This window comes from Nothobranchius furzeri, chromosome 18, assembly GCF_043380555.1.
Source record: "Nothobranchius furzeri strain GRZ-AD chromosome 18, NfurGRZ-RIMD1, whole genome shotgun sequence".
Lineage (NCBI taxonomy): Eukaryota > Metazoa > Chordata > Actinopteri > Cyprinodontiformes > Nothobranchiidae > Nothobranchius > Nothobranchius furzeri.
In genome coordinates, this window is record NC_091758.1 from 23,128,604 (window position 1) to 23,272,782 (window position 144,179).

The 144,179-nt window shown below is 41.9% G+C and overlaps 4 protein-coding genes and 1 long non-coding RNA gene across 10 annotated transcripts in view; 4 read left to right on the forward strand and 1 right to left on the reverse strand.

The window, feature by feature from the left end:
- The first annotated feature begins 7,963 nt into the window (after nucleotides 1-7,963).
- Nucleotides 7,964-43,169, forward strand: plppr3a (phospholipid phosphatase related 3a). Its single transcript, XM_054742171.2, has 9 exons — nucleotides 7,964-8,494; nucleotides 23,396-23,499; nucleotides 23,746-23,931; nucleotides 24,872-25,001; nucleotides 27,966-28,161; nucleotides 29,620-29,677; nucleotides 33,534-33,707; nucleotides 34,922-35,755; nucleotides 36,249-43,169. Exons 2-9 carry the CDS (start codon nucleotides 23,419-23,421, stop codon nucleotides 37,206-37,208), a joined length of 2,619 nt encoding a protein of 872 aa, XP_054598146.2. The 5' UTR covers nucleotides 7,964-8,494; nucleotides 23,396-23,418; the 3' UTR covers nucleotides 37,209-43,169.
- Nucleotides 43,170-50,513: 7,344 nt separating this feature from the next.
- On the reverse strand, nucleotides 50,514-51,416 carry LOC129163740 (uncharacterized). Its single transcript, XR_008563536.2, has 2 exons — nucleotides 50,686-51,416; nucleotides 50,514-50,608 (listed from the first exon to the last, which is right to left on the reverse strand). It is a non-coding gene; the product is annotated as an uncharacterized lncRNA (long non-coding RNA).
- Nucleotides 51,417-59,253: 7,837 nt separating this feature from the next.
- Nucleotides 59,254-87,189, forward strand: palm1b (paralemmin 1b). 3 transcript variants are annotated; one of them, XM_015969655.3, is made up of 6 exons: nucleotides 59,254-59,465; nucleotides 77,954-77,996; nucleotides 80,960-81,040; nucleotides 84,039-84,154; nucleotides 85,479-85,546; nucleotides 86,596-87,189. In XM_015969655.3, the coding sequence occupies exons 2-6, from the start codon at nucleotides 77,955-77,957 to the stop codon at nucleotides 86,955-86,957; spliced, it is 669 nt and encodes a 222-aa protein (XP_015825141.1). In that variant the 5' UTR covers nucleotides 59,254-59,465; nucleotide 77,954; the 3' UTR covers nucleotides 86,958-87,189. The 3 variants fall into 3 exon arrangements, with proteins under 3 accessions (XP_015825141.1, XP_070403272.1, XP_070403271.1); XM_070547171.1 differs by lacking the exon at nucleotides 59,254-59,465 and adding an exon at nucleotides 59,641-59,738 and having other exon boundaries at nucleotides 85,479-85,528; XM_070547170.1 differs by lacking the exon at nucleotides 59,254-59,465 and adding an exon at nucleotides 59,646-59,738.
- A 7,209-nt stretch (nucleotides 87,190-94,398) lies between these two features.
- On the forward strand, nucleotides 94,399-104,056 carry ptbp1a (polypyrimidine tract binding protein 1a). 4 transcript variants are annotated; one of them, XM_015969650.3, is made up of 16 exons: nucleotides 94,399-94,505; nucleotides 95,253-95,309; nucleotides 95,462-95,492; nucleotides 98,329-98,389; nucleotides 98,546-98,718; nucleotides 99,041-99,187; nucleotides 99,330-99,500; nucleotides 99,801-99,911; nucleotides 100,082-100,262; nucleotides 100,346-100,420; nucleotides 100,506-100,663; nucleotides 101,860-101,893; nucleotides 102,756-102,848; nucleotides 103,156-103,372; nucleotides 103,542-103,619; nucleotides 103,698-104,056. In XM_015969650.3, the coding sequence occupies exons 1-16, from the start codon at nucleotides 94,498-94,500 to the stop codon at nucleotides 103,828-103,830; spliced, it is 1,728 nt and encodes a 575-aa protein (XP_015825136.1). In that variant the 5' UTR covers nucleotides 94,399-94,497; the 3' UTR covers nucleotides 103,831-104,056. The 4 variants fall into 4 exon arrangements, with proteins under 4 accessions (XP_015825136.1, XP_015825137.1, XP_015825138.1 ...); XM_015969651.3 differs by having other exon boundaries at nucleotides 94,415-94,505; nucleotides 95,465-95,492; XM_015969652.3 differs by lacking the exon at nucleotides 94,399-94,505 and adding an exon at nucleotides 94,925-95,062.
- Nucleotides 104,057-109,839: 5,783 nt separating this feature from the next.
- The window catches only part of efna2a (ephrin-A2a), a 141,197-nt gene continuing 106,857 nt past the window's right edge, over nucleotides 109,840-144,179 (forward strand). Inside the window, exon 1 of the mRNA XM_015969658.3 lies at nucleotides 109,840-110,160. Within this exon, the coding sequence (XP_015825144.1) occupies nucleotides 110,018-110,160 (143 nt within the window). The 5' untranslated portion in view covers nucleotides 109,840-110,017. The remainder of the gene's footprint in view (nucleotides 110,161-144,179) is intronic.

A 144,179-nucleotide genomic window follows, 5' to 3' on the forward strand; every position in this document is an offset into this window, starting at 1 on the left:
GCCGACGTGGCAGGGGTGAAGAGTGAGCACCACCTCACCTCTGCAACTTGGACCTCAAGGTCACAAGGTCTGGGCCAAAGACTTCCACCTGAAATTGCCTCTACAAGCCTAATAACTGAAATTTTCTTGTGGTCAGCAACTTTTAAGACTGTTTACATCATCAAGCTCAGTTACCTTGGGAGGGTGCAGTTGAGGAGGCTTACGAGTGCAAGAAACTGAAATACGCTGAACTTGCAGCTGTAGCACAACAACGTGGTTGGAAGATGAAGGTTTGACCTGTTGAGGTGGGATTTGTAGCCTTTACAACATCAAGGCTGCTTCACGGGCTTGGGGTACAAGGACAGGGTCATCAACGGGCAATAAAGTATCTCTCCAGAGCTCTTACAAGGAGCAACCAGTGGCTCTGGTTGAAGAGAACAAACTCTGAATGGGCCTAAACTGGAAAGATAGTGTCTTTGGTGTGGATCTGGGACGCAGAGAATCACTGCTGAACAATCTAGAGAAGTTGTGGGCTTATCAGCAAAACGTTGATGAAGGAGGGTGCCCACTGGAGAACCCAGAGAGATGACACCAATGATAGTTTCCAGTCAGGTTTACGTAGAGCTCATTCTGCTGAAACAGCTCTTCTTAGGATCTCGAATGACCTTCTGACCCACAGTGATGCAGGGGACTGTTCTGTTCTGGTCCTGCTGGACCTGACTGCAGCCTTTGATACTGTTGACCATCACCTGCTACTGGATAGGCTGAGAGACTGGGTGGGCCTATCAGGATCTGCTCTTGGGTGGTTCACTTGTCTGTCTGAGTGTTCCATCTCTGTGGTCGTTCGCAAGTTCTGGTCCTCCACCACCTGCCTCACCCATGGTGTCCCGCAGGGTTCTGTGCTGGGGCCTCTACTCTTCCTCCTCTATCTGCTTCCTCTTCAGCACATCCTGAGCTTGTTGAGAGGATTGTCCTACCATCTTTACGCAGATGACATCCAACTGTACATCTCCTTTAAGCCCCATGAGATGTCTAAGCTGCAGCTGTTACACACCTGCTTAGATTAATAAAACCTGGATGGCTGGGAGCTTTCTCCAGCTGAATGAAGATAAGATTGAGATCCTCATCTGTGCCCCAGACAAGCTGGTTCCCAAAGTCAGAGACTCTCTTGGTCAGCTTGCTTCTCCCACCACACCCTCTGTCAGGAATCTTGGTGTGACCTTTGACCCAGCTCTCACGCTGGATTCTTATGTCAGTTCTCTTGTTCGCTCTTCCTTCTTCCATCTCAGGAACATTGCTAAGCTGAGTCCCATTCTGTCCCGCTCTGAACTTGAGACAGTTATCCACGCCTTCATTTCCTTGCTTAGACTACTGCACTTCTCTTTTCACGTGTCTGAGCAGAACCTCCCTGAACCATCTACAGGTGGTTCAGAACGCCTGTGCTCGGCTTCTGACCAAGTCCTCCAAACACGCCCACATCACCCCGCTTCTCCTCCAGCTTCTCCAGGGTTCATTTCAAGATCCTGGTTCTGGTCTTTAGGGCCGTACATGGACAACTACCATAATACATTGGTGATCTCATTTCCTACACCCCCAGCAGTTCCCTGAACTCCAGTGACCAAAGCCTACTGGTTGTGCAGCGCACCAGGCTAAAGACCAAAGGTGTCAGATCATTTGCTGCTGTGGCCCCCAGACTCTGGAACTCTCTCCCCCTGAGCCTGAGATCAGTGGACTCGGAGGTCTTCTTTAAAAAGCAGCTGAAAACTCACCCGTTCATGGTGGCTTTGGTGTGACCTTCATCGCCACCATCTCCTTATTCTGATCTTTCTACCTATTGTGCCTTTCCCAGGATCCACTGATTTTCCTCTTTCCTGTTAATTTTCTCTCTCCCTTTCCTCACATTTTTAATCACCGTTTATTTTTTATCATTTTAAACATAATTTTTAATCATTTTTTTTTCTTTTTTGCATCATATTTTTTTTGTTTTTGTGAAGTGCCTCGTGATTTTTATCTTGAGAGGAGCTATATAAAAGATCATTTTCTTTCTTTCATCATTCAGCTGATTATCCCACAGAATCCAAGGTGCAGGTTTTATCGATGCATTTAGGGATTTTGAGATCTAGTCCTTTGAAGCAAATTAAATGTTGCTTTATTTATTTGGTGTTTGACTGCATATGTTTAAAAAAACTTTGCACTTTATTCGGTATTTTTGTGATACTGCATAATAAGACAAATAACTCATCAGCTAATCACATGGCATTTAGACATCTAGATGTGTTGAAGGTAGAATTATGGAGACAAAAGAGGATTTGAATGACTTTGAATATTGCATAGTTGGTGATGCTAGACAGCCTGGCCTGAGTAGTTTAGAAGCTGTTGATCTGCTGGGATTTTCACCCACAACCATCCCTAATGTTTATAGAGAATAATCTGTAAATCCGGTGACTGACAGTTTTGTGAATGGAATGTCTTGTTGAGGTCAAAGGAGAACGTCCTCCACAGTCACAATTTCTCTGTGGAGTTCAGAAGCTTTGGGACGAGGTGGAATAGGAGATTCATTGATGTAACCATGAGATGCTGCCATGTTGAAATGCACCTGGACCTCTTAGGGATGTTTCCAATACCAATAATAATTTGTTGAATCTATGACAAAAATAATTTAAGCAATTTTTCTATGCAAACGAGTTCCAATCTGGTACTAGAATTGTATATTTAAAAAGTAGACTAACTACAGATTTTTGACACAACAGCAAAAATTCATAATGAAACTATGAGCAGAGTCCAATACTATCTATAGTGTGTCTAGTTGCTATCTGCTGTCTGTAAGGAGTTTATGGCTCCTCTCATGTAATGCTTCTTTTTAACCACATGATGTCACTTGAATCCACCAATAAAAGATGGGCACAGCCAGCTTGGTCGTGTTACCAACAGATTGTGACTTTGCATTGTAAACATTGTTGGAGCTATTTTGGTTACTTACAATTGTTGGGTTATTTATAAGGTTTAGTTGTTGGTTAATTATAACTTTATTTCTGCTTGTTTTGCCAGTGAGAATCAGCCCGGAAGAACAGAGGTGTTTGTTTTCTATAAATATAGGACTGGTGTTGGACCAGCATGCACTGGGGTGGGCCTATGGTTGTTGTTGTTTTTTTTTTTTTTACCAGAGCAGGAGAAGCAGCAGGAAATGGAGATGTGAATCATACTTGACAAGTTAGATGAATAAACGCTTAAAAATCAACGTTTAAGATCTTTTGGGCATTTGACTTATTTTGCCTGCGTACAAAGTGGCACTTCAGTGCAGCAGTGGCTTAAGGATTTAAAAATGAAAGGAAATTGGTTAGACGAACAAGGAAACGCCACTACACAAAGTAAAAATCCACACCTGTGGACCTAAGGAAAAATATGATATGTTGGATCTATGGATCTTAAGGATTACCATCAAACAAAGCATCATACCTTCAAGGACTTCAAGTGGAAATGCTGCTTCGGGCCTACATGTCACTCATTCATCCAAGTTGGTGTGTGTTTGAAGCTGTAAAAGGAAAACAGTGAAACTGTTAGAGTTCAAAGACATTATTTCACTACCAAAGCTTGAGTTTGGATGTGCAAACTGGATGCATGATTGGATGAATGAAAAAAGCCAACACCCATCATTAAAATGTTTGTTCACTGGAATCAGCACGTTTGAAGAGAAAGTGTGCTTTACCTGTGGGTTTGTGGTTTGGAATAGCCCAAAAGAACTTAAAATGTCTGATATTAAGAGCAAACAAGAGGATGGTGCATCAATGCCATGACTATGCTTTAATTGAAAGTGTAACTGAAAAACACAACCTTCACCATCCTTTCCTGCTGTAAGAAACCCCAGCTGAGAACGTTTGGATCTTTGAGTAGTTCAAGCTGTTACTGGTTTGTGAGAACACAACTACAAATGACAAATTATTGTAGGAGGACATCGTGAAGAGAGTGGCATGCTGATGAGCCGGTACATCAACCAGACTGTATGAAATGGAAATATTCACACAGTGATAAAAACCCATCAATCATGAGTTCTCTGCTCTTGCTCATGATTGGATAATCCATCTTACAATAAAACCAACAATAGATCTTTGGCAGGTGTCTTCAAAGGGACACACTGGATGAGTTGTAAAAAATCAATCAGAATCCAATCGCTGAAATGAGTGAGTTTTGAGAGATGGATGGATGAATTTTTGGCTGACAGGTGGCTCAAAGAAAAAAGTATTGATTATCAATTACATTTGAGCCTGGCAGTATTTGGGATAAATTGGACTCATAGTGGACATTCTGCTCTCTAGGTTAAGACTGTAAACCAGTGTTGTTCAATTCCGGGAATTGAGGGCCAGTATTCAGCACATTTTGGTTTTAACTCTGCTTCAACACACCTGATTTCAATCAGTAGGTGATGAACAGGCTTCTTCAGAGCATGATGAGCAGCTGTACAGGTGATTCCACCAATTAATAGTGTATTGGACCAAGAAAACCACTAAAACATGCTGGACACCAGCCCTTGAGGCCCAGAATTGAGTAATCCTGCTGTAAACTAACAAAGATTGCTAGCACCTTTGACCAGGATAACATTTTTGGACATAGTTTCGTCATGAATGCAGATCTGTCCATCCATCCATTCTCTTCCTCTTATCCGGGATCGGGTCGCAGGGGCAGCAGCCTGAGCAGAGAGGCCCAGATTTCCATCTCCCCAGACACTTGGGCCAGCTCTCCCTGGGGTAATCCCAAGGCATTCTCAGGCTAGTTGAGCAACATAGTCCCTCCAGTGTGTCCTGGTTCTATCTTTGGGTCTCCTCCCGTTTGGACATGCCCGGAAAACCTCACCAGGGAGGCATCCAGGAGGCATTCAAGCCACTTCAACTGTCTGGCTCCTCTCAATGTGGAGTAACAGCGGGTCTACTCTCTAGCATCTCCCAGATGACCGAGCTTCTCGCCCTATCTCTAAGGGAGAGCCCAGCCACCCTGTGGAGAAAACTCTGCTGCTTGTATCTGCGATCTTGTTCTTTCGGCCACTACCCAAAGCTTGTGACCATAGTTGAGGGTAGTAACGTAGATCGACCGGTAATCAAGAGCTTCACCTTCCAGCTCAGATCTCTCTTCACCAAGACAGACCGGTACAGCGCCCACATCACTGCAGAAGCAGCACTAATCCACCTTTGAATCTGACGATCCATCGTTCCCTCACTTGTAAACAAGATCTCGAGATACTAAAACTCCTCCACTTGAGGCAGGACCTCATCCCTGACCTGGAGAAAGCATTCTAGCCTTTTCCAATTCGAATAAAGATTTGATGGAATGGTTTTAGACCTCATGATAAGGGCTTCCTAAAAGTGGTCCAAAGGAAGAAAGTGTCATGACTCCCAGTCTTACACCCTCCTCTGCCTCTGCTGTCTCCACAGCAACCTCAGCCTGCACCTCATCAACTTCATTCATCTCACCTGTTCCTGTTATCAGCTCATCCCACACACCTGCTCCCTCTGCTATTTAACTCACAGCCTGCTCTCCAACCAGAGCCAGATTATTGAACGCTTTTGTCAGTAGATTTTCCAGCCTTGCACCTTGCCTGATCACAGCCTCGGGACCTCATTTCCACACCTGACCCCTGCCTAGGACTCTGCCTGCCATCTCGACCCTCGCCTATCTTTGACCCCTTCTCTAGCCTGCTCCATTTACCTGCTTCGCCTCGTTCTGGTTTTTGACTCACGCCTCCTCTCCTCTCCGACTCTGTCTCCCGCCTCGCCCTCCTCTGGTAACGCCACATCCAATAAAGACTTTTTAAGGAACTTTACTGTGTTTGGTGTCATCACGGGTCTTCCGAGTTCTGATCGTGACAGAAAGGTGCAGAAATGGCCACATTGAAGGCTAAGATGATGAAAGTAGGACTTGGTCAGTGTCCTCTGACTCAATTTTAGAATTGTTTTATTGGCTAATGTTAGATAAGTGATGCAAGGCACAGAAGTTGCTGCATACAGGTACAGTGAACAATCGGGCTCCTTGTGCTGGCCTGTGTGTAGTGCCCTTTAGACAACATCATCTGAAGCAAGCATGGCCTGATCAGATGCATTCCATTGTCTTCCTTCATGTAGATGAAAACGTCTCTTTGCATTGCAGAAAGTTTCATAGGCTTGGGAACCTTTAACCATAGAACCAACTACATCCCTTGAAGAAAAGTCTATTCTTTTATTTTTCTGCCATCAGAAAAATGTACCCTGTCATGCAGGAAAGCCTGATTCAGGAGTTGTTTGAGGAACATAATAATTAAAGGTGTTGGCTTTTCCTTCAAATTCTTAATACACTCAAGAAATTGTGTATTTGTGCTTAGTAATAAAGCTCTATTGAGACCCTGCAGCATAACTTTTAGGGCATTATGGATCTACTACTGACCATATGTGGCAGCTCTTCAGATGCATTTATCGACCTGCGTTTCTATAGACATCTATGACAATTATGCAAAGCGCCACACGTTTGTGTCTTAATGCATGTTGGCACACATTGGCAATCAGTATTTGGTTCAAACGAGTATCTGGGTCACATATGTGAAAATCAGTCAAGACAAATTTTAATCAAACTTAAGAATCCCCAATGAGCATACCCTCCAGCAAATCATTTACTGTCCAACTGGGGTGGATGACAAAAAAACGCTGACATGTATGAATGTCATAACAAAGAAGATTTAAATGTGGGGGGTGTCTATCTCTGAAAATGTGTTGATAACGAAATAAAACCCACGATGCTGAGAATAGTTCTTCAGTGGCAAACAGAGGAAAACATCTAACCACCTCCACCTTACATCTCTCCTTTCCTCTCTATAAAGTGCTTTGTCTAGTAGGTAAATAGGAGCCCGACACAGTGAGTGATGAGTTTATTAGCTCCTACCAGCTGTGACCAACCCTTGGGTATTATTGGCGGGGTAGCTGGATCTGTGTGTGTGTGTGTGTGTGTGTGTGTGTGTGTGTGTGTGTGTGTGTGTGTGTGTGTGTGTGTGTGTGTGTGTGTGTGTGTGTGTGTGTGTGTGTGTGTGTGTGTGTGTGTGTGTGTGTGTGTGTGTGTGCATTGAGACGGAGGATAGGCACCGCAGGGGGAATGAGAGGCGGATCAGGAGGGGTGGGAATCGGAGGGAAGGGAGTGCCCTGTGAGTACCAGAAGGACTCCCTGGCAACTAGAGACAAGATCAACAATAAATGGGGCGCCCCCATTCTTACAGCACAGAGCCAACTGAGACAGAGAGGATATGTGGGGTGGGGGTATGCAAATATCTGAATACCGTTGGAGACTGGTCAGCAGGCGAGTTCCTACCCCACACCTTTGCAAGCTTGGATACTAATGCATAAACTCCAGATGTCCCTGAATGTGTCACAGCCATAGGAAAACAGCTAAAGGGTGTCAAACACGTGAGCTCAGCTTTAATCCCTAAGAATTGATAACTGTGAGAACAGATATAGATCTCTTATCTTCTGAAGCACAGCTGAGTTGTTTTATGCTGATTACCTCGGGGTGAGTCAGAATCATTTGGGGTTTGAAGTGCTGGTGGATTCCGGGGTGATCTAAATGCACCACTCTGGTCATCCGCCTGCCACACCCCTTGGTGCAAACAAAGGCAACAGAAACCTCTTCCCTGGATGATATTGCAGATTAAATGACAATCTCCTGCTTTTTTTTTTTTTTGAGAGAGAGAGAGGGGGGAAGGATTATTCTTTTAATTCAACAACCCAATCCAACCTTTTGCCTGCAGACATCTCCACACAGCCCACTCGTTTTTACGCACATCTATGCGTGGGGTTTGTGGTGCGCATATAAACACAATCGCATCGACATGCGCACATGAGGTGTGTACGCACGTTAAAAAAAAGCTCCCCCTTTGTCTTGGTCGCCTCGCGGCCCTGGAAGGCAGCGTGGACCAGACTGTCTCCTCCCCCCATCAGAGCTCACACACCACAACTCCCACTCCCCCCCCCTCTCTCTCTCTGTGTGTGTGTGTGTGTGTGTGTGTGTGTGTGTGTGTGTGTGTACCCGAAAACCAAGTCACGGATGAAATCAGCCTTTTAATATAAAATACAATGAAATAAAATATTTAAAACGGATCCACGTTCTGTGTTGGACGTGGGAGGGAGACGCTGGGACCTGGGAGGGAGGAACCGCGTAGACGCACGTGAATCTTTCACTTATCCGGAGCCAGGACGCAGATAGGAGCGGAGCGCGTTAGCAGCAAGTGCGGCAAATTGGACTTTCCACCATCAGCATCCCTACTGCCTCTCTCCTCTCTCCATCCTTCCTCCTGTATAGATAGATCTCTCACCCCTCCTAGCTCCCATCGCTCCTTCTCGGAGTACTGACGAGGATTTTTGTATTCCGGGGCGACTCGAAGGATGCCGGAGATGGATTAAAAAAGGAAAGGGACCGCGCATCGCAAAACTGGAACAGCACGCGCGACCACGCCGCGGGGGAAGGGGGCGACGGGACTCTGTAAATTCGCGGAGCCCCCGGGACAGAGGTGAGTGCCGTCTGACGGTCTTCTCTCCCCCCCTCATCCACCTGCCTGGTCTCCTCCCTGACGCCGGCTGAGGGGAGAGAGGAACAACCAGCACATGGTTTTCTATTTCTGGTGATTTGCTTTTGTTTTTTCATTCTGATTGCAGTGGTGGGGATTTTAATATTGGCTGATTATTCTAAAAACTAAAATAAAAAACCTGGATGTTGGGATAAGATGCCAAATGCAGCCAGCTCACATTTCTGCATCTCATCAGGGAAAAAAACATGATGGCTGAGCCTTTTTTTCTCTCCACTGTAAAGGCAGGTGAATTAAGTAGACTGTACCCATTTCTTTGAATATTCAGGGCCCTGCAGTTTTCATGACTTTGCAAAAAGCAGCTTATAAACTTTTATATCAGGAGAATGACTGAAATTCTGGGAAATAATAGGTAAGTAATGACAGTAGTCATCACATTGGTTATTACAGGTAATAACGTTGTTTGATGTAAAAAAGGAATGACTGATGGGAACAGATTATTGCATCAAAATTAAAGTTTTATTGACGTGTCCATGCAATATCGGTTGTAAAAACAAAACAGCTAATAAAGAAGGCTAAGAAACTTCAGTGTACTGAAGCTGGACAGTTATTCTGTACACTTTGAAAGGGCATCAGTGAAACATCGGTCATCTGTCAATCACAAAGTTTGCTGCTTGATCCCAGATTCAGATGTACAAGTTTCCTTTTGCAAGATGTTGTCCCAAGTGGCTGCATTATAAGCTAAATGAATAACATAAACTCAATAAGGTACAGGAAAGATTCATCAGAGTTCTGGTCCATATTGACGTTATTACATCTCACAGTCGCTGCAGCTGTGTCGATTACATCTGTGATGTGAATCCGCCACTTCCCAAAGCTTTTGGGTTTAGATCTGGTGACTGTGGAGGATGTTGGAGTCCAGTGAACTCATCGTCGTGTTTAAGAAACCAGTTAGAAGTGATCTTAGCTTTGTGACATGGTGCATTATCCTGTTAGAAGTAGTCATGAGTTCACTGTGGTGGTCTGCAACAATACTCAGCTAGAGTGTGCCAGACTCAGGTGGTACTAAGAGGTCCAAAGAGGACGAAGAACATCCCCTATCACCACCATTGCACCAGCAGTGGCCTGAAGCATTAATACAAGGCAGGAATGATCAATGCTTTTACATTGAAACCATCTAAACTTATGTTCATCCATTTTCCAAATAACTCTTGAGTGGGGTCTCAGAGGGTTGATTTCTATCTCCCGAAGTCAACGGGTGAGACATGGGGAGGAAGCACTGCCCAAGTTACCCCTCACAGATCCTTGAGACAGCCAAGAGGAAACACTATCAATATGTTCTCCTCAAGCACATTTATGTATTTAGCAGACACTTTTGTCCAAAGCGACTTACAGGTGATAACCAAGCCAGCAGGTTGCCCTCGAGGCTAACAAAAAACACTATTCAGTCAATCCTAGGTGGCAATGAAGCAGCATAATCAATCATAGAGGGAAGCCAACATGGAGTGTGCAGAGTGGGGGACGGGTGCTGGGAGGGTGTTAGTTTAGAAGATGCTCTCGGAAGAGCAGGGTCTTCAGGAGTTTCTGGAAAATCAACAAGGACGCCCCAGTTCTAGTAGTGCTAGTAGTGCAGACTCATGAAAAGAGTCTGGATTGTCCTGAGCGTGGCGTAGGCACTGCTAGCCAACGATCCTTCGACGATCGGAGCGGCCGGGCCGTGACGTAAGTCTTCGCAAGAGGGATCTAGTAGATGGGAGCTGTACCATCCAGGACTTTGTATGCTAGCGCTAGTCATTTGAATTTGATGAATGCAGCTAGCGGTAGCCAATGAAGCTTAATGAACAGAGGGGTGACATGTAGGGGGTGGTATGTGTGAGTTCAGTTTTCTTCTACAAAAGTATACATGTTTAGGTTGACAGGAGAATCCAGTGACTCCACCCCCTAGCCAATCAGTGACAGATGGTTGCTGATGTCGCATTTTCGGCTTTGCTTGGAACCACATTGAACCAGGTACCGGAAAATTAACCTGGTACCTGTTTCTAAATTAAATGCTGTCCAACCAGACCGAATCGATTCGAGTCACGCTGAGTATGTATTAATGGAATCACCGCATTAGTTGTCTTGAGAAATTAAAGGACTTGTTTTGTTTTTTGTTTTTAGTATTAATGGAATCACCGCATTAGTTGTCTTGAGAAATTAAAGGACTTGTTTTGTTTTTTGTTTTAACTGGAAAACAATGTGTTTACTGATACAAAAACAAAAAGCAAGTCTGGTACAATTCTTGTAACTGATAGGTCTGTTTAAAAAACATTCCTTGCAAAATGTCCAAATAAATCCCTTCTGATTTACACGTTAATCTGAATTTCATTATTTTACTCAATTATGTTAGCAAATTTAACAGTTAGACTAATACTTTAGAAACTGCAAGAAATGATCAAAGATGCTTTATTTCTGTTGTGTATTGTCTCAGACCAAATCAATTGAGATAATAAGTAGAAAGCACATTAATAATGGAACTAACATGCTGACATTTTCAAACAAACAGAGATAAATCTCTTAATAAGGTCCTCGGCCACTTAAAGAGCAAATAACGCCTAAATGAACTTTTTTTTTGCTGATAACCTGTATAGATGAGTGTCTAATGGTGCTGTACACATGTGTAATCATTACTGTGGCAGTTAAGTGCAACTTACTTTAACTTTAATATTTCAGCCCCAAACCATAATTATGTCTCCATCTTCAGGTTAAAAACTCTGCTCCACGTTCATGTAGAACCAGCTGTGGCTGATGGCTAAGCTGAAAAACGTGACATTGTCAGCAAAGTACTACGTGGCTGCACCGCACTGGTCTCCAGGTGAGGCAGCCGCACCTCCACCTGGCTCAGCCACTCACCTGCCAATATGACACGCTGGCTCTCTGAGCCGCTCGCCTCCTTGAAAAAAATGCCCTCCTCCCCTTTTCATCTAATGATTGTAGTTAACAGGAAATCCTCCAGAATGCTGCAGAATCTGTGTTTGCTTTTCTCCTGAGGGGTAAGTCTTGTGTGCGTGCGTGAGTGCGTGCACGTGTGAGTGCGCACGCGCTCGTTAACAGCTAGTTTTTAGATTGAGAAACTCCGACAGCACACGCGGGGGGTTGAGGGGGGTGCGGTCTACCACTGCCTCAGTGCCGTTCTCTCGGTCCGCCAGGAGACGCCTCTTTCAGAAGCGTTTTCCTAACAGGAAGTGTGGATGAAATACGTCCCCGCCCAGGCCTTGACCCTCACTTTAAGCAACCTCCATGTGTCCTGACATTTATTTTTCAATGCCCTAAAATCTTCAGTTAATTTTACTCAAGCTGAGTACATTTGACTCAAATAGAGTAGAAAATACTCTGAACAAGAGTGCATTTGGTCCCATGGACTTAAATGTACCACTCTCATTTTTCCTCCCAAAGTGGGTGGCTTTCTGTTAAGGGCCATTCAGTCCCTTTACCAGAGGAGCGTGAGTTTGGTCCGCATAGCCGGTAGTAAGTCGGACCTGTTCCCAGTGAGGGTTGGACTCCGCCAGGGCTGCCCTTTGTCACCGGTTCTGTTCATCACTTTTTTGGACAGAATTTCTAGGCGCAGCCGTGGTGTGGAGTGTGTCGAGTTTGGTGGCAGGAGAATCTCGTCTCTGCTTTTTGCGGATGATGTGGTCCTCCTAGCTTCATCCAGCTCTGACCTTCAGCTCTTGCTGGGTAGGTTCGCGGCCGAATGTGAAGCGGCTGGGATGAGGATCAGCACCTCCAAATCTGAGACCATGGTTCTCGACCGGAAAAGGGTGGCTTGCCACCTCCGGGTCGGGGGAGAGGTCCTACCTCAAGTGGAGGAGTTTAAGTATCTCGGGGTCTTGTTCACGAGTGAGGGTAGGAGGGATCGGGAGATCGACAGGCGGATTGGTTTGGCGTCTGCAGTGATGCGGACGCTGAGCCGATCTGTCGTGGGGAAGAGGGAGCTGAGCCAGAAAGCCAGGCTCTCGATTTACCGGTCGATCTACGTCCCAATCCTCACCTATGGTCATGAGCTTTGGGTAATGACCGAAAGAACGAGATCGCGGATACAAGCGGCCGAAATGAGTTTCCTCCGTAGGGTGGCCGGGCTCAGTCTTAGAGATAGGGTGAGGAGCTCGGACATTCGGGAGGGACTCGGAGTAGAACCGCTGCTCCTGCGGATCGAAAGGAGTCAGTTGAGGTGGTTTGGGCATCTGGTCAGGATGCCTCCTGGACGCCTCCCCGGGGAGGTGTTTCGGGCATGTCCTGCCGGCAGAAGGCCCCCGGGTCGACCCAGGACACGTTGGAGAGGTTACATCTCCAATCTGGTCCGGGAACGCCTTGGGGTCCTGCCGGAGGAGCTGGTGGACAAGGCCGGGGAAAGGACGGCCTGGAGCTCCCTAATTGGGATGCTGCCCCCGCGACCCGGACCCGGATAAGCGGAGGAAGACGAGACGAGACGAGAAGTTATTCATTTCATTGATGTTACCCAATCAGGCAGTATGGTATGTCTCCCTTAGGTCCGACTTTTGTCTGGCCATAGCAAGTGGCTGATGCCATTTTCATATCCATCAAACTAATCAGTGGCTCTCTGAGCCATGAATATGGGAGCACAGTCATCTCCAAAGGATATAAACGTTTCAGCAAAAAGCAGGTGATCACCGAGAACAACTCTCTACTGATTTGCAATAAAACATTTCAAGAGTGGACCGAAACGATGTGTTGTAACACCTTAACAGAATACCTGACCTCATCACACCTGACCTCATCACAACAGCAGCACTTGGTTAGTTCTCCTTTGATTGGTGTTCCGTTTTTTCCGCCCTTCTGCAAGATCTGTTGAAGAATCCATGAAAAAGAAAGAAATACATAGAAAACTCTCTCACTGCTTTAATTCCAGATTTATTAACTAGGATCATCTTACTTTAAAAATGATTGGCTTACACCTGTTTTGGTCAAATCTTAAAAATAACATTGTGGAAAAACCTCACAAAGTCCTTTAGGAATATACTAATGGGATAACTATCAGCAATTAATAAGTGAAACTGCAGCTAATTATCTGTAAAATTAAATGACTTATAACTATTTTTTGTTAGCATTGATTGGTTGAATAATGATATCAGCCATTTGAAGAATTACAGTGGGGCAAAAAAGTATTTAGTCAGCCACTGATTGTGCAAGTTCTCCCACTTATGATGACAGAGGTCAGTAATTAACATCATAGGTACACTTCAACTGTGAGAGACAGAATGTGAAAAAAAATCCATGAATTCACATGGCAGGATTTTTAAAGAATGTATTTGTAAGTCAGGGTGGAAAATAAGTATTTGGTCAGTTCAAACAAGGAAAATCTCTGGCTCTCACAGACCTGTAACGTCTTCTTTAAGAAGCTTCTCTGTCCTCCACTCGTTACCTGTATTAATGGCACCTGTTTGAACTCATTATCTGTATAAAAGACACCTGTCCACAGCCTCAAACAGTCAGACTCCAAACTCCACTATGGCCAAGACCAAAGAGCTTTCGAAGGACACCAGGAAAAGAATTGTATACCTGCACCAGACTGGGAAGAGTGAATCTACAATAGGCAAGCAGCTTGGTGTGAAAAAATCAACCGTGGGAGCAATTATCGTAAAATGGAAGACATACAAGACCACTGATAATCTCCCTCGATCTGGGGCTCCACACAAGATCTCATCCCGTGGGGTAAAAATGATCATGAGAACGGTGAGCAAGAATCCCAGAACCACACGGGGGGACCTGGTGAATGGCCTGCAGAGAGCTGGGACCACAGTAACAAAGGTCACCATCAGTAACACACTACAACGGCAGGGAATCAAATCCTGCAGTGCCAGACGTGTTCCGCTGCTGAAGCCAGTGTATGTCCAGGCCCGTTTGAAGTTTGCCAGAGAGCACATGGATGATACAGCAGAGGATTGGGAGAATGTCATGTGGTCAGATGAAACCAAAGTAGAACTTTTTGGTATAAACTCAACTCGTGTTTGGAGGAAGAAGAATACGGAGTTGCATCCCAAGAACACCATACCTACTGTGAAGCATGGGGGTGGGAACATCATGCTTTGGGGCTGTTTTTCTGCTAAGGGGACAGGACGACTGATCTGTGTTAAGGAAAGAATGAATGGGGTCATGTGTCGTGAGATTCTGAGCCAAAACCTCCTTCCACCAGTGTTGCTCGGCGACAGCCCCAAAACATTACTGCTCTCGAGAAGATTTGCATGGAGGAATGGGCCAAAATACCAGCTACAGTGTGTGCAAACCTGGTTAAGACCCATTCAGGCAGGAAGGGTTAACTCCAGCTGCAAAGGCTTGACTTAAAGATCTCATTCACTTTATTCAATAAATTTGCTGTGTTGTTTAGTATGAATGTACGCCTCATTAGACATTTTCTGTGGACAAAAAGCTTCAGTATGAGGGTGTAGAAGTTTGTTGGAGTGGAGGGTGGAAAATGACATCTTGCTTGTTTTGTCTATTGTTTACATTTGAACTTGCTACTTCCTTCTTCCTCCTGTACATATTTGTCACACGAATGAGGCTGTGTACACAAATCTTCATATTTTTGTGAAACCAAACATTCTCTCTCGTCTATCTAGGAATATAACTTCAGTCCATGCAACCTTATTTTCAGCTAAAACAGAACATCCAGTGCCTTGTGATGATAATTCATGGGCATGCCAAACATGTAGGCTGTAGTTCCCCAAATCATCTGTCTTTGCCAAAAAATATTTCTTAAGCATACAATAACTCGGAGGAGGGCAAGACTTTCTTTAATGTTGTCCTTCACATAAGTGGTAATTGTACTAGTAAAATAAGCAAGTCAGTGTCACACGTGATGTCAGAGCGTTTTTGTCCTGGGCAGTGACAATACGAAACCTAAAACCCTGGTTATTTACGTCAACAAGTAAATGTTGACAATGGAAAATTAGCAAATCCCCATACAAGCTGGTTCCCAAAGTCAGAGACTCTCTTGGTCAGCTTGCTTCTTACACCAAACCCTTTGTCAGGAATCTTATCAATCAATCAATCAATCAATCAATCAATCAATCAATCAATCAATCAATCAATCAATCAACCAATCAATCAATCAATCAATCAATCAATTAATTAATCAATCAATACTTTATTAATCCCAGAGGGAAATTAGAGTTTCAGTACACACAATTCAGGTCTTGGCATGACCTTTGACCCAGTTCTCACCCTGGATTCTCATGTCAGTTCTCTTGTTGCTCTTCCTTCTTCCATCTCAGGAACATTGCTAAGCTGAGTCCCATTCTGTCCTGCTCTGAACTTGAGACAGTTCTCTACACCTTCATCTCCTCACGCTTAGACTACTGTAACTCTCTTTTCACGTGTCTGAGCAGAACCTCCCTGAACCGTCTACAGGTGGTTCAGAATGCCTGTGCTCAGCTTCTGACCAAGTCCTCCAAACACACCCACATCACCCCGCTTCTCCTCCAGCTTCACTGGCTGCCAGTCAACTTCAGGGTTCATTTCAAGATCCTGGTTCTGGTCTATAGGGCCTTACATGGACAAGCACCATCTTACATTGGTGATCTTCTTAGTCCCTACACCCCCAGCAGGTCTCTGAGGTCCAGTGATCAAAGCCTACTGGTTGTGCAGCACCAGGCTAAAGACCAAAGGTGACAGATCATTTGCTGCTGTGGCCCCCAGACTCTGGAACTCTCTCCCCCTGAGCCTGAGATCAGTGGACTCAGTGGTCTCCTTCAAAAAGCAGCTGAAGACTCACCTGTTCAAGCTGGCTTTGGTGTGACCTTCTTCACCACCCTCTCTTTATTCTGTTTTATTCTGCCTTTCCTAGGATACACTGATTTTCCTCTTTCCTACCCATTTTCTCTTTTCCTTTCCTTACATTTTTTTTATCAAAATGGTTTCTCATTTTAACCATAATTTTCAATCTTTTTTTTGTAAATCTTTTTTTATATTTTAAATTTTCTGTTCTTGTGGAGCACCTCATGATTTTTATCTTTAGTGGCGCTTTATAAAATATAATTTTATTGTTTCATTTTTTTAATTCAGATCCATATAAAATATTTCACTGAGCAGGTTTTGAGAAAAGTTTAAACCTGGTAGAGTTTCTAAAACTGTAGAAATATGGGTGTCAATTACAAAATAGTAGCCATTTTAGAATTACATTTTCATACATCCTGAAATAAGCAACTCTTTTTTTATCTGTTTTGTGGTCAAATCCTTGTGTTGTTTTATTTATTCTTCTTACTAGACACACACACACACACACATATCTGTCTTTCAGTCATAGTGGGGACCATCCATTGACTTCCATTCATTTTTGTTACTCCATTATGTCTAAACCATACCCTAACCCTAACAATGACCAATGCTGATCTATTCCTAAACTTATCTATTCACACCATACCTCTTATATCAACTGGTAAGCTTCTAAAGAAAGTGAGGACCAAAAAAAATGTCCTCACTTTGAAAAATGTCCTCATTTTGTATGGAAAATGGTCAAAATGGTCCTCAGTATGTAGTATGTACACACACACACACACACACACACACACACACGCACGCACACACACACACACACACACACACACACACACACACACACACACACACACACACACACACACACACAAAGCACACTTGGAACATAGACACTTTCATGATGTTTCCAAGCACAACTGTACAGTAGCAGCTGAGACTCCACAGACTGCAGCCACTTTCTCATGTGATGCCTCCCAGAGGACAAACGCTGCTGTGATAGATAAACGACCCCCTTTCCTCCAGCCTGAGCTCATTCTGTGTGTCTAGTTGTGGTGAGGTTTAAATGCTGACCGGAGTAGGTCACTGAGACCAAGCGGATGTGAGAGTGAGACACAGGACTCGGCGTCTTCCTAAGCCGCTTTCAGCCAAACTGGAATCCTTCAGTCCCATTGTGATTCCCAGCCTTCTCCCCCATTACTCGCCCCTCCGCCAGACCCACAAACACACGCGCACACATGATTTTGAGTTTCATGTCTTTTAATTATACTTCTCTTTGATCTGTGCTTATCTTAGGCCTACTCTTCCCCTCTCATGTCCTCTTCTCTCCAGCACATTTCTAGGGGTCATGGAAATGAGACGGTGGAAGTCTTTGATTCTCTGCCTCACACCGCCGCAGGGTCAGGCCCTCTTATCTTGCTGAGACAGAGACAGATATAAAATAGTAGTGGCAAACAAAAGGTGAGATTCTGAGGGAGGTGGAGGAAAAAATAAAACAAGAAAGAGATTGTTTGATAAAGGAAAACAAAAATATTGGGTTTTTTGACAGATAAGAATTCTGAAATAACCGAACAAAACAACTCGAGTAAAAGATAAAATAGAGGGGTGCAAGGACGTTCAGCATAACAGAGGACGTGTTGAAGATGCTTTATAGCTTTGGAAAGATATGAATAAAGTCCTTTTTTACTATTTAACCTTGGTCTGAATCAAGAAAATATTTAGTCAAAATTTCACATTTTCTACACAATTTATTGAGGGATCGTTTTAACACCTCGTAGAACTAACTGCAGATTTGTTTGTGGATGTGAGCTTGCTAAACCATTCTGTTTATTCGTTTAATGAAAGAAACTTTTAGAGATCAGAGCTCTCCACGGGGATCCCGCGACTTCTTCTGAAGAAAGTTAGGTTGTGAGTTTGAGGCTTGCTGTTTGAGACTTGCTGCTTGATGAATTTAACGGTCATATATCATGCTAAATCCACTTTTTTGTGCGTTTGACCATGTTAAATTTTTATTTCTTCAGGAAAACTACCCCCAAAGTGATTTTTGGCTTCACGCATGCATGCATTTTCCTGTCTCAGATGCAAACCCTTTGCTGGTCTACTCCGTGGTTAAAGGCCTGGATGGGGCCATGGTTGCATCATCGTGATGTCTCAACAGCACCAACAGTAATATTTTATCATACATTGTGCCTACCGCTGCTCTGAAAGGTGTATAATAGCATCATACAGGCCCTTTAAGTCCAATCTGGCACATCTTTGTTAATGAATAAATATCTGCAAATACTTTATATTTTTCCTTCATTAGTCCAGAGCATCTAGTACCATTATCTGCACTCAAGTTCTTAGATGTTTGAGCATGTTTAACTTGTTTGGCCTTGATTCCATGTGGAGCTTTGTCGTTTTGACCACTATTCTTTCATAAAGACTCGTTCTAACAAGACATGCCCTTAACCTGTTTCACCAATATTCCTTAGTCAACAACTAGGACTGTGCACTTTATCAGACGGTATTAAAGTTTTTGGTTTAGGGTAAAAACAATCCCAAATTAAGGTTATTAAGTTTAGCAAATATGCAGTTTTTTGTTGTGGCTTTTGAATGGTGCACACCCTTCTGAAAGCTCAACCTATGTGCTGTGATGTTTTAAAATAAAGGCAAGTGAATGTAGTAAAACAAGGGCAAAACACACTGACACCATCTAGCAGACATACAGGTGAAACAAAAAAAATTGAAAATTGTACAAAAGTTCATTTCAGTAATTCTGCTTAAAAGGCAAAACTAATATATGACAGAGACTAACCTGCAAAGCCAGATACTTGAATCCGTTCTTTGATGTAACTGTGATTATTACGGCTTACAGCTTATGAAAACCCCAAATTCAAAATCTCAGACAACTAAAATTTTGTCTAAAAGTTCAGTTTTCTAGACTCAAAGCAGGGGCGGATTTAGGACTGAAGAACATCCGGGGCTTAACACACACACACATGCGCGCACACACACACACATGCACTTGCGCGCACGCACACACACGTGACATGCACTAGTCAACCTCATATACATTTGTCTTGTACCACGTAATTTTTAATCTGAAGCTACAGATTAAGCATATTCAGGGCAGAGTATTGTTCCTGTTAGTGTTTAGTGTGAGATGATAGTAAATATATTCTTTCTCCGACAACTTTACCTGATAAGCTAACTTTAGGCAAACCAGCAGCACAACAAATATTTTCAAATAAGACTCACAAACCTGAGTCAACACCAGTCTCATCAAAGCTGGGGTTCTGTCGTTGTACTTTTGGTCTAAAAAACGTCCTTATGTCCATCTTCACTCATGCGTTTCAGGCAGAGACTGCAGAAGAAGCCGGCTGCTGAAGGGCTTCTTCTTCAGTGGTGGAGACTCAGGCAGGCTGTATACAAACTACTGCCAGCTGCTCCCTCTCTGTTGGACTTTGGTACTGCATGTTACTTCTACGATTTAGATCCGGGGCTTTTCATAAAACATTCGGGGCTTGAGCCCAAGTAGCCGGGCCTAACGTCGCCCCTGACTCAGTGTCTCACTCTTATCAGATAATGAATCCAAAACACCTGCAAAGAGTTCCTGAGCCTTTAAATGGTCTCTCAGTCTAAGCAGAATTATTGAAATCAATGGACTTTTGCACCATATTGTAATTTTTTGAGGTTCACCTGTAAAAATGCCTCCATCATTTCCAGCTGTGACCCCTCACATCAATGCCCTTTGGCATGGCGTTTGGTGATCTTTTTTATGCAGTTTTTTTTTCAAGCATGAGCACTCCTAAAATATTTTTAATCAAGTTTTTAAGTTTTAATCAGCACTTAGCAGCTCAGATCTGCTATCTGCTCACATAATTTAAATACTTCAGTCTCCTTAAAGAGTGAACTTGGAATATTTTTGGCTTTGTATAATCAGAAAACGCTGCACAGTGGCAGTTTGTTGCACTGTTGCCTTTGAGCAAGAAGGTCCTGTGTTCAAATCCCAAACAGAGGTCCTTCTGCTTGCAGTTTTAATTTTCTCCCGGTGCATGTGAGGGTTCTCTCCTCGGTACTTCAGTATCTTCACACAGCCCACAAATATAACTGTTAGGTTAGTTAAACTCTAAATTGTCCTTAGGTGGGAGTGCGTTTGTGCATGGCTGTTTGTCCCGTGTGTCTGTGTGTTGCCTTGGGACTGTGGTTTGCCCAATGACAGCTGGGGATAGGCACCACCCCACCTTGACCCTGCAAGGAAAAGTGGGTATCAATAATGGATGGATGGATAATCAGAAATATTCTATTACAACATTGTTGTTTTAAGTCAAAGTCTACTGGTGATCAAATATGTTCAGAATTTACAGTTATATAAGATATGGATGAAGAACACTGGTTACAGACCATAGTAGCAATGTAGTGTTAGTAGTGTTACTAGACTCTTTTATTATGATAAGCTGCATTGCATCCTCTGCATCGAGGGGAGCCAGTTGAGGTGGCTCGGGCATCTGGTTAGGATGCCTCCTGGACGCCTCCTTGGTGAAGTTTTCTGGGCACGTCTAACAGGAAGAAGGCCTAAAGGTAGACCCAGGACATGTTGGAGGGACTATGTCCCCCACCTGGCCAGGGAGCTCCTTGGGATTCCCCCAGAAGTGCTGGTCCAAGTGGCTGGTGAGAGGAAGTCTAGGCCTCTCGACTTAGGCTGCTGCCCCCGTGACCCGACTCTGGATAAGCAGAAGAAGATGGATGGATGGATGGATGCACTGCAGCATTCCTCGTGTGTTTTCACCTGAAGAGGATCAATAAATGCTGTGTGGTCCTCAGCTGAATGCGTAATCATGATTATTATGTTCTCACAATCAAGCAGCACCATGGCCACTGTCCTCAGCATCACCTGTTTCTATCTTCAAAAGGATTTGAGCAAAACATTTTTTGAATCTGTCTGCTTTGAAAACTGCCCATGAGAGACCTTGCTGACCCTTGAGCCTCAATGTTTTAGCTATGGCAGCTAGACTGTCTTTCCTCACTTCTCCTTGATAGCAGAGTTTGTTTTTTTCTCATCCTGTTCCATTTTAGTAAACAACTGCATCGACTTATTTATAAAAATGACAGTCGTTAATACCTATTTGTTATAACTGGTTAATCATATGAATCAATGTTATCCTACAAAAAACAATATTTTATGTAAAGCTAAAAGAGAATCCGGTCACAATTAGAGAAGAGCTATCAATTTTGGGATCAAAATCTACAGAATTTGCCAAAATAAAATACATATTGTTAAAATTAGGTCTCATTCTGTTTTACAAACATGCTTCAATTTTGGGTGCCCATCCAAAAGACACAGACCTCTGCCTCTTCTGGTGGCTGAACCCATGCAGTTTTGTTTTAAATGTTAAAGTAACTTAAGTTGGAAGAATGAAGGCAACACATGGCCTCCATTATTTTAATTTATGAATCCCTCAAGTTCCAGGGCAAATTGTCCAATTATAACTCTTTTTTTTATTGGTTCTATTTCTAAAAGTGCTCACTGACTCCCTGCTTGGACACCCATGCTTCTGTAGCAGCTCTTTGCTGCTTTTATAGCAGCAGTGTCTGTCCATGTTTAGTTTTTGTGACTGATTGACCAATTAGAAAATTTAAACTGATTAGCTGGCATCTATATGTGTTAGAAAATAACATAGAAAGTCACAAACATTCTTATTTCATATACATCTTATTTTAAAGGTGCAATATGTAAGAAAATAGTGATAATTTTACAGTGAGAAAATCCCAAAATAGTCTAATGTTTCAGTCACTTTGGAAGGAAGGTTCTACTGAAACATACTTCATATCCAGCAGGCTGCGGGGATTGTCAGTTTTTCTCCTTTCAAAACAAAGGAAAGAGGGACGTAACTATTATTTATCATCAGTGAGTGTAAGGTTGTTGTGACTCCTGCGAGCTAATACTGCAGCGCCAACAATTTTTAATCTGACGACAACTGGCAAAAAGCTCCAGAGTTGTTTAAAGTGGTTGCAGTAACCAAATTTTACCTCAGGATGTCAATTGTACTTCATTTTACTTCGTTTCTACATAATGCACCTTTAAATGTATCTATGCATGTACACCTTCAATGTGTGTACTGTGGCAGAAAAAGTTTTAATCACGAATTAACAGCCTTCTACTAATGCTAACTTTTTCCTGAGGACTCCTTAAAGTATGTATAAACATTTTCACCTGTCTAAAACTCTAGTATAATATTGTATATTTATTCATCCTACCCATTAAAAGAAGGCCGACGTATGGAAATTGTTAATGTTGCCAGAAAAACAAAGAAACAAAAAAGGAAACTAACACTGTGAGAGGAAGGAGGTCAACACAGAAGGGTTGGCAACAAGAAACGAGCCCGGTAGGAAGAGGGGGCAGATGTAGATAAATGAGAGAGAGAACTATGTCAAATGGGACAAGGAGCCATGGGTGAGGTAGCAATGATAAGAACTGCATTAAAAAGGAAAGCAGAACAGGATGGTGTGGATAGAAAGATGGAGCTGTAGGGAGAAATGTGAATGTTTAACTCTGTCTAACTTTCCATTGGTTGCCTTTGGGTCTTACCTCTTTCTGAGGCCTTCTGTTTACCTAAAGGTTAACGAGGGCAACACCTCTGCAGGTGTCTACTAACGTGTGAAGAGGATATTTTAAATGCCCATCCAAATTAGATGCCTTCAAGGGTATGAACCTACATAGACGTGGTTCGGTGTTTCAGACGGTGTCAGCAGAGGAGAAACAAGTTCAGCAGCTTCTCAATTAGAGATGCTGCTAACAGCTCACTGGGAGGAGGGGAAAAATTCTATCTTTTGGAAGTTTTTATGCTCTGTTTAGACACACTGGAACTCCTTGTGTCCCACTATCCACTACTCTATGTTTTTTATGTACTTTGCAGATAATTAGGTCTTTATGTCAAATCTTTTTAGATTTCTGCTCAGCCTCACCACGCGTCATTAAAATTAGAAAGCTCACAATGCAAAGTCACCTTCCTGAGAGAACAGTTTTATGTCCCATGTCAAGCTCGTCAGCTCTTTGAAAACTTATTTCTTACATCAAAAACAACAAAACACAGACTGAAGACTGTAACTTGATGCTTGTTTTGCTTTTAACAGGCTGTGACTGGCCCCATCCCAAGATGGCGTCTCCTAAAACTAAAGCCAAGAAGAAACCACCAAAAGACAGCATGACACTGCTGCCATGCTTTTATTTTGTAGAGGTATGGATACATCTGAGGAATCAGAGCCTGATATCAGCCATTAAATCTGAGTTTTGTTACACAGAAACTGACGTTTCTATGTTTGTGTGTATAAATGAAATGTTCTACAGAGAAAAGAGGAATGTTTTAACTTAATGAACATTTCCTGTCCAAGCAAAAATGAAACTCTAGTGACCTTTTGCTTTGCTCTTGGACTTGCTGATGCGTTGGGAATTTAAATTGATCTGTCTGCACGTACCTCTCTAGCTCCCCATCGTCCTGTCCTCCTTGGTGTCCCTGTACTTCCTGGAGTTGACAGACGTCTTGTCCCCAGCAATGGTGGGCTTCCGTTGCTATGACCGCGACCTCTCCATGCCCTACGTGGAGACGGGAGATGAGCTCATCCCTTTGCTGATGTTGCTGAGTTTGGCGTTCGCCGGTCCAGCAGCTTCCGTAAGTCTGTCCACAGATTGATCTCATCAGCTAATTTCTTTGTTTCGGTCAGATCATTAGCTCCGTATTGGTCTTGTGTACATTTAGTTGCATTCAAAAATTACATAGATGTTGAAAACTTAAGCTTTTTCCACTTCAGATGTCACCTGCAAGAGAAAGGCTTTTACCACCAACAATCTTTACAGTTCAGAGAAGCATTAGCATCTATTAGGAGCCTTTTTTACTGCAGCTAATGAATAAAACATGCTTTCTGCTCCTGTGAGTGATCTTTTGATTTGCAGCTGGACCACCAAATCAGCTATCTAAAGTAAGCTAAAAAAAAATTTGAGCAATTATTCCCCATGGGTTTGTTGCCAAGTGACATTCGATCGATTCCTGGTGTACAAATGTTAGCTATAGCTGCACACGCTCATCCCACAGGGATGAAATCTCTGTGTAACAGTTGCAGTGACCTTATATCATTGAGATGATTATAAGTTCTCACACCATCTACAAACATTCTTTAAAATTCACCCAAACGAGCACATTTCTTGAATCATCCCAGATGCGATTTAACGTCTCCTCAATCAATGTACGTATTGATAAATATACACCATGGGTTCCCAAACACATTATCAAACACACCACAGGCCTCCTCGATCGATACTCACTGACACACACACTGCCAATCCATCAGCAGCCAGGAAACGAACAAACCTCTTCAACGCTCATTCGTCATTCTGATTGGAAGTGATCACTGTTCAATAGCACCTTGCCTCCATTTTTTGCCCGCTGTACCCTCCCACAGTAGATCACCGTTACTGACATTTATATCTGATGTTAATGGCACTTTTACCCTAATTCTTCCAGCCTGTTCTTTTTTTTCCCCTGCTTAGCGAATAAAACTGCAAAACACAATTAACGACATCTTCGTTTTGCTGTTTTTAACTGCCGGCTGTAGATTATGCTGGGAGAGGCTCTGATGTACTGCATGCAGTCCAAACTGAAGACTTGTCCCAAGTCAGAGGGCAGCATAAACGCTGGAGGATGCAGCTTCAACTCTTTCCTGCGCAGGACTGTGCGATTTGTTGGTGAGTCCAACTATGAATGTTTTTGGAAGCTATTAATGACCTTACTGTGTAATCTGGTTGTCCTTCAGGCTGCTGAAGTATCACATGATGCTCACACTCAGTTAACCTGTTAATGAAAGTGAGAAAAATCACAAGTTTCTTGCCAAATAATGAGCCAACTCTATTCACCTGTGTATTTCATATAAAGCTTTAATATCTTATGTCAAACATTTCACACTATGTTACCATCACGTTACCATAATCGGCATTTATTAACATAATAATTAATATATTGTTCATTACTGCATAGAAATATCAATAACTATCAAAGGGAGCTTTTTTATACAGCAGTAATTACTTTGATACATTTTGTGTGTGTGTGTGTGTGTGTGCGTGCGTGCGTGCGTGCGCGTGCGCGTGCGTGTGTGTGTGTGTGTGTGTGTGTGTGTGTGTGTGTGTGTGTGTGTGTGTGTGTGTGTGTGTGTGTGAGGGTTGGGGTTAGGTTCAGGTTTTGGGTAGGGGTGGGGTGTTAAATAATGTTAAGTAATATTTAGGCAGAATATTATATTGATGTTTTTAAAGTAATAGTGTAGAACTTTAACTTCCATTATCCTAAGATTATTATTATTATTATTATTATTATTTACTAGGGTTTTTTTTATTTTTTGTTTGTTTGTTTAGAGACTGAAATGGACTCTACCAAGTGGTTGACATCTACATGTTGCAGTTTGCAAATCGTTCTTTTAGTTAAAGGGCAGAATACTCTAATGCCACATTTACCTTGTAGTTGTTGAATAAAGGCAGATTGGGTGGTCAAATGTAGAATACTAAAATGTCAGTGCTGTGTCTGAGCTGCTTTCTGGTAATTTTGAAAAAGTGAGGTAGAAATGGTTGGTTCTGAGAAAAGCTGCTTTGTTATGCTGTAAACAAGTCATGCCTCCTCACATTTGCATTTTCCAACCCACTCCAGCGCATAAATACTGGTTGTGGTAATGCTAGCCACAGAACACCACTTGGCCAAACTGCTGCTGATACTAGCCTGAGCTGCTTATGCTCTTGATGGACAAGAGGAAGACAACATACAAGAATGTTGGAGCACGACTCACATTCCAGGATTTACTGGGAATATCGATGAATAAAGTCCAGTTTAATCCATAGCTTGTGGCCCTCGTCACTTTGTCCCTTGTTTGTCCTCTCCCACACACACACACACACGCACACTCACACACACACACACACACACACACACACACACACACACACACACACACACACACACACACACACACACACACACACACACACACACACACACACACACACACACACACACACACACACACACACAACCATCACCACTCCCACCACAATAAATTAAATGTTTCCCCCACAACTAGCAACACTGGTCAGTACAGAAATGCTGTGATTGCTTCCTTTTTCAATTAGCTGAAATATATGTGTCGCAGCAGGGTTAGGGTTTTAGTCAGACCATCACAACAGATTATTGGGGCTGCTGGGGAAGGGTATTTTGTTGGAGTCAATCCTTTTTTTTCTGTTAAGAAAATATTTGATGAAAAATTTGGTGGAAATAAAAAAACAATTTATCAAAGTTAGTTAACACTAACATGTCTATATTTCTGTTATTTATTTATTTTTTCCTGATATTGGGCTAAAACGTGCTGTTGTAGCTTCTGGCAGCCATCTACAACAGAAAGGGGGCAAATGGACAACCTGTGTATTCTGTAATAGTCCAGAATGACCATCTACCTAAACCGATCAGTCATCCTGGTTTATTAATCAGTAACATCAGAACCTTACAATCCACTTTAGCTCGTGGCACTAGAATAATGCTGAGTGAAAATGTGTCAAAACCAACAAAGAAGAATCAAACTGTTGCATGAACATCTGCAACAGGAGAAGCCAAAGACTAGCCTCTTTTAAATGATGCATCACAACATCAAATGTTCACAGAGTTTTGTTGCTGAATTCAGTTCTAGATATCAACCAAAGCACAGCATGATCCAAACTTATGAGGAACAGGAGGACGTTTAAGCTGAGAAATGTCTAGAGGCTGGATGTGATGAGGGACAGACAGAAGACAACGTTTCTTCTCAGTAAACGGTTAGAGACCAGGCAGGGACATGAACGTAAACAGTCTGAAACCTGTTATCCTTCTTACTCAGTCAGCCAATCAACTTATGTTAACTGGATTTACATGATGATGATGATGATAAATGTGTGGTTTAGTGCTATTAATCTAATGTGTCAGATTCTAAAGGTGGCTTTAAATCAATTTAAACATGTCAAAAATTAAGTCCTGTCATTTAATTTTGTAGCTGTAACACTTTGTTTTCTGCAGAGCAAAACAGGTCCAGGGTTTAAATTACACTGGAGAACATGAGATACTTGTACCACTCTGAACATGTTAGGAAGTGGGACTGAAGCATGGCATTATGGTTATTAGACCTTTGCATTAGTGCTGTTTGTTGCTCTTAATTCTGTTACAGTTGCTGCCTATTTGTCCCGAGAGCAGGAGTTCAGGACCATGGCCAGCGCCATCCCATCCTCCCATTTCACTAGAAAAAAATAACTTTAATCTTGAATTTTTTTCTTTTAACTTTCACTTCAACATTTCAACTTCATGATAACACATTTTTTCTTATTAGTGTTCCAAATAGGTATTCATACAAAACAGCATGCTGTGTTAGTTGAAAATATTGGATAATCCAATTTAGCCCAAATCACGTAGTACCTGGTAGTTGGCAAACCGTCACACATGCTCATTATGTTTATGTATTTATTTTAAGTTTAATTTAAAAATCTACTGGTTGTGGTTTTTGCTGTTTTTTGTTTTTATTTATTTTATTTTATTTTTTTTTTGTTCCATGTTCTCATAAATGTTTTATTTTTATTTATTTATTTATATTTTTATATCATTTACCAAAGCTGCAAACACCTCTGTGCTCTCTTACCTCTCTTCCCCAGGTGTTCATGTGTTTGGTCTCCTGGCAACAGCCCTAGTGACAGATGTCATCCAGTTAGCGACCGGTTACCACGCCCCGTTCTTCCTCACCGTATGCCAGCCCAATTACACAGCCCCTGGGGTGTCATGTGACAACAATGCTTACATCACGCAGAACATCTGCATGGGGAAAGATCAATATGCCATCATGTCAGCCAGGTAAATGATCCTTGCTCAGTACTCAGTACTATAAAATATGCAACCCTGCATAAAAAACACACATTCTTAACCAAACGTTTATCATGATGGTAAAAGGAACTGCACCGTATAGTAAACATTGTCCATTTTTAAACTGGCAATGAATCATCAAAGCCAATTAGCATTTTAAAGAATTAAAACAAATTGTTGGCTGGTATCTTTTTAAAGTAACAGAAAAAATGTTGACTAGTGGAGTCAATTGAAGTATGTTGCTTTCAGATTTTATAGCTTTTTTCCATCAAATGCTCTTCAGGGACGTGCTTTGTTACAGACACCCAAACAGCAGATCCGACAAACACGCTCCAGTGAGAGAGACTTAATAAATTCAGGCACACAGGAAAGATTACAGCTGTACTGAACTAATGCGGGGATAATCCCGGTGTTTGTAGTACAAGTGCACTTGTTAGCTCTTCTATACTGAAGAGGAACCAGAATCAGGAAAACCTGAACGGATGGGTAATTTTAGATTTCATTGTATAACCCTGACAAATAATTGTTTTATTACTGAAAAAAAAAACAAAGCTTTAGTTTATAGCAGATCATAGAGATTATTCAGATATTTTGACGCAGCGTTCTGCAGAGAGAAGATGAAGATGACCTGAAATAATAACATTGAGCAGACTCAGTTTGGATAAATTAAGATCATGCCTTTAATTGGCTGGGATTTGACAAATTGGAGACACAAATTTAGCAGAAAATTTGCTATTTAGTACCACAATGACTGTTTTTGGATTTTCAACTAATTTTATTTACAATTTCTTGCATTTCTGAACTGTGGAATATAAATTTAGGAACATTTGACAAGAAGTCAAGCTGATCCTGGATGCACACACACACATCCCTCCTGCAACTGTTTTGAGAAAATCCATGTAACATTTTAAACATGTTTTAACTGCCAAAATGGACTGCTGCCATTCTATGACAACTCCAAACTCTAACAGTTCAGCAAAGCTTATGAAAACACAGCTTAATGATATTTTAAACACTTTTAGGTATAGGTTAGGTGCTGCTGCTTGCAAATAACCATATATGTTTATGTAAATAACCATAAATCATATTTACACCAATATAAATGTTTTAAAATAGAGTTCACATGAATTAAACCTTAAACATTATAGTTTTTTTTAAGATGTCTGCAACCCACTGACTTTTTGAAGTTTAGCTTTTAGCTTGTTTGTCTGTTAAACACCTCACTTGAACTTAACTCTCATTCTCTTTATAACACAAATTCTGACTTTTTTATTTCCTTTGTGTTTCTTAAACCTCAAATCCAAGGACAAACACTGCAGTTGGTTAGACACATTAGTTGGGTGTGTTATACAAACATGACATCACACATAAAATGAGCAGGAGCAAACAGTTATATAGTTTAATAAAAGCATAAATCTTTACTTATTCTTTTCTCCTTTATTCTCCTAGAAAAACATTTCCATCCCAACATGCAACGCTGTCTGGATTTGCTGCTGTGTACATCTCGGTAAGCACTCTTTTTTTTCCTTCCATTGGATACGATGCATTTGTAAGACGTGGCTATGGATGAGTGCTGTTGAAATATTTTATTTTGCAAAATCCTGAGTGACACAATGAATAACCACAAAAATTGTGTCACACCATCATATCACATCAAGAAAAAACAGATTTAGATTTTAAGTGTTTGATCTTTATCCTGTTTGTTCATCGTAGAAAATATTTCTCAGTGTTTTGCCTTTCCGCAGTGTGACACCAGTATCTGCTGTGTTTAAACAGTGTTGCAAAATAGCATTGTCATCTTTCCAAAATGAAACCCTCCCTCACACACAAACACACACACACCCTCTTCCACTGGTATCTATTGCAAGCTACAGGCCGCATCACTGCTGCTTCACTGCCCAGTGTGTCCTCATTAAAACTCACTAGACTGACTAGATTTCTGGTGAAGGGCAGGGAAGAAGAGAGCAGCTGTTAAACCTGACAGAGTACCAACATGCCATCACAGCTTAACACTGATAACTTTCTACCAGTCCATCCCTTTAGGACATTGTTATTATAGCATAATGTAGTAATTATCCATGTTAATAACTCTTTAAAATCTTTCTAGAAAGCAAAATTTCTTCTCAAACATTACAAAAATATCTAGAAGCTTTGAGAAGATCTACATCGAATTCCTTCTTGCTGACAGGTTTCCCCTCTTGTTTCAAGAAGAGCAGGATTTTTGTGCTTGGTAGCCCATGGACAAGCTTATTAAAAAGGTTCTCTTTTTTTGCAAAGCCTGTCATTCTGTCACTCAGCTGTCCTGTATTTTATATAAGCAAAACACCATGTGCATGCTCAGAATGTAAATGTACAGAAAAAATGTATTCTAGCTATTTTTCCAGCCGAGCCTGCTCACTCCTCAACTCTGTTTTGCTGACAAAAAGATGTCCAACCAGTCAACTGTAGCTATATGCTTCATGCATTGTTTCACAAGCTAAATGCTAACAAATCTTCAACCATAAATGCATCAGTCTAATAAGTATTTTTATTGTTGGAAGTTCTCTATTTCTAAAAATGTAATCTACCTTTATAAAAGTGAAATGAGTAAGACTATCCAGGATCAGGCCTCTGCTGTCCAGAGCTCATCTGGAGTCTGTGTTGCATGCCTTCGTCCTGTCCCGGCTGGACTACTGCAACGCTCTGTATGCTGGTCTGGCCCAGTGCACAGTTGCACGGCTCCAGTTTGTGCAGAACTCTGTGGCTAGGTTCCTGACAGGCACTAGATGTCGAGAGCACATTACCCCAGTGCTGGATGCTCTGCACTGGCTCCCGGTAAAATATCGAGCTCAGTTTAAAATCTTAACTCTCGTTTATAAGGCCCTCCAGGGCAGTGCCCCCTCGTATATTATTGCGCTTTTGAACAGGTATGCTCCATCTCGGGCTCTTCGCTCAGCCGAGCAGGAACTTCTGGTGGTCCCCCGGTCGAAGTTTCGATCGAGGGGTAGTCGTGCTTTTTCTATTTTGGCTCCAACTCTGTGGAACGAATTGCCACTGAGCATTAGACAGGCTCCATCCCTTCAAGTTTTTAAGTCTCGTTTAAAGACTCATTTTTATCTGATTGCGTTTCAGCGCTAGGGTCACTTGAATTGCCCTAACATTATGGTTTTAACTATTCTTCTTTTTATACCGGATGCTTGATTTTATTTTGTCTGACATTTGTTTTTTTTTATCGATTGGTCTTATTCCAATATCTCTTACCTGTAATGCTGTTTGCTTGCTATTTTATGATTTTATGTTTTTATCGTGCTTTTATGCCCATGTATTGAGAATGTTTTTCTTTTAATGATGTTGTTCAGCACCTTGGGCTTCGGATAATGTTGTAGAAGGTGCTATACAAATAAAATTTGATTGATTGATTTTATTTTCTTATTACTTAAAATCTATGGCTAGCTCATCATAGTGGAGAGACCACCACAGACCTCTCAAGTCTCACCCACTGAGGGTACGCATGAGTTCACAACAAATGTGACACTAGGAGGTGAGAAAGCCTAATACATAGGATTAATTGGCTATATACATTTCTGGGTGACTACTTTATCCTACTGCTGTTTTGAATTAGCAACCTATCAGTCAATGAAAAAGTAAAATTTTTTGTTGCCATGGTAAAGTCTGAGCCCTTTGATGTATTGGCCAATGCTTCTTAACTTTCTAACATAGCACGGCTATATATATTCTGCCAGCGTGCCCCGGGGCAGCTGTGGCTACAATGTAGCTCATCCCCACCAGTGTGTGGATGTGTGCATGAATGGATGAATGACTGTGTGGTGAAGCACCTTGGGGGATTGTAGAACCCTAAGAAGGCGCTATGCAAATACAAGCCATTTACCATTTTTAACATTTATTGTGGAGATTTAAAAAATGTAATTAAGTGGTATTCTCTCATTTGTATTAAAACCTTCGCCAGTAACCATACCGAAAGCAACTGTTGGACCATTCGGTTGTTGTTCTCCTCTCATTATGCTCTCACATATTTAGCAACAGAACACCACTGGTGTGAGAGGTTTTTAGCTCACAGAAGGAGAAACAGTTGGCTGCTATTCAACTTTAGGACAAAAACCAGATTCCCAAAATAAAAGACACAATTTAAATCACAGACAGCTAAAGAGGTTTGGACCAGAAATGTGCAACAGGTGTTTAGCATCAATGGGTTTTGTCTGGCATAGTGGGTTTCCGGCACCTCAGGGAAGATACTTGAGGGGAGGGGTGAGCGTTCTGTGACTGTGTTTGCCTTCAAAACCTAGATTGTCTCTAGATTCACCAAAAAAGCTTTAAAATATCATCCATAAGCTAAGAAGCACACTCAAACGCAAAAATGTGTAATGCCAAATTGGGGCCAAACGTCTTTTTGTTAGGTCATTTGATTTCTAATGAACAAATTAAAATATGATAAATTTAGCTGAGCGTTTCCTTCATAAAACCATCAACCATTTTGATTTTGATTCATTTTGATCAAGATTTAAAAATGTTCAGATGTTTAAGGAACAATTATATTTGGGAGAATTTGGTAGAGAAGAGGTTAACTGTGGCTAAAATGCACTAAATGTTGAGTCTTCCCTGAACAATAAATCTAATATAACTCTAAATGTTTCATGTAACCTGACAGTTCTGTAAGCTAAGAGAAAAGATAACAATTACAGAACTACTGTTGTTGGTCAGACGGTTGGTCGGATAGCTGACTGGCTGGCTGGCTGGTTAATTGGCAGGCTGGCTTGTTGATTGGCTTGGTTGGTTGTTCGTTTGGCTGGCTGGTTGGTTGGTTGGTTGGTTGGTTGGTTGGTTGGTTGGTTGGTTGGTTCGCTGGTTGGCTGGTTGGCTGGTTGGTTGGTTGGTTGGTTGGTTGGTTGGTTGGTTGGTTGGTTGGTTGGTTCGCTGGTTGGCTGGTTGGTTGGTTGGTTGGTTGGTTGGTTGGTTGGTTGGTTGGTTGGTTGGTTGGCTGGTTGGCTGGTTGGCTGGTTGGCTCGTTGATTGGTTGGTTGGTTGGTTGGTTGGTTGGTTGGTTGGTTGGTTGGTTGGTTGGTCGGTTGGTTGGTTGGTGTGTAAACTTCATTTAATCAGATTACATTTTTATTTTTGACAAAAGATGGCAGATCTTTGCTGTTTCAATGAACTTTGGGTCATGCTAAGCAAAACTAGCTGTAATGTTTCATTTCATATTGAAAGTTTTTGAAAATGATCAGACAGTTCATTTAATATTCACTATATTTAGTTAGTTTACTGTAATTAATTGATGCTGTGTGTCATTCTGCCATCTGTTAATGGCTCTTGCTTCTATATGTCTGAACTAACTAATGTTTTTCTAATGTGTGTATACCTGTGTGTAGATGTACTTCAACGCCAGCATCAATGGCACCACTAAGCTGTTGAAGCCCCTGCTGGTGTTTGCTTTCTGCATGGCAGCAGGCCTCGCTGGTTTGACACAGATAACGCAACACCGCAGTCACCCTATTGATGTCTACGTGGGATATCTCATAGGAGCTGGCATCGGAGTCTATCTGGTTAGTGGGCTTGCTCCTTCAGTCATTTAACCTTGATAAAATGTGAAATTATAATAAATATTGTCTTTTTTTTCATGATAATTCAGATGACTAAAGGCTGAAATGAGTTTGCCTGAGAATTGATTCACTTTATATTGCAAACTGATGCTTGGATAGCCTGGCAAGCCAGACTAAATAAATGTATTATTTAGTCTGGCCATGCTCCATTGCCGGCTCTCGGTTGTGGGGCGGGTCCTACCGTTGTCTTTCAAATGATCTCCGCATGCTACTGGACAATGAATGTGACATACTCTTGTTTCACTCTGTTGCATCATCCCACCCACCAGGCATATAGAGTGCCCTGATTGGCCCACAAAGCGGATAAAGCTCTGTGATTTGTTCACTAAGCAGATAGAGCACTATGATTGGCCCACCATTATGGACCAATCACAGCTCTTTATGTGTTTGAAACCCCTCTAGAGAGCTGTGATTGGCCAGCCAGAGTCCTGGTAGGAGCTGCTGAGGTTCCAATCGAGCATGCCTAGACCAAACTTTGCAAAGCAAGAATTTGGTCTAGTACACTAGGCTGATGCTTGGATGCATTTTAGAATTTGTTTTCTTCTCAGAGGAAATAAAAGCCAAAATTCTGCATGGTGGAAATGACAACAAACACATAAATAGATGTTAGAAATGTATTTGTTTTGTTGTTTCCAAATCGTCCTTTTGTTTCTCTTCTAACACCATCACAGCATGTGCTAAAAATGTCCTTTTTTCACCACCTCTCCTGTCTGTGTGGCTTCTATACTTTTCTCTCCCAGCATTTTTGTTCTTTTTTTATTAGATTTTGGCAGGCTATATATAGCTTTTTCTATTACCAAGGAAAGAGAGAGGGCACGAATAATCCTATAAGATTTCTCTGAACAATTTCACACTTCATTTTAAGAAAACTTGTCATTATCATTTTTCATGCTTCTCCTTCTCTTTTTTGCACACTTTATTAGAAGAGGTCAGTTTTTCAAATGTCATTAAAAGATGACAAGAAAGAAGAGGGTGATTCGTGCTGACCTCAGGGATAATCCAGTGAAGAAGAGATTCATAACCTCTAATAAATAAAACTTGATTTTTTTTCCTTTTCTGAAGATTAAAAAACAATTCACATTCATGTTCTACCTTTTAAGACTCTAGTTGCTGTTTCTTCAATTAGTTCTCTTTCATGTGTGTCTTTCCTCTGCTAGGCTGTGTATGCTGTAGGAAACTTCAAAGCATCAGAGGAAGATGCACCCTCTTTGCAGAGACTGTCTTCTGTCCAACAGAAGGACGGTCTAAGGGTGCTGAGCCAGCGCAGCCATGATTCCCTGTACAGAAAGACTCCCAGGGTGTCTGAAAGCAGGGAGGAGCTGGGGGCTGGACTGGGGTCCGGAGCCCGCAGTAAGGTGAGAAGGGAGAAGGCATCCCTGGCCTCCCTAAAACGAGCAAGTGCTGATGTAGAGCTCCTGGCAACCCGTGGGCCAATGGGCAAGGAAACCATGGTAACCTTCAGCAACACCTTGCCTCGAGTTGCAAATGGAAATAGCCCAATCTCACCCTCTGATGAGTCGATCCCCACCCAGCGTCACATGACCTTCCACGTGCCCTTTGACCCACAGAGGTCTCGACAACTGGTGTCGGAGTGGAAGCAGCGCTCACTGGAGCTCCGCAGCCAGAGCTCACGAGAAGAAGATGAGGGCATAGATGAAAGAGACCCAGGAGGTGAAGGAGCAACAGCTGCAGTAGACGGCGAGAACAAGACCATGCCTTCATCTCTTTACCCCACAGTGCAAGCCAACAACAGCATGACCACATCGGCTGGGGGCAGGATGGCTGTGGCACCTCCACTGGTTCACATTCCTGAGGAGGCCACGAGGCCACCACCCGTTTCACCCAAGAGTGCCAAGACACGAGCCAAGTGGTTGTCACTCACTGAGGGGGGAATGGTGAAGGAGCCCGGACAAGGACCCATTGCGGTGTCAACTCCCCGCGTGCCAAACACTCAACCCAGCCAACCCCCCAGCCAGCAAAGAGTCACTCAGGTATGGCAGAAAAGGATTGTCATCAGACAATCAGAATTACTTTATGGTGAGAGGTGATATTCCAAAGTGGTTTTTTTTTCCAAGGCACATAGCCAACCCCGGGCTTACAGCTCTGAACAGGAGAGAAGTTTTAGCCACTGTTACTAAGCTAGCTATCTTATATGTGCGTACTGTATTGTGTTCAGCACATTGGGCTGCATTTACTGGTGGCAGGAAGGTGCTTTATAAATAAACTGATTGGTTTAATCATAAGCTTTATCAGGCCAGAATGATTCTGGAGGAATCACTTTTCCCTGGTTAGTTTTCATCGTTTGTGCATTTATTGTGGTTCAAACAGGATTTAAATGTGGTGTTATATATCAGAGTCTGTATGAAGTACTGTCACTCAAAACAGCTTCTTGGCTCTGTTTTTATACCACCCAGGAGACATTTTGCTGTAGTCAGCAGCTGTTTTACGTCTAAGTGCTGATGAGACGCTGCGTCTTCCTTGCAGGTGATTGCCATGTCGAAGCAGCAGGGCCATGGACCAGTCGCTTCAACCGCCAAGACATCAGAAGGCGGCTCCTCCTCCGGCGCTGGCTCCAACTGCTCCGAGTCACCATATTACCGCATCCCATCTGATCGAGACAGCTGCACTGGAAGCAATCCTGGGAGCGTCGCGGGCAGCGGGAGCATCGTCACAATCGACGCTCACGCTCCTCACCACCCAGTGGTGCGCGTGTCAGCGACTAATGGTAAGCCGTGGGAGTGGAGGAACACCATCAGTGGAAACATGATGACCTGCGACCCTGCGGGTGACAAACATCGCGCGGCGCTGCAGCGACAGGACAATGTCAGCCACTACCGGGATTACCGGACGCTCCCAGTGAAGACAGACTCTCTGTGCTCATCCACAACCAGTGGGAGTGCTGACGGAGGAGCAGAGCTTCCTCCCCCACCCCTTCCCACTGCATCCTCCCCTCTCCCTCCTCCACCTCAGCTGTCATCATCTCCTCTTCCACCTCCACCACCCCCTCAATCATCTTCCTCCCCCTTGCTTCCCCGTCCACACTCAAGCTCCTCCCCAACGCCGCCACCTCCTCCCCCTCATTCCCCTTCTCCCCATTTGCCCCCACCCCCTCACCCATCTTCTCAGATTTCTCCATCTCTTCTTGCACCGACCTCCCAGATGCCACCACCCCCTCACCCTTCCTCCTCCCAAATGCCCCCTCCACCTCATTCGTCTTCTTCCCCACTGCCACCTCCTCCTCATCCTTCCTCCGTGCCTATGCCTCCTCACCCGTCTTGCTCCAGCATGCTCCCCCCTCCTCCCCACCCTGACCTGTTGATAGATGGCCATGGCCAGACCATGTCCCGCTCTTCCACGCTCCCTCGTCGGCCCTCCGTCTCTGCCCGCAGCCACGCTGAGCAGGAGCACTACTATAAGGCCATGCAGAATGAGAGGATGTTATAGTAACCTGGAAAACAGACAGACATCATTTTAGGACAGGAGAAAAGAAAGAACTGAAGAAGACGGTTAAACAAAGTCATGACAGGTGAATAGAGATGACTCTTTAAAAAGATGACAAAAAGATTTAGAGCCACCAGAGCGGCTTTGGGACTTTTGGGAGGTCTGGCAGCTTACAAACTCAGCAGGGAATCTGATTTTTCTCTTCTTCTTTTTTTTTCTTTGATCACATTTACTGCCACAGTGCCAGCTGCGACTGGAAAAAGAACTGGCAGGACAAGAAAGGACAGGATGGCAAAAAAAGAAAGATATATGGTTTGCCTCCAGTTTTTAGGATCTTCCTTTTTAAGGTGCGTTCAACGAAAGAACTGAAGAAGCCGCAGCTGAAAGAGAGATATCACAATGAACAGCCAGGATTTGCTAAATCGAGTTTCCATTGTGAGGTGAAATACGGCTGTGATAAAAATGTGCTCATCCTAAACCAGAGCCTTCCCCAGAGAGCTTTTATCTAGCTGAAACACTCGTGCAAAAAGTAGCTTTGAATAAGGTAACTCTGTTAAGGTTGGTTTATGCTTGACGCGTCCGCGAGGTCCGCACGGCTCCGCGCGGAAAATTTGCGTCATTTTAACAACCACGCCCCTCCACCGCGCCTCCGCACGGCCCAGAATTTCCGCAACGCGCACCTCGGAAAATTTCTAACCACACGGACGGACGGACGCGGAAAAACATGGCAGACCGGCAAGAACCAGTATGGCAGAGGTTCGTAAATACAGACATTTGTATGATTCAGCTCTCAGAGATCACCGTGATCAACATGTAGTTAATAATTCTTGGAGTGAAATAGCTTGCACTGTCGGAAAAGACGAGGATGCTGTTAAAAATGCTGAAATACCATGTTGTAAACAGTAATTTCTACTTCTACTATGGTGTAGTGTTGGGTGCATGTCGTAGAGCTCCATGCTGCCCCGTTCAGTTTGGGAGGATATTAGCTCACCGCAGAGACAAGCCGCACGAACCAGAAACGCTGCGAGTTGTGAAGCGCGTTCCATCCGCGAGCCGCATCACCAAGCGGAAAGTGAATGCGTCAAGCATAAACCAAGCTTAAAGGTCAACAACAGGTTTAGCAGCATTACTCACACTGCAACAAGCATGAGAAGTCCACACCACCAAGCGAACAAAACCAACGAGGAATTTTCATTAAAATTCCAAGTGAGTGTGTCTGAATCCAACAGAGGGAGTCGAATTAAGAAAGCGTGATTCTGGGTGTAGAAGGAGGACCGTGCACAGTTGGGTAACCCTGAACAGATGTCACCAAGTAGAATAAATGTCATAAAGATAAAGATGGTGGTGAGGTCACGCAGCACAAAGAGTCATGGTTTGTTTTTGCTGCAAATAAACCCTTCCACAAAACGGGGCTTTAATCTGAAATATTTGTTGTGAAGTCGAGGCTAACACACCAATCCTGTTAGCGGCAGGACTGTCAGTAACTGGGTACCAAGCCAATAGCAATTCTCGGCGTACGTTCCAGTGTGTTCACTAAGAAGGAGGGGAACGGATGAAGCTAAATGGTTTTAAAAACAAGTTTACATCTTTTTTAGAACTTTTGAGTGTTTTTGTTGAAAAAGAAATGAAGAAAAAATATCTTTTAACATCCATTTTTGGTCTACATAATTTTTCTATCATATTTGTTCAGTCTATTGCCATTTTTATTGTTTTGCAAAATATGCACACTTTTGATTATAATTATGGCCATTAGCATTTTAATATTTCAAGCCTGATGCAACATGAGCATCACATGAGATGCTAGAGGCACACACTGCATATCTGAAATAACAGAAAAGTTGGTGAGATTGAATTCAAGTGGGTCCTGTTCAGAGCCTTCAATGCAGATGTGGCCATTAGGAGCTGTGGCCAGAAGGTCCTTGATTGTAACTGGGGCAAGGTTGTCCCAGAAGATCTCTGGAGGGACTCACGGGTACCAAATGACCCCAAAGACTGCAGCTTCGGTGGAAGCAGAAGCCATGGAGAAAGGCTGAGTTGGCCTCAAAGAGGTTGTGGCAAAGTGAATGGAAGGCTTGTCCAAGGCTGTTTGGTTTAGGCAGGGAACCAATGATTTAGATCAAGGACATTGTCAGGTGTTGATCCACTCATAATAAACTTTGAATTTAAGGGGTTGTGTGTCCGTCTCCTTGGCAGAAGTTGCCACGGTAGTCAAAAAGCTCCTCACTTGTAGAGTGGCAGACTCAGGTGGTGGCCTTTTTAAAAAATGTAAACTTGACACGTGGTTCTCACAATTAAAAAGTAACCCAGGAAAGTCGACTCTGAGGTAATACAAAGGCGGCTCTGACAGGTTATTGAATCTTCAAATGAGAAGGGCATGTTTGGCTGGGTTGTGGAACTGTGCAGATCTTCAACATTTGGAGTGTTGTTCAGAGGCTTGTGGGAGTTAGAAGTTCTGGGCAGCATCTTTTTGAGGATCTATAGAAAGTTTACAACCATGTTCACCAAGAGGGAGGGAGTCTGAGGTGCCAGGGTCCCTTTTGATGACTATCCAGTTCTTATACAATCACAGCAATGTAATGTCAGCACTAAAGTCTAGTTTATACGTCTCTGTCACGTTTGCACACAAACACACACAAACACAAACACACACACACACACACACATGTAGTAATGGAGAAGTTTTCCGTTCATACTTCTCCACTGGTGTGTCAGTGTTGCCAGAAAGGCAGGGGGCATAGACCTTTTCTGGTGGTTCCATTGCAGTGACGTCTCTGGTCAAGACATTTTTGTTTACTTCAAATGTCTTGAAGGATTTTTTAAAAGACATTTTGAGATTCTTGTGTTGATTTTGGAATTTGTCATTGTTTTGTAAAGTAATGATTATAAAAAAAAAGACTTGTAAATGCCAGTCTACTCAAGGTGCAATGGCCGACATAGAGCGAGTTTTCATTAAGATGGGACTGCTTGGTGTTGAGGCAAAAAACTTTTTGTTACAAAAAAATTCAACTTAAATGAATCCACTGATGTCACAGCTGTTGTTGGGTCAACCAATCACAGACGTGTGCCCTCCGTTGCATTCAACAGATGGTTAAAAAAGTGGACTCTAGTCTGTCCTTGCATGCCTGTTGGAGAGCCCTTGCATTGAGGGATAAAGGCATTGCGTGTCTCTGCACCTCCGCAGATTGAAAAGTATAAACTAGGCTGGAGTCAAGCTTGTTCCTGGGCTGGGTCGGAGTCCTCCAGTACTGTCCCTTGTCTTCAATCACACCTGTGGTGGTCACGAACAGGATCTCAGAGCCTAGTCATAGAAAGGAGGCTGTCTGGTTTGGGAACCTCAAGGTCTCACCCCAGATCCATAAATGGCGTTTTACTTTAGAAGGTCCACACTCGGGCTCAAAAATAAGGTAGATTTGCTTCTCCTCCTCATCAAAAAGAGCTAACTGAGGTGGTGTGGGGTATCTAATTAGGTTGACCCCCCTCTGGAGGTTTTATTGGTGACTCCCGCTGGGAGAAGACCCCACTCCCCTCTGACTTCACTGGAGGGATTGTGTATCTTCTTTGGCCTGGGAACATCTTGGAATCCCCCAGGAAGAGGTGTGGAATGCTAGCCTAGTGAACTAGACCAAATTCTTGCTTTGCAAAGTTTGGTCTAGGCATGCTCCATTGGAACCACCGTAGCTCCTACCAGGACTCTGGCTGGCCAATCACAACTCTCTAGAGGGGTTTCAAACACATAAAGAGCTGTGATTGGTCCATGATGGTGGGCCAATCACAGTACTCTATAAGCTTAGTGAACAAATCACAGAGCTTTATCCGCTTTGTGGGCCAATCAGGGCACTCTATATGTCTGTTGGGTGGGATGATGCAACAGAGTGAAACAAGAGGATGTCACATTCATTGTCCAGTAGCATGCGGAGATCATTTGAAAGACAACGGTAGGACCCGCCCCACAACCGAGAGCCGTCAATGGAGCGTGGCCAGACTAAATAATACATTTATTTAGTCTGGCTTGCCAGGCTAGTGGAATGCCACTGGGAAAAGAGATTTGTGGGATATCCTTACTGATCTGCTTAACTTGACAACCGAATGCCAACCAAATGCTTTTACTTCATTTTTCTAATTATTTATAAGCTGAAAACAAAAGCTTAGAAAAAACTGTTGGTGTTATGAGGATGGTCTAAAACAAATGAGTTATTAAGGAAAGAATTCCACATTTAATCTCATGAACTTTTTGTCCAAACTTTTAATTAAAAATTGGGGTCATGATCAAAAACAAAAAAGCAATCTATATTTAAAAAATGGAAAAAAATATTACCTCATTGAAAGATTCATCCAACTTGTCATCAAGCTAATTGTCCATCATTTGCATAACAATAAACAAACTCTATCATTATTATTTTTTTGAGTAGGAGTTGTTTATGCAACCTGTTTGCTCCTCTGTCTCTTGAGCATTTTGAAATCCGTGTTGTATAAAGTTGTTATCTGAAATCTTTCTTTTTTTCTGTTACAAATTTATTTTTTTCAGAATCAATTTGTGTTTAATGAACCCTTATTTATTTAAAATGCAACAGACTTATCATACAGGTGAAACTGGTGTCCATCCGAGGGAGCTGGTTTTGTAAAGCCGTCCGAGGAAGAGACTGTGTTAAATGGAACAAGTTGTATTTCATAGAGGCGATCCTTGAAAGAGGAGCTGGTAGATAAAGTTGCTTGTCAGTTTGTGCTGCATGTGTGTACAAATGTGTTTTTTTTAACTTCTGTGTTTTAAGGGGAGTTTTTTGTCATTTTTAAGTTTGTAAATTTGTAAAAGTTAGAAATAATTTCTACTTGTAGCTTCCTAAAACACCAAAGCTCAAGCTAAAGGCTAGTCTGAATGTAACCAATAGCAAAGTGTTAACATTTGGATGAGCTGCTGTGATATTCTGGATATTGGAGCCGTTTCAGTTGGTACTGGATATATGTGTGTGTGTGTGTGTGTGTGTGTGTGTGTGTGTGTGTGTGTGTGTGTGTGTGTGTGTGTGTGTGTGTGTGTGTGTGTGTGTATATATATGTGTGTGTGTGTGTGTGTGTGTGTGTGTATGTGTGTTTATATATACATATATATATATATATATATATATATATATATATATATATATATATATATATATATATATATATGTATATGTATATTTATATACTTTAATACCCTTTAATTATGCATTACTTTGTTATTTATGCAGAAATAATATACATAATATGAACTCAAGTTAACATTTTGCTTTTGCTAGTGATATTTACATTTGTAATTAATAGTAGAACTGGAAAAGAGGCTAAACTTGTACGGTAATTGACCAAAGAAGCAATGAAGATAGTTTTCCTGGTCTGGAATTCACCACCACTGAAACTGTTTTAGCTGTTCAGGTTAAAGTTATTCAGTGATTATGTTTTTATGAATTTTTTTTAAATTATTGCTCCTTAAAATAAATCCTAATCAGACAAAATTTAGTATCAGGAGATCAGAGCTGTAAACAAATCCAAACCAGAATCAGTGTGTTTTCATCAGAATTCTATGTAAACGTTTATTTAAGAACATTTGCCTGGAATTCTGTGGAATTTAGAGGATTGTTGCTGTTTTAAAATTGTGGCAAAAATATACTTTGGATTTTTTTGCACTCAGACTAGCTGCTAGCTTATCAGTCCTGTCCTATGTAAATACTAGTTTGCTTAACTGAGCCTTTTCAGGATGTATTTATGACTTTTACACTGAAACTAACTTTAAAAAGACAAAAATATCCCTTTAAGTCAACACTGTTACCTGACAGATTTACTTTCTGGTGAATATGAAGTTTTGCCCATTTTGACTTCCTTAACGTTGTTAATTATATTGTTATAATTCCATTGTCCTCTTTTATGGACTAATGTTTTTTATCTGTGGTGTATAACATTAATAATCTTGTTAATAAAAGAAGACATTTTGAATAATGTTTTGTCTTGTGATGCTTAAAAATGCTGCTTGGGGTGTAAATGTCAGGGTTCAAATAGAGAGAGGACTCGATCCTAGTGCAGCTTTTACCGTCACCCTAATGAAAAGGATCCCTTCCATCGATTCTTGGGTCATGGGAACGTTCATGCTCATTCTAAACCCTCACATAAACACACAGACAGATGGAGCACATTTGAGGTGGAAAATTTGCTGCTTCTGTGTGGGTTAGGGTCACGTTTCTGAAATGAATTCCGCCATATTGTTGGTCACTCCCAAATGACCTACGGCAATGAATGGAGCATCATCTGAGGATGTTTGATGAGTGTGAAAAGTATTCAGAAATAATTTCCACCTCAATTATTGATAATCATACACAAAGGAAGATGCTTAAGCACGTGAGATTTGAGGTTTATGCATGGTTCAGATGTAGTGAGATCCTGCATCCATCATTTACATCGCTCTGAAGATTGTGAGAGGCTGCAGAGCAATGAGCTGTGTGATGAGGCTGTGGAGGTAGTAGGGAGCAGATGGTGCACACGAGGCCCGAGGACACTCATTCCGTCCATGACTCACTCTCAGCAAGCTAACAGCTCTTCCTCTCACTGTTTTCTCCCCTCCGTCTCTCATTGGTGGCTCACAAAGTGCTGCACAACAAGTGTATGCATGCAGGAGGCATCGGAAAATGGAAACGGATTTTTTGTGTATGCACGCATATTTTTGTGACTGGTGCAGTGTGTGTGTGTGTGTGTGTGTGTGTGTGTGTGTGTGTGTGTGTGTGTGTGTGTGTGTGTGTGTGTGTGTGTGTGTGTGTGTGTGTGTGTGTGTGTGTGTGTGTGTGTGTGTGTGTGTGTGTCTGATGGAGAGCGGCTGTCCAGGACAAGCTGCTCACCTCCTTTTCAGGACCGATTTGCCACTGCAAAAGAGCACAAAAGTCTTTTATGTGAAGCTCCTTTGTTGTGTTTCCCACATTGCCACTATCACTCTACCTTCGGCCACCTCCGTGTCCACCTTAACACACGGAGGAAGGGGATTGAGGACATTACAGCTCATCCTCTGAACATGTTCAGCCTCTTCTAGAAGACGACACCAAGATTTGGTGTCACAAAAATCACTTTAGCTTCACTCTGACAAATAAACTGGGTCACTTTTGTTAAAATTAGACCAATGAATATTAAGCATGGTCATTAAAGTGTTTTTGCAGCTTCAGTGTTGTAATAATTAAAGAGCTCCTGTTTAACAGCTTCCTGAAGGGGTTCAGCAACACAAAAGAAATGAATGCTTTTATATTCCCCCTGCTGTAAGAGTTGTCATTCTGATATCAACCCTAAATTAAAATAGGTCTCTGGAGTCCATTAAGTCGAAGACACCCAGCCATTTGTCGACCCACCTGGCTCAGATCTTGCAGAAAACTTTGTGCCTGAACCCAGACCACCTTTAACGTGTCATTCAGGCATCCACCACCACAGCTGGAGGCTCAGGCTGACATTTCCAACAGGTTGGATTCCATGAAAATGCACAGGCTTTATTTCCAACTCTTTGGTGTCCAGAGCAGAAAGTGCATTTTGGAAAATCAATATTTCATCCCGTTTAATGCACATTATATCCACCATGGTGCTTATATGTCTGGATTTATGCCCTCTCTCTTGATGTTTATCACTCACGATGCTTGTATAGGAGGTGACAAATGTCTTACCAGGCTACCTTTGACATTGTCACAGCCCAACCAGGAGTCTGACATTTTCACGAGGTGGTCCTCAAGTCGCAAAGCTGCTGCTGCCTGATAGAAACGTGAGACTTTAGTAATAAAGACCATTTTGTATTCTTGGTTTCTGCAGGGCTGCAAACCGCACTGTAAGGCTGGATGTTCACATCAGCATACTAATTGATATGAAGTGACTGAGCAGAACCTGAGCTTTAATGTGCAGATGGAGTCTGGAGTCCTAGGGTTGGGCATCGTTTGATTTTGAACGATTCCGATTCCAATTCCCCGTTTCGATTCCGGTTCCTATCGATTCCTGATTCCGATTCTTTAAAGACATGACATGTTTTACATGAGCTAACTAACCACAGGTCCTACTTGATGAAATAACCTGAACTTGAACGTGAATTTTAACTCTATGAACAACAACATCACCTTCATTTAGACTAAAACGTTTTGGAGAAAAAAGAAAAAGACTTGCAGCACAACCAGTGTGTTTGTTTCTGACCACAACCAAAGTCTGGAAGAAGCTTCTGGGATGAGAGGCTAAATGTCTCCAGCATATCCAGAAACATCCAGCTGTTTTCAGCTAAAACTCTCAGGATGATCATGTCCAGGATGACTGAGAACTACACCTCCGTGCTGCAGCAGCATTCAGTCAGAGAACAGGAAGTGAAACTTAAATGTAGCTGCTGTCAGCAACAACCTAACAGATTTTAAACATTAAAACTCAACAGAAATAGTTCAGAAAGGAAATTAAAATGTTCACAACTTCGTGTGTGATTTATTATTATTATTGTAATTATTTATGGTGGCAGAAGCTGGTGTGGTCCACCACAGAGAAGCTGCTCTAGCATGATGACTTTAATTATTCTACAGGTTATTGTTCAGCCTTCTGACGCTCACGTGTCTGACCGCTGACGCCAGGCCCGGATTAATGCACAGGCTTGAAATGGCTTAAGCCTAGGGGCCCTCATGTGTTCTGGAGCCCCATTGGCGAGCTAAAAATATATGATTTTATTTTAATTTACATGCAAGAATATTCTTCAGTTGTATTGGCCGACAAAGCCATAAGCGACACTGATTGGGTAAACATTGTCTTGTCTTGTCATGTGACACGTCATATTCATGTATCATAGGCTGCTGCACTTAACGAGGGAAAATGAAAAAAATGTCAGAAAAAAAATATGAGAGCAGCGCTCAGAAAAGAAAAACGGAGAGAATTAAAGAACAAAAGCACCCAAATCTTCTGCGGAAAATCCCAAACTTGACAGGATATTTTAAACCTGCTGCTGGACCCAACAGCAGGTTAGAAAAGCAAGACGTTTGCGATGAAGGCAACGGAGCTATGCTAGCTGGAGCAGCAGCGGTTCATGATGCTAGCTCAAAGGAGGGAACGAGCAGTCACAGAGAAGCTGATATTGTCTACTTGGGGGCAGAGGCAGACCTGCTTCAAGTAGTTTCTGATGGGAGCCCGGCAAAAGGTCCTAGCCAGATGACGCTGATGGTGGATGCTAACTTAAACCCGGATCCTGGCTGCTGGGGTGAAATGGATGAAAATACCAGAAAATATTGGATTAAAAAGGAGCTGGTCGTTTGCCGCACTAGAGACGCTGATGTTGCTGCATCGGAGAGACGACACAAACGTCAAAAATGGTACTTATCTAGTCTATGCTTTTTAGAAAATTAGCCAACGGAGAAAGTGTGAAACGTGAATGGCTGCTCTACTCTCCATCCAAAGTAACCATTTTTTGTTTTGCGTGCAAGTTATTTGGAACTGGGAGTCATGTTCAAGTAAACGCATTAGTCTCTGGATACAGCGACTGGGAAAATGCTGGTGTACATTTGTCAGAACATGAAGGGTCAAAGAGCCACAGGAATGCAACAATGATTTATCTCAAGTGGTGTGCTGCTGATGCTGGGTGTATCAATCAGGCACTCAAACAACAGGTTTGACAGCGAGCGTGCTTACTGGAGAGAGGTGCTGCGGAGAGTGATTGTTGTGGTGAGACACCTGTCAGAGCGAGGTTTAGCATTCAGAGGTCATACGGAACTTGTACTTTTTCAGATTGAATCACGGTTAATTCCCAAATACCCTATGATTTATTAGATTAACATTTTTAGTTTTTTGACAGCCCTAATCAAAATAAATATCTGCAGATAAGACCTAACAAGATGGATAAGAAGATTTCGCTTAGACCAAGCCTTTTTGGTCCCGACCAAGTGTAGCCTATGGGCCCCTGCACACCTTAATCCTCCCCTGGCTGACGCTCCGTGTGTTGTTATTTCTGCAGTGAGGCAAACTCCTCTCACACTGTCCAGAGTTTGTTCTTTAAAGCTTCTATTAAATCCACCGTGTTGACGTATTTCAACAAGTTTCCTCTACGCTGCAGGAGTTACAGTTTACATTACAGAGTAAAAGGGTGGGGGGAGGGGGGACTCGGTGCTGCAGACAGACAGCTGGTGTGATCAGCTCTGAAAAGCCTTGATCACAATTTGCAGATCATGTTTATTTTTCACGGAGATCGGCCGCAGATTCCTCTTCCGTCGGACTCTGCACACTAGGAATCGAAATAAAAAATGTTGAGCGATTCCGGGAAAAATGAACAGTTGGAACCGGTTCCAATCGATGCTCGATTCTCGACTCTGGACTATCACTGCACCAACTATAATCTCAATATCTGCAGAGTTAAAATGCATCTTAAAATGGTAGAAAAACATAATCTAAGGTCAAAAGGTGACTTTGGTTATCCTTCCAGGTTTTCGGATAACTAGCAGGTGTTAAAAAAATACTAAATCAAGGGAAGTGGGCAGGCTTCTCTAAAACACGCGCAGTTTTGGATTCACATGACTTATTACTTACCTCAAGGAAAGCTCAGAGGAAGACGAGCTTGGCGTAAGTTATCTTTAGTTGCTGAAGTAACACCGATTCAACTAGTTCACCGATGGTTAATGTTTGTATATGTTGGGGTTGTACAAACTCCTGTTTGTCTGGGCATCATGTTCATCAATTTCCACAACTGAAAATGAATATGAGAAGTATAGAGATCAGATTGTATAAATGTAAAGGCGACATGGGCTTGGGCTTTCCATCGGCGCTGCTGTAACTGTGGGCTGCCATGTTGGATGGGTCACCATTTGCCCCCCAGTGCATTAATTGGGCTAGAAAAATCAATAGTAATCCCACATAACCTGTTTTCAATAGAACACTGGTTGTGCAAAAACAAGATGTTGCCCTGTTTGAATTTGCTAACGCTGCAATGGTCTTTTAACTGGTCTTCCCAAAAAAAGCTGTGAAGCAACTGCAGCTTATTCAGAATGCTGCTGCTAGGGTCTTAACAAGAACCCAGAGAGCCGAGCACATCAGTCCTGTTCTTAAATCTCAACACTGGTTACCAGTAAACTACAGAATCCATTTCTTTTTTTTTTTTAGTTTAGTTTATTTCAAACAAAGAAAACATACATAATTTTTTTAATACCACAAACAGAAGAAATACATATCATCATCCCTTCTTCTCTGTGTTTCAAAGTATGTCTACTACTTTACAAATCATTCAATGACATGGGGCCAGAATACCTGTCAGATCTCCTTCAGGTATACGTGCCCAGCAGGGCTCTAAGATCCTTTGGAAGAAGTCAGCTGGTAGAACCTCGGGTCAGAACCAAACAGGTTATAGCTGCCTTTAGCTACTATGCTGCACACAGCTGGACCTCAAATGTGCCGCAACCCCAGTAACTTTTAAATCAAAATTGCAAAACCTGCATGTCAGGGACTTGCACAAACCAGCCAGAGAAGCACTGCTGATGAGTCTGAAAACTACATTTTATTTTGGAGAAGCTTCAAAATTAACATGAACTTAACCTAATCAATGTAAATTAGTCAGAATGACACCAGCACAAGACACACTATCCAGAAAAACAACATTTCAGACACACCAGGTTCAACTTAAACAGTGGCTGATCAGACCACTCTACAAACAAGAGGGGAACAATTAACATACAATTAACACACACATCCTCACACACACAAACTAACCAGTCTAATCAATTCAGGTAACTCAAACAACTATCATAATTACAAACTCCCCATCCATCACAGAAAATATCTACATTAAATTAAACACAAGCGTAAACATGAATCTCCCCTCCCTTGGGAGTAGGTAGATCCCAGCAGTGCTGATTAGGCTTCCTGAGGAGATGAGCTGCAGGTGTGAGACTCCATGGGCAACTCCAAGTCACTGGTAACTCAAATAGGAGGACAAAATGAACACATGCATTCATAAACAGAAGACTGATTGTGTGCACATCAACCAGTCATCCTGGACAGAACACAGAAAACAAACATGACCAGCAGACCATGTCCCTGAGGTGATAGACACTGTTGTCACCTTCTGCACTGTAACTGCTCAGCCTTTAACTTTGTCTGTTTCTTTTTAATTTTTAAATTGTGTTTTTCTGTTTCCTTGATTTTAATGTTCTTGCTGATGGAAAGCACATTGAATTGCAAGAAATGTGCGATATAACTAAAGCTGCCTTGCCTTGATTATCCCAGATGAGAACATTTAACTGGGCTGACCTCAAAAGTGAATCAGTTGCAGATGATTATTTTATAAACCTTTAGTGAAACTCCATCCAGCGGTTCATGGGACACTTTGCTAAGAATTAAAAACACGCACAAAGTTGATAAATGGCCCAAATAAAAAGGTGTTTGTTGTTATTTGCAAACATTTACATTAAAAATACTACAGCTTAAATAGTTCTGAACTCACACTCAACATTAAGGGAGGTCAGCTCGTTTAGTTTGTACTGCTAAAGATAGCAGAGCACTCTCCGGAAGGTCAGAGGTGAAACTTCCTGCTTCCGTGTGTTCTGGAGTGTCATTGTACAAAACTCTGACCCCCACATTGTTTCAAATAGCAGGCGAGACCTGTGTAAGGCTTCCCTGCTGCTGCTGTGACCGAGGGACTGAATTAGAAGCTAATTTGGTGAAGCACTTTGTGGAGCTCGGCTGAGGTTGAAGGTTACATGAGTGATGAGGAGTTACCATTAAATTCTACACTGATTTTCTGTTCATTGCTCACAATACATTACCCTTGCCTGGATGCTCATTTGCAAACTTCTTGCAAAGAATTTCTAAAGTTATATGAAAAATGTCCTTCCTGTGACTCCAGCGTAACAGTTTTATGCAAATGTTAGCACAAAGGCGAGCCGTGCACCATCACTTCAGAGAACTAAATGTTCGGGAAAACCTTTCCACACTAATTCTAGGTTTTTGATTGGTTTATTATACGCATTTCTATCTCATAATTTCCTGGACTTTGCTAGAACTTTTAACTGTGATTTCTTAACCTTGCTATAACAGCAAGTGATTTTTTTTTGTTCTTTTCGTGGATTGTTGGGACATGTTAAAGGATTCAGAACTTTAAAGGTTACAATATTTTGTTTTCTAATAAATGTTATTAGGAACACCAATAATAGCTGAAATAGTGACTGAGATGTTGTCAAGTCTCACTTGAAAGCCACAATTTCCTCACTGGTCAACATTTTTAAATCTAGATTTGTCCAAAAAAGTGAAACACCATTTGTCATGTTGTGGGTAACCAGTTCACCCAGGACATGAAGAACCACACACAGATAACAAAAGTAAAAATGATAAAAATGATACAATTGTTTATTTAAATGATGAAAAGGGAGAACTAAAGGTGCTGCTCCAAAACGGGAACAGGAAGGAACCGGTATCTACAACGAGAGATAACAAACGAGAATATGCCAGAACCAAGAGAAATGATATTGCTTTTGGGGGAAATAATTCTTACGGTCAGAGACCAGGGTTCGGTGATGGTGAACTGGGTCAGGTCTAGTAGTGAAGAGGCGGCGGAACCGATGGATGAGGTGGAGCTGAACAGGAGACGGTAGTAGGTGTCCAAGATGTAGGTTGGAAGACAGGCAGGCGGTGGTGAGCGGAGGCCAGAGGATCCTGAACAACGTGACCTCGAGTACAACTCCAGGCGTAGGTGGGTGACTCAAGGTGAGGTAAGTGGAGACAAGAACAACAGGATCTTACAGGAGCATTTTGCAGGAATACAGAAATCTAGACTAGGCTGAAAGCTGCCCTTGGTGAGAGTATCGACCGGCACTGGACTTGTGTCACACCGCTCCTTATATCCCCTGGCCCTCTGATTAGCGAGATCAGGATCAGCTGGAGCTCACTGACACACCCACCTGTAACACAAAACTGAAGAATACCAGGTCTCCTTTAAGGATGATTAAGGCCCTGTCCACATGTAGCCGGGGATCTGCCAAAACGTAGATATTTTTCTACGTTTTGGCCTGTCATCCACACGAAAACAGAGTTTTTTCACACAAAAACTGAGCTTTTTAAAAACTCCGGCCAAAGTGAAGATCTGCATTTTCTCCATTTTGGGTGTCTGCGTGTGGACAGACAAAACCGGAGTTTTAAGCTCCGCAACGTCACTTTCCGCGACACAAAAATGCTGTCATATCACGTGTGCGACCTGTGTTTACACTAGCCGACAGCATGGATGCCCTCAGAGCTGCGCTCGCTTTATCAATTGTCCAAGCGCTTTTTGCTGGTTTGTTTTTGCGAGCGGAATTACTGCTCCTTGCGGAAGACCACAGACGAAGGACGAGGTTAAGAACGGGGGAAGTACTGCCGCCTACAGGTCTGGCATGTCCTTAACAACGTATTTATCCGGGTACGAGTGGACAGAGTTTTTTTTTAAACGAGGTGGTGTGGATGCAAGTTTTTGGAGGGGCGGATATTCGTTTAAAAAAAACGGCTACGTGTGGACTAGGCCTAAGGCAGACAGTGACACCATTTCAATGTACAATATGTAATAGTTCTACAGTGAAATAGTCGCAATCTACTGGGGTTGTCAGTTTTACTCCTTTCAAAAGGGCCTAAATGGGATATACATAGTCTTTGTGTACAATCTGTGAGCCCGCAGGTTTGCAGAGTCTTTGTTAGCTAATGCTGCAGCACCAGCATTTGTAGTTTGACACCGGCCAGCAAAACTCAGCAGTGTTTTGTAAAGATTCTATAAGTCAGTAACAGGAGCGACCCAGAAGTTGTTTCTTGTAACCCTAAAAAGTCACTGCATCTTTTGTTTTACTCTGGGCAGAGGCTAGCATTAAACTAACAATGCTAATGGTGATTTAGAAACAAATAGTTGGCTCTACCAACATCTCAAGCTACTTTTTCAATTGCCAACAACGCAGTGTCACAATTAAATGTATTTATCTACCTATTGACTTACTGTGAATGACTCATCCTTGCTTGTCATCTAGAATTTTCAGACTCTGTTCTGTAAATGGCAACAGCTATGAAACTCCCAAAAAAGAAGTTAGAAAGTGACTTGTGTAGTTTGAAAATGGGCTGCAGTAACTTAATTTGACCACAGGGTGTCAGTATTACTTCATTCTTACATCATGCACCTTTAAAGCATTAAAAATGGATACATCACTATGGAAAATATGAGGTGCTGGTTGTAAACTACTATTGACAAAAATGAACAGCTAACATTAAACACATCATTAAAAGTAATTAGTATGAAACTACATATAATTAAATGGTAAACCTAAATATCTAGAAACAAATTTAAATGTATAAATTTCAATGTATGTATTTATTTAGAATCTTATCTAAAAGAATAAAATTCAATTTAAATATTAAGTTTCTTAAATACTAATTTATAAATTTATGCCTAAATATTTGGGATCAAATATTAATACAGTGTGCAATATCTAGAATAAGATGCAGTATGTTCTTGTAAATACACACTCACCTTCTTTTCTCACAGATCACAGATAGTTGGTGTCTAACTCCAGCAGTCATCAGGAGACAAGTGGGGGGCATGCTGGACAGGTCTCCAGTCCATCACATGGACCCACATAAGCAACAATCCATCCACACACTCTCTAACATCTTGGAGCAATTTGGCATCACATACTAACCTAACATGCATGTTTTTGGTCTGTAAGACTAAACCTGACTACCCAGACAAAGCCCACATGTGCATGGGTAGAACATGCTAACGCCACATAGAAATTTTGCAGCTGAGATTTGAACCTTCACCCTTCTTGAAGACAAGCAACAGTGACACCATGGAGCCCCTGAAGACAATTAAAACATTTCCACTCTGGAGTATATTAAAATAATCAAAGTCTCTTCTTTGCAGCAACCACACAAGGAAGTGAAATTCAACTGAGACAGACATCTTTTAGCGAAACCAAAAAAGCTTCTCTGTAAGTTCCTAGAAAGCTGATTTTGTACAAAGCCTTCAGCTGAGATCTTTAAAACTCACTCCACTGGGATGAGAATATGTATCCAACTTTTCATTTTGCCTCTTCTCCAATTATTCCTGATCTGCCTGTTTGGTGAGTCTTCTCGTGCTTCCCTCTGGAATTGAGGACAACGTTCCAACGTAGATCCAGAAACACTTAAAGACCCAAACACACGATGTCGCTCATTAGCTCGTCCTTTGTAAACACCTGCCTACATTATGCAAATATTTTTTTTTTTATCTGTGGGTGTTTTGCATGCAAGCAGAGAAAAAATCTGAATGTGGAGTGTATTTATGCCTGGCTGGGCTGATGTGTGTGTTGTGGCCTTACATGCATGAGCGAGACTGTACAGTACATGACTTGAATACCCTGCAGGGTTAGGAATGGTTAGTAACACACTGACACAGTTATCAGACCAGACTAATTTGGGTCTGGGGTGATGTGTGTGTTTGTGCGAATGGGGGTAAGCCGTGGTCAGTGTGTGTGTGTGTGTGTGTGTGTGTGTGTGTGTGTGTGTGTGTGTGTGTGTGTGTGTGTGTGTGTGTGTGTGTGTGTGTGTGTGTGTGTGTGTGTGTGTGTGTGTGTGTGTGTGTGTGTGTGTGTCCAGGAAGATCAGAACATGCTTATTTCTTTGGGGTTTTTTTCAGCCCTGCACCACCAGCTACTCTTTACACATTTTCACCAGAACCTTCTTCTAAGGTCTCACCTCTGCCTCTGCACACATTCGCAATTTAATAATTGCTTTCCACATTAGCAGGATCCAAAATAATTTCTGTGGAAGCTCTTGGCGAAAGATCGCACACCCTGACGACTGTCTGACCCAGTTTCGCTCCTCCACATCCCCGCAGTAAAGATGCTGAGGGGCAAGAGGCATAATAAACACAAACGTTTACCTAACTTTACCTTTTTATAATAAAATGTTTCAGTGTTTTAACCAAGCTCTAATTAATACAGCATGAAATTAGAAAAAGAAAAATAGAGAGGGGGGTTCTGTCGTTAATCCAGTTTAAATCAGTCAGTCTGGGAGCATCAATTTAATGAGTAAATTAGAGCGCTGTGGCATCGCACTCATGCCCGTGATTAATTTTATGTGAGCTGCAAGCAGAAAATGCAGCTACATTTCAAACTGTAAATGAATGGGTGTGTTTTCCTGTGTTTTCAGTCATCCAACCCTGTTTATCTGCTGTGACAGGAGTTGTGGGCGATGATCGGAGGCCAACGATGCGTCACAATAGCCACCAAAACCCCAAAGCTGAGGGAGGGAAAGAAAGACAATGAAATAAACATGAAAAAAGATGCGTAAAGGGTGGACTGAACAATAGGTTCGAATTGGGAGGGATGCTGTGTGGATGGAAGGGATGAAAGAATGAGCCAAACATCTAAAAATGTTATGAAAAGTGTGGTGCCACTGGAGAGGATTGACTGAGGAGGGGTGGGATGCAGAAAAATGAGACGTGCAGCAATAACTGAAGGGATGAGACAGAAGAAATGAAGGAACACAAAACATAAAAACTGAAGGCTGCAAACAAATAAAGAAAAGGAAAACTGATGTGGTTTTATGCGCCGGGGGTGAGGCAGCCAAATGGGATAAAAAATCCTACTTTCAAGTTCTTAAAGACTATAAGAGAGGAAATAAAGGAGCTGTCGCTCCAGTGTGACTCCAAGCTGAGGCTAAAAATGCAACTGACTTCACCACGGCGCTCGCTGATCTGCTCCACAGGCACCGATTAACAAACTGTTAGATCTGATGCCAGCCTGATCCATGAAGGGGGCATCTTACTCACGCCCAAGTCTGTGTATGGGGATGGGGGGGTGACATGATGGGGCAGAGACAGCAGGTGCATAACTTTTTATGGAGACCCCCCCTTCCTAACACACATTCCCATTGGATGAGCCTCATTATTTTACTTCAGATGCACGGCAGCAGACTGGTGTGCATCTGTGGGGCTGCTCTGCCACCTCAGAGGGGAAGAAGAAAGAAAAGCCAGGGGGGAGAGGAGAGAGGCGAGGAAGAAAAATAAAATGTAAACATGTGGAGAACAGGAGGACAAAGAGAAACATTATTTTTTGATGTACTTCAATGAAAACAGCTCATTACAAATTCTCCAGCTCCCTTAAACGCCCACGTGCACTGGCACAAGAGCACGGGAGAATACATAACAATCTACAGTTTCCCACGGAGACGCGACTGGCATTTTAGATTGTACAGTCAGAGAAAACGATGGAGTTTAGTAAGCAAACACAACAAGAAGATCAAACCTGGAAGAAATTAATAGGTCCAAAGTCACAAAACTGCTGGTTTTATGTCAAAAATGACATTTTTGTGATGAAATCAGCAATTTTTGATAATTACTTCAAAAAAATCCATCCTGTGTTTCATGCTAACAAACACAGGTTAAAAACGTGAGGATGTCTGGTATTTTTGTGCAGGACAACCAGTAAACCCCCTTGTCCCACCCACCTCCTCAGGCCTCTCTGCAGCACTTTAGAGTCCCCCACCTCCTCCTGAAAAAGAAAAACGCATCCCTCCCCTGTCCTCTGCTGTAAGATTTTCTACAGCCTCCTCCAAATTCCGCTCGGTTATTTTCATTTTGGGGAATATTCATGCCGGCGATGTTTATTCAAGGTTCTGAGAGGGAGATAAGAAGCCAAGTGCTGAGCTGGCCTCCAGGGCTGCCAGAGCTCCAAGTCACACACACACACACACATGCAAACACTTGATGTAACACATGCAGCGTAAAACCAATATTGAAGCACAGCGGCTTGTTTGCACACAAGAAAAGATAGTTGCATGACTTATTTTTGGTTCGTCGCCACGTAGAAACTCCGATGTGGTGTCCGTGAGTTTTGCTTATCAATTTGAGACAGAGGCGGCTTCATCCTCCGCATTTCTGCTTGTCAAGTAGGAAGAACATATTTTTTTACAAGACATGTCAGTCCCCAAAAATGCCTGACCCTCATCTGTCAGCAGTGTTTATCATGATGTCATGACAAACACGTGTGCACATCATTTAGGGAAGCTGTCCCAAACCAACCTCCTGCACGTATTTGTACCTCACACACATGTAAAGTGGCTGGAGGGGGAAAGTTAGGAGACGTGGCATGCACAAAGTGTGCAGGAGACCGAAAGGCTGGTGTTTTTGTAACATCTTAAAAACTTCCTTGTCTCTCTCTCTCTCTCTCTCTCTCTCTCTCTCTCTCTCTCTCTCTCTCTCTCTCTCTCTCTCTCTCTCTCTCTCTGTCTCTCTCTCTCTCTCTCTCTCTCTCTCTCTCTCTCTCTCTCTCTCATGGAATCTCAGGTTTTTCACCTTCTTCCAGCTTCTCGGGACATAAATCTGATCCCTCTTCAAAGCTCTCAGCTTTTTACAACTTTCTAAATCCTGAGAGGTGCACTCAGAACTCAGAGCCTGATGTTCTGTCTGGCACAGGAGTGCTCGTCCGTTTGATCAGAATGATGGGATCCTACTGTCATAAATAAGCTAGTTTTTGGCAAGAAGCCCACAAGGAATCAGGAACAGTGGAATATCTCTGGAAAAATGCACACTTGATGACATTTATGTAGATATCCCTGCAAACAGTCAACGTCGCATGGACGTGCAGATCATGTCCGTATTGAGTCCGTTGGTCCAGAACACGTCTGTGGGAGGACTACGCTAGGTCTTTGCACAGTAGGATAGAACAAAAGATGCAAACATGTTTAGAAAAAGATCCAACAAATGGCTTGATTACACAAAAATAAAATAATGCATCATAAAGAGAGCTGCTGAGAAGTGCAGTCAGACGTAACACACAAATATAAGTAACGTAGCTTAAAAACAGTAAATAAAACATCAGCTAAAACGTGGAGGACATTTATAACAGAGTAGATTACACATTTTTGGCACTTGAAAATATATGACAATTTCTTTATTTTCTGCTGCAGATGAATATATAAAGGGCCTCTGTTTGGAGATTAGTGTTTACATCCAAATGGAGTGATGTGCTAACGGCTAGTCGAGCACAGCGAAGACCAAAGTGTATAGTGACATCTTAACACAGCTCTCTTAAATCTATTAGCGGCTCATGTACCATTGTTTATTTAAGCATTACACAGTCACAATCTGCAAAATGCAGTTATTTGCTTGGACTTTCATATTAACTGATTATTTAAAGGTGCATCTCCAGCAGCAGCGAAATGCAACACTTTGAGTGCATCCAAAGCAAGTCTGGTGGGAATTTATAAATAATTCTGTCTAAATAAACTTGCATTGAAGATGGAAGGAGGTCTAAAATTTTTAAGGCAGCAGCTTCACCCTTTAGTTTTGTTGTGCCTAGCTGTTAGCTCATCAGTCCTGTGGGATGTAAATTATATTTCTCCAAATTGAGTAGATGGTTTCCTGGATGGGGGGTATTTAAAATGGGAATTATTGCAGTTAATTATAACTTTTCATTCATAAGCACATTCTAAAATTGTCCCCAAAATATATCTTTAATATCAAGATTATATAATCTTGCAGCTACTTTTTTAGTCTTGACACCTCATGATAAATGACAAATGATTCGCACTTGTATAGCGCCTCTCAGAGTGAGGACTCCAAAGCGCTTTACACTACAGTGTATCATTCATCCATTCACACACACACATTCACACACTGATGATGATGAACTACGATGTAGCCACAGCTGCTCAGGGGCGCACTGAAAGAGGCGAGGCTGCCGAGCACAGGCGCCTTTGGTCCCTCCGACCACCACCAGCAGCCAAGGGGGGGTTAAGTGTCTTGCCCAAGGACACAACAGCAGAATTCTCTGTCTGGCGCTGGGATCAAACCTGCAACCTTCCGAATACTGGACAACCCGCTCAACTTGTTGAGCTCAACTTGTTGAGCTACTGCTGCCTCATTATGTATTATGGACAGAGTAAAACAAATAAAAATAAAAATATATGCCTAATATCTAATACCTTAACTTGTCTTGTTATAAGATGAATAAAAGATCCTCTTTCATTTTACCCGTTTCATGCAAAGTGAAAATTACAATGAACTTTCATTTAAAAAGCCTTTTGCTTGTCCATGTGCGCAAATTACACCACATTTGAATGCCACTCCATGCATAAGCCAACATAAGCTCTTTATAACCTTGTAGTGTAGTAGAATTAACTCTTTCATTGACATACAATATGTATCAGAGCTGTGCACCTGAGTATACATTTAGCAACAATTCTAAAAGTATTTAAAATAAACTGTTTAAACTTATGGTTTTATACCAAGAAATTAATGAAGACGCTATGTAAAAATAATGGTGTAATTACAATTTTTGCATGAAATAATTGCGAACATACAATTTTGGTTGATAGTTAAAATAAATTAAAAAGACTAAATAAAAATAAATATAGCATTTAACTAGTTTTATTTTATTTTATTGTAGCACAAACAAAGCTTTGAGGGACTTACTGATCATGTGCCAGGAACCCAAAAATAAAATTATCATTATTTGATCTCTACCACCCCCTGCTGCCTATTAGGTGCTAATGCAACATATTTTGGATTATTTCAGGATACAGATGCGAAGATAATTAGTCAGACAGATGTTCAGTTACATTGCTTCTGACTTCGTGAATATTCATGAGAAAAAAACATAGCTGTGTGAGTAAATCCATCCTGAAACTGCAACAGCAGCAGGCTGTAACGCCCCAGCCTCGCAGCCTGCACTTGTTGGTGCAACAGAATGAAGTCCTGATGCTTTTCCACCGCTAGATGGGGAAGTGGGACAGGAAAACTGTGAGGAATGGCGCTTCCTCCGCCAGTGGGTGAACTTGATTTCATCCCAACATTTGGTTGCACCAAACAGTCTTGAAGCACACAGCCAGACTCTGTGCGCGTCACATGACAGGGCTGGGTGAGAGCCAGCAGGGCCCTCGTTAGGAAAGGAGGACTCGTATCTCAGCGCGCGCGGCCAGGGTCCCCTTTATCTCCGCAAGGCAGGGAGGGAGGCGTATCCTTTTCCCCTCTGCGCTCCCCTCCACTCCGACGCTCTCTCCCACTCCCAAACCACAACCTGCCTCAGACGACGCCCTGTCGCCCGTCAGGTTTCCACCTTTACACCAGAGGGGCCGAGTCCTACCGCGCGCCGCTAGTCGCTCGCGAGGAGGCCTTTTAATTGACGCGCGAGCGGCCAGCCGCATCTCAGTTGTAGCAGGAAAACAAGGGGGGGGTGCGAGGAGGTGGAGGAGAGGAAGAAGGGGTGTTAGGGTGCTCTGAATTCCAGAAAGGCGTGAGGAGGACGTCTGCATCGGGAAGCAAAACAAGGGATCTGAGTGAGTCGTGATTTTTGGGAGGTGTTTTATTTCTAGCGTGTCTGTGTTCTCCTGAGTGACCTGTTTTGGGTATTTGCCGTGCAGCATCCTTTTCCTCCGGACAGGACGGAGGGATGGAAGACATCAGGGACTAATTATAACAAATACTGGCGGTTCTAACCGAGTAGAGTGGTTCCCGTAGGTTTGCTGCAAGAGGAGCAGCATCCTTCAGAGGATAAACACCACACTCGGTGTGGTTCGGGGGGAGAGCAGCGTCATCGTTAGAATGTTTTGGTGCGTTTAGACACGACAGGTGTAACAGGAAGGCATGTTTACCCGAACATGGTGGGCCTATCGTGTACTATTGATCCGCATTGCCAGGGGATTGTTTCTATTTGTGTCTCTTTTTAGCTTTGCTGGTAAATTTCCAGTGGCGCCAGAGATGCTGACTGGTTACAGACTGTGGAGGAGAGGAGACAGGAGTGTGTGTGTGTGTGTGTGTGTGTGTGTGTGTGTGTGTGTGTGTGTGTGTGTGTGTGTGTGTGTGTGTGTGTGTGTGTGTGTGTGTGTGTGTGTGATGGGCAGCTCACTAACATGGCGCACATGAGCTGATAAACCTTTGCTATTACATAGTCCTGTCCGGAATTTACTCTGCTGCAGCATCTTCAACACAGTGAAGCTGTGTGTGTGTGTGTGTGTGTGTGTGTGTGTGTGTGTGTGTGTGTGTGTGTGTGTGTGTGTGTGTGTGTGTGTGTGTGTTCTGCATCTGTATGTACTTCCTGACTCTGAGCAGAACAATCAGCTCCATTAAGCTTATTGTTTTTTGGAACTGTTTTATCTCAGCAGGTATGAGTAATCAGACAAAGTGTGTGTGTGTGTGTGTGTGTGTGTGTGTGTGTGTGTGTGTGTGTGTGTGTGTGTGTGTGTGTGTGTGTGTGTGCTTGTTGTTTGGACTTTATGTTTTTCTCTTGGGTTTCTTCATCTTTGTTGACAATCCAGCAAGTACAAAGCAACCCGTAAACAGAACACACCCAGTGCATTTTCTGAATCCATCCTTTCTTTAACCAGGTTTTAATTAATAAAGTGTCACCATAAGATCTGAAATAGAACAATCTATGTTAACAACCTCAAATAAAAAAACTTTTTTAAAAGGGATTGTGGGCCACACAAAATCACTCCTGGGGCCATAAAAGGTCCGCAGGCCATGCTTTGAACACTGCTGTGATCAACTTTTTTTATAATCCTAAAATATTTTGAGAAACCTGCTTGTTTCCCTGATTTGTGTTTCGGGTTTGTGAAGCAACAACTGTGGGGTCTTAAAATGAACTTTACCCCTACTCCACACAGGAGGTATCGGCATCGCGGAACGGCAGCGGAATGGTTTACTCACGAGCTTTGTTGCACGCCAGTGAAAGTCTCAGCATGCTCCTCGCTGGACTCCTCGCCCCACAAAATCCCTCGAGACTTCAAAATCACGAAATCATGTTTGATATCGCTGTTTGATGTTATATGTGTGGTTCCTCTCTACTGCCAGGATTAAAGCCATGAAAAACGCACTGCTGCACTTCTCGAACAATGCAGGGAGTAAATAAACCTTGAGGTCACATGTATAGACATAATCTACATAGATATGAAATCACATACAAGCACCCCATAAGCTATAAAGGATTCTATCTGAAGCAGGGACATTCCGCTGCTGTTCCGCGTCGCTGATGCTTCCGGTCTGAAGTAGGGGTCAATTAGCTAATATCTGGCACAAATGCTGAGGTTTTATTCTACTAAATTATTTCCTTTTTGTTGTATTCCTTAGAATGTTTTAGATCATAATGTGAAATTTAAAAAAATAAAATAAAATACAAAAAAATAAATAAAAAAGAATATCAAGCTGAGATGTTCACCAAACAAATCATCTGGTAATTGTAATTGGCATGTCTTGAGCATGATTGGCCTAATCAATGATTGGCTAATCTAAAACCCAAAAGTCTATTTTTTTTTTCTGATCTGTGAATGCACCATTTCTGGGGAAAAACTACATTATGGATTATTGCTATGTGCTAAGTAACACTAGCAATAACAGATCTTTTACTTCCAGAGTTATAATGTTCCAGTTAATTGGGAATAAGTAAAAAACAACAACATTTTTTTCTTTTTAATTATGAATATATTATTCTGTGAGATAAATCACAAAAACAAGCACATCTCACATTTTTTGGCGGAAAAAGAGACTGAAAAAGTTTGACGTGGCTCTTTTCAAAATTACCCATCACCAAAGTTTGAGTGAATTTGTGGGTCCAAATGCTCTGACGTGAGAGCATAAACACATTTTTTAACAACCATAGTCAAAATGACATTTTCTGTCCTAATGACAATAACCAGCCTGCCCTTGCTTCCGTTTCTCATCTTTTCTGTTAGTTTATTGCACGAGCGAGGTCTCAGCCTGTCTGTGTTCTTGCTCAGCGGTCTATATCCGGTTAAACGCTCTGTGTTTTGTCAGCAACTCTCAGTGGAGCTGACAGCGCTTGTCTTGTTCACCCAATCATCATCTGGCATCATGACCATAGGGAGCCACATGTCCACCTCTGCATGCGGCGCTGGCAGCAGCAAAACAGAATGAATGAGTGAAAGACATCGATGGATTCTGTGTGTGTGCCTCATGATTGTGTCTGAGCATGGCAGGCATGGTATATAAATAGATCAACTTTTATCAATGTAGGTTGAATAAATGAACCGGTAAGGTCACTCTTTCATTTTCATGCGCTGTTGGTAAAAGAGTGAGGTGAGATGGCAATGAACTTGGTTAAGTTTGAGCTGGGCTAATCACAGCACTCTATGTTTGCAGAGAGATGTTGAGTGAGCTTAGCACTGTTAGGGCCGTGACATAGTTGCTGTTTTACGACACAAACTCGTGTTTAAAATGGCTGCCGCGCGTTACTTGCGTTGATTTGAAGCACCGTTTCCCCCGAAATTAACGCAACACTTCCGAACGCTGCAATATACGAGTAAACAGTAGGTGAAGTCAACAAAACGAGTGACATACTCAAAATGGTGGCTCCGTCTCTGGTTTGGAGGTCATCTTTGACACCGCTGCTTTCTCTTTTTCTGTCGTGAACTCAAAATTAACCAGTTACTGATCACTTCTATTGACGCCATATTTGTTTTGGTTGTACCTGCAAACCCGGCTCTATGTCCGGTCTGAGTAGTCTAGTGCTTCCCCCTAGTGGAACACCCCAGTGCTACGTGCAGTACAGTGCTGTGCAGCAACAAGTACGTGAACAAAGACGCTGCCTGCTGCCTGCACCAACGCAAGGTTAAACAGCAAGTATATCAAGGCCCTCAGAGCTATGACCGAGACTGGTGCTTGTTCGAAATGGCTTTGGCATCAACTTTGGATGATTTAGACTTGGGTTTTCTCTGAGACATGAGCAGATTGGGGTACTTCTATTTCTCTGGCGGTGTGTGCTGGACTGCTGAACTGATTTCCGTTGCTATGAATAAGTCAGATTGTTCATTGCTATGACCGGTCCTAGTGCTGTCCAATTACCTGTAGAGACAGGTTGAAAGACAGTCCCACTGAGCTCTGTCTACGAGTCATGGCCAGACTAAATACATATATATTGGCCAACAATGCCAGAGGAGTTAAGTGCCCGCTCAGTAACCAGAGGGTTGTAGGTTCAAGCCCCATATGTTGAAGTTGTTGTGTCCTTGAGCAAGACACTTAAACCATATTGCCTGCTGTTGGTGGTCGGAGGGACCAGGGGTGCCAGTACTCAGCAGTCTCGCATTTGTCACTGTGTCCCAGGGCAGCTGTAGCTATGATGTAGTTTATCACCATCTGTGTGTGAGTGTGTGTGAGTGCATGGGTGAATGACTTGTGTTGTAAAGCTCGTTGGGGGGTATAGAACCCTAGAAGACGCTATATGAAAAACAGGCCATTTACAAACCATATGTGGGATGGCTCTCCAGGCTAGCTGTTTTTGGAAGAAACTGAAAAAAAGTTTGCAGCTCTCACAACTAGACAATGACAAACACGTTTGGATAGAGCCTGCAACATGAAGTCAAAGCAAAAGTCCAGTCCTGCTCCATGTTAACAAAATAAAACTAAAATACATCTCAGATCATTTTTACCAGGAGTTGGCGCCTGTTGATTAATACTGTTAATACAATACTGCCGATGTCGGTACAGGATCTGCTCAGGTGTAAGATCGGCTCTGGGTCCTTCGACTGCCGATGACGTCAAAGTAGCTGATTGGCTGAACATGAACCTTACGGAAGTTACGTAATCACGATGTTATCACGTTTCGTTGGTCCAGGCAAATTTTTCTGTTGGAAAGATGGACAACTTTTACAAAGAAATTCATCATTACCTCTTTGAAAATACACTTTTAGCATAGAGCTGCATGTATCTTAGGGCTGAACGATTAACTGCATGTGCAATTAAATTGCGATGTGACAAAAGGAGATTTTCTAATTGCAAAGGCTGCAATTTGGCAGCGAGTGGTTAGCGCAATGCTAATATTGTCACGAACTCCTCCAGCTAACTCCATTTCCCAGCTTTCTCGCCACCAACGTGGCCTGCCGACGTCATCACGCCGACACTATAAACGGAATTGCCGACGTTCATTCATTACTCAGTCATCGTTCCTACCAGACTTTGAATCGAGTTCTCAGGCTTACCAGCCCTCAAACCCAACCTAAGGATCTAACCACGCTGTCTACTGCCACCACTCCGCGTCTGGGCCACAGACCATCTCCGCTACGCTTCAGCTCTGCCACGAAACCTGACAAACATACATGGAAAAACCCATAGGAATGCTAATGCTAATATCATCGATTACATTCTTACAAATTATGAATTAGAAACATGCCAAATGATTACATTTGGAGTCTAATAGAAAGTAAAACTACCATCAATCAAATAAGTACAGACAGGTATTTTAGTAAAGCCAGAAAACTATTAACTCCAGAGTTTTGGCTAGCAGCTATGAGCGTAACTGAACTACGCATGGACAAGACGTCAAAAACTCTAAACACAAAATACTTCAATAAATGGGACACACTTCTTTCCTGCAAATACAATTTCACAGGTGTTGCTAATACCAATGATTCTTCAAGGGATGTGCTCAAAGAGGAGTTCAACATTATGAATAAAATCTAGTGTTTTATTTTACAAATACATTATAAACACAAACTTATGTCGTAAGAAACATTATTTTAATAACGAAACTGCTAAATTCTTTCCAACAGTATAGATGTGTAGTGTATTTTGTCCGAGTGGGTTTGCCGTACTTTGACGTCATCGGCAGTCGAATGACCCCGAGCCAATCTTGCACCCGAGCAGATCCTGTACTGTCACCAATGTTCAAATCTGAGCTGTAGTAGTTACTTGATGCTTAAATAGCACCATGAGTTATCTATACGGGGGCGTATAGGTGAGAATTCCAGCCTTACACCCCGACAGTGAAGCCTTACAGAAATACAACGTGGCAGAAGGATGGAATATCATTGCTTCACTTTAAAACAATCGGTGGTGGTGAAGGCATTATGTCTAGGGATTCATCAAGTGAATCAACTGACAAAACTTCCCAAAGGAGTATTATTCTATTTAATGCTTCTTTTAAATCAAGTGACAGCCTACCGCTCAGTGATCATGAGTGTGACGGGGACATTTATGAGTCTCAGATGCCATTCCGGCGCTACATTCTGTGTGATGGAGGAAGAAAGAAAATAACGAGAGAAAGTCACAGAAAAAGGCCAAGAAGTGCAGAAATGTGCAACTATATCAAACATAGAAGTATGAAAACACTATAGTAAAAGATGATTGCTTCACAAACAATGCAACATCAGCAAGTTTGAACAAACGACTGATGTGTTTTTTATAACAGTGGAAGTGTATACACGGCCATTCACAATGGGATGAGGAAGTGGACGCATCTCATGAATCATCTTCTTAAAGAGTAGAGAAAAAATGCCAAATATGGAGCTTTAGTCCTGCACTCTCAGATCTACCTGCTCGTCGAGATTTCTAACAGTAAGAAAGCATCTGTGCAAAAATTGTATTTCAAGATTCAATTCTTTCAGTTTTAAAGACTTCTACAAGTAAGTAAACTGTATTCACGTAGCACTCATCACACACATCGAATCACAAAGTGCTTCACATAGATCAAAACAAAATAAAACATAAAGTCATAAAATCCTAATGATCTCAAAACAGAAATAGATTAACATCATAATAAATAATGTCATTTCATAAACAGATGAAAGATGATTGCAAATTTGAGTTAAAAATAAGAAAATTAAAGATTTAGGTAGAAGCAGCTTTAGATAAAATGGTCTTTAGCTGTTTTTTAAAAGTGTCCAGGATGTCAATGCTGAATTGTCTCTGTGCAGTGTTGAGGGGAAATGAGCATGCAGCCTGTTGAATCTAATGTACAGCCAATCAGAAAGAGAGGTGACGGAAGCACGCTGTCTTCTCCACCTTCACCATGTTTGTTTACCCCAAAGTCACATTTTCCTGGATGTCCCGTTTGACTGGGAAAACTTTGTGTATGAAACTGGTTCACGTGTTGTGTAGTTTCGCCGTGTTGTTGAACATATTTTAGTGAATACACTTTTATCTTGGGACTGCCGGTAACACCTCTAGGGAAACATGTTAAAACCTCATCATTGTGATTGTTAGAACATAAAGCATGACTTGAGTACAAAAGGCCCTGAACACACAGACTCATACATTTTTACTCAGCCACAGAGTGATGGACATTGTTCTTTCATTTAGAAATCATTTATGCAGTGGTTAGAAACCCAGATCTAAAAGTGAAGGATGAATGGAGTGCATTACAAAAGCCCTGAAAGTTTTCATCTTGTGGAGCACAAAACTAAGTGAAATCTTGCTCAGAAGGCAAAGTGACGAGGAGTAACATCGGTGCAGATGTTAGAGACGTGAGATATTAATAGTGTTACACCCCGTCGTTTTTGTCGCCATGTACTTTTGCTCACTTTCTAATAATCTCTGGTTCCTTAGATAGTCACTTTTTCTCACTTTCTCATTCTGTCTCTCATTACAACCCCCAACCACCCCCACTCCACTTGCTGCATTGTCATGACAGATAAGGCAGGAGAGGATTTGGTTGTTGTTTTTTTGACTCCCCTCCCTGTAGATCATCTGTCTTCTGATTAACTGTCATTTAAAGCCAGTAAATCGTTTTAATCTCAGATGGAAGCGTTCTCAGCAGACTGTTTGTGCATTATTTGTGTGTGTGTGTGTGTGTGTGTGTGTGTGTGTGTGTGTGTGTGTGTGTGTTAGAGGGACAGAGAGAGTCTTTTGTCTTTGCACACGCGCACACCCCTCTCTCATATGACGATCATCACAGTTGTTGCAAAGACTATCAAAAGCACTATTGATGAGCAGCAGAGAACGGGTCATCTATTTTCTTTATACTGTAGATGTCCTGAACTCATTTACTAACACACACACACACACACACACACACACACACACACACACACACACACACACACACACATTTGTAGTCTAAATTGGGACATTTTATTGATTTCCACTCATTTCTGTAGCCTAACCCAAAAATGACATTCCATTAGGACCAAGCATTGGTTCCCATAAGGACTCCCAGCCCTGGCGAGTTAGGTAATTATACAGGAAAGGAGCCTAAAAATTGAATACACACATTGTGTGTAAAAATACACAATGAATAAATTTTTGTGATTTTTAAGTTTGATAATATCAGAAGAGATTTGTCAGGTATGCATTAGACAAACAAGCTTAGTATAAACAATTGCTCACTGTCTTGAGAGCCTTAAGTGAGGATTGGGACCTTGCCATAAGGGACGGCACCTATTAGGCCTAATGGTTCCTGAGTTAGCGTCGGTAATGCAAGACCACCGGCTTCCGGATATTTAGAAGTTGCTGACAGACCTGAGAGGCAGAGAGCACACTGGATGTTAAAGACAGCCCCCTATGGAAAACGATTGTATAGGTAAAAGCTATACTGTCAGCAGGTCATGCTGGTGATAATGTTGTTAAAATTCAATAAGTCCTTACTCGTTCATGTTTGATGCAGACTGCTTAGAAAACCTTCAAGTGTTGAATCTTTGGAGACAGATGTTAATGGCACTTTGGAACATAGTAAAAGGAATACATATGTTTATGTTTATGTATTTAGCAGACACTTTTGTCCAAAGCGACTTACAAGTGATAATCGGCACGTTGCCCTTGAGGCTAACAACAACAATAACAACAACAACTTGACATCAGTCATGGAGAGGAGGGAACAAGGAGTGGACAGTAGAGAGGGGGACGGGTGCAGGGAGGGTGCTAGTTAAGAAGATGCTCTCTGAAGAGCAGGGTCTTCAGGAGTTTCTTGAAAATTGAAAAGGAAGCCCCTGTTCTGGTTGTGCTTGGTTGGTCATTCCACATTTGTGGAACAATGCATGAGAAGAGTCTGGATTTTCCTGAGCATGGTGTAGGCACTGCTAGCCGACGATCCTGTGATGACCGGAGCGGCCGGGCCGAGACGTAAGCCTTTACAAGAGGATTCAGGTAGATGGGAGCCGTACCATCTCGGACTTTGTATGCAAGTGTTAGCAATTTGAATTTGATGCGTGCTGCTAGCGGTAGCCAGTGGAGCTCAATGAACAGAGGGGTGGCGTGTGCTCTTTTTGGCTGATTGAAGACCAGACGCGCCTGTTTTAGCAAATCCAGTATTCTGGTAAATCAGTTGTTTTTCTTAAGTCAGGACATAAATGGCTTTGTTGTGAAGAAATTAATATTTTATGCTAAACCAAGTTACAATCAGAAGGTCTACAGGAAGTAATAGATGTCATGATTGCCTCCTAAAGCAATGCAGTTGCATTAACAAACCTCCAAGTAGCTTAACTCGTTACTTTCTCTCAAGATTCAGGTATTGAAGGACCCCATTGTTGCAAACACATTGTTTCCCATCTTTCAGTGGCACTAAAGGTCCTGCACACTTTGTATTTCTACGTTTACAGCCTAAACACGCGTTCTGATCTTCATGCAGCATCTATAATCAGAACACAAATCAATATAATGTCACATGAGCTGTAGACTCAGCAAGCAGTCCCTGGATATCAGATATATGAGAAATAACAGGCAAAGGCTGTGACTCAAAATCTCTGCAGTGTTGTGGTTCATCGTTGCAAATAGAATGACGTTTGAGGGAAAAATGTGACTTTTTGTCGAAAGCAACGGAGACTGCAAGCATGTGATTGGTCAGGATGCCGCTTCCTTTTAAGTTCGTCAACAGAATCAACATTTCCTGTTAAAAAAGGTGCCGAAGATATCCAGCGGCAGACACTGAACAGATTGGAGAAGTTCTCATGGAAGAAATTCGATGATATGAACATTTATACAGCCATGACTGAAGAAGTGCAAAGTTACCCAGCAAACTTTTAATCTGTAGAAGGAAATTATGGGAAAGGTGGGTTTGGAGGTGGCGACTGCATGAAGAGGTGGAGGAGAATGTGGGACTAATTTGTCTGTGTTGAAAGGTCTCTGAAACACACAAATGCAATATGAAAACATTATTGTTGGCTAGAGACATGATTGCAATGGTGGTGGGATACCCCAGAAACACGCTACACCCTCTGTTGTCCTGGCAGAGAATTGCTTTGGAACACTCCCCAGGAAACAGAGAAGTCTGAAAGGAAAACATCTGGGTCAATGCGAGACTCTGCACTCGAGCTGATGGAGGAGTATAAATCAGGCTATAGGAATACGTGTCCGTATGTGTGGCGGTTAGACCCTTTGGTCAAACATGCTTGTACTGTATAGTCTCAAAAATCTTAGTTCAACCTAACCTCGTGCAGCAAGATGAATTCTGCTGAGATTTGGAGTTTTCCAAACTCAGGAGAATCCTGAAATGTGTAGACTCGACACAGGGTGGGGCTGCACCCAATTTGATTCATTCATTTCCAGGCCCCTCTCCATTTTCAGGTTCATTTTTAGGCTAGGTTAAGGGACGTGGGCTACTTGGTTGAGTCTATACTGAGGGACAAAAAACTCCACCTGACAAAACTGAAATCAACATAGAAGTGACAAAAAATGCAGTTACCCTCTCATCCACTAGGGGCTGGCTCCAGAAAAGAGCACGTTTCCATTGACTCCCATGTTGAGGTGGAAAGGTGAAACCTGAGTCATCCTCCTCTGTTCTCAGGTTTCACCTTTCCAGCACCTATGATGCAGCTCTGGATCTTATTCTCAAACCGTTTCAGTCTAGGTCACTCCTTCCTGCATCCAATCACTTCAACAACTCCCACACAACAAAGGCTGATGACTCATCAAGCGGTGGGGAGGAGGGGTATTCATAGGTAGTTTCTGCTCATTAAGCAACTATAGACATCTACAGTTTATAAGCTTGACCCTCCCATATTCCCATCAGAATTGACAAGCTCCTTGGATGAGAAGTGAAACATCTTCAATAAACCAAAGAAGTCCAGTTTGAGCCCCTTGGATAGCCTGTAATTATGTTATGTGCTGCTATCTCCAGGTATAAGCACCAACATGCTTCTCATTCCTCTGTAGTAGAAGCTGCTCCAAAACAAACCACTATCCAACATTTAAAAGCATCACATCTTTTGAAAGAACCAGAGAAATGTTCAGTAACATTTTATTTTTTGCTGTAATTTTATTTAGTCTCACTATAGACTTACAGGCAGCATAAATCCTTACAACAGATGAACATAATTTATAATTGCTTGCTGTGTTCTCTGGATTGGAGTAAAAGAACTGCACAAGACAAATTAAAGGGCTCCCGCTGCACACATTTGTGACGCCATAGGCTCCTGACAACACATCTCAGGTGGAGTGAGAACAAGAGTGCTTAAATGAGACCCTGTGGTCGCATTAGTCTCACATTAGGAACTGTTTTTTTTATTAAATTTTTCTACGTTGCCAGAGTGATGCATCAATCCTTAGCCATAAAACTCAAGCCTTTACTTTACTTCATGCTGTGAAACAGCAGTTAAGACCCATATTGAGTCATTGAAACATCTAAAAACGTCACATTCGACCGGTTACCGGGGATGGCTGTTTGAATTTAGGACGTTAAAGTACATTTTGACTTCATCCCAAAGCAAGTAAAACTAACAGGACATGTAAAGATACATTTAGACTTTTTGCTGAGAAGGGGAGAAACAGTTGAGGAATTTGTGGGATCTTCTACAAATTTAGTACAAGAACAAAATCACGGGACTCGTATTGTCCTGGGGAGGATGTCAGTCGGCACAGCGAGATGTCAGAATGGCTCTTGGTTGCACCCACCCCCCGCATTTCTCATTCTGCATGTGGCTTCTTATTTGCCCTCACCATGTGGATGCTGAACAGTGCTTCATTTGTGCTCTTGACATGATGCGGCCCTGTCTTCTGTAACGGCAAAGCTGTTATTTATTACTGACCTAAAGAGGAAAAGAAGGATTTACCCCTTGACCCTGGAATACTAACGTGTGTCGTGTGTCCTTGGCGGACTTCTTTAGGTTCTTATTGGCACTGTGGTGTTTATGTTTGGCACAATGTGCGTTGTGCTTCAGAGCTGCATGTGTTACAGTGGAGAGGTCACGGTGTGTGTATTTGTGTGCGTGAGCTGAGGGACAAAAACTGGGTCTGAATAGAAAGGCAGCAATACTTTTGTCCGTGGGCTCTTTCGGCCTGAAGGGAGGAAGCTGTGCACGATGAGGAAAAAAACTAGCCACTTTAACTCAGTGGGAGTTAAGTGGATTTTGAATTAGCTTCCTCTTCCAAACTCAGTTTTTTTCTAACGTCGAGTCTTGATCGTTAAATTTAAGAGTCGTCATCTGTAGAGGAAGCATTTTATAGATTTCTATCGTCTTTTATGTCATGTCTGTGAATTTTTCTAAACCCTTTTTTTTCTGTTTTCAGCTTTCAGCTGATTTCTTCACAGCTGTTTGAATTTTAAGTGTGTTCAAGAGTCTACTGGGGAGTTTTATTAATGACGACTCAATATCAGCGAAAAAAGGTCCTTGCTGTTATGAATTAACATCTGAGTGAACACACTTGCGTCTCAAAAGGCAGGAATGACTTCAAGGAAATTGTTCTGAGAGCACATGCCTGCGTTCTGTAATTGAAACCAGTCAGAGCCATTTTCTGCTTTGATTGTTGCTACATTTCAGTGAAATGCAGCTGCCACATGACAATCAAAGGCATAACCATAAAAGAACGTATCAGTCTGCCTCGCGTCTTGTCTTTATGTGTGGCTGCTTGTCTCTTCCATGTCTACAGCTTCATTGCAAACATCTCACAGTAGCTGTCAGACTTCCATTTAATCGAAATGAGGGCTAATTGGCTATCAGTCAGTTTATGAACTTTGATTTGACGTTTTAGTTTATAATTCTCAGTGTTCGTGCTTGAGTAAGTCAGGTGCAGATCAGAACAGATCACATATTTGTGGTTGTTATTGTACATTTGTCCTAAGATTACTTGCATTGTTTTGAAGGAATCTGCTTTACTTGGGAGTGGCTATTATCTAACCTGGATTTTCCATTTCAGAATACAACATTGTATAAGTATACATTACAAGTGTCAGGGTGTTTAATACAGAGAGGAATAGCATAAATTATCTCTAAAAAGCACATGAATTGGACTATTTTTAGCAGTATATTTTCCAGGTCTTTAAGTGAGCAACTCAGCGCCTGCGTTTATTGTGATGAAAGACTACATTTCTAATTGTAAAGTTGGCTCATTGATGACTCCAAAAATTTGACAGCAACTAAACAAAAATCGACATTCTGCAGAAACTAGGGGTGGTAAACATGTTTGTTTTTTTCATGTAAAATTGTGATTTGACCACAATTTACATACATTTCATACTGGAATGTTCTGTAAATAAGTGATTATTGCAGTCACACATTTTCCCAGTATAAAAACTACCCTAACAACACATTCTCACACCCAAGGCGTCAAAGTATTACGCGTGTGACCAAGCCTCAACATATGACGATTCGGGACTCCCCAGCACGTCAGGACACGACGATCAGGGACAAACAGCTGACGCAGCGTCCCAGAGCGTCGGTATCCGACGCTGGTGCTGAGACAGACATTAGAACCACTTGTGAACTACTTAACCTTCCCCTCACCCCAATCCTAACCTTAAGGTCACAGTTATGGACCTTAAGGTTAGGATTGGGGTGAGGGGAAGGTTAAATAGCTGAATAATGTCCGTGTGACCGCGCACGTCAAACAGTGACGCCAGCGGAGCCACGTGAACCAGCGTGTCCCTGATCATCGTCTCCTGACGCGCTGGGGCGTCCCGAATCGTCATATATTGAGGCTTGGTCACACGAGTCATATTTTGACGCCTTGGGTGTGAGAATGTGTTGCCCCTAAAGGAAAAATAGAAAAACATTAAAGTTAAATTACATTTATGAATCAGTTTGTGCAGTTTTGCTATTGGTAGTGTACCATATTATGGTAATACAAGGCAATGGTAAATAGTCACAGCATTACACTGGTTTCACACTGGAAGCATCAGCGGCACAAAACGGCAGTGGAACGGTTTATTCGCAAACTTCAAAGCGGTCCTTTTCGCAGGGGGGGGGGGGGGTCTCGGCAGCGGCAATGCATTTTAGCTGTGCTCTTCGCTGGACTTACAAGATCCCTCGAGACTTCAGGTCATGGTTTGTTTATGCAATCCGCTATTAAACCAAAAAGAAGGAAATCATGTTTTACATCGCTGTTTGAGGTCATAGATTATGTTCTTCTGTCAGGATTAAAGCCATGAAAAACACACCACTGCACTTCTGAAACGATGCTGTGAATAAATAAGTTGTTAGGTCACACTTAAGCTTCATACATATGAAATTGCATCAGGGATTTTACACTGAAACAGTGTGTAATTTCCTGTCTCTTATGTTAACTGCGGATATTGACGCATCCCAGAAGCGGCTCGTGGCAAAAATAGAACCCGATCCTATCTCTAGCGGCGCGGCGTGCCGCTTCTGGGATGCACCTGGAAAGTGCTGCTTCGCTGCTGGTTTTTAACAGTCCATAGACTTTAATGGTTTTATTTGAAGCAGTGCAGTTCCGCGCCGCTGATGCTTTCAGTGTGAAATCAGGATTAGTTTCCTTATGCCAACAGGTATACAAGAGAATGGGCTGTACTGCAAAACCACTATTTATTAATCAGGACAATGCATTATGGGCATTTGGGTGAGTTATATATTTACATACATGAACATTATACATAACACAAAGGGAAGTGTGCACTTTTTTTTTTAGTTATACCTATTAGAAAGGCTAGTTATAAGCGTGGCTCCAATTTTCCCAGAATGCATTGTGATCAATAACATTACTGGTCATCTCTCTGTAAACAAATCACCAAATCACTGCAAAGATATGCTAACAGAACAGGCCATACCTTGAGGGTTCATCTGTTCATGAACACACCGCTGTGATCAGGCTTCGAGTGTGTTACGTCTCAAATGGTCCGGGCAGAAACAGTCCTTAAACACACTCTGTCTGTTCTCTATCTTTCTGACAGAAAGTGTCCTACAGATGATTCGATGATAGCTCTGCTTTCAGTGCTCATCAGCATCAGTAGATCGTTCATTTCTGAGTCATCCATTCTTTTATTAGATCAATTCTTGCATTGAGTTTCTTCCTTTGATAAAGAGACGTTTTGAAACAACCTGTCTTGTTGAGTATTTTCATGTAAGTCGGGGTGCTTCCATAAAAATGTTTTTGTAACACAGAAAATGTATTATAATACACAACAACAGGCAGATTATGCATGAAACAAAGATGGATGATCAGTGTTTGGTCATGCGTTACCTTCGCATGTATGTGCTGACTCTTTTCATTCCCAGACTGTTTTGCTTTAATAATGAAAAACATGTTTCAGATTATGCTGCTGAGCAGATTTAAGAGCTTTCTGTCTTTTAAGAGCAACATGAACAACGTTTAAGAAGCTGCCGCTGATGCTGGTGAGCTGCATCCTGCAGCAGTAGACAAGAAAAGAGAGGAAATTGAATTTGCTTCTTTGATTTGATGCCAGTTTAACATCTCCATTCTAAGATGACTAGAATATGTCATTCTTTTATCTTTATTAGCATCATGCTGATCACTTTAATGCAGGTTATAGAGTGGCGGCTGGTGCCAGGGGAACTTGAGCAAACTACGGTAAGAAAAAAAGAGACGCAATAAATTATTGTGTTCCTGGAAAGACTACAGCGGATTGTCAGGAGTTTGTTTCTCTGACTTGACTCTGCCACGCACCTGAACACCATGTACCTGGTTAAGATCACTTCCCTTCATGTTTCTGTCTTAAGTGTTTTTATTGAATTTTTTACATTTATCTTCATCAGTATGTCACTGTACCCTGCCTGAGTGATTTCCTGCCTCCCTTGATATTTTCCCTTTGTTGTCATGAATGTAATTACCCCCTGATTTGTGTCCCAGAGATGTCCATCTGTGTTTCTGTAGCTGCCCATTCTCCCTCTGTGTCCATGGCTTGTCAGTGAAGCAGCAGGACATAAACCGACAGTTTTAAAGCGAGATGGATCCAGTTTTCTAGTACATCTATTATCTGTATTGCATTGATTTTAGAGAAATGGCACATTGGGTTTTGAGTGGAATTGCATGATGGGAAATCTGTACCCCAAGGGTCAAGGAATGTCAAAGTTGTGAGTATTTTGTAACTGATTTGATTTTTGACTGAGAGGCTGGACCGTGTAGGTGTTATTGATGACTTTCAAATAAAAACTAGAACTTGCTACAACATTATGGACACATTCATGTCCAGCTGAAATGTGCTGTGCACCATATCCATCAATCTTTGCACCTAATTTCTGCTGCTTGTCTAATGCTGAGTTGCTAAGGTAACTGATGGGAAGGCCAAGCATCTCTCACCCTAGTGACTTATCTCCTTCTGGGCCAGAGCAGATATAAAATCCCTCCAGTGTGTTCTGGGTCTGCACTATAGTCTGCCCAAAAAAGACCTCCCAAGTTAAGCATTGTAATCATGCCTGACTACCTCAGAGGAGCTCCTTGCCTAATCTCCATGGCTGAGGTTGGCAACCCTTCTGAAGAAGCTCATTTCAGCTGTGTGCATCTAGATTCCCGTTCTCTCTCTTATGATCCAAATTACACGGCCATAGGTGAGGACTGAAATGAAGACAGACCTGCAAATTGAGAGCTTACCTCCAAGAAGAGCACCCTCATCACTGCAGATGGAGCTCCATTTGTCCATTGGTCCGTCTCCCCTTGAATCCTAACATCACTTGTTAAAAGAGCCGCAAGATACTTGAGGCAAGGACTCACTTAGATTGAGGATTTTGTCTTTTTCCAGTTAGGGACCACAATCTTAGACGTGAAGAAGCTGACTCTCATCCCGACCACTTGACACCACCCTGGTGCAAACACTGCATTTTTCCATGATCTCAGGTTGTTCAGGTTGTTCAGCCTGTCCAGAACAATTTGTTCAGATATTTCTTATTTCATTCTCTTAGCTGCATTATATTTTGTACTTTTGCAGCGCTATCTAGCATAGCAAACCTCATTTTACCCAGAGCCCGTTCACATGTCTTACTCACATGTCTTTTTACATTCCAGTTTGTGTCGGAACGGAAAAAACTGAAACGGAAGAATGCATCTCGAAAGTATAACGTGTCTGTTTATGTGGGTGCTTGAGGGGTCATCAGATGATTGTGGTTTCTTTTTTCTCCATGTGATGGGTAAAGATGGAAGAAGTTAAAATCCCTTGAATGCTTTTGTGCAGAGGTGTCAGGAACAGCACCGTGTACACTGTCCCTCCATAATGTGTGTCTGATGTTCAGTGGTTGTGTTTTATGGAGGAAACCAGAAGGGCCGTTTTACAGCTGGGGTGGCATAAGAGCTGTTGACACAGTATGTTTTCACCCCTCGTAACTTGTGCTCTGTGAGTAGTTTGTTGGGAATTGATGCCAGCTAATTCACACAGTGACAGCAGGAGCCCTCGTCAGGAATAGTGACACCATTTCACCACAATTTACTTGAACTAGGGAGGATTTAGTTGGGCGAGGGAGTCATTTATGGCTGTTGCTCTTTTGAACAAGACTTTGGTTTGAACTAACTTCAAGAAATGATTGTTGTTGTGATGCAAAAGCAACACTTGATTTCAAATAATCATCAGTCTGTCTTTAGAACCATATTTGATCATTTTCTCAAAGTGACATTAGAGGCTTTACCAATAGCAACATAAGACTCCAATAAGAGAGAAGACTGTTGATAATTTGACACCAGGTCAGTGAATTAAAACTTCATAATGCTTCATCTCATCATTCGGCTGCATTGATTTCCCCTCTGCACTCAGATTTTCAGGTAACCTTATACCGGGGCTGCACTAAATAACAAACATTCAGCAATCAATGTTTGTAATATTGCAACACACACTGTTTGCCCATAACATGTGTTTGGCAAACCTCCACTCCCGTGAATACCTACAGCAGCACATGGAAGGTGCATGACGATGGATAATATTGGATTTGTCATGTCTGACGATGATAATTTCAACAATAGTGCAGATCTACTTTAAATTTAAATTAATTTGTGCTAAATTAAAACTTAAATAACCATTTTTTGTGAGTTTTGCATTTGGTTAAACAAAGCAATTTGTTAATATTGGAAGTTTATAACATCACATCAGTGCAGGTTATATTTGTTTGATGTTCATGTTTTGGTTATTCTTTGTGAAATTGTGTAGCTGTCACTTGTTTGTTGTATTAGGTAGGTGACTAAAATGGATGTAAAAATTGCATTTCTTTCAATTAAAAATAGATAAAAAGCTTATAACTCTGTAGTTGGGGATTAAATAGAATTTTTAAACTACAGTCTACTTAGAAAAATACAACTTGTCTTGTTGGTAACTAAAGAAATGTCAACGGATATTTTTGGCTGATGGTAAATCTCATGTTTGGAGGGGGTTAAATATAGGCGGGCTTTGCATGTTTCTACTCTAAGCAGACACAGCTCATATGGAGAAGTAAGTGGGGGACCCGAATGTTTAACAGTCCTCTTAAATAGCTGCTTTTACATTAAACTAATATTTGATCCTTTATTGTTTATTACTTTGACTATTAAATATTAGCTATCCACTAAAGACTTCCTGTCTGATTTGGGTGAATGATGACTAGATTTTGCTGTGTCCCATAGTGAGCAGCACATTCTTTCCCCTCTGGCTTTAAATCCTGCTCCTGTCCATCCTCCATCCTGGATCTATCGTCTGGAACCCATTAGAGCAGGAATCTCCAGCAGAGCCCAGCTTACACATTAGCATTGCGTACACTGACTCGCCTTGACAGGAAAGAGACACCAAATTGGTGCCAAACAGACAGATATTTAACCTCAGTCAGTAAGGAAAGTAAATGGCTGGAAGAACAAATTCTATGTTTAAACAAAGTCGTTCATCACTGGATGTAAAGTTCAGAGTTAATGTGTGGTTGTAGCTATCTGCCGCTAAATCCGTCTCTTGTCTTTCTTTTATCAGGATGGCTGAGGTGTCACAAGAGGAGAGACTCCAGGTCATCGCTGTAAGCTGTTTACACACACACACACACACACACACACACACACACACACACACACACACACACACAGTCTGGTAGTTCCTCACTCTCAGAGTGCACATCAGGGCACACTGATGGCTGTAGAAACAACAAGTCATTGCTGCATGTCAAGGTCTGATAGCATGTCTTAATGACTTTTAAAACCCATCTCCTCTACCCATTAGCAAGCATCGGCAGCTAATGGAGCCTCCTTTTTCTGTCTGTCTCGTTGGTATCCCACTCCACTGCAACATCCGTTTGATTCTGTCCATTCAGAGCTCTGTGGTCAAACATCCTAGAAAACATTTTATTGAGCTGTTTTGGGGAGAAATCACTTTACAGCTGTAGACACATTCCACAATGATATCTAATAGTAATAACATTGGCATAATAATGTTTTTAATATTTTAGGACCAATGATGAATGCAAAATTGTGACTAACTCTAGCAGAATGCCACTGTGGTATCTAATTGTTAGTATTAAAGCAGCATTCTCATCGCCACACCAACTAGTTCATACTAAAAATGCATTCTTGTGTAAATGCCAGCCACATGGAGAAGAAATCAGTAAGGAAATCATGAGCAGGCATTGCCTTGCTTTTGAAGCTTTGGCTCATTGGGGTTGAAAGTAGCTACTTTTCAAATGCTGCGTCCCATTTACCTCAAGTCAGAGCTCACATCTGAGAAGGGTCAGAACCACCTGAATCATGTTCCAGTTGCAAGTCAGAGAGCCACAAAGACTTTCTAATTGTGCGTATTGGTCATAAGACTAAAAGCCTAAATCTATGCACAGTAGTGTGGAAAGTTGTTTGTCCCCTTCCACTACAATACAAATGGCAGTTTTCAAATGTGATTTCATTTGCTGAAGTTGAAAAGCCTTCCAAGCAAACACACGGACATGAGGGAGAATATCTGACCTTAAACAGACCTTTTAATTGCCTTTTCACCTCAGCTAAGGTTGGTTTGAATGTTTTTTCTAACAGTAAAGGAAATCTTCATTTGAATATTGCATGTAGATGTACTTGTGTTATCTTTTTCTGATATTGAAATGTGCATAAAAGTGTAAAGAGTATAATATGTCATGTAATTTCTATAAGTAGAAGAGGGGCAAATACTTTTTGCAGCGCTTTAGTCTGAAACACTGCAGCGACATACTAACTAAAGATGAATGGACATTACTGTTTGTGTGAGGCTGATACAAAAAGACAGAACTGAAAAAGGTTTTCAATGATCTCTACAGTTATTAAAATGTGTGTGAGGTAGCCATGTTGGTTTTTGAGGTTGAGGCTGATCAGAACTCCATTTCTAACTTTTCAGACTTGGAGCTCAGAAATTCTGGCTTCTAAATAAAGCAGAACACATAGAAACTTCCTGCATTAGCTTAATGTGCTAAAATGCTAATGTTAAGATGTATATCTACAGGAAAAACATGGAATCCTCTGGCTTTTGGCACATGTTATTTTTCCACAACAACGCTACAGCTAACAAAGTTTCAGGTAGCATTGTGATGTTCTTTGCTTCTGCTTGTGTGAAGTTACTGTTGAGTTAAGTTCCATTATCCTTCAGTCTCCAAGGGGAGCTGCTAGAGCTGCAGCATCCAACTTTTCACTAAAAGTGATTTTTAATAAAATGTAAGGGGAAGTAATTGTCAGATTTTAGTTGAATCATTTGTTCACTACTTTGTATCGAATATAAATGGGGGTACCGGCAGGGCCAGAGATACAAGTTTTTAAACAGGTTTGCTTTCAATATTCAGGAAATAGTATAACTTTATGATCTTAGCATAGTAAATTTGGGAGATTTTGTCCATGTTTTTCCAGTCAAGCATCATTACAGCTTGTTATATAACAATTCTGCTATCACACACCAGCTCACAACAATCATTTCACTGTAAATTCTCAGTCAGCAGCAGGGTCAGTTGATATCAGCTGCCTGAGTCCATTCTTGTTTGTAGGCATGCTTGTTTTGGGCTCTTTGGCTGTGACTCATCAAATGAAATTTAAGTGTCCAGTTTGACACTTTGACTTGTTTAAACACTGCTCAGGAGCAGAACTCCTCAACCTCTAAAGCATAGCCTCTCATTGTCAGGTTTAAGCACCTAAGACACCACAACACAGTACAAGGAAAGAGACACAAAAGTCAGAATTCTGTTTAAGCTCGAGGAGAATGGAATAAAGTCGCACCAACCCAGTCTCCACTGAGCTGACACTTCCTCAAACCATTCTGGCCTTTGAAATCCAAGCACCTCTATTTATTACAAATTTGGAGCTTCCCTGGTTACATGCCTGAGAGCTGATCTAAAGGGAGGGGGGAAACACAGCTCTCAGTCCAAAATTGTTACAAGTTTAAAACAAAGAGCATTCATTATTACACGAAGAACTTTCAGTGTCTAATCACACGATGAGTAGCAAGCAGTTTGTACGAGTCAGCAATTGACAGAACAGCAGATCTCCTCAGGTCATCCTTGGATCACATTAGGTCAGATTTTAACACCATTAAAGTCTCTTGAGGGAATTTTACAATACAGCAACTGTTTAAGCATTTAAATGGTAAAATCATTAAGCATAAAACATGGCAAATGAAACATTCTTTAATTGTAATGAAAGCATAAATGAAACTATCTTTAATTGTAATAAAAGCATAAAACATGATAATTGAAAACATGAATAATAATTCTATCACACATTCTGAAACTTGTACATGTTGATGTTTACGTCTCGTCACTAAAAACCTGTAGATTCTGTTCTGTTTGTTTCTGCTGTGATGTTTGTAGCATTGTGAGTAATCATGTGTGTGTGTGTGTGCGTGCGTGCGTGTGTTTGTGTGTGTGTGTGTGTGTGTGTGTGCGTGCGTGTGTTTGTGTGTGTGTGTGTGTGTGTGTGTGTGTGTGTGTGTGTGTGTGTGTGTGTGTGTGTGTGTGTGTGTGTGTGTGTGTGTGTTTGGAAATAGGAGAAAAGGAAGAAGCAGACAGAGATTGAAAACAAGAGGAGGCAGCTGGACGATGATCGACGACAACTCCAGCATCTGAAGGTGATGGCACGCTCACTTGCATCTTTTATTTTTTTTTATTAAATCAAATGCATAATTTTCCCACTATCTAAGGAACTCCCTGCAAATGGGCGTCATGTTCTAGCAGCAGAACACAGCAGGGATTCATGACAGAACGCAGCAGTTTGACTTTGGGTGAAATGCACTCGAACTCTCCTCTGATAACGAATGTCATCTGCACCCCCTCACGCCTCTCCCTGCGCCAGAACTTATAGCAGAAATTCTGCCGGGTTTGCTGTGTGTGTGTTTTGGGAGTCATGCTCCAAGTGTGAGCGCTGTGGTACGCCCACACAGCGTTAAAACTCATCGTGAAATTCCTCTCACATCTTTCAGTGCAACACGGTGAGATCCTCCCAAACTGCCGCTGTTGCTGCTGCTGTCACGGAATGTTCAGAATGGACAGTAGATAACACCGACAGCTCCTCCACATGCTGTTTACACACACACACATGCATACACACTCGTCATATCAGAGCCAAGGCTATTGTCAGCGATTGTGTCTGCACTATCAAAGCTATTTCAGCCACGGACAGTCCGGCAGCTCGGGGATAAGAGCAAAGGTTTTCTCGTGTATGCGCCTGTGCAGAAGCATGTGTGTGTTTGTAAAAGTTCCAGTGACCTGCTCTGTTACCTCAGCATGCTCCCACTTTTTTTTTTTTGTTAAAGCTATTTTCAGCTCAAACCATTGTGCATGTGTTTCTGCGTGTGCATGTGTTTTATTTTTTTATTTTTTATGCATTGCTTTGTAAAAGTACACAGAAGCCCCTGGACAATGCGGTGGGCTTTGACAAAGGAAGCAGATTTTTGTCCCACTCCCACCAACAGGAAACTGCTCGTACACCCACCGCACCCCACTTTTGCCTCACACACGCATCCACACAAACACGCAGAGGGGAAGTGCAATCATGCTCTACGTGCACACCACGTATTCCTTTCACACAGCAGCATGTTACAACTGTTTAGTTCGAATACATGAATTCAGCACTAAAGCAGATGTCATTCATTATAATTAAAGGAGCCATCACCTGTTACTAACGTGGATATATACATCATATTATAGTTATCTGGGGCCATTAAAATAATTTGTATTGGAAAAATAAATTAAAAAGTGCTTTTCTGACCCTTTTTAGTAAATTACGTTTTCTCGCGAGAGTACACACGATATGGCTAAATGCTAAGTGAGTTTGGAAAGGAGGCTGTTTTCTGCTGAGCTACTCCCTTCATTTTGTGTGTGTGTGTGTGTGTGTGTGTGTGCGTGCGTGCGTGCGTGCGTGCGTGCGTGCGTGTGTGTGTGTAATCCCAGTTCCGCCCTTTGTCTGCTACGTTAGCAGCTTTTACTCCAAAGAACAATGGAGACAGACGTAACTTCAGCAGTCCAGCTTTACGACCTGCCTGGTGTGTGTGTGTGTGTGTGTGTGTGTGTGTGTGTGTGTGTGTGTGTGTGTGTGTGTGTGTGTGTGTGTGTGTGTGTGTGTGTGTGTGTGTGTGCGCGCGCACACGCATGAGTGAGCACATAAAGTGATGTCAGGCATTAGTGTAAAAGGGTGTGCCGAGACTGTGAGTGAGTGGAGAGAGATGAGGAGGGAAAGCAGGTTCAGATTCAGTACCCAGGAGACCACGCAGGGCTGGAGGGGCTGCGGGGGATGACGAGTGTTGGATTACACCGTGAGAGTGTGTGCTGTAAAGGCTCTGGGCAGCTGGGCGTCTGAAGTTCGTCACCACAGAGCAGCAGGCAGGGTAACTCAAACAAACAGGTTTTTTTTTCTAAATACACACCTAAACATTCACAACCAAGCTCAGGTTCGTGAACTTTATGATGGATAAAGACTCACATGAGAGACGAGTGAGCAGGGGTCATGTCTGAGAGGGAGGATACTATAAAAGGGGGAGTTTTCTGTTGAAACTCACGTTGCATCAGTGGAGAAGAATTCACATTGAGCCCAGACCCAGATTGTCAACCCAGCCTGTGAAAACAAAAGCTTTTTGAAGCACATTTTCATTTGGCCAAGCAGACTTTAGTTTCTCTTTTTTTATTTTCTTCTTTTCCTACGATCTAACAGCTGTGAGCGAGGCACTGTTATATTTACCTCAAAGCATGCCAAGTATTTGCTTTGATGTTTGCTAATCCACGTGAGGTTATGAGGACAAGAAGTCCAGAGAAGAATATATTATGATTTCTGGAATAAACATACATGTGTGTGTGTGTGTGTGTGTGTGTGCGTGCGTGCGTGCGTGCGTGCGTGCGTGTGTGTGTGTGTGTGTGTGTGTGTGTGTGTGTGTGTGTGTGTGTGTGTGTGTGTGTGTTCTGTTTTTGTCTTGTCTAATTCACCTTAGTTTGGGAGGTTTTTACTATAATAAACAATTCCCTATCAGTATTCCCAGTGATCTATAACTTTACTCCGGTAATCTCAGTACTCCTCCATGAAATATTTGATGCAGTTAATGAACCGTTTTGTGTCTGTAAACTATGTGGATTTCCAGTCTTGTGCTCAGCTGAGTATAACAGGAGAATTATATATTGGTGTGGAGTTTTAAGTTCAGTGCTGGCGGCCTCGATCCTCTGGCCTGGTGCCACGTTGTGTTGAATTGACAGAGTGTTTGGGAGCAGTTGGTTTGTGTGTCCGAAGCCCTGAGTGGCAGCAGTCAGCAGACACACAGCAGATTAACCAGAAGGGTTGTCAATGTGTCGACTAATCTCTGCTAAAAACAAAAAGAGCACCGACAGCCTGTTAGGAAAAGTATCTTATCTAATCCAAGTTCTGCTAATGAGGATGCTAAAAGTGTCATGTTAAAAATCTAGAGGTCAAAGGTTTAACATGAGATGATTTCATGGCAGCACACACATACATCTAACAAAGCATGTGGAGCCATCTAGAGAAGTAAGAGAGGCATTGCATCTTTTTTTTTTAAATCAGTCACCAGTGAGGTAGAAGCAACAGAAATAACTAATCTTGTGACCAAGTTTGTTGTTTGTTTGCAGTCAAAGGCCTTGAGAGAGCGCTGGTTGTTAGACGGAGCTCCGGCAGAAGAGGAGACACAGAGGCGTCTGCAGGAGGACGAGATGAAGACCAAACTTCTGGAGCAAGTCATCCTCAGGTGAACATTTTAAAGGGATATGTTGGCCTTCTGGACATGTTTTCTGTGGATAAGTGATAAACCATTACTACCTTACCTGTTGTAGTTAAAATCCTGAATGGCCTCAGTTCAACGAAATGGAGTTTACCTCTGGCTGGACTGATGAGCTAACGACTAATCAGAGTAGCAGTTATGTGGATTGTTCAGGTGCTACAAGTCACAAAAACATGAAAAAAATGCCTAAAATATCCAATTAAAGCAGCAATCCAGAGTTTCCCCTCTTCCAGGGAATATGCACATTTTTTTTAAAATACATAAAAGTGATAGTCTGACCCTGTACTGTCACATAATGTAGACAATACTTCTTTTTTTTCTGAGCCCACCCTCGCTCTCTCCATGCAATGTGAACTGAGCGACGTTCAGCATTAGCCAATAACGTTAGACATCCACTTACGTACAGATGTCAATCACAGAGCAGGGGCACACGTTTACGGAAGTCTGATGCAGAGCTGGCAATATTTCTTGTGGACAAGTAAGTCCGTAATGAGCGAGCCATCCCAAATGAATGTTCTTTGCTGATAAACTGTATAAACAGAGTGTCTAATAGTGCTGTAGACACGTTTTAGTCATTATGTTGGTATATCGTATAAAATAAAATAAAAAATCAGCCTAAAGCTGTCATTACTGGGCCCTCTTCGGTTTAAAACTCTGCTCTACATTGAATTTGAAAAAGCCATTGCTAATGGCTAAGCGGTACCAAGTGACGTTGCCGGGACCGTTTCATTTGGCTGCACTGGACTGTTGCCAAATCTCGACCACGTCTCCAGCTGACTCGGCCACTCATGATACGATATGAAGTGATGTGGCTCTGAGTTGCTTGCCTCTTCCACAAAAAGTCCTCCTCCCTTCTATATAATAGGAGAGAAAATATCTGTGTGTGCATGTGTGCTATGGCTCAGAGCACGGGAGCAGGGAGAGGGGTTTAAGATACAGCACAGATTTTCCACCTCTAACTGGTGCTCAGAGAGAAACTCCGGATTTTTGCTTTAAGACACAAATTATTCAAGTTACTGCAAAGTTTTGTTTTGCAGCAACAATTCGAATCAATTTAGTGTTAAGGGTCAAAATGTAAGCAAGGAAATGTTACATTTTTTAATTTTTCTGTGAGAAAATCCAACTCATCGACAAAAAGTCCATAAAGTTGTTAAACACATTAATTAGATTCTGCTTTAAATCCAATTAAACGTACTGTATGTTGACATATTTGACAAAAACCATATTTAAAGCTCATGTTTTTTATGATTTCACTCTCAGATTTACAATCTGCTGTTGTGTTTTGAACCAGGCTGGAGCAAGAGATTGAAGAACTGGAAACAGGCGTGCCTGTCAATAAAGGTGTGGCCAAAGAAAATGGTGAGATGCATGGTAACATGTCATCACAACAGGAAACCACGGCAACACAGCCTGAGCACCTGTGACATAAAGAGAAAGTTAGCTAAAAATAGTCTCTTCATTTGCAATATTAACTTATCCGTCTCTTCCGGAGGTTATTAAAGCAGTAATTCCTCTCTTTCTTCAACACGTTCTCTCTCCCAGCGCATCAAAAACAAACGCTTGGTCAGCCGCCCTCCGCGTCAGACCCCAGAAGCCAAAAGTGCCCTTTTTCGGTACTTATGTGCGAAAAGGGGTTTTCTCCTTTTCTAACTGCAGATCTCAATGCAGCGTAAAACTGATGCGATGGGATGTCCGCTGATGCGGCACCCAACCAGCTCATTTAACCGCATCTAAACCTTAACGTTTTGCTATCTATAACCTTCCCCTCACCCTAACCTTAACCCTCTTGCCACCTAAAACGTTACTCTCACTGTGATAAGCGTTTGTTTCCCATGCATTCTGACTGAATTTGCCACCCAAGGGGAAGGTTAGAACATACCCTCTGGCGAGGGGGAGGTTACAAATGCCCTCTACTTTTAACCTCCACCGTGGTAGTTGAAACCTCCCCCTCGCGTTGCCTCGGTCCAAACCCGACCAATGACGAGGCGGCTCCCTCCGTTCACTTCAGAGAGCCGGCTTTTAGAGCGACCGACACATCACTAACGTGTTCGCTAGCAAGATGGTTAAGGTTAGGATAGGGGTGAGGGGAAGGTTAAATAACAAGAGGATAAGGTTAGGGTGAGGTACAATGAGCTTGTTTGGTGCCCTGGCTGCGGACATCCCATCGCGTCAGTTTTACGCTGCATTGGGATCTGCAGTCAGAAAAGGGAAAAACCCCTTTTCGCACATAAGTAACGAAAAAGGGCACTTTTGGCGTCAGGGGTCTGACGCGGAGGGTGGCTGACCAAGCGTTTGTTTTTGGACCGCTGGGAGTGAGAATGTGTTGCTTTCTTTGTCTCTCTTTGCCTTTCCCTGAGCACCATCTTTATTAAAATAATCTCTCCATGATGCTCTGGTGCACCCTGTAGGTGAGAATGGAGTAGTGCAGACCCCTAAGAAGGAGGTGACAGGGGTCGAAGCCAAGCTGCTGGGTCCCAGTCCGGAGCAAGCCAGTGAAGAAAACCCAGTCACTCTGGTCTTCATGGGTTACAAGACAGTGGAGGACGAGAAGGAGACCCACACGGCCCTGGGGATGGAAGGGGTGGACGGCAACGTGAAGGCTGAGTTTGTGGTGATTGAAGACGGCGAGGGAAAAGTGGGAGACGCGGCCACAGGAGAGCAGGCTCCTCCCAACGGCAGCATGGCGGAGAAGGAGAAGGCCGACGGAGGTGAAGAGAAAGAGAAGGAAAATGAGAAGAAACAGACCTGCAAATGCTGCACGGTCATGTGAGCTGTTTGTCATCTGTGTGTGTGAGACTGTGAATGAGTGAATACACACCTGTGCTCGTGCAGCGCGGTGTGCCGTTGCATGAGTCTGTGCCGTGTGTAACTTTGTGTTTGTGTGGAGGTGTGTGTCAGGACTGATCAACCAGAGCAGAAGTACAGTTACACAGTCGTTACCCCAACAACGAGAGCCTCTCCGAGCTCCTGCAACAAGAACCACAAAGACTCATCAGTACACTTCCTACTATATTTACTTTCTCTGTATTTGACTTTGATTTCTATCAATATTTTTCTATTTTTCTGTCTTGACATTTATATTGTAGCCTATCCAGTGTGTATATCTTTATTATGGGACTGTGTACTGTTTGTTCATTGTTAGTGTTGGTTGGAGAAAAATATGTATTAGCACTCTAGATTGTTCTGCTACCCAGTGAGGAAAATCTGGAAACTTTAAATTCTTTAAATCCAAACTATGAAGGACACAGATGCTTAAATATAAAAATATATTTCTGTGTGTAGGCCTACCAACTATTTATCGGTCAATTTCATATTGCAATATTGTCTAAGATATTATTTTGAATAGTATTTTAATATATTGATATGAAATTATGTTTTATACAATGTATTTATTGTTTTTTTGTTTCTTTATGTCGTCTCAAACCTTTCACTGCATGTAAGCTTGTAAAAGCACCATCAGATTTACACTCACGACGCAGCGTTTGTGTTTTCTTAGACTCATGCGCTCATATCTCCGGTCACACACATCGTTCTGTCTGTAGTGGTGAAATTAAAGCAGTGTCAGAGTATCTCATTATGTTTAAAAAAACACACACGGCAACAAGGCGACTAAATCATCAGTCATGTTGCAAATATTAGTTTAACAACTAGTGTGGCACGTCTATATAAAGATCGCTGCTTTTGTGTTTGCTGAACACGTTTTATGATCTTTGGATTCTTGAATCACGCCGTCGTTGGAAAGGCTCGATTAAATCTGTTTTTTAAACAATAGGATCTATGTAAATCTTAATGAGGTAGCACTGCATGAAGCCTTTGCAGCTTTCATCACTGGTTCACTCTTTATTATTATTATTATGTGCTCTCATGTTCATGTGAATGTAAATCCAGGGGTTAAATTGGGACGTATTCCTCCTTTATGAGAAGGTGTTTGGCTCATACTGAGGAAAACACTTTAAAACGTTTTGTTGTTTTATGAATCAAATAAAACAAAAAGATACTGTCATTTCATTGTGTTTTTTTTTTTTTGGGTTGTTGGTGCTTTCTAATCTTGCTCACTCCCAGTTTAACCCCTGATGTTCTGTGTGTGAACCTTGGCCCAGTCACACTTATGTTGTACAAAAATAAACAGAAGCCTTTTAAAAGACTTTTTGCTAACAATCAATCTTCCCAGCCTTAAAAACATCAATCTAAATGTGTTTTTGTATTATTTTGAAGGTGTGATTATGTTTAGAAATTATAAATAATACTTATTTATAGACAACCTGAATTTCAGAGAAGTAGTTTAAAACTTACAAGACAGGTTAGCTTCTGGCTAGTCTGAGTGCAGTTAAGACTAAAATGTGTGACTGACATCTTTAAAAACGGCTCTAAACTACAAAAATTAATAGCAGATTAAACTGAGTATTAAAAAGATTATGTCAGTTTTGCATTACCTCATTTGGGCAAAAAAAATCAGAAATTCCTGTTTTACCTTCTATTTGATGTTTTCATTTGACTGACACAAAGCATATAGATGAACGTACATAATAACGTAAATATGCTGGAACTAGCAAAAAGCTAGTCTCCAAAAACCTTGGCCCCTGGATGCATCAGAAAAGTTATTTAGCTGTTGTTGTTATTTATTCTTGTAAATAATCATAAACATTTTTATGTAAATAACTATAATATGATACTGGTAGTGGTGGTGTTAAAGGTGCCTATAGCTGAGCTGCTGTAAAGTTTAGAGGTTTTGAGCGTTTTTAAAACAGCAGTGGTTCACTTTGGTCTTTGCCGTGCTTGGACTAGCCGTTAGCCCATCAGTTCAGTCCTGTTGGATGTAAACTATCACAACAAAAGCTGTCCACTGATTTATAACAGTTGCACAGATACTCTCACACAAAATAATTTGTAATGATTCAATTGTGCTCAGGTTCCTACACTTTTCTCTTTTTTTTTTTTCATTATAAGTTCAAATCCTTGATGAAAATTCAGCCTGATCTTTAAACCGAACTTGTTCTCCGTCATTTGAAATTCACAGACCCGTGACAAAATACAGTCTAGGTCCAAGCCTTTTCCATCCTCACTCATTCACCAATTTTATTCATCATCCCAGTCAAACGGTGCTCTCTACAACACCTGCTGTCTGAAAACTCCTGATGTTGGTGCTAATGCAAAGCTCTCCATCCACCAACCGCTGTTTCCTCTGTTCGGCTCAGATTTGCTGGTGAGGCGTGCACATCCTGCAGCCTCCTATAATTATTCTTGCTGGATAAAAGAAGCTCTCGCTGCCTTCAGTGCCAGATGCAAGTCCTGCCTGCGTTTTTTTACACCATCAGAGCGATCCCTTCTTACATTCCAAAAGGAGGTCAGCAGGTTTGGATGGCAAAAAAAGCATGCAGTCTGCGCTTTCCATGTGTACAGATTTATTGTAATTGTACAAATGTGTTTTTGATGGTGACTCTTGTTTTCTTCACATGGCCTCGTTGCAAAGGCTGTATATTACGGTTCACATATGAGTTTTGTTGTCTTTATTTTAATTTAGTTTAATTCTTTAGACAACGTTTTGTTTTTGTTTTTTCGTTCTGTGCTCCTTGTTTTGAGGATCCCCTGCAAACACTGCCTTCTACTCTGAAGGAGCACTACACAAAATTATCTGTCACTTTTTATTAACAACCAAATAAATAAATGCAGCTTGAATGACGGGTAGCATGCGGACTACTGTTTGTATCCTGTACTTTTTTATTTCTAAAGTTTTGTTTTTATCTCCACATCTATAATAACAACCAACTTCATCCAAAGTTCAACATTTTTGAAGGGATGCAACCTTTATGCAGCAGTTTTAACTGGCAGTCTATGTATATTGTGTCTAGATCCATACATTCATCTGTATACATGAAGAATATGTGTAAATTTAATGGGCAGAGGCTTTGCTTCATAGGTAATCTTTGGCATAGCAGTGGGACAATGCAAATTGTGCTAGACCGATGCCTGTTCATCTATTCTGTGGTCATCTAAATGTTTAATCTTGAATAAAAGTGCTTTTTGTTCTCAGCAATTCAGTTAAATTTGTACGTAATTAATCAGCTGTGTGCACAATCGAACCACACAAAGAAGGATGTGAGAATTAATCTAATTTATTCACAAACACATCTGGGGAGAATGGAAAAGTGTCAGTAAAACATAAATTGATTATGAAGTCACGACTGAAAGGGATATAAATGATGCTTGGGATGAATACTGCTGTCAAAGTTTAGAATTAAGATGGTACCAGGACACACTGGAAGGGGTGGAGTCATATTTCATCTTCCAATCAGAAGCCACTGAATATATTGGGAAAAATACACTACTACATTTGGCCACTAGAGGGCATAAACCACTGTTTCTCCATTTCCATTTCTGTGAAATGCATTACTGTGTTTCTGTGAGAAAGTCTAGAGGAGCCAAATAAAACAGGATAATCATCAGACAGAGGTCAGATGTACACTATTCAACACATCCAATATAAAATATATTACTACAGCTGCAGCAGCACATCTGATAAATATATATTCTCTTGAGCTCAACATATAAACCCATATATTTGGTATGTGGGGTGATAAGAGAGTTTGCCTTTTAATAGAGGTAGCAGAGCTGTGCTGTCCTGCAGGGGACACAGAATACATTGAGTTGATTTTAGCTAACTCCTGCAGCATTTCTTTCCCTTGCTGCACAAACACATAAAGCAATAGAAAAGCACATTTTGTGTTAGCATCTGCAGTAGAGAGCCATAAGTCATGACAATCAGCTCTGCAAGGGTAGGAAAATCTAATTGCTGCCATTGCTATCAGTTATACATAATTATCTTTCCTCTGTAACTTGCTTGTTAGAACAGAAACAGAAACATAATGCAATGGAAAACAATCAAACTCGTGGAAATTAACGAGCAGACCTCAGTGGAGCAGCGGTGTTGCAGCACTAGCTGCATATTACAGTGTGGGCACAATTCACTGGCTACACAACTTAAAGAGCAAGTCACCCCCAAATCATTTTTTTTTTGCTGATAAACTATATAAATGAGTGTCTAATTGTGTTGTAGACAAGTGTAGACAATAATTTTGCATTTTTGTGCATTTCAGTTAAAAAAAATTCCTGCCTAAAACTTTCAGTGTTGTGCCGACGTAAGGTAAAAACTTTGCACTGCATTTGAATTTAAATCTGTCATCACTATTGGCTAAGAGGTACACTATGGCCAGCCTATAGCTAGTACATTATGATGTCACAATGCCGTTGTGAGCCTGTGTGTGTGTGTGTGTGTGTGTGTGTGTGTGTGTGTGTGTGTGTGTGTGTGTGTGTGTGTGTGTGTGTGTGTGTGTGTGTCTTGGTCTGCTAGGTCCAGGAAGTGGGAGGGGAGTAAGACTCTGGTAGGGGGCGACCCTTACAAGAAGCGTAGTTCACTCCCACTTCATGTTTGAAAAATGCAACAAATGCTGTTGCCTAGCAGGCCGAGAGGGCAGAGCCACTAACAAAAACACACACAGGCTCACAATGGCATTGTGACATCATAATGTACCAGTTTACATCATAGCATACCTCTTAGCCAATAGCGGTGGCAGATTTAAATTCAAATACAGTGCAGAGTGTTTACCCAACGACGGCGCAACACTGAGTTTTAGGCAGAATATGTAAATTTTAACTAAGATACACCGAAGTGCAAAACTATGCGTGTCTGCAGCACGATTAGACTCTCATTTATAGAGTTTATCAGCAAAAAATAGTTGATTTGGGGGTGACTTGCTCTTTAAATGTTTATGAGCAGCAAAGAAATTTTAATATCAAAGATAATCTAAGCAAATAAAAATGCAGTTTTAAAATGAAGGTTCCATTCATTAGTAGAACAGAGACATCTAAAGCATTTTGGCTTTGTTTATATGAAATAGGCTAAAAGATCTCAAAAAGCAACACATCATGACTCGTGCTGAAGAAATGAAAGAACAACAGATTTCAAACACACATCTAAAGCCTTGCTTGGTTAAGGTTAGCAGTCAGAAGTCTTAATTCTACAATAATTAAGAGGCAAGGTTGACAAAATGGCCTCTATGGGAGAGTTTCTAGGCCAAAACCAGTACAAAGGTTTAGCCCACATCTACCCAAAAATCATCTCAACGACCCTTGAGGACACTCGGAAAAATGTTTTGTGGACTGATGAGACATAAATGAAACTTTTTGGAAAGTGTGTGGCATGTCTCGTTACATCTGGTGTTAATCTGTATTTTTGAAAAAAACATCATACCAACATCAAACATGGTGGTGGTAGTGTTATGATCTGGGGCTGCTTTAGGACCTGGACCACTTACTATAATTGGTCAACCATGAATTCTGCTCTTATGTAGCACGTGTTTTTCTGTTTGTTTAAGTTGATTGTTTTTTATTTAAACAATAGGCATTCATGACACCTCCTGGATGCAAATGGCCATTATTTCTACGAAAACATCTTAACTGTGTCTTATTGAATTGTTCAGAAATATTTTGGAGCATTACTTTGTTTAATTACTACAGTTTTTTTTAATAAACAATAAAAAGCACATTAGTTTTGTGGCAAAGTCTTTAGTTTCCCAGGTGTTATTAACATTCATAAATAAGCAACTAAATAAATGTGTATAACTATTATAAAAATGCTATAGTGAACTTAAGACACTATACGTGTCTGAATATTATATAAGATTTCTATAGCAGCACATCTGCCATGCGATGTGTAAGTATAAATTCCATTGTAGGTTAAAAATTAGTGCACAAGAAAATCTAAAATAAAGCATAGCTCATAAAATAAGAGAATGGAGCACTAAACTAGTCACCATTATAAATGGCATTTAGTAAAGGTGTGCATTGGCAAGAGTCTTGCAATACCATTCATCACAGGTGGCATGATATGACATATTGCAGTACTAAAAGCCAGAAAATATTTGCAATTTTTATGAATGAAATAGGAAAACTCAAGTTAGACACTTCCAGTGTTATTGCGAGATTTAATTTAGTTTATCTGTAAAGATCTTTACTGCTGCTGCCCAAAGGGTCAAACACCATTAATATACATAAAATCATAACTAAACTATAGATAAGCTCACAGCTAAAACAAGGTCAAAAACAGATAATACTGTGTGGAGAGGATAAAACACAGGTAGACAAAAAAAATGAAAATAAAAGAAAATCAAATAAGACGATAAGGAGATTGCAAAACTAAGCTAATGAGACTCATCAGGCAAATGACACAGATAAGACCCTTCTGTATACAAGAAGATGAATATACTTTATATAAAACCAACAACACTACAAATAGTAGTTACAAATAGGGGCCACTGGAAACTCAAACAGACTTAAAATACTGCCTTAGTTTAGGTTTGAAGCTCAAAATCGAAGAAAAGTGCCTGACATCCAGTGGGAGTTGGTTCCAACAGGACAAGTGACTTCAGGTCCACACCATGAGGCACATCATGGGTGTGAACTTCCATCTCTGTCTTGTCATTAAAATGCTAAAAGTTAGCTGACATCCAAAAGCACACATCATCTAAACAGTCCAAGAAGGGCTGAATCATTGACTGTAACTCTTAACAGCATAAATGTGGATCTTTAGTTAATGCCATGCTACCAAAACAATCCAATGGAGACCATTAGAACGAAGGCAGCAAAACTGCTGCCAACAAGCAGTCAGTGTCTGAAGTGTCTCAAGACAAAAATCTCTACACTGCTTTTAAATGTGGTATAACACAAAAAATTGCGATTTTTCAGTGTATCAATTTTTTCTTTCGTCCCTAGAGCAGGAGATAGCAACTCATCAGTAATTTATGTTTATTATGTGAGAATTTTCATCTGAAAGTGTTATTTTTAGCAAGAAATTTAATCTAAAAGAATGTGTTGATATTTTATTAAGTGAACTCATATGGCCAAATTCTTTTAGAAACTATTTTACAAAAAAAATCTAGGAGGAAGTTGTGTGAGATTGTTTCATTTGGAGAAATCGGGATGAATGTGTCACCAGAGTTGCTCCATCCCTACAGAGAAGTTATGTTCTTTGTCCTTTCCGTGTGCTGACTCAGAGGAAGCTTTCCATCATCCTGGACCCTGACCACTTGAATTAGCTGTACTGGAAATTTGCCGCGGCCTAGTTTTTCCCTGAAAATGATGGCCGTCTTGTCCAATCACGGCTCAGAAGAAGGCTAGGCCCCGCCCCTTGTCGGCTCTTGGGGCTGCCTGGACTAATCAGCGCTCGCCTCCGCGGGTTCAGCCATTTTGTAAGAAAAATCAAGCAAGTCTGCCGCCCTACCTTCGCTTCAGACCTGCAGTTTTTTTCTTGTGCAATGGACGGGTAAGTGAAAAAACCGGACTTAAGACTTACATTTTAAAGATAAACTACCGCAGAAGTCAATTTATCCCTTATGTTGTCCGTATGCCTTAATGCTATAACTTCTTAGGTTGTTTCGCTGGAATAATTAGACCTGGGAACTTTACTCGAAACAGTTTCTTTCTTCAAAACATGCAACAGTTAGCAGGAGCGGACGCTAGCTAGCAGCAGCTAGCCACTGGTAGCGTCACCGCTTTCCGTCATAATTTATGTGAGTTGTTTTCAGTTATTTCACTGCTCTGTGAAGGCAGAAATTGCTGTTAGCAAAACCGACCTAATGTCCTAAATACGCGCTTTTCTTTATTTTCGTCGAAAACTCGGCGTTTTTCATCAAAGAACGGTAGTTCGCGGTGGCTAACTGTACCTTTGTAACTTCACGGGAACTCGAGCTGAGCTAAAGCAACGTGTCTCATTTCCGCATTCATTTGTTCGCGGAGAGCCAGGGCCATGTTGAAGATGTCTGGCCCGAAGATCTGATGTTGATTCAATCAGAGACCTCAGTAGCGCCTAATCTTATCGGGGTAAGATGTTCAATAGCGTATTGTTTACTTGAAAGGCGTTTTACTATTTTGATCACCTGGTTTAGATCGGTTGAAATACTTCCACGTGAGGTGTTTAGAGCTCACAACATAGCTTAAAACTGGAATCATTTGTTTTGAAATTCTCCTAATATTTCACTGTAAAGGTTTGTTTTTGTTTTTTTCCCTACAGCCGCCTAGACGCCACTGAGTTGTACCCTCTGGGATCCGGCTACGTCCCTGAAATTGAGTATGTATTTGTGAGCTGTTAGACTGGTTAGGTACCAGTCAGGTTGGCTTCTGTCGGGCATTTTGAATTTCATGTTTTCTTAAACCTGAGAGTGACAAAGATAAGAAAAATCCGATTAATTTTTCATCTGACTTTGTTTTCGCCCTTTTCAGCAGTGTCCATGATATATCCGTTGGCACAAAAGTAAGTGAACCTACTCCCCTTTTTCTCTTTTATTTTCACCGCACTCCGTTTACTCGTCAAATTTAAGCTATCGTGTTGTTTCAGTAAATGGTGAAGATCTGTTACGGGTTAGACCCGAAGCCCCCTAGCTCAGACACGCCTTCCTCTATAATTGCAGAGTTTCGAACCTGCAACCTTCTTGCTACGAGGCAACAGTGCTACACCATTACACAGCCCCTCTTTATGTATATATGAAATACGACTAAAGGGTCGGTGAACGGGGCTTCCAGTTTAGCTATGGATTGTGAATTGTTTCAGAATTCACTTACAATAGATTTTCTGAGGTGGGGCTGCTATGTTTTCCTGTCTGTTTGCTTGTTGCTGGTGAAATGAAACTTCCTGTTATTTTTTGTATTCCTTAATAGTCGGTTGGCCTTCCTGGACTATTACACAGACTTCTAACACTTAATGTTTTTCTATCAACCTTATTTTGCTGAAACTTGCAGAATAAATCAGTTAATCTAATCCTAACTCTTAAGTATTGATTTTTATTTTCTCCATAGTGTACCTTAATGAAAAAGCTCCTGTATGCTGGCTTGTTGACTAACAGGCACACATCCTTCTAAAGTTTGTACTCAATAAAAAATCCTTCTCAGGTAGTATTCCTTGGTAACTGGGCTTGGGGCGGTTATGTGTACCTGGACTAATTGATCACAGCTCTGAGCTGTAACCGTTCTCCCACAGCCGTCTTCAGCTTTTTAGTCAAAGGTTTTTACAATGTTTAAACTAGAGCAGAAGCATACGTGCCCATTAGTGTCCTGTCACACCTCTAACTCTCTTAATAAGGTCAGTAGTTTTAATTTTTATTAACTATACTGTTTCTGGTTGGTAATTTGGCTGCAGCTTCTTCTGTTATTCGTCCTTCCAACGTTTGCCATTTTGTGAGATTTAAATGTGCTGTGGTAATGATAATGATGAGTTATGGAGCCTTGCCTTGCTGGAATCTGTAATTACTTAGTCTGGGCAGAGTGTCTGAAATTCCGTGGTCACATTCCGATCCCCCTCCTCCTCCTGAACCCCCATTGAGGCACGGATCCCTCCCCCTCTGCTGACGAAGGCTGGTCACAGGGAACAAGCATGTCTGTACCTGTTCTCCTCTCCTTTGTTTCTTTCCTGGGTGTTTCACCAACCAGCAACCTGGCAAAGACCATAATAAAATGTCGTATCAGACTTGGACCAAAGTTCAAATTAAGCACATCCAGTTTAGTTTTTCTGGAGATGTGCAAACAAATGTTACAGTCACAGTTGGTGTAAAACGGCCACTTGACAGTTTAACAAATGATCCAGCTTTGTCAGCACTCCCTGAAGGTTGTTATTAAACCATCCTCCGCTCGCTCCGAAGATATAAACAAGTCGATCAGCGTTTATTTATCTTGAGCATAAATACGTTTAAGACCTTCACTAGCAAGCTTATTATGGGCTTTGTTTATTTAGTCATTGCCTTGTAACTTTTTCCAGACTTCAAAAGTTGTAGTTTGTATGTAGTTGTGCAGTTTTGAAAGAGCTCATGTTTCTGAACTCAAATGCAGACTATTTTAGGTGTTAAGTTAATAGAATGGGGAAGTACAGAGACGGGTCCAGACCACGGTCCTGTGGAGGAAGCGAAGGAATCTAGCTGTTCTTCCTGTTTGTAGTTTGTCTGCTGACTGATAAAGTCACACAGTGAGGCCACAACCCATTTGTCAGGTTGGAGCCACTTCCTTGATTTCTCATGATCCGTTTGCCCTCGGTTTAACTTTTTAAATGTTGCGTTTTTATTTAAAAGAAATTTCTTGCCACCAATTCTGAGCTCCAACACCGTGTCTAAAGCATTCAGATATTTTAAAATACTGAAGCTGTTGGGTATTCTAGCTTTGATGTGTGTATTTAATTCAAGGGTAAGTGGATTGAGTCAGGAATCAACACGTTTCAGAGCATGCTTAAATGTGGAAATCCAGATTCACTCTGTATGTTAAACTGCTGGTAAATGTTGGTCTGGGTTTCAGAAAAGTCAAAACAATCAAACAAAACATTTATATTGCAACGTTCTTTAGAGATTGCTGGATTTCTTTTTCTAAATCTTGCCTGCTGTTAAGCAAGCACAGTGTTTTTGCATATTTTGATGTGAGGTGAGGAGGAATGTTGCCAAACCTGGTGGTTAGAGATCTGTTTGCTCTTCAACCACTAGTGTCTTTGCGGCTCCATATGCACACGCTGCTGTGTAACAATGCTCCTAGTCTCAGGCTGAACAGGACATTCATTGTGGAGTGTTGTCGAGCTTACACTGCTGAGCCACTTCTTGTGACTTCAGTACTTCATTTTGCTCCACCATAAACACATTGAGCTGTGAGAACAGTGCTGAGATGGCTGTTTATAGACATGCTAGGAGAGTGTAAACAAGACGCTAGTGTCAACTTGTATTATAAAGGTTTTGTGTTCAACCCTCTTCCTGATTATATATGTGATCTACAAAAAATGTGACTGCTGTGGGTTCACGCTGGGTGACGACATTGACATACATTTTGCATGTTGCCCAAGGCTAAAATGTGGCATGTCATTTTTAGGAATTAGAATTACTTTTTACTGTGAAAGAGGAGAGAAAAAAGAGTGACTTGGATTTTATCTGCAGAAAGTTTAGAGCACTATGCTTTTCCTGGTGAAAAGGATGGAGTTTTGCCAAATCTTCCTTTGGTTATCACATTGCTTCCTGCTTTATCTCACTGCAGCTCAGTAACACGAGACCTGTGCTCTTTTACCAGTCATGCTGTGGTTTCAATGAGCACAGTGAAGTGAGCCGTTGTTTCTCTTTTTTCTGCAGAGGGGATCAGACGAACTCTTTTCTTCTTGCATATCCAACGGACCCTATATCATGAACTCAGGTAAGGGGGGTTGCCATGGAGGGTTGGATCCTTTTTATTTAGGGGCTTGGCGTGTCTGTCTTGTTTGTGTTACCATGACGATCAATCCATTATTCACAAAGAACCAGAGCCCTGTGTTCCCTCCCTGATTGTATCAGCTTCTGTTTTCTCCTGCAGCCAGTGGCAACGACAGCAAAAAATTCAAAGGTGATGTCCGCAGTCCTGGTGTTCCGTCACGTGTGGTCCATGTACGCAAGCTTCCCAACGACATCAATGAGGCTGAAGTTATAAGCCTGGGACTGCCTTTTGGAAAGGTCACGAATCTGCTGATGCTGAAAGGCAAAAACCAGGTAAGAGGAGGAAATGCACATCTGTTCACCCGACCCATGTGGCTAGCAGAACCGGTTGAACTTTTTTTCGCGCTAGAGTCTGGTTTAAAGGATCTGCTTTCTGTCCTGACCTGAAATTCTAACAATGATCCTTTTGTTACTTTCTAATGGCTTTTGTGTGTTGATGAACAATTCTCTTTTTGCAGAAGTTTCTAAGTCTCTTGGTTGTCTGTCTCTTTTACTCCAGAGCAGTAAATCCTCCCGATTCAAAGCACTAAGATGTGCTATAGGATGGTGCGTTGTGTCTGATAACAGAGACAATAAATGTGTATCTTCTCCACAGGCCTTCCTGGAACTCAACAGTGAGGAGTGTGCACAGACGATGGTGAGCTACTACTCTTCTGTCACCCCCGTCATCAGAAACCATCCCATCTACATGCAGTACTCCACTCATAAGGAGCTCAAGACGGACAACTCTCCAAACCAAGTGGTAAGGGTTCAAGTTGCTGCAAGGTGTTTGAACTACAAGTGTGGTTGCGTCTGAAAACTTTGCATGTATCTTCAACTTGTTTGGGTGTTTTACAATGCTAGTCATTGCTGATCCACATCTAAGCAGATGTCCTCCTCTTTAGCGTGCCCAAGCAGCTCTGCAGGCAGTCAACGCCCTCCATGGAGGTGGAATAGGAAGTGTGGCTATTTCTTCAGATGCTAGCAGCATGGCGGGAGGAGTAGCCCAAAGTCCTGTCCTCAGGGTCATCGTGGAAAATCTATTCTACCCCGTCACCCTGGATGTTCTACACCAGGTACAGGCAGCCACTGGTTGGATTAATCCGGAGTTTAATTCTAATGCCATTCACCCGAGTTTCAGATTACGGGGAAAATGGAAGTAGTTGATGCATTTGGTTGTTTTAATGTAATCATCACGTTTGGTTTCCATTCTGAAAATCATTGTCACGGACAGCGACCACTCTTGATCTTTTTATTGAGTTCGGTTTCCTTTGACTCCTCAAGCTGTGACTCCCGTCTCCTCGTTTTTCTGCTGAATATTTTAAATGTCGTCTTCGAAGTTAATAAAATTAGCTTAACTCGTCTTTTCTCTGCAGATCTTTTCGAAGTTCGGTACAGTACTGAAAATCATCACTTTCACCAAGAACAACCAGTTTCAGGCTCTGATCCAGTATGCTGACGCCATGACAGCTCAGCACGCTAAACTGGTAAGACTGGTTTCTGTCAAAGGGGTTAACCTGATGTCAGTGGGCAAATAACTGACTTCCCTTAATCTGGCTGTTTAGGTGGTTCGTAATCAAACCCGTTAAAATAATATTTTTTCTGATCAACCCTTTTACCTGGTCAGAAGACTAATGGTTGATTCTTGTTCCTTTAGTCCCTTGATGGCCAGAACATCTACAACGCTTGCTGCACCCTGAGAATCAGCTTCTCCAAGCTCACCAGCCTCAATGTCAAATACAACAATGACAAGAGCAGAGATTACACCCGCCCAGACCTGCCCACTGCTGATTCACAGCCCAGCATTGACCATCAGGCCATGGCAGCAGCTGCTTTTTGTAAGATTTCAGATGTTTCCTTTTTTCAGTATTTTTAGTTCATCTTGACACAATTGCAGTTTTAATGGTACTTGGTTTTGCAGCTGCTCCAGGTATAATCTCAGCCTCTCCCTTTGGAGCTCATGCCTTCCCACCAACCTTTGCCATCCAGCAGGCAGGTCCGTAGAAAATACACTTGTGTGTTTTTTGCTAAATAAAACCTGAATGTGCTTTTAGTTTGATTTATTTTCTTCCTCATCCTAGGTCTGTCAGTTCCTGGTATCCCCGGTGCCTTGGCGTCTCTGGGTGTGGGTCACAGCAGCATGGCAGCTGCGGCAGCAGCAGCAAGCCGGCTTGGCCTGTCAGGGCTTGCTGCTGCCGGGGGACATAACGTCCTGTTGGTCAGCAACCTGAACCCCGAGGTTAGTACCCTTTAGGCTTAAATCAGCCCTTCGACCTGTTTGTCATTTCACCGATTTAATTAGAGCCAGTTTCCCTCCTCATTCACCTGGCATTATTTGAGTCAACAAGTTGAACTGCTACTGTTTATTTGAAGTGTCCAGGATCACTGAGGCGAAAGCTTCTTTCTTTCAGGACTTCCTCGTGTTTGACCAAACCTGCTGTATTTCTTTACCTGCCACTTTGCTCACTGTAAATTTTAAGTTTATTTAAAAAAAAACTAACTTCCTTTTTGTTTTGAAAGAGCTTACCATTTCATACTTTCATTTTGTCCGTTAGTTATATTCATTCTTGAGTTGTTGGAGAGACAATATTACTTTATAATGGTGGGTTGTACCTTTACTATATATTAGTATGTAGTCTGTAGTATTCTGCCATCCCCAGAGCATTACCTGTAGTTGTGACAAAGTTTGGTTATCTATTTGTAGACTTTGAAACTTGTAGCTGGATTTAGCTGTTTTTATTTATAATTGTTAAGTCTAAACAAACAGGATGTAAATTTAAAAGTACATATTGTCTCTGCCTTTTTCTGTATTTCATTGTTAATCTTTTTTTCTCTTCTTTTTCTTCTAGTGTTCCCATAGTGACAGTGCATTTTAATTTAGCCAGTTCTGCTGTCTGAAGTACTACATTTCTTTGTGTATACTGACCTTTTATTTTATTTTTGTAACTTTTTCTCTATTCTTTCTGTCCCCCCTCCCTCCTTATTTTTAAACCCCCATCACCTTGTTACCTTGCCAACTGACTGCACGCCCAACGACCACCTGTTCCTTCTGTCCTCCTTTCCTCCCCATCACTACAACTCCCCCACCCACCTCCGCCCCATCATTACATGGCCCTAATTTGGATTTGACACACACATAAATGCTCATCACCACCTTTTTTGCCCCCATCATTTTGCCACATCTGCCCCTTCACATCCATCTTCCCCTCCATTTTTGACACTTTCCAAATCTCTTCCTCCTGTTCTGTCTTCATCCTCCACATCCCTCATGCCTCTCCTCTCCTCCATGGTACTGTGGCCTTCCTGTGGACCTCGCCGCCTGTGGCCTGCGGACATGTCCCGACTCCACTCCACTGTCCTCCACTCCGCTCCGTCTCTTTTACCCTGTCCCCTCTCCCCTTTTGGCCCCGCTGCTCCTCCCTGCTGTCTCTAAAGAGCGTTACGCCACACTGCCTCTTTATTCTTTTCGGTACGTTATCATCCTTTCATCTCCTTTTTTATTACTACTGTTACCTGGCGAGGTGGGCATGTCTTGTCTCATGTTGTTGGCTTTGTTTTTATTTTTTTAACCATCATCGAGCTATGGGGCTATGAAGGGTGGGGGTGTCTGTTTTGGGGTTTGTATGGTTTGATTGTTGTGGGTTTGTGTGAGGAGAGTAAGGTGGGACACCACTGAGCTGCAGCATTTCATGATTTGAAACGCAGTGATTTATTTTTCTCAGCCAAACAAAACTTAACCTGCAGAAATCCACTTAAATACAAACAAAGACTTGTCTACTTTTTAATTTAAACCTTTTTTTGAAACTCTTACGTGCAATTTCGGAAATGTTTTGTGCATTTAAAGATGAAATGCTGCTGCTTTTATTTATTTTTGACCATGGGCATAAATGCCTCTGGTTTTGCTAGTGCGGTATTTGGTCGGTTGCTGTATCGTAGGTATGTGCATGAATAGTTTATTTCTGCATGTTTCCATCCGGGCTTCCAGTTGGCCGGTTAATTAATCTTAACTTTAGAGCAATCAAATCAATCAAAACTACTCACAACTCTTACTGATTTATGTCTTCAAATGACTGCCTCTCTCTCTTCAAACTCGTTTTAGCACTTGTTTGTGAATTAAGAGGATTTAGGTTTAGTCGTTGCAAAACCAAGAAGATTTGTAGATTAGAGCAACGATTACGTGAATCAGATTATTCATTAGTAGGATTATAAATCTCCGGATCTCTAATTTGGCGGTTTAGTTTTCGTTGCAGTGATTGGTTGTGTGGCTCCTGTTTAGATTGTGTGGTAAACGGTCTTTGCTGCCTTGGTGACACCCTCCCCTTCCTCCCCAGGTGTGTATGGCGATGTGATGAGAGTGAAGATCTTGTTTAATAAAAAGGAGAACGCTCTCGTCCAGATGTCTGATGGTACCCAGGCTCAGCTCGGTAAGCTACACTCCAGCCACACAAGGTGCAATTGTTCCCTCTTTGATCTTTTTCTTTCATCTCCCCCATTTCTATTATTTTGCCATCTATTGTTTCCACCCTTTGGTTTGTGAGATTCTACTGGTTTCATTCACTGGTCTGTCTGTGTAATGCTCCCTTCTCTCGTCTCAAGTATTTGGTTATTCATTACAGCTTTGATGTTTCTAAATTGTTGTGATAAACTGAACCTGAGTCTTGTAGGTAAGGGTGACTACTGCAGATGAAATGAGTCAGTGGGGAGAGTAAAGAGCCGGTCTTTGTTTTGCAGCAATGAGCCACTTGAACGGCCAGCGTCTTCATGGCAGGGCCATGCGTGTAACGTTGTCCAAACACACAACAGTTCAGCTGCCCAGAGAAGGCCACGAGGACCAGGGCCTCACCAAGGATTTCAGCAACTCGCCTCTGCATCGTTTCAAGAAACCTGGCTCCAAAAACTACTCCAACATTTTCCCACCCTCTGCAACTCTCCACCTCTCCAACATACCGTACGTTCGTCCTTTCAGCTGCGTTTTGGTCGTAAACACGTGAAACATTGTCGGTTATTAATTACGATATTTATGTAAATGTTTCAGCTTCTGAGTTCAGTAATTGTAGCCCAATGCAAATCTGTCGTTACCTTTTTGTTTCATTGCACACTCGCCTGTTTGCATGTAGGCCTTCTGTGGTCGAGGATGATCTGAAGAGACTATTTGCCAGCTCAGGAGCTACAGTCAAGGCCTTCAAGTTCTTTCAGTAAGTCGGCTCAGTTACATTTTTTCCTGCTTGTCTGCTCAAAGGTCAGCATCATCAAACCTTTATCCTCTTTAACAGGAAGGACCGCAAAATGGCCCTGATCCAGATGGGCTCAGTCGAGGAGGCAATCGAGTGCCTGATTGAGTTCCACAACCATGATCTTGGGGAGAACCATCACCTCCGAGTGTCCTTCTCAAAGTCCACCATCTGAGTGCCTTCCACCCCCCTTCTGCTGCCATCTGAATGCTTCTGTTCTCTAGGTTGCCTTCAGTGAAAATGGCCTTCATATCATGTTTATAGTGGTGTGGTTTAGTTTATTTTCCCCCCTCTGTTGGAGAATGTTGCTCATTTATCCTGTTTTCTGGGTTTGGGTATCGGGTCCAGACCCTTCCTGTCCTCGTGTTCTGTTCCAGCTCCAAAGACCCTAAAAGATCTAAAAACAGAGCAAGTTCAGGTTCTGATTCATGTTTCATATGGAGAACAGAAGGTTGTCGTCAGCATTCCTTTGTACCATGCACATAATATAGTGTAGACTTGTTTACATCTGCCTATTTGTTGTTCAGATTTGAGAGCAAAACTGTGTTTTTATGTTTTCCTGCTCAGCGTTGGACACGGCTTCTGAGGAATTCTGGTAAATGAGCAACGTTCTACAGTGAAACGTGTTAAAGTAGAGGCAGCTTTCCCTCAGACCAAATCGCTTCAAAACACCCGCCCACAAACGCAGACCGCGCCAGACGCAACTCGGCGTGCCTTTTACTGCGTTGTTCAAACGTCCACATAGGCCTTTTTAAAAGCCACTTAGATCCAGTTTGGCCAGTCGGAAACGGTTAAAGATGAAGAATCTTTTGGTTTGAAACATCAACCTATTTTATCTAATTAGTACCCACCTTTTAATGTCTCCTCTCCTCTGTGGGGGTCCACACCACCATAACTCAGATCAGACACATTTTTCTTTTCTCTACAGTCTCGTGCCTTACTTCACCTCGGCCAGCACGCTCTGGCCTCGTAAGAACTTACCTGCCTTTCTTCAGACCTAGGTATTTACCAGCATTGTTCAGTTTAGTGGGTTAAGCTCATTCGATCCCCTTTTCCTTTTTATTTTCTATAAATATCTTTGTTTTATATGCATTTATCCTGATATGTATCTAGAAACTATGAATGTAAGTCAGTTAGATGCTTTCTGTTTTCTAGGTGATGTAGCAGTAGGCGGTGTTTAATATCCAGCTGCATTCAGCCTCCCTGTCCTACTCATTACCGTTTAGTCCTGCTGGGACTTTACAGCCTCGTTTAGCCAGATTCTATTCACATATATGTGTAAACTTATATATCCAATAATCTTTTTTTCTTTTTAATGTTAGAATTTACACGTGGATCTTGTCCAAGTTGAACAGACGTGCTTGTAGTGGTTTAGTTTGATGGCTATTGCAGTGCCTTGAGTTTTTATTCCGATGCTGAGACAAGCCTGGTCAGTTGTTTACCCCTCTTTCAGGTTTTTTCTCTTACCTGCCTTCAAAGATGCCTTCATACCATAATCAGGTAAATCCACCTGAGAGCAGCTGAAGGGCATTTCCTAATGACATATTTTTTCTTTATTCAGACTTGCGGGCTGTGAAAGCCGCACCCATTCCCTTGTCGTTGTCTTATTACACCAGTCGTGCACTTTCCCTAATGGTTAAGTCCAAGTTCGCCACACGATAGTCTTAAATGTCGCCACATTCCTGCGTGCCTCAAGCACCGGTTTCCACAAACTCGACCACTAAAGTCTTGGGCCGTGAACAGATGAGCTCTGTTTCTATTTTTGTAAAAGATTCTTATGCATGACTTAACTAAGCTTCATGTAGCTGCAGACGGTTTTTGCTGTTAAGGACCAAAGTGTGTTCTCCCCCTGCTGTTGTGATTTCATTGAGGGTTGTTTTTTATTTTATCTACAGCGACACAAGGTTCAAGATGAATTTTCTGTTGCAAGTCACATCTACTTCAGTGTAGCGCCTTATACTGTATTGTTTTTGTTCCAGTTGCAGAGCCGTCTTTGGTAGTCGCTTTAGAATCAACATGTAATTGAACACAGTCCTAGCTGTGTAGAAGATTATACACCTCTAAATGTTGTTGAAAGCTTTTACTTTTTTCCTTTTTATACGGGGGTGGGGTGGGCTTGTATGAGGCGGGGTTGATGATTGTATATATTCATGGTTTTGTACCACAGAATGATTTGGATTATATTCACTTTACGTTCAGAACATGTATATTTTGATAAACAGTGCAGACATGTTAAGCTCTTCTGGGCTGTAAACGCATAAAGATCTTTTGTAACACAAAGATATTAAACCTATCTGAACACACACGTGACTCTGTATGTGCCCCACCCCTCTTTATTTTGCCATTCTTGGCTTTTGCATTTTCTGCTTCCTTCAATAAATCTTTAGTTTGTTCCTTCCTTCATCCGGGCTCATTTGATTTCTCTCCTTTCCTGGTGTTGACCCGTACTGGTAACATTTTCTGCATTTCTCAAGTTTAATACTGGTGGCTTTTTAAGCCTTCTACTGTTTCCAACTTCATGCTCATCTCATCTGGACTCTGTTCTGCTCTGGTACGAACCAGCCATGCTGATTCAATATGCCACATTCCTAATATGAGTCTTTGTTTTGCACCATTTTGCTTTTGACTCTTGCAGTTTTGCAAGTTCTACTTAATGCTTTACCATGAAGCCATGTCGTTATATGAAAACCGAGTCCTATCAAGTTTATTCTAACTTCATGAAGCTACTGGAGATATCTGACATGGATCTTTCTCACTGTTTCTTAGCAAATGAGTGGTTTATAATTTGTCCAGAAGGGGGCAGCGTTGGTCTTTCAGAGAGCTCAAATGTGACTACCTGCCACACACACAATGTCAATAGTTAGTGGCTTGATCTCAGGAGCTTCCCTGGGCTTTCTGACATTACACGTTTTTCTTGGGAGTCCTTTAGAGACTAGTGGTGGGGATTAGTTTCAGATCGCCTGTGATTTTTAAGAAAGGGATGAGGCGAGAGAGTGGAGGGTGTCTATTTCTGCTGAAGGAGAGCAGGGTTTAGTTATTTAATGACCACAGCTTGTGAAGTAAGATCTTTAAATACAGCAAGATGGTTTGAATTTCACTCGCCCTGCTTTCCAGTGCCTTTGTTTAGTGGGAAACTACCGTGAAGGTTAGATTTCAGCCTCTCCATCATGGCAGAAATGGTTTAGGTCTGTAAACGAGGGCTACGTTTTCATCACCTCTTCTCCAAGCTTCATGGTAGAAATGAGTTTTAATCCTGCTTTGATATTTCAGACCCTTGTTTACCAGGAGCACTTCTCTCTGCCAGTAATTTAGAGCAGAACCTGTTCCCAGAATCCTCTTTTAGAATATATTAAAATTCAAAGTGATTGCATAATTAAAGGGAAAGTCAAAAGACGATTTTGTAGGTTTGTTTTGTGTTTGATTCACTTTGGATACGAACAGAAATACAGGAACCTGAGTCCTCATGTAACTGATAAACTATAAAATACGATAGCTTTTCTGTTTTAGTGCCATTTCTGCATTCAGACCCTTGGCTTGTTTGCGTTTATGGGTAAATAAAACCATGTGAGTCAGATTTTTTACCACATCTGGCAACATTTATTTACATTAGTACTGCAGTCTCTAATCAAGGGAATACTAGCAAACACCAAGGCCACGCAAATGCAAACCTGCTGGTTATCCGGGGGCTGAACAAGTGGTTCCAGTTCTATTCAGTTTGTGGCTCATTCAGTCCTAAAGATAAGAACACATTGAATGTTTTTGGACATTTAAATGTTTTTAGCCAACTTCAAGAGTCAGGATCTATTTAGCATCATTTCTGTCCCATGTGATGAGATTAGAATATTCTAACAGCTGTTGTAAAATAAAGAATTGCAAAAGCCCCCCCCCCCCCCCCCCCCCCCGAAATGACTTTTTTTTATCACACGTCAATGTTTCAGATCAGCAGATAGCCTGAATAAGTGCAGTTTTCAGGCCCAGATTACCTATAGGATTAAGAACCAAGTGAATAGCAGCTCTCTGGTCGCATGAAGCCCGCTAAAAGATCACAAAAAGCAAAACTTCCTCCTTTGTTCTGAAAAACTGCACGTACCAAAGAGAATAGAATACAGCTAAAGCAGTACAAGCTTTAACATGTAGTTAAGATCAGAGGTCTCGTTGATTCAACAAAAGAGATAGTACAGGCCAGTTTCACACTTATTAAGAATATCTTTATAATCCCCAATAATCTGGTGGAAATATTTTGTGGATTGGTGCGATAGATTAGGAAAGTGTGTTCCGTTAGATCTGGAGTAACCCCACATCTCAGGAAGATATCCTGCAGTCAAACATGGTGGTGGCAGTATGATGTTCTGTGGCTACTTTTGGATGACTTGCTGTAACTGGAAATAATCCACCAAAACATCTGACCTTTGACCCTAAACGTGCCTTTTCATTAACCCTTCACACAAGGTCAGGTTGGTTTGGAAAGCCTTTTTTACCCCTTGAAATGTGACAAAAAATCTGTCAAAAGCATCTCAGAGTTTTAATCTGACTCGAGATCTGCATCTTGTAATCTCACTTCCAGTGTGATTTAGGAGGAGAAAGCATAAATCTGAGTTCAGACATTTCCATAGTCTACAGTGTTTCTCCTTAAAGGAGCCATCAGGATACTATGTACCTGTTCACAAATGCAAACCTCAGACAGATGCTGAATAATTCATGCACAGAGGCGGACAATGTGCAGCTGTATTTGGGTTATGAAGGTGCAAGGGTTTTCTCTCCCTGCATCATTTAAATTAGGCATTAGTTTGCAGAGAGAGCAAAAAAAAACTAGGCCGCTTAGCAAAGACATTACAACTGAGAGGCACAGAAAACGGGAAACAGGGAAGGTGCAGTTGGGATTTGGGAATGCTGGGAATCATTTGGCAGGAGAACATGCTTTTGAGGCTGATTTTGTTATTATTCCAGACAATTTCTTGAATTCATCCTCATCTTTTTAGTGAACCGATCCAGAGCTTCTTTTGTCTGATAGAAAATGTACCAAGCACTTAGCAGCTACATCCGGCTCCCTAGAGGGTGAGACGATAGAGGGATCTGTTTCTGCCTGGGAGTCTGCGCAAACAGCGGCAGCACCCAGTGAGAGAGGGGGATCTGGAGTTTTATGGCGCTAGGGTTTTAAATTCGGCGCTGCGTCCGTTTGGGGCCTAATGGACGCGGATGGAAACTGACTCCACTGTTCCAGACTTCCCGCGATCCACCAGGCGGCATTTCCTCCCCTCTTTAAGAGCACTGCACATTTCTAACAGCTCGCCAACTTTGGTGCGCACGGATGAGGCGCAAATACGACGTAATTAACCGCGGTCGGAATTAGGGGGGAACAGAAAAAAAAGAGATAGTTGGAATTTCAGTTACTCGTTTTGTAATATTTTAAAAGGAAATGTAATCATATAACGTTTAAAGTTTATTAGAGTTGTAATGCCTTTACGCATTCCGGTCAGGGCACAGTGGATGGAGTCCCCAGAGGGCGCGCTGGAGCCCCTCCCGCACCGGAAAGGAAAGCGAGCGCGAGATGGGGGGGTTCACGAGGGGGGGAGAGTGAGGGTTACTTACACCGAATCTGTGTGCCAGTGAGAGATGTTACCACCATAGGTGGAGGTAGCACGGGATCATGTTTGGGATTAAAACCACGGACTGCTCCCTCCGCTTGCGCCCGATGTCACCGTGACGCACACGCAAAGGCGCACCGGAGTCACGTTGGAAGAGATCCAGCAGCATCGGAGGGATCGCCAAGTTGAGATGCTGTTGAAGATCAGTCCGATAAGGATGCTCGCGAGTCGTTGCTGCGTTTGGACAGAAAATTAGACCGAAAATCAGGAAAGAGGCGCGCGAGCGTCTGTGTGGGCTGAGAAGAGGAGATTTTGGCTGAGAACGGAGCGCGAGGCGAAACGGAATTCTTGGTAAACAAATATGACTGCCGATTCTTCTTCTCTGTCTGCTGACATCACCGATAGAATAACAATCCTCGGGTGAATTCTGGAATATAGTAGGTCCTAATTTGTTGGAGGGGCAAAGGCGGATTAAATCCAACTGGCGCATCTTCGTTTCATGCGCGTAATGGGAGAAAAGTTTTGGACCCTGCTGCGGAGACGCGCTTAGTAAATAACATGTGACTCATTCTGTGCGCCACTGACAAAGTTTGAAAGGGAATTTCAAACATCCAGCATGACTTGAAACACCCACAAGGTGGAGGGGTCACCGGAACTCTCATCAAACCAGTTAAAGATTCATCCGATCCAGACGCGCTGATTAATGATCTAGAGCGGCTGTCTTCAGCTGCAGCAGGAGAAAGTCTGATTCCAGTTGAAAACAGAAGCTCCCGTAGGATGTCTATGATGTTGTGGCAGCTCGGACAGAGGTGTGTGATGGAGGTGATGGTGCTGACTGCCCTGTCCTGGGTGTCCGTGTGGGCGGAGGAGAAGATCATATTTGACAGACACGCGGTTTACTGGAACAGCTCCAATCCCAAGTGAGTTTCCCAAGTTTAGCCTCGAGGTGTGTGTGTGTGTGTGTGTGTGTGTGTGTGTGTGTGTGTGTGTGTGTGTGTGTGTGTTATCCAGAGACCTGAGCATTTGTTAGGTGCACACTTTATTAATTCCATCTCATAGAGTGTAAAACATTGTTTTTTTAAGTTAATTTATACGTTTTTGGATTGATTTCCTTTAAATTAAAAATAAAAATGGAAAACACTTAAAGCCAGGTCGCTAGCAAGTCTTTAATTACATAAGGCTGGGTTTCAGAAGGTTACAATCTTAAAGGAATCTGATTTTTTTCTTTAAATGTTGAATGTTTTTATTTCTTTCTGTTATGTTTTGGCTGAAAACTGAAATGAAGCCACTAAAATCTTCAGAAAGGGTGAATGTGCACACATGCTGGATGCACAAGGAGCTCCTTTTGTCCTGCACAATGAGGGCATCCTGCCTCCTCTTCCCATCCATGTCTAGAGATTTACTCCCCCCTCTTTTACACACAAAGCCTTTACCTTTTTCCAAGCTTGTGCCAGTCATTAGTTGCACACACAGACACACACACACACACTCCACACAAAGCATTCAAACTCTCATGTTTAGCTGGGTCTCTCATTGACATGGAGCAGGAGCGCACTGGGTCCATCATGCCTAATGGTTTGTGACAACCTGACCAGCCTCTTTCTCTCCCTTTTTCCCACCCATTCCTCCTCCTCCTCCTCTACTTTTTTACTCTTCTCTCTCTCTCTCTCTCTCTCTCTCTCTCTCTCTCTCTCTCTCTCTCTCTCTCTCTCTCTCTTTCTCTCTCTCTCTCTCTCTCTCTCTCTCTCTCTCTCTCTCTCTCTCTCTCTCTCTCTCTCTCTCTCTCTCTCTCTCTCTCTCTCTCTCTCTCTCTGTGTCTCCTTACCGAGGATAGATAAACAGTGAAAGTGTTCTCTCTCTCTTGCTTGCTCATGGCTGAATTAGTCCAAGCCCAATGGCCTTGAATCTCCCTGCATCACACAACACAGATAACAGGCCTAACTGCATCATCACCGTTCCACAGAAAGCTTCTCAAATATTTAAAAGGCAAGAGGAGCATTTTCTCTCTTTCTCAAAGTCTGTGTTTCCATTCTCTCTCTCTCTCTCTCTCTCTCTCTCTCTTTCTCTCTCTCTCTCTCTCTCTCTCTCTCTCTCTCTCTCTCTCTCTCTCTCTCTCTCTCTCTCTCACACACACTCACACACACACACACACACACACACACACACACACACACACACACACACACACACACACACACACACACACACCAACATTGCATATTAAGTCATATGGAAGGTTGCTGGGGGCGCTGTTATTCCATAAGGGACACACGGGGGAGTTTTAAAGCAGAAATGGGGTACATCAAAAATGCATCGCTGCTAAAGCAGTGAGTCGAGGCTCCTGAGCCCTGGCAGGGTTTGTTCCTCCTCTTAGACCTTGGCGCTGTCGCTGCTCATGCTGTGCCTCTTTCTGCAAACACACAGACAGATAGATCCATGCACTTGTGAGAGTCATCCACTTTTATCTATTCCTAATTTTCTTTTCAAACGTTGATGAACTACTGATTATTTTTTTCCCTGCAAGAGAGCAAAAGACCAGGCAATAAAAACACAAAGGAGTTCTGAAAAGATTCAGCATTGTGAGAGGATGTGAAATAGTTAAATTCTAAAAAGTCACATAAACATTACATGTTCTAGAATAAAAGTTAAGAGTTTTCTGATTATTATGCAAAGAAATGTCATCCCTCCTGATCCCCTTACAGCCCCTCCTGTCTCATGATTGGATTATTTTTTCTAATCACATATCAAACAGACCCCAGGATATTAAATATTGAAAGTGTTATCTCCCTCTTTGAACTTCTTCCATCAACTACAATGCAACATTATGAATGATGTCTCTAGTGCAGGTAATTCTTAAATGTTCATGTTTGACATACATGTTCAGATCATTTTGGTAATTTAGCCTCCAGAAACTAATGAGCAGCTCAGTAATCCAAGGCAAAAATGGCACCCAAACACGAGTCTGAGATGACTCATGGAAGAAGAACAGCTGTGAGCTTTAATTGATCGCACAGCATCAAACTCAGCTCATATTCTGTGTTGTCTCTTCATGTGTTCATCAAAAAAAAAAAAGACAACACACAAATGCTTTAGCTTCCACCAAAGCAGCTTGATAAATTGTTGCATCTAGAAGATCACGAGCACCAACTTTGAATTTGTAGAACAGATAATCTCTAAGGATTCTGGGTAATAACGCTTTAGGATTCTTGGGCTTCAAAGACGAGAGAGAGAGAGAGAGAGAGAGAGAGAGAGAGAGAGAGAGAGAGAGAGAGAGAGAGAGAGAGAGAGAGAGAGAGAGAGAGAGAGAGAGAGAGAGAGAGAGAGAGAGAGAGAGAGAGAGAGAGAGAGAGAGAGAGAGAGAGAGAGAGAGAGAGAGAGAGAGAGAGAGAGAGAGAGAGAGAGAGAGAGAGAGAGAGAGAGAGAGAGAGAGAGAGAGAGAGAGAGAGAGAGAGAAGACATGAAGTTTCATACTGTTCCTCAAAACTTCATTTCACTAAGTTTGATCTTTTGTCACTTCGACATAAACAGTGTGGAAAACAATTGTTTTTATTGTGCTAGTGTTTGTTTTTGTTTAACATCCATCCGGACATTAATATAATTCAAAGTTTGTAATTGGGTGTTGATTTTCTTTGTTTTACTAAAGATGTGCGTTTTAAAAAATGACTATATAACGCTGAATGTTGAATCTTTTAAGTAAAAGTTAATGTCTACATATTGTTATGACTCAGTAAGTGAACATGTCAACATTATGTTGAAACAATCTTATTTCATTCATGCTACTAAACTGAAATAGTCAGTAAAATAACTACAGAAAAGTTCCAGAATGTTGGAATTAAAATTTTAATATTCTAAGTAACAGAAAGCTAGCTTCATGCTGATTGTGCACTTTTGCAGATGATATGATGATTTATATCAGGGTTACCCAAACGTGCAATGTCTGGCCCATATTTCACTTTTCCATTTAACTAAGTCAAAATTACCTTTAGAGCAGGGTGCCCAATCTTTAAGCTAAAAACCGCTACTGGTTTGTGAATCATTTGGTTTCACAGTTTCATAATTTCTGTATGGATTTGTCTTCAGTGCATTTTATTTAGAAAAGTTAGCAAAATTATTTCTATTGCAGAGAGACAATAATAGAAACATGACTATGTTATTGTGTACTGGATGTTAGACAAATATTTTGGCGTGAAAAGTTTCTTTTAGTTAGTGGAAATCAAAACGAGAATGCAGGTTCTTGTTTGACCTGCAGATCCTGGTGATGGAGCCACATTTAAATGGAAAACAGTAATTAAAGACATGAGCGGTAAAGTTATTTAAATGCAATAAGATTTGTTCTGGATAACGTTTGATGCAGTAAAGATGGTGGAAATGGAACGTTTAGGATGTTTAATATGGGTTTAATGAGACTTTAAAGGAAAAATGCCAAGTTTTTTTTTCCTTTTTGGTGCTTGGAATCCTTAAAAACACTTGAATTTTAAATTTTTTTTTTAACTTTGAATCAGTTTAAGTGTCTCATCCTCACTGCAAGGTGCTGGAAAATCCTCAGAACTCAGCGGAAAAGTTTGAGAAAGTGTAGGAACTGTGCTTTTAGCTTACGTGGAACATTCTTTATTGTTTATTTGTTCTAATCAAAATACTTAATGAAGTTGGTTTAGTCCACCTAGCAGTCCAGATGCTCTTGGATGTGAAACTGTTCCAACACAAATGGTTCTACACTAACCACAGGAATCACGCTTCATTTCTTCTTGTGTTGCAGCATTAATGTGTCGATATTTAGAGAAAACCTTTTTACAAATCTGACAGAAATGTTCAAATTGGTTTACGTCTTTGTGACATTTGGAAAATCGACCATCATCTTGTCATTCGTAGAGTCAACACTCAGCCTACACCGCAACAATTACAGCCCATTATAGAAGCTTTTGTTATACATTTGCATCCATGTAAAGCATTTGTCTATTTCTGCACCCTGAGCACAACATTTTGCTGTTTAATCCCGTTATGTCTCAGTGGTGGGCTCACAGCTCCTGTCATTTCTCCTGCTGATTCTGGTGTTCCTCTGTTCCTTCAATTAATGCGTGTCCACTTCCTCTCTGTTTACTCAATCTCTCTTGGCCCACTTTTGCAACTCAGCGCATCTTTATGGCATTAATAACCATCCACTCTAAAATCTCTTAATTGTTTTAAAACCTGCTAATTAATTCTGCTGCCAGAGTGTCAGCCATGTCTGTTTAGGAGTGCATTGATCTCCACCAGATTAACCTGGATAAGTCAAGATAAATAAAATAAGTTCCTTCTTGGGGGAGGAGGGGTTCGACAAATCGGTCGAACCCTTTAAATCTGGGGCTCTGACTCTCAGCAGGCCTATCTCTTGCGAGGTCTCCCTGGATAAGAGCAAATGCATGAGATAATCCAATTCAAACAGCTCCAGCCACTTTTGGTCATGGCAGGGAAGCACCTCTCACACACACACACACACTCTGTCCATCCTCCTGTTCTGATGAGATACGGGACGCTGCGCGGTAACAAAGTACCATAACATTATTAACATTACATTATCACAATAATGCTTCAACATTAGAACAGGGTCTGGAAATCTCCCACATCAAGGGGTTTTCTGCCTACATGCAGGCAGGAATAAATGTGGAACACACACATGTGTACACTTATAGTGTTCACTGGTAGCAGTGAGATCTAGGTCACACACACACACACACACACACACACACACACACACACACACACACACACACACACACACACACACACACACACACACACACACACACACACATGCAATCCCAGCCATTACGGCTACCTTTGAATACATGGTTAGGCTGGCTCCATTTTCTATTTACTCACTATCACGCCTAAACACACACACACACACACACACACACACACACACACACACACACACACACACACACACACACACACACACACACACACACACACACACACACACACACACACACACACTGGCTGAATCGTCCAGAAGGAGCACCTTTTCTAATCCCATGGTTTATCCTTCAAAAGACATTCTTTCCATTTTCGTCTTTGTTCGCCCTCTCCCTTCATCTCTTTGAGGAGCTCCATGTCAGTGAGAAGCTCTGATGGTTGATGATACTCTTCTTCTATGGGACACAATCCGTCCTCCTCAGAGAAACACACTAAACAGCCCACGCAGTCTTTGAGGAGCAAGTGTTTCATGTACCAAACACACGGTGAAAGTTTGTTACCAAACACTCTCCAGACTCACTATCAAGTTCACACACTCGCGTTCTCATCCACCCGTGAACTGCATGACATGTGTGGTCACTCTTTCTCAGCCATGCCACACATAAAAACACAGATTTGCATCCCTTTTACATTTAGACGTGCAGGCTCTCCCTGCTCCGTCACTGACAGTTTGTCAGACTCCAGCTCGCCCTTGGGTTAAGTCCATCTTCAGCTGCAGCTCCACCTTTCTTTCTCTCCATCTCCTTCCTTTTGTGTCTCCCTATCATGCTTTCATCTTACTTTCTCTCTCATCTCCGTTGTCTTGGATCACGACTCTTCTCTCTCTCTCTCCTACCCCTTCCACTGCTCATCCAGTTGGTTGTGTGCTTCATGTTTAACTTGCACGGGACCCTGCACTGTCCACATAGCCGCGAGCTATCCCTCCCTGCACATAAAGCAGCGCTACATCAGGTTACATGTTCTTGCCATGACCCACATTACTTTTTATTTTACTTTTTCTTTTTTTTTTACACCTGGTGTGTTTTAGATGACAGCTCTGCTGCAGCCCGGTGTCAGGAGTTAACGCGGTATCCTCTCGGCTCGGGCTAAAATAACACGTAGAGTAATTAATGTCGAGACTTCTACCTCACATTTCTCCCAGCTCAGCAGGAGAGCTGTGATTACATAACATGATCTAGTCTGGTGGATCTTACTCATCAGCACATTCGATGCTGTGATTGGCAGTAAGAGGTCATCTAAATATGCAGCGGCTTTAGAGAAGAAGAGTGTGCGCGCTGGTTTTAGATGAGCTGTTAGAGACGAGAGTTTCAGCCTCAGTCGGTGACTTATTTTTGTTTAGAGACTACTAAACTAAGTTATAAGTTAGCTTTTTTACAAATTAGAAACTCATCTGCAAATTTAGTATAAAGTGGCCAGTATTAGAAACAAATTAGAGCTATTTGTTAGAAGAATTGGGACATAAATTTAAAAGTCACCTTCACTGAAAGACCATTTTGTAATTATTATTTCTGATTCTAATCAGTCACTCTGAGTTTCACATGAAAATAGTCTCCTACACTTGTCTCCTGCTTTAGCCTCTGATACAAAATAGATGGTGAAACTCTAGGATCTGAAAAGCCAGACACATCTATGTGACACTGTCACTTAACATCCATGGACTCACCCATCTTGACTCATGACGGCGTTGGCTGTTGTTGGTTCAGCATCCAGGAAGCAGCTAGTAGAAGCTAACTGTTAGCATTAGCAACTCCACCACACAGCAGAACTCCTTCAGGCTTTGTTATTTGTGGAGATAAAATATCAATGATGCAGAGAAAACTGAGTCAGTGGTAGAGTCGCATTGATGTTAGCCAATCCAAGGCAGGATAAGGAAACAAGACTCCAAATCCTGTCTTCTGAAGCCACTATCTCCTCCAGCTGACTTCTACGTTCTCAAACAGGCACACCAGAGCTTTTTTTCCCCAGAGTACGACTTACAAGGCATTCATTCCTACTAGAGACCACAGCAAATGAGTAACAAATATGACTAAGAATTTAACGACTAAGTCTGACTTTTTTATAAACTACCTTTTGTATGGGTAAGAAGAGGATTTAAAGACACACTAACATCTCATAGTTTTAAAAAACTGAGATCATATTTTATTATTATATTCAAAAAATTTGCTTCTGGATTCAGTTTCACCTGACAGTTGGTCACCCGATGGTTTTTCAAAAGGTCTTATTCCAGTAAGGTAGCAAAACATCTCCTATAAGCCCATAACAGCAACTCCTTGGAGGATGCAGTTCCTGTCATTACAAAGAAGTTAGGTGTTGAAAGGACTATAAACATGTAGAAATTCTTAGGTTTGATATATTTATTATTATCTTCACAATGAAATACATACATACATACATACATACATACATACATACATACATACATACATACATACATACATACATACATACATACATACATACATACATACATACATACATTAAAAAAAAACAAATTAAAACCCACCCTAAAAAATAACCCCCCTGTTCGCTGTCCGATAGTCTAAATTTCCAAGGTAGCACATCCAAGGTTACCACCAGCAAAAGTTTGCAGAGTAGTGAGAGAGGGAAGATAATTAAACACATATGAATAGAATATAAATATATAGATAAATAAATCGAGATCATTCCTGGACCTGTGTGGATGGCCGATCGAAAAAAGACAAAAAGGGCCTCCAAATTTTTTTTCAATTTGTTCACAGAGCCTCTCAAAACAAGCCTGATTTTCTCTAATTTGAGATGAAATAGTACATCCTTAATCCAATGCAAGACTGTGGGCGGGGCTGTGTCCTTCCATTTCAAAAGTACTAGGCGTCTCGCCAGTGGTGTGGAGAAAACAATAAGTCTTTGACCCTCAGCTGGCATTGCCAGGCCCTCGGAGTCGACCCCAAATAGGAGTAAGAGCGGATCGAGTGGGACCCCTATTCCCAATATGCACGACAAAACCCCACAAATGTCCATCCAGAATTTCTGTATTTTGGGACAAGACCAGAACATTTGATCCGGGTCGCCTCTGCTGATTTACATCTTTCGCAGGTCGGGTCAATCTGGGGATACAGCTTTGCTAATTTTGATTTACTGAGATGGACCCTGTGCACTATTCTAAATCGCAGGAGGCAGTGTCTTGCGCACATGGAGGATGAGTGAATATTATATAGAACCTTGCCCCACAGTCTGCTTCAGTGATATTGATTCTGAGGTCTTCCTCAAAGGATCTCTTAATTGGAAAAGTAGACGAAGAGCCCAGGCACGAAATCAGGGAGACCGACGGCGATGAAGCTATAGCCTTTTTTTTTAGCTGGGTTGAAACCCATAATATCATCCCATTACATCGCTAGGGGGTCTATTTGGGAACCCTGGGATAGAGCCTGAAAGAAAGTGTTGTATTTGTAGGTACCTAAAGAAATGTGATGGGGGTACGTTATATTTTTTGGTCAGCTGTTCAAATGAGGCGAATGTACCATCAATGAATAGTTCTTTGAGAGATCTCAGCCCTCGCCTCTGCCATCCTTGAAACGTGGCATCCGACACTGATGGGGGGAAAACAGAGTTGGAGGCTACTGGGCTTCCAAAGCATATTTTCAAAAGTTTAAAATGTTTCCTAAATTGAAAGCACATCTGGATAGTATTATTAACTACCGGGTTCTCAGTTAGAAAGCTTTGTGGCAATGGAATATGTGCACCTACAACAGACGACAGCAAAAAAGGACCCGAAGAAAGCTTCTCCATTTCCACCCATTCGGGTCCGCTGCCATCCTGCTGATGGTGCAGCCAGTAGGTTAGACATCGTAGGTTGGAGGCCCAGTGGTAATAATGGAAGTTCGGTAGAGCTAGGCCCCCACCCTGCTTTGACTTTTGCAGATGCGCTTTATGCAACCATGGTTTCTTGTTGTTCTAGAGGTATGATGTAATCATAGAGTCTAGTTTCTTAAAATAAGCATTAGAGATACATAGAGTGAGACTTTGAAATAAGTAAAGGTATTTGGGTAATATTGACATTTTAACTACATTCACTCTCCCAAATAATGAGAGGGGAAGCGGCGACCACTTTAACAAATCTTACTGCATACTGAGGTGTAGCTTAGCAAAATTTTCTTTAAAGAGGTCGCTGAAGGCTTTCGTCATGGTAATGCCTAGATAAACAAAACTATGTGTTGCAATCTTGAGGGGAGCACTAATGGTTGCCAGAATAGAAAGGGGCTCATTTAAAGACAATAGTTCACTCCTGTGTAGATTCAATTTATAACCTGATACCAACCCAAATGTGTCAAAGAGTTTGAGAATGTGGGGAATGGACCCCTCAGGCTTGGATACAAATAGCAGGAGATCATCGGCATTAAGAGATAATTTATGCCCAATTCCATATAGTGAAATGCCTTGAATAGCCTGGTTAATTCTTATAGCTATTGCCGATGGTTCAATAGCTAAAACGAAAAGAAGGGGGCTGAGGGGACAGCCCTGACGGGTTCTGCGATGCAAGCGGAACAGTTTATTTATTTAACTTTTTATTTTAAGTTTGACATTGTACAACTTGCTTTAACAACCCTGACACTGAGCAGGACAATCACGAAAGCAAAAAGAAACAAATAAATAAATAGATTAATTAGTTAAAAATAAACAAAAAATAGGAAAGAAAATAAAAATTTCTATAAAGAATAAAAATACAATCATTTAGTTTCATCGTTAAGATTAAGGTTTTTTTTTTCTTTTTTCCCCTTCTTCCTTTTCCTTTCTTCTCCCCCTTATTCTTCCCCTTTCTTGCCTTTCCCCTCCCTTCTCTTTCCCTCCCCTTCTCTTTCTTTCTTCTTTCCCTTCTCTACCCCCTTCTTTTCATTCCTTTCTATGTTTTTTATTTTTCCTTTTTTTCCATTTTTCGCCGGAACAGTTTAGAGTAATGGCAGTTGGTGAGTACCATAGCTGAGGGACATGCATAGAGTAGTTTTACCCAAGAGAAAAAGGAACGCCCAAATCCAAATCTTTGCAAGGCCTCGAACAGATAATCCCACCGCACCCTGTCGAAAGCCTTCTCCGCTTCCATGGAGAGGAGGCATTCGAAAGCAGATTGACTGGGGGTGTACATTATATTGAGTAGTCTACGAATACCAAAAAAGGAATGCCTGTCCTTAATAAAACCGGTCTGATCCGGGGAAATTATGTTGGGCAAAACTTTTTCCAATCGAAAGGCCAAAACCTTTGCTAGTATTTTATAGTCTTGAGTTCAGTAGTGAAATCGGCCTGTAAGATCCACATTCTAAAGGGTTTTTATCCTTTTTCGGGGAGTTGTGTTATACAAACCTGATTCAAGCTGCCGGGCAAGACACCTTAGTCAAGAGAGTCGGCATATAATGTAGCTAGCATAGGGGCAAGTTTCCCAGCAAAAGTGACATAAAATTCAATCAGTAGGCCATCAGGGCCTGGTGATAGGCTGCAACAATTTTATTGCCGCTATGATCTCCTGCTGCTGCAGGGGTGCATCTAGGGTGGAAACCTCATCTGGGGACAATGTTGGTCTTGTTAGGCCGCTGAAGAAATCAGAGGGAAGGTTGGGATCGCTGGCGTTGTCGGAGCTGTACAATATATGGTAGTAACATTGAAAAACATAATTTATCCCCTGTTGATCTGTGACAGTTTCACCATCTCGAGCTATCACCCATTTAATTGTCTGCCTGGCTCTTGCGCATTTCAATTATCTTGCCAAAATCTCTCCCGCCTTTTCTCTGTGTTCATAAGTATCACTGTGGTTCTTTAACAATAATCGATCAACAGAATGTGTAAGCATGTCATATTCTGCGCTCAGTATCAAACGTTCTTTATAAAACCTTGATGAGGGGGTCTGAGAATTCTTTTCATCCAGATATGCTATTTGTTTTTCCGAGTCTGTTAGTTTAGAGGTGGAGGTGCGTTTCTTATTAGCTGTGAATGATACAATCTGGCCACGAAGACAGGCCTTAAGAGCCTCCCAGACCAACGAGATGGAGATATCTGGAGTTAAGTTACATTCCAAAAAGAAGGTCATCTGACCTGAAATAAATTCTATAAAATTTTCATCACGTAGTAAGAGAGTTAAATCTCCACATCCGTCTGGGATATTCGATACCAGGTAGGCACAGTGTCAGTATTAAGGGCGCATGGTCAGATATTACAATAGGTTGGTAATTACAGGACTTAACAAAAGAAGTTAGTTTATTATCAATAAAAAAGTTGTCAATTCTGCTGTAGGTTTGATGAGCATTTGAGAAGAAGGAGTATTGTCTGTCTAGTGACATTGTACAAATTGTACATTATTATGAGATACTATCTCAATTATTATGACTTAGCTATCTCATAATTATGACTTAGTTATCTCATATTTATGAGATAGTATCTCATTATTATGAGATAGCTAAGTCATAATTATGAGATAATACTTATTTTTTTTATCTGGGTGGCGGGAATGGGCTTCCATAATTCTGCACTCCCCGTGGAGATATATATTTTTTAACTCTAGCTTTTTAATATATTAATATTGATCATTTGCAGATTTTAAAAACAAAAGAGTGGATCTAAATGTATGAAAAATAATGTAAAAATGTCATGCAGAAAATGATCAATCCAAGTTAAGGCTTCTAAAATGAGGGACCTACTAGCTTTCACACCTAAAGTGTTACTTTTTGAATGTCCTGATGTTTCGATGCTGTTTGACCAACAGAACACAAACTAATTATGAAAAACAAAATATTTTTATTTGTCTAATTCGAGGAACAACACTTCTGTGTTTTACACCGTTTGACTTGTTAAACACAGGTGTGGCTGATCATGTAATGATGGGTTCATTCACTCAGGTGTTCCAGAGCTGGACTCGGCTCTCCCGCTGGCTCTCTGAGCAGCATCGTTAAAATGATTAATCACACCTGTGCTTCTGCAGCTGCGACGAGCTGAAGAATTTACCAGAAACTGTTTGAGTGTCAAGTTTAAAAGAGTGTTGGTTTTTTTTATTACTAGTTTTGTGTCATTGTGGTGTTGGTTTCAAACACAAACTGGTTTTATTTCCTTTTTATCTCCTTGTCTTATGTCTCCAATGTGAGTGATGATCAGAACTATATTTAAAAATAAAATGTGGAATATCCGCCTGTTTTCTTTTTTTTTCTTCCATTTTGCTGATATATTCTCCTTTAGGATTAAATATTTCTTCTTCCTGTTATTAAGTTATAGCTTAGAATGTTAGTCCTTGTCTTAGAAGTGATTTCTTTTTCAAAGTAGGTTTGCTACAAAATATCACCCCCTTAGGGCAAATGAAATCAGACCTTTTCAATTATTATTTTTTCACAATGCCTTTTTTCCAATTTTCTGATCCACTTGAGAGTGTCAGAGCCTGTTAGAAAATATCATCTTTTGATCTGCCCACTGGAGTGGAATGACCTGCTTGGTATGTCACCAGCGTGGCGTGGAATTGGCAATACGATATAAAATGTTTACCTAACTTTCACCAACGTTGAAGGAATGAGCAAAGATGTTACTCTGCAGTCTGTCTTCTTCTGCTGCTGCTATCCGCCACTAATGAGGCTTGCTGATGATAATGACTCTACAGCAGTGTTGGCGATGATGATGTAAGTGCTCCGAAACAACCTGGGGGAGATCCCAGGAGTTGCTGCGTTAACGAAGAGAATGTGAAACAGTAGAAGCCGGGAGGATAAAAAAAAAACAGAGACCAACAGACGGGATAAAATAATGGTAGGGAGATACTGGTCCAGAATATGAAAGATATCACTGCTCTCAATACGTTCCAAACAATAGGCATTGTCATTCCTGCTTCATTCCGGGTTCTGCTTCCCTCTAATACTTTTCCTCAGGTCCCGGCTGGTTGGGCCGATTGTATTAGCCAGGCAAAAGAATGGGACTCTTTCAGTTCTGTCTTCCTGATATTCTAATGGGACGCCTGCTGCTTGGTTTTTATATAGACCAGCTGGAGACTGATAATGAAACATGCACTGCTGTCTGGGTGCACATCGCACCGACCACAAGGGACACAATAAAAGGAGGGAAAATGTGAAAGGAAAAAGAAGAGATCTTGAAGGATTAGGGATGCTTTAAAGATGAAGATGGAGGAAAACAAGTTTCATATTTTATGAAGTAGCTAATTTAGTTCATGGTGATTGGGAAAATAAATCAGAAGTAAAACCAAACATCCTTTGGTATCGCCCGCCTTTCATGTCAGAGCTTTAAACTGAGATCAGTTTATGTTGAGAAAAGATGGAGCTGCAGCTGATTTAGTTTTTGAACATGATGTTATGTGCAATCTCCTGTGATTTTACAAGATGTGCAATCTGTTGGCACTCAAACTATGTGTTGGCGATTCTCTGTTGCAAAAGTTGTAAAATCAATGGCGTTGTAATTTTGTAAATGGTAAATGGTCTGTATTTGATATAGCGCCTTCTACAGTCCTGGAACCCCCCAAGGCACTTTACAACACAATCAGTCATTCACCCTTTCACACACACATTCACACGCTAGTGGGGATGAGCTACAGTGTAGCTACAGCTGCCCTGGGGCGCTCTGACAGAGGTGAGGCTGCTGTAAACAGGCACCACCGGTCTCTCCGACCACCACCAGCAGGCAAGGGGGGTTAACGATCTTGCCCAAGGACACAACGACAGTGACAAACTGAGCGGGGCTTGAACCTGCAACCTTCTGATTATGGGGCGAGCACTTAACTCCTGTGCCACCGTCGTCTATGTTGTGTTGCTAACAATGCTAACGGTGAATTAGAAACAAAAAGTTGGCTCTAAAACATATAGCTACTTTTTCAATTACCAACAACTCGATTATATGTGTGTGAAGTGAATAATGACACAATTGTGGCGTTTTACTTCCTTTAATGAGTCATTCAGAACAATTACAGTAAGCTAACGGCAAAATGGCAAACAACCATACTTCCTCTGATGCCGGTGGCATATTACCCTAGTAAGTGTAGTAAGTGCTCCCTACCATAAAATGTCCATGAGTGCTAACACCAGATATGACAATGTATTTATCTACTTATCAACTTTACTGTCTTGTCTTTGCTTGTCATCTATAATCTCCTGGTGCTTTGTTTGGCAACAGCCATGAAACTCAAGGAACGGAGGCGAGAAAGTGACTCGTGTTTAGACCATGGACTGCAGTACCTGAATCTGACCACATGACGTCATTCTTACGTAATTTTTATGCATTGCACTTTTAAAATTGATGGAGGTATAGCCAGTTGTTGGTTTTCTAAGGTTGTGTGACTGTGGCACAGTGGCAGCCATCTTGAAATGGGCTAACTCAAAAATCAAAAAGTCATGGGCAAACGCAATGAAGAAATTTGAAGCAACTCATGCACCCATTCAGAGGTTTGTGAGATTATTTGCCAGCAGTTAAAGTGTTCTAGGTTCATATTGAACTTGTAACATCTTCAGAAAAATCTAGCTTGACATCTTTTATGGTGGCCATCTTTGATTGGGTTGACACAAAAAGTTAACCACTTGTAAAGGACCTTCTAGAGTCCTAGAACCTCCCCAAGGTGCTTTACAACACAGCCATTCACCCATTCACACACACATTCACACCCTGGTGGTGACGAGCTACGTTGTAACCACAGCTGCTCTGGGGCGCACTTACAGAGGAGAGGCTGCCGAGCATTTTTGGGTGAAACTAGGAGAAACCTTTTGCAGTTAGAAAATTTGAAGAAACAACCCTTTTTGAAGCTTTAGTTGCAGAGAAAGCAGCTATGAGCTCATGGTTGGATAGGCTCAGCAGGTAGGGGTTGAGGGGCTGGTACTACGGGGGGAACACTGGCTTTTAGCATGGTCCCACCTCCAGCCCTCTGGTACACGCGGCTTTTAGAGCTGGCATTCTAAACAGACAAACTGAAGACGTGTTTGCCAGATGACAAGACAACCCCTCCCTTTTTTCCACTTCAGCAGAGGTGAGGCTAAACTTCAAAAGCCCACCCGGGCGACTTTCACACGCTTTTACTTGCCTTCCATGTAAAAAAAAAAAAAGGCAAACATGCTCATCCTTAAAATGTTTGGACCTTGTCAGGAAAGACATATCATCACGAGACAGTTGGCCATGGTTTTTGTGAAAGTGTGCACCTGCAACGTGCTTGCGTTGGAGCAATAATGAAGGCTGGCTTTTCATCTATGTACAAAAATATCCCCAGTAGACTTTCATATGGCAGGGATGGAAAGTCAAACAAAAGTAGGGTGTGAATCGTTTGCTGTGTAATCTATCAGAGGAGGGCAGCAAACTCGCATCCAGCCACGGACGCCCTGCTACCTTTGTTTGATCCAGAACGGGGGCATCATAAACAAACCCCCTTCATTTTACTCTATGCTAATGAGGCATAATAAAGCAGAACCAGCAGATGTTGCAGTGCTTTCCTGATTTTGCCTCTGCCTAATTCTGTTAGACGATGCTGAAGCAGCTAACCAACGCTCATTTCTCTACGACTCTCTGAGGCAAACAAACGCCAGAGTCGGGTTCGCTGGCTGAGCAGAGTTTTCTTAGAAGCAATATTCCTCCTGACCCGCAAAATAATCCCCACCTCAGGTCTAATCCTGAACTAATGCTAAGCGACTCTGAGGGCTGTATATTAGAAAATAAGCCAGTCATCTGATATGCCTGCAGACAGAAAGGACGAAGGAAAGGGACCATTCCGATCTGATGAAGGTGATGCTGATCATGCTGGTGATGGTGAACATACGGGGGAGAGGATGTTAATGATTATGCCTGTCATCATTGTCCAATTTGGGCAGAACATTTGTCTTCACTTACAGCTCCAACATGGTAAACACATAAATTATTGTCTTTAGCTGATAGACTTCAGATTCAGGACATCCATTCACTGTAATGCAGCTGTAATGGTTCAGTGTTGTCGAGGACACTGACAGCTTCAGGGACAAAAGGACATTTTTTTTATTTTACCCAGCAAGCCTTTCCACACCTCAGTTTTTCTTACTCTCCAATCATTCCCCTCCAGTTTGGTTTTAAAATTCCACAGTCGCTACCCTAAATCAGCGATTTTCCCCTCCATCATGGTGTCAAACATCAGCGACTAGCTCCGAATCCCCAGGACACAAACAAAAAGTCTTGTTTTTATTTACATAAATGAAATCAGCGCAGATCAAGATGATGATGCTAATTGTGTTTAGGAAGATGAGGATGATGAGGATAATGAAAACAGCAGGGACCAAAATGGTGGTGATTAGAAAAGTGATGAAGGAAATTGGCGTGATGACAGTGAAGATGACAGCCATGGCTGATGTTTTTATTTGATGCTGATTATATCAGTAGAAACGATGATAGTGGCTGGAGTAGTGATGAAGAACTTGTGAGTTTTATTTTATAATCGGTGTTAAAGAATAATACAAAAAAAAACTGATTCATACAAATATTCTTCCAGTAAAAGTCACTGCAAATATTTTTTGCTGCTGTTTTATAAATAACAATAAATGCTACTAATTCTAAAATGTATTTTCTAAACTTGAGGACATTGGTGTCTCTTTTGCATCTAACTTCTCTGAAGATGCTGAGATTGAGAGCTGACTCTGATTATTGCTCGGATGCTTTTAGAGGTGGTTTTGGTGTCTGGGACATAGTCTCGTGACAGTGTGAGAATGGTAATGAGGAAGGAGACATGAATATGAAACTGATGAAGGCAGTCCTACAACTGATGACGTGACTGTTATGAAAAGATTTATGGTGACCCTGATGTCATGGAGCAAGGACAATCTGATGAAAAATGGGCATTTAGAGAAAACAGAAGATATTAAAGTAAAACATGTTTGTGGAGCTTTTAATGGTGTCTTGCTGGTAATCTGCAACACACGGCCCCCACTGCGAGAGCACCAACTAAGGTCCAAATGTATTTGAGAGCATCATGCCTATTTCAGAGCTAATTCCCAGAGGTCCAGAACAACCAGTGATATGCAGATTCCTTCTGTTAAATGTGCTTTCTGAATGAGGAGCTTGGTGATTTAGGGGGAGCTCAGAGTAGAGTTGCAGCTCCACCATACTGAACGGAGAGATGCTATGGACCTCTGGTATGAATGTTTCTGACTTGTGCTATCTAGAGGAGACTTCAGGGTAGAATCAGGACGCGCCCAGCTGGTCTGGGAACACCTTGGAGTCTCTGCATGGGTTCATGTGCTGACCCCACAACCCAGGGTCTGGATGAAGAGCAAAGGATGGATAGATGATAGATATGACAGTGATTGTTTGCTTGTGAGCCTACAAACTGACATTTGGCATTACACTGTGCTGTGGTTTCATGAAATAATGTCATTTGAATTACTCTATATGCTCAATGGTTTTACACAAGCACGAGCATTAAACAGAACTTAAAGTGCATTAGGACATTTAAGCACCAGTGTGACTGAGGTACAGTTACAGGTGCCTTGAAACAGAAACGATGGAGCTGTCAGATGGAGAAACGGGGATACTGTTGTTCAAAATGATCATTCTTTGAGTCATAGTTGTGTTTCCACTCCAGCTGTCTCTGAGCATATCTGACACACGGGACTCGAAAAAAAAAAACATTTCTCCATCCACTCCCTCCTTTACTGCTTTTTCGGCTATAAAGCTAAAGGTATTATTAGTATTGTTGACACAACCTTGTAAAAATGGATCAGGTTATTAGTAGTAGTGCTATTCATCATTCAGAATTATTCAGTCAGATTCTTAATTGCTCACTTTTTCATCACCTGCTGTGTCATAAATGTACAAGAATGTTTAATAGGATGATTATAGTATGCAGGAGGAAACCATGGTGCAGCCAGCGTCAAGACTCTTCTCACTAGGAAGGTTAGTTACAGACGGGAAATCAGAGGTTGATGTATTTTGAATCCGAAGGAGTCATAAATATCTATGATTAATTACACTAAAGTTATCTGTTGCAAAACAGAACATGTTTCTCGTACTGATTCAGTAAATCTATTTTTACAGAAAATCTGTTTTATATAAAATCTGTAATCTGTGATTGATAGGTGGATTGGTGCTGCGTCTGCAGTGATGCGGGCTTTGTACCGATCTGTTGTGGTGAAAAGAGAGCTGAGAAGGAAGGCAAAGCTCTTGATTCACTGGTCGATCTATATTCCTACCCTCACCTAGTCACGAGCTTTGGGTAGTGATTGAAAGACTGAGATTATGGATACTTGCGGCCGAAAAGAGTTTTCTCCGCAGGGTGGCTGGACTCTCCCTTAGAGATAGGGTGAGATGCACAGTCATTCGGTAGAGGCTTGGAGTAGACCCGCTGCTCCTCCACATCGAAAGGAACCAGTTGAGGTAACTCGGGCAACTAGGATGCTTCCTGGTGAGGTTTTCCAGACACATCCAACTAAGAGAAGACCTAAAGGAAGACCCAGGACACTGGGATTATGTCTCTCGGCAAGCCAGGGAAAACCTTGGGATTCCCCCAAAGGATGGATGGATAAAATCTGTAAACTGAACCTCATTAAAATATTAGTTGTTATAGATTTACAAAGCCAAACCTAGAATAATAATCTTTAAAGACAACATGTTCTATTTTTAATATGTTATAATAAATCTAAGATCTGTAGAAAACACGGAGTTCTTTGCACAAATCCCTGTCACACAAAGCGACCCCACCAGCCCTTTCCTTGAAAGTTTCAGTGCCTTCCAGAATGAGCTGTTTCAGGGCCCTGTCACTTTCATTCAAACAAGCTGTAGCTGGCCACGTCTACTCATCCCCCGATTGACTGCTATAAGGTTAGAAGTAGAGCCGCTGCTCCTCCACATCCAGAGCAGAAGCTGCCCTTGTCATGTTGTGGGGCAAGAGTCTAACCCAGGACATGCAGAATCAGAGTCAGAGTCAGATTGTATATAAAAAAATAAATTTATTGATGAAAAGGTGAACTAAGGGTGCACTGGGAAATCCAGCGGGTGCAGAAACGGGAAGCAGTGTCTAGAGGGAAAGTAGCAGAGGTGAGTATGGGAGTTGTAGAATGGCAGGGGAATTGCTGGCTGAGATAGACGAGAAGCGTGTGGGAGGGGTGAGCCAGGGTAAGTCCAGGTAATGATTGTAGAGCGGTAGAGGTGAATGAGGAATGGGATCCGGGCCGGTGTGGTTCTGGAGAGGGAGCGAGAGGTGGAGGAGATCGGGTCGGCACTTGGAGGAGGGCGAACCAGGAAACGAACCAGATAAAAATCCAAAATGGCGTCGGGGAAAACTGATGATTATCCAGACCTGAGGTGGGGTAAAATCCAAAAATAGAATTAATCCAAGTCACGAGAGAAAAAGACGAGAGAACAAGAGCAGAGATAAGCGAGGGCTAGAGACTACCAGTCAGTAGTTAATCTTCTGGCGTCGAGTCATGTCCACCTTCCTCCTTATAAACCGGCCCGCTGATCAGCTGATTGGAAACAGCTGTTGCTCCCTCTCCTGAAACCAAAACACTCAGAGATAGTGAGATGATGAGATGAGTACTCACCCCGGCTCATGACAGCCCTAAGTGTTGAAAGGTTAGGGATGGTTCTCTGATAAAGTTTCCTCATTGTGATGTCACAATAAGGGAAATTTGTAGAACTAAACAATTCCTGAAAGCAAAATCAAAACAGAAAACAGACAGTTTTCACATTCAGAGTGTTTATAGCGGTAGTAGAGACCCACATGGCAGCACGAGAAGTTGCAAAAAGTCAGATTTGCATAATATGCCTCTTTTAAAGTAGGAAAAAGTTTATAATTATATTTGACACTCTGAATGAGTATGACTTTACATCTTTGTTTTAAAAGTTTATACAAAGAGACCACAAACAGTTTATCATAATGCCATATTTGTGTTGATGTAGGCTGTTGATCAATAGTAACTGGAAAACATCACATTATGCCTAATTAACATGGTGATTTATGATATTAGTAACAGTAGTGATTGTAGCGTCAATGCCGCTAATGACCACAGGTTTGATGGAAACGGTGCCAGTTGAAGTGATGAAGAGGAGGAATACAGATGAAGAATAATTGGGACACTGGTTCAGATATTGTTGACTAAAAATCTATGAGAGGATGACTGAGCGAATGAAAAAAAAATACTGAAGAGAACGATCCAAAAGGAAAAGAAAGGACGGAGTGGATGAAGCAGTAATGGCATGAGATGGTTCTGAAGACAAGCTTAATCAGAGGATGTGATGGTGGTGAGGAGGAGACAACAGATGTGAGTACGATGTCATGGCAGAGCCGAGGATTACTGTCGTCTTGTGAGAGAAGCCTGTGATGATGATGATTAGAGCTGAGAAAAGAAGGGGGGAAAATATGAAACGCTGATTTTTATTGGTCATTGAAGAGATGATGCTGGTGAGTCATCGATTCCAGTTTGATGGTCGTTGATAATACCTGTGGCACGGATGTTAACGGATAACAGCAGCAATTATACTTGCAAGATGGTGATGATGATGAATGACAGATTTGAGGACTTCGCTGACAAAGACACGAGAACCATGATGAGTCACCATCTCTGCTCGGTTGACCCCCCTTCCACACACACACACACACACACACACACACACACACACACACACACACACACACACACACACACACACACACACACACACACACACACACACACAATTTACCTCCATAATTCCCCACCTGCCCACACAGACTCTCAAGGAGGTGCACGAGAGCAGAATCAGTGCATTTCATTAACATTCTTCCTCTCTCCCCTCTGTTACCTCTCTATGGAAAATAAAGAGGATGAAGACGGAGGAAAATTGTTACTTTTTTTGACAGTTGCTTCTTTTCTTCTAATGGAAATAGAAAGCGAGGAGAGTCTCCGCTGATGAGATTGCCTCTTTCTTTGAGGCATCACCTCTAACTCGTACATCCCCCAGAGAGGTGTTATGTCACAAATGAGAGGGAGATTGTTCATTTCTTCTATTGTGTCCACCTTTTTTTTCAGATGTTGGTTGAATGCATGCATGTGTGGGTGGACGTAAAGTGTGTACTTCTGATGTGGGTGTCGCTCGGGAGTGTACAAAGTGGCAAAGAAGAAAAATATCCTTACGCCAGTTTGAAGAGCCTAATCAAAGGCTGGCAAATTTTTACCACCTCTTGTGTAGTTCTGAGGCAACTGCCAGGCCCAGTTTCTTTCTGCTTTCCCCCGTTTTTCCTCCCTTCTCTCCCACTTTCTCTCATGTCTGATTACTGAAAGGGCAGCAGGAGGGCCCTGTTCTTCACCCAGCTTTGTGTTGACATCCTTCAGAGCTCGATCTATCTGCAGCCTTCGATACGGTTGATCACAACATCTTGATCTCTACACTACGGACTTGGGCTGGCGTCTCAGGTTCGGCCCTGGACTGGTTTAGGTCTTACTTCCATGACCGGTCCCTTAGGGTCATGCTGGATGATTATTCATCCGAAACACTCTCCCTTCCCTGGGGGGTTCCTCAAGGTTCCATCCTTGGCCCGTTACTGTTCTGTATTTATATTCTGCCCTTGGGAGCTGTTTTCAAACAGCATGCAGTGTCTTACCATCTATATGCAGATGATTGTCAAATTTATTTTTCACTGAAACCCAAAGACTCCACTAAACCTCTGTTCGATTGTCTTCACGAAGTCAAGCAATGGTTGGCTGACAGCTTCCTACATCTGAACGACTCCAAAACAGAGGTAATCGTTTTTAGTCCAACTAGTGTTAGAGCAGCCCAGCAACCAGACCTCAACTATCTGTCACCTAATGTCACTTCTGTTGTTTCCAACCTTGGAATAAGAATAGATTCTGCTCTGAAGATGGATGCTCAGGTCAATAGCATAGTCAGGTCCTGCTTTTACCATCTTAGACGTATTTCAAAATTAAAGTCCATCCTGAGTGTCCATCTTCTACAGTCTGTGATTCACGCATTCATCACTTCTCGGTTGGATTATTCAAACTCCTGTTTGTACGGTATCAGTGAGGCGGCTTTGTCTAGGCTTCAGCTTGTTCAGAATTCTGCAGCAAGGTTCTTGACTGGAGCTGAAAGAAGACACCACATCTCACCTATTCTTAAAACGCTTCACTGGTTGCCCGTTAAATTCAGGATCAATTATAAAATTTTACTTCTCACGTTCAAATCCTTGAACGGTCAAGCGCCTCCATATCTGTGTGATCTCCTTCATTACTACCACCCTCCTCGTGTTCTTAGGTCTGAAGATCAACTCCTCTTAACTGTCCCTAAGGCACGTTTGAAGACTCGTGGGGAAAGGGCTTTTTCAGTCTGTGACCCAAAGTTATGGAACTCATTACCACTGCAGGTTAGGCAAGCTTCCTCTATCGCCATCTTTAAATCTCGTCTGAAGACCCTCTACTTCACTTACGCATTCGATCCCTAATTCCATAACTCCTTAGCTCATCCATTGTCCCACCTAGTCAATTCAATTTTAATTTTGTGTTTTTATATTCTGGTTTTATTTGCTTTTACTGTTAATAGTCTGTTGTTTTTATTTCTTTTGCTCCTTTTTACATTTTCCATCTACCTGACTATTTTAACTTGTGTTTTCTTGCTTGTTTTTTGTGCAGCGCTTTGTATGGTTGTAATGCCGTGTTGAAAGCGCTATATAAATAAAGTGGAATGGTATGGTATGGTATGGTATAGAGCTGTTGGGCCAGAAACACATTCTCCCTCACCAAGGAGCTTCTGGAGAAGCCAGATCCTGATGCCGTCTGCATTTCGTGTATCGGTTGTGAGTGCGTGGATGCAAGTGAATGATGCGAAGCTTGCTGTGCCACCAATCATCCAAAGCTGGAGGTGTAGATGGAAAGAAAGACATATATATATATTTATAAAGCTCATGCAGTTGTGAATGACAGAAGGAACATCCCTCTGAGGAGCCTTCTTGTTTTTGCAGATAAGGATAAAAAAGAAAAAGAGGACAGAAGTGGTCCAAATGTATAAAAATAGTTAGGACAAAAGTCAGTCAGCTCTATTTCTTAACGAGATTAGTTTCCAAAGCAACAGCTGCCTATTTTACAGTGATGTCAAATAATCCTTCAGAGTGAGATAAGATGAGTACACAGAAAAAAAATGAAAGTGAGAGGAAGACAAGGAGTGAGCTAGATGGAGAAAAAGAGGGAAAATTGACTAGAAGCATGTATATGGTTGTCTCTGGGTGCGGTGAGGAGTATGGGCTGTGGCATCCGCTTGTGGTGCTGCATACTCTGTGTTTGATCAAACACACTTCAAACGCCCTCGCTGACTTCCTCTAGCAGAGAAGCGGCTGCATGGGCTTTTGCATGCATGTGCATTGGCTGCTGCATGTTTGCAGGAATAAATCTTATTGACATAGTCTTTTAAATGGGTCAGACCAAATTAAATGTACAACTGACCTCAGTAAGCTGTGGTTACTGTCTTGATCATCAATCACTAGCTGTTTATTTATTTTTTACCTCCATTAGGACATTATTTGCTCTTGGCATCATGCTTACTTTTTCCTTATTAGCTTCAACTGCGCATCTCTGCACTTCTCCGTCTTAAAGAGCCACGACTCGAGAGAGCTCATTAAAAGCCATTAGCAGAAAGAAGTCGCCGGAATGTTGTTTATTCTCTTCTAACTAAGGGAACTTCACTGACAAACTGATAAGTTGGCTCATCCAGCTGTTTCCACTCACCGTGCACCTTCTAAAAAGGTGCAGCTCCCTTTGACTCCTTTAATTTCTGTTTATCAGAACCACTCGGAATCATGTCACATGAAAGTTTGATTGAGAACATAGCTGAAGGTTAGATTGATGAATTATTGATCTGCGAGGTGGGAAGTCTATCGGGAGAAGATTAGACGTGAGCCAGGAAGTGATGTTTGTGTGTCAAGCACACGCATGAAACTGCAGTGTGCAGCTGAGCGTGAGCGTGTCGGAGATCAAACGGTAGTTAGTACGTGCTTTTGAATCTGAAATCAAGGCCATGTGAGCATGCGCTTGTTTGTTCTACTGAGAAACAGAAGGAAAAAAACGAGCATGCTCGTGATTACTCAGCCTGCTGCTGATGCTAGGTCAGTAAGGATTCTGCTTCAGAAGATCATTTAGAATGCTCTCTGAGGCAATGGTAGACTTTAACCTTACATCCACAGCCAAACGTTGGCAAAATATTTAAAAAAAAACTGTGACTTAGTACATTTAAAAAAAAAATTATTAAATCCTTTAATTCTTGCATGAAGGGAAAAACTCAGAGAAATGATCCGTTTGCTACAAAAACTAAAGGCAACATTTTAATTTATAAAACAGCGCGAACATACCAACTGTAGTTGCATAACTGCTGGTCAGTTGATCGGCTGTGGGTGGAGGTGTAAGTAATGTGAGGGAGTGTTAAATGATGTGAAAATTTAATCGTGTAGATGCAAAGTTGCACACAGACTGGAGTGGAAGTGTTTGTGATTTTGGCCCGATGCACTCCAACTAATAATCTACAGCGACAAGACACCTTAAGAATAAAACTAGTGCCTACAATTTTACACTGCACACTGTGTGACTGCTGCAGCTAAGCATCATGGGACATGTATGGTAAGAGCAATTACCACTAATTTAATTATTAGGCTCTTACGTTTCTCTAGATTGACAAGTCTGTTCAGAAACTTGGAACAACTAAGGCCAGGTACAAAATAAAATTCAGCATTTTTAAAAACAGGTTTATGCAAAAGCTTCACATCACATGATTGTTAACTTCTGACTGAAACAATTACTGTAGAAAATGCTCAATTTAACTAGCTAAACCACTAATTTATGCCGCAAAAATATTGTGCTACCTTTGAGAGTAGAGCTGGATGATGATAGCAGTAATTAGAGCCCACTGATTGTGGAAATGATCATAATCACTATGTTTTTGAAAGGTGTGTGTTGGAAAACTAGAGTTCACATTTTAAGGAGACTGTAGGTGTTTGTTCAGTTGGTGCCATTAGACTTAGGAGTAGAAATTATAAGACAAAACACAATTTCCTTACTGCTTGTTTGGATTTCTGATACTAGCCTTTAGCTCATCAATCCTATAAAACTAATCTCTTCTTCACTAAATCAAGGCAGAGCAAAATCTGCTTGTTAAATACAAACTATCGTTAATTTCTCATTTAAACTGAAAGAGTTTAACCATTTATCTTTAATAGTGCTAACACTACGTAGAGTGTGCTTGAATGTGAAACTGCTACATATATTAGGACTATTCAAACTCCAGAGTAACCCCGGTTTCACACTGCAAGCATCAGCGGAACGGAACGGAAAGGTGGCGAAGCGGCACCGCTTCAAATAGAATCCAGTTATAGTCTATGGAATGTTTCTAACCAGCCGCGACGCGGCAATTTCCAGGCGCATCCCAGAAGTGGCATGCCGCGCCGCTAAAGATAGGAACCAGTTCTATTTGTTCCACGAGCCGCTTCTGGGACACGTCAATTTCCGCAGTTCACATAGTGCGAGATAGGAAACCACACGGTTTCAGTGTAAAATCCCCGGTTATTTTCTAAATAAAATGCAACGTTGTGATGTTATGTATAACTTACGTCAGTATGTGTGACCGAATGGCTTTATTTACCACCAGTTTCTTTCGAGAAGTGCAACGGTGTGATTCCTCGTGGGGGTTGTGATCTCTAGATGAGGGAGGTGTCGGAGGTCTCCAGGGATTTTAGAATCTTGCGGGCACAGCGAGGCGCAGCAAGGAAGCCGTGCTGTGGCCAAGACTCTCCCGGTGCAACACATTCTCACACCCAAGGCGTCAAAATATGACGCATGTGACCAAGTCTCAATATATGATGATTCGGGACGCCCCAGCGCGTCAGAAGACGACGATCACGGACACGCTGGTTCACGTGGCTCCGCTGGCGTCACTGTTTGACGCGCGCGGTCACACGGACATTATTCGACTATTTAACCTTCCCCTCACCCCAATCTTAACCTTAAGGTCCATAAACTGTGACCTTAAGGTTAGGATTGGGGTGAGGGGAAGGTTAAGTAGTTCACAAGTTGTTCTAATGTCCGTCTCACCACCGGCGTCGGATACCGACGCTCTGGGTCGCTGCGTCAGCTCTTTGTCCCTGATCGTCGTCTCCTGACGCGCTGGGGCGTCCCGAATCACAACCGCCATATTTTGACGCCTCGGGTGTGAGAATGTGTTGCCCGGTGTGAAAAGGATCGCTTCGAAGTTCGCGAGGGAGCCGCTCCACTGCTGTTCCATTCCGCTGATGCTTGCAGCGTGAAACCGGGGAAAGTCTTCTCACTTTCCGGGAAAGAACGAATAAATTAAAGTAATTCAAAGGGGCTAAAAGAGCTATTCCACTTTGCTTTATAATTCAGTTTAAATGAAAAGTACTGATGGGTGTTTCGACCATGCCAGTCTCATATTTTGCGATTTATCAGCTTGTAAATGTTCGTAATTAGCATGACTACAAATCAGACATCGGCACGTCGTATATATGACCTCACCACATAATCTCCTCCCCCCTAGCGTAGCTGCTACTTACCACATGGCCAGATTTATGGTGGTTCTTTCCTCCTGGAGGAAGGACTTGAGTTTTGATGAACTTGCAGTCATTTTCCCTCTCTTTTTCTCCGTGTCTGGTTCGATGACGTCATTTTGGTGAAGCGCATTTGTAGTCTTGGACTTGTTTTCACACAAAACCTAAAATAATGTTTCTCCCCGTTCAAAAATAAGCGCTTTCTTGGTACCAAAATTCACGGCCATCATATGTAAAATCCATGGCACATAACAAGCAGATTTAGAAATGACGTTTTTAGCCCCATTGACTTGCATTCACTTTTATGGTCTGGAAGCTGATGGGCGGTATTCCCATTACTTTAACTATAAAATGAAAGTGGATGCTAAGTGCTTCACTTTAAGCTGATATGGCCATGCTTGTGTCTCCATGACAACCCTTAGAATGATGTTTTTGTTCTGTATATGCTATTAATGTCACAATTATGCTAATATTTTGTTTATATCCCACAGTGAAACAACTGAACTGTTGGACTTCTCGCTCCACTTACTAAACCACATCTGCTCGTTGCTGTGGATATTTATCAATGTGTAAATGAATCCAAAGCTGTACTTTAAAGAGTCTTTGAGTTTATTTAAACAAGTTGTTTGCAAAGAAAACCATTAAAAGCAAACCCTGTAAAAACTACAAAGACTGTTGTTTTGGAACAAACAAAATGTAAGAAAGTAGAACACGTGCATTAGTGAAAAGCATTGTTTTCATGTCAGCAAACTCTGTGTAAATTTTTGTTAACAAGAAAAGAGCGAGTGATCCTCTTTAAGGTGACAGGATAATAAATCCAACGACACAACTGCTCTTCTCATCCCGGAGAAGAGGAAACAATTAGGACCAGACTGTCAGTACCAGTCTCCTATTTAGAATCCCCCTTTGTTGTCTGGCCCTAACAACATTCCTGCAAAGTATCTCGGGAGCTATTTAGCAGAAAAGCTTGGTCGGTAATAGGGAAAGTGGCATCGCTCTCTTTTCTTAAAGTCGGCCTCCTGTTTGTTGATGGCCTTGTTGTGTCTTGCTGTGTCTCTCAGCTGTGACACCAACTGCCACCGTCTGCATCCAAATGATTCGCCCCACAGAGAAGTCGGAAATCTCACATTCCGAGCAGAAATATGCCTACCGGGGAAGGTTCTGCGATAAAATTGCTGCGGACGACTGCTGATGAGGTCCTTCCCAGCCAGGTCTCGCTTGTTGGAGGACTCCGCCCTGGGCCACAACCACGGCTGAGTCTGGAGTTGTCCTTGGAAGACAGATGTGTAGGAGCATGCATGAGGAGAACTACATTTTATTGACAGAATCAGGTCTGTAGGTCTGGAGGTGTGTGTGTGTGTGTGTGTGTGTGTGTGTGTGTGTGTGTGTGTGTGTGTGTGTGTGTGTGTGTGTGTGGACAGATTTTAATGAAACCTGCATTTTGTAACCGTTGAATGGTCAGTATAACTGATGTACATCTATACTTTTTGAGTCAATCCAATTAAAATTGGCCGCCACAGCTGATCAGTCTTGGCAAACACAAAAATGGGTTAAACTGTAATGATTGAGTACTATTGCCCAATAATTACACTAAGAGCTGGGGAAACCTCAACTTAGAGCAGTGCTTCTCAGCCCTGGTCCTCAGCGCCCCCCTGTCTTGCAGGTGTTCTATGTTGCCGTTTCCAACAGCATTGCTTCTTTGCTGCCACACACCTGACTGAAATGAATGAGTGATTAACAGGCTTCTGCAGCACTTGATGTCATTATAAGGAGGCGATGCAAATGTGTGAACCAGGTGTGCTGTAGCAGAAACATGGACAACCTGTGGAAAGCTCCTGAGTTAAATATGAGTGTCAAAGCAAAGGGTGTGAGTACTTGGGACCATCTGATATTTCAGTTAGTCTTTTTTAATAAATCTGCAGAAATTTCTACAATTTCTGTCATCATGGGGTGCTGTGTGTAAATTAATGAGGAAAAAAAATAATTTAACTGATTTTAGCAAATGGCTGCAATGTAACAGAGTGAAAAATTGACGAGGGAGTGAATACTTTCTGTACCTACTGTATGTGCACATTATTTATAATCTGGATATAGAGGGGGTGACTCTCCTGCTCTGACTGCAGCTGGACTAATGTGTTATGATTGGACCACCTGTGAATGCTTTGGGATGGGCTCACAGCAGCACCTGCAGCTCATTGAGACGAGTAGGACTCATGCGTCTCTGACACTCTTCCCTAAAGAATCTTGCTAGACTTGCACTTTTAAAAACGAGTTGCTAGACAGATCTCTAAACTCCTTATTTATGAGAAGGATTGCTAAGTTTGCAGCTCCAATAGATGATCCTCATTCACAGCACATACTTCGAGTATAGACAGACGTTGTTTTCAGGGTTTGACCAAAACATCTACGGCCCTGTCATGCAGTGTTTGCATATGATATTCATTCCTTCTAGAAATATTCCACCTTTTATTTACTTGTCATTCCTTCTTCATTAGAAAACAGCATTTATTTCCCTACAAGGAAGACTACAGTGTGTTTCTGTGTGACGGAGAGCACGTTTAGCTTCCATTCTCAGATCTTGTGTTCTCTGTGAAAGAGAAATTATTCAAATGAGACTGCTTGAATGAATTAAAGTACTCTAACTGTAGTTTCTGCCTTTCATGTGGACCGAGTGTGACCATAGCATGCATATCATTAACCAGTGGGAGCACAGAATAAACCACAGTGATTGTTTCTAGATTATGACTCATAAATCCAACAGAACTGAATGCTAAGCGCTCATCCTGCAGATGTAAAATGCAAATGAAATGGATTTTTTTAAATGGCTATTTAAAGTCCTGGATTAGATCTAAAAGAAAAAGCAGAAATACTCCAACCTAAACACGAGAATCTCTACTTTTGTTTTTGTTCTCATTCCCACTGTGTCACTTATCTGTTTTTCCATTTACTTTTTTTCTTTTAATCTATTCCCATGAAATCTCTTCAGCCCTTATCTGTTTACATCTTCTTTTATCAGGGCGGTGATAACGGCAGTAAGAACAAACAAGGAGAGACTCTCAGGGTGCAGACTGTGAAACGAAGCACACTTCTAAACAGAAAACAAATGTTTAAAACATTGCAAATATAAAGCTGAGACGAAATCTGTCATGAAAGACGAAAATTTACTTCACCTCTATCGAAGGAATGAGTCACCTGGGAGCATAAATGCTCATTTATAGTAAAGAAAAGCAGAGTTTAACCTCCAGAGTCTTTTAATGCTGTGATCAAGAAGATAAAACAATTAAAGATAAAAAAAAGTACATATCTTATCCATGAAAGCAAACTAATGAATCAATCATGATCTGAACAGTAAAAACAAGACTTGTATTAAAAATGAACAGCCAGAACAGTGAATACTGACTGGATATCACAAGGACTGCCAAACAAAAAACTGGACAGCTCTCAGTCTGAAAATCTGTGAATTTATTTTTATTCCCAGCAGCGGACTCTTCGGAGACGTGAGGAATTTCTCTTGACAGCAATGAGAGGCAGAAAGGCCTTCTTGCATTTTGGCCGCAGTCAGTTTGGCTCGCATCTCCTGCAGAAACGTTGGTTTCTCCCTCCATCTTCCCTGAAGCTCTTTAGCTGGGAATTACTGCCTTTTTTCCCAACAAGGAGACAAATCTGAGAAGAGGATGGTGCTTTTGCGGAGTACAGAAATAAAAAATAAAGAAAAATCAGTTGACTGTGTGTGTGTGTGTGTGTGTGTGTGTGTGTGTGTGTGTGTGTGTGACTTCCTCTCCCTGCATCCCCCACATCTGCAGAGGGAAGAACTCTTTGAACTGTGAACCAATGAGCATCGCTGCAGCTGAACGATGTTGCTAGGAGCCATTCCTACATCCAGCTGTGGACCTGTGCGTTACAAACTCGTACATTAAACTCTGACCCAAAACAAATGTCTTGTCTTGAACGCAGACATTTCACGGATACACATCCCCCTCGTCCTCTGCCTCCTCGTAGTTCTCCTGTTCATCAGTGGGTAACATGTTATCCATCAGGACCGTGTTATGTCCTGCTTATATGTCTGTCGTTTCTTTTCTCCCTCCATCCCTCTTTTTTTTCCCTTCCTAATGCACAGAGACAGGCCAGATGTATAATTCATACCCCCTCTGCCAGCCGTGCTCTTCTCGCTGTGTGTGTTTGTGCTGCCACCATTACTCGTGAGACAGAAGAGACAAACCTCACCGAGAGAAGTCGAGCAGAAAGAACAGGTCATATGAGTGCATGTGTGTTGATGAGCACATGTCTGCTTAGCTCTGTGTGTTGTTCTTACGTGGGCATGAATCATGCATCATCGGCGTGAGAACACTCGCTTGCTGACTCCACGTTTTGTCACATGGCTCAGGGTTAAAGGTAGACAGAGTGTGGGTAAATCGTTTGACGTCTGTTTTTTCTTTGGTGCACTTATTGGTTTTGGGATCTGCGTTTATCTCTGCGTGGTGTGCTGCTCCTGCGCCGTTTAGGAAACTGTAAAAGCAGGCCAGCATCTGCTCTCTGATGGCAGACATGCTTCTCTGAGCTCGAGTTTGTCTGAAATAGAATTTGGTAGGGCAAGACCCACCTCTCTTCTCCACTCAAGCATACACTTACTCATTCCCTCTGGGGAGGAGAAAAGGAGAAAGAATGAGGTACAAGGGTAGGACGAGGGAGAGAGGAGTGATGAAAGAGGGGCATGCAGTGCAAAGAAAGGAGGGGTAAAATGGATAAAAATGTCTGATGAAAAAAAGGAAAGAGAAGTGAGAAAAACAAAGGAAACAGCTTTGAAATGCCACATTTAGATGACTCCATTGATTGTATCATGATTTTAAAAGTAAGAAAGTGTTCAACAAATGAGTTACCTGCTGACTAAACAGTGACTTTTAATATTTGACTGCACAACTTTAAATTTAAATGTCCTGATTATCAAATGTTTAGTTAGTCAGTATCAAACTGGCAAGCCCCCCAGGCTCGTCGCTCACCTAAATGTTTCAACCAGTTAAAAAAAAAACAATATTCCTTTGACTGCTATTCCAGATGGTTTCTTGCTAATGAAATCATGCATTTTTTAATATTTATCAGTAAAAACAATGTCCGCGTCAGTAAAGTCTGATTCAAAGGGGAACACAGCTTTCATGTCAAAGTCTGTCTACAGATCTTAGTGATCTTAGTGAGTTGTAATACTCCATTCAGACAAAAGAGCTTTTGTTCCTTTGGTGTTCGCAGCACAAATCTGATAGTTTGTTGGTTTATAAAGATGTCTCTTGAGCCAGAGTTTGTTGACTCTAAAAAACTACAGGTGTGAAAATGAAAAGAGCATTGAGGGGAAAACTTAGGAGACGTCTGCAGCCCAGCCACTGCGCTTGTTGCATTAGCAGAAAAGGTTAGTTATAGCCTCAATGGCAAGTTTGCAAAAGGAGCTAGCTTAAAATGTTTTTTTTTCAAGCCTCTTAACAATTATCTGACAGAGCTATAAATATTTTGTGGAAAAGGAAAAATAATAATGAAGTGGTTCTCTCACATTTGACTAAAAACCTCAGCTAATAACGCAGCGTAGACATCCGGTTGTGTGACTGAACCACTGCACTTCCATATACCTGGGTCCCTCCATTCATTACGCACGTTTCGCAACAGAACACCGCTGGTGTTAGAGGTTCTCCGCTCAGTAATGTCAGAGGAGAAACAGTCAGCTGCTACCGCTTCATCTTTAGGACAAAAAAGATAAACGTTTGGACCTGGAAAACTGCGACCAGTGCTTTGCGCTGTCTCTTTTAGAATCAGAATCAGCTTCATTGTCATTGCATCAGCATCCTGGAGCAGAGAAATTTGACTCCACAGCACAACCTGACCGAGGTACAGGCAGGCCACGAGAACAGCCACACAAGGCTCTCAGCATGTGGCAATACATGGCCCCGTATCAGGGGGACATTGCTATAGCTGACGGGAGGTGTGAGATATCTGTTACTGTGTTTAAAGGCCAGCTTGTTTTGCAGATTTGCCATTGCAGCGTTAAAATGCCACAAGGCTAAAAGCATTTAGCGTTAACAGACATAGCTATTCTAACAGCCTTCCCAGCATGCATAAATGGTGATGCTTAGCACGTTTACCTAGTTTGACTGCTAACTCAACCTGCATTGAATTAATGTCAGTCATTAAACGTCAAGCTAACTGTTAAAAAGGAGGGAGGGGGACGAAAAGGAATGTGTCTATTGTGTATTGGAGCTAAGTGATTTGAGTTCAATCTTGTTCTGCATCAGGATATTGTTTTAGCCTTTTGTAGCTTTAGCAGGGGTGTGCTAGCATTGCTGATGCTAGGTTTTAAAGGTTTCCCAATTTTGATTAAAATTAGTTAGCAGCTCCTTCAGAGTGCAATGAAAGCTGTTTAGATGTTTCAGCAGTTAGAATCCGGTGTGTCTGAGCAGGAACATATCAAAAACATGCAGCCACAATGGTGCCTTGTTAGCGCTGAAACATCACTTGTGTGGGCATGTGTGGATTGAGGTGTGGCTTTCAGCTTTTTTCAGAAAGAGAGGGGGCGATGGGGTCCGGAGCTAAAGCCATTCAGATCTGAAAATCTCCTCTTCCTCTCCGTGATGACATCAGGCTAAGGACCACGACTTTAATAGTTCTTTTCACCAATTTGTCAACATTGATTTTTCTTTTTCTCCACTAAATATTGAAACAAAAGCAAAATAGAAGTAGATATCTAAATGTCTTTGAAATAAACCAAACAACAAAAATACACAGGAGAAATGAGCTAATTCAAAAACCTCTTGGATTAATCAGTACTGAGAAGTCAGAACCTTGCCTGCAGCAGACAACAGTTAGAGCAATCTCAGTTTGAAAAGCCATAGAAAAGTTTTAAGGGGGAATTCAGTTCTAAGTTATTTGGTTCAGGGTCTGCTTAGAAGGGGATGGAAGTGCTGACAAACTCCCACTCTGACTACGTCCCCAGAAGCTGTAAAATCATCCTCATCTGTTGGCAATTAAAACCGAATGGGTGCAAAATTGATACCAGTTAGCACCCGCGCACTTAACAAATGATCATATACCTGCATGCATACAATCATACATGCTCTTATTATAGGTGCCAGCTGCATACAGCACTGCACAGCGTCAAACTCTTTACCATAATTGTGATATTTTTATTTTATTTTTTGCACTGCACACATGTGGTCAATACTGCATATGACAGAGCTCCATTGCACTTTTCTTTATTCTCTCGGTCTTGAGACCTGGAATTATTCCAAAAACATCCGGGGCTACAGGTTCAAATGCCCAACCTAACTTGCTGAAGACAATAATAATAAAACTACTTAGCTTCACAGGAATGATAAGAAGCTTATTTTCATTTCAACAATAGATTAAATCATCAGTGTAGGGGTGGCTGCCAAGGTGGATACGGTGCAGTGGCAAGGTTGGCTCCATGTTTGGGGGTGGGTACAAATAGTCCTGTAGATGCCTCCTTTTTTGGAAGGACAAATTGACCCGAACCTAAATATCCAAACCATATTTTAGGTTAAAATGCTTTTGTGATGATTTAAAACATCTATTTATAATGCCAAATTTCCACCTGCTGCATTAAGAAACTCCAAGGAAAAGGAACAAAGAATCATCCCTAAGTGGAACTTGACAGATCCAATGGTTTGGGTTGTTTGTTTTACAATATTACCTAATAACACTGTTGTGAATCTAGAGAGAGTTGGAGCAGAATTCAAGGTGAGC

Excerpts from the sequence above, each read along its gene's own strand:
- plppr3a (XM_054742171.2), top strand. The coding sequence starts at position 23,419 with ATGGCGTCTCCTAAAACTAAAGCCAAGAAGAAACCACCAAAAGACAGC. Across the intron at positions 23,932-24,871 it reads TCGCCGGTCCAGCAGCTTCC|ATTATGCTGGGAGAGGCTCT; the intron begins GTAAGTCTGTCC and ends TGCCGGCTGTAG. Across the intron at positions 29,678-33,533 it reads TTGCTGCTGTGTACATCTCG|ATGTACTTCAACGCCAGCAT; the intron begins GTAAGCACTCTT and ends ACCTGTGTGTAG.
- palm1b (XM_070547170.1), top strand. Across the intron at positions 77,997-80,959 it reads AGAGACTCCAGGTCATCGCT|GAGAAAAGGAAGAAGCAGAC; the intron begins GTAAGCTGTTTA and ends GTTTGGAAATAG. Across the intron at positions 84,155-85,478 it reads CTGGAGCAAGTCATCCTCAG|GCTGGAGCAAGAGATTGAAG; the intron begins GTGAACATTTTA and ends GTTTTGAACCAG.
- ptbp1a (XM_015969650.3), top strand. Across the intron at positions 98,719-99,040 it reads TGCTGAAAGGCAAAAACCAG|GCCTTCCTGGAACTCAACAG; the intron begins GTAAGAGGAGGA and ends TCTTCTCCACAG. Across the intron at positions 101,894-102,755 it reads CTGCCTCTTTATTCTTTTCG|GTGTGTATGGCGATGTGATG; the intron begins GTACGTTATCAT and ends CTTCCTCCCCAG.